General features: G+C 38.2%; 1 protein-coding gene and 2 long non-coding RNA genes across 5 annotated transcripts; 2 read left to right on the top strand and 1 right to left on the bottom strand.

The window, feature by feature from the left end:
- Positions 1–5,375: 5,375 nt before the first annotated feature.
- Positions 5,376–7,483, bottom strand: LOC108498948. Its single transcript, XR_001875354.1, has 3 exons — positions 7,391–7,483; positions 7,122–7,204; positions 5,376–5,521 (listed from the first exon to the last, which is right to left on the bottom strand). It is a non-coding gene; the product is annotated as an uncharacterized LOC108498948 (long non-coding RNA).
- A 4,841-nt stretch (positions 7,484–12,324) lies between these two features.
- On the top strand, positions 12,325–16,891 carry LOC108498949. Its single transcript, XR_001875355.1, has 4 exons — positions 12,325–12,430; positions 14,475–14,481; positions 14,578–14,580; positions 16,881–16,891. It is a non-coding gene; the product is annotated as an uncharacterized LOC108498949 (long non-coding RNA).
- A 14,474-nt stretch (positions 16,892–31,365) lies between these two features.
- Positions 31,366–129,537, top strand: KHDRBS3 (KH RNA binding domain containing, signal transduction associated 3). 3 transcript variants are annotated; one of them, XR_001875368.1, is made up of 12 exons: positions 31,366–31,868; positions 58,485–58,603; positions 69,565–69,681; positions 74,623–74,769; positions 81,006–81,145; positions 92,722–92,832; positions 94,176–94,368; positions 105,601–105,683; positions 121,818–121,876; positions 125,179–125,328; positions 126,701–126,757; positions 128,787–129,537. XR_001875368.1 is itself a non-coding variant. In XM_017818337.1 (10 exons), exons 1-10 carry the CDS (start codon positions 31,781–31,783, stop codon positions 125,268–125,270), a joined length of 1,149 nt encoding a protein of 382 aa, XP_017673826.1. In that variant the 5' UTR covers positions 31,366–31,780; the 3' UTR covers positions 125,271–125,791. The 3 variants fall into 3 exon arrangements, 2 of the variants coding, with proteins under 2 accessions (XP_017673826.1, XP_017673827.1); XM_017818337.1 differs by lacking the exons at positions 126,701–126,757; positions 128,787–129,537 and having other exon boundaries at positions 125,179–125,791; XM_017818338.1 differs by lacking the exons at positions 92,722–92,832; positions 126,701–126,757; positions 128,787–129,537 and having other exon boundaries at positions 125,179–125,791.
- Positions 129,538–144,179: the final 14,642 nt, after the last annotated feature.

The raw sequence follows: 144,179 nt of genomic DNA, 5'->3' as shown, positions 1-144,179 counted from the left end.
AACCTCATCCTCTGAGTGCACAATCTTAACTTGTTTTCTCTGCCTAAACCTTCCTTTGCATCACAAGGAGAGTCAAACCTCTGACATCTGGATGCAACCCCAGGCACCAGAAAACTCCACTTGTAAGTACTTAAGTTGTACACTGAATTAATTCAGTAAGAGTCAAAAGGCTACTGTGCAAAAAGTCTCAATGCCCAATAACCACAGGTCAAGCCACAGTGAACAGATCTGAGCTCTGCTGCACTTTACTAATGACCCTCTGGCGGAGTTAAATTTTCTTCTTCATTGCTCAGAGATGGTGAGTAACACAGAGAAAGTGATATAACTTGGCATGTGGAAAACACTTTGGGAATGCCCCAAGAAATGGGTATTTTGTTGCATAAGTGAAAATTGTTTGCATCATCATTTTAAAAATAGGCCTTTGTGTAAATCTGCAAAAAACAAATTGGTGACTGACCTCATGAAAACAGATGTTACAAAAAGATAATTTAACACTTTAGTAACTTATTTATAATTTTTTGTCTTGTTATTAATAATGTTTTGACCATTATTAATTCAGCATCTTACCTTTTTTGTGCCATTAGGATTAAGTCAGACTGGAATTCCATTTTCAAAAAATATATTAAATGGTAGTTGTTGGTCTCAGGCAATTCCTAATGGAAAAGAGGTGCTTGTCTGTGCCCTCACAAGTTCCCAAACTAATGGAATGATTGGAGAGCTGAATGGGAAAAAGAAGTAGTAAGTGAAAATGGAAGAGAGGATTTTGAAAACATATTATTTCAGCATTAGTCATAAATATGCATAATTTAGAGCTAATCAATAGCGGTAATTACAATCCCTTACTGATCTATCCATTATCAGATAGCAATATTATATAAATATCCATGTTATTGGAATGGATTACCATTATTATTCACAGTAGTGAATAGTTTTTATAGTGACATAATGGTCAAAATCCTTTTCATCCATGTGTGGCATATTAAAATTTTAGTTTTGGTACAACGAGATCCATCCATCTTAGCATAATTCAGATCCTGCTGAATTTTCTGATTGCTTACTCCTAAAGAATTATTGCTGCTAAACTGCCATTTTCTCTCCTCTAGTCACAATCTACATTCAGAATAGCAGGACAGGCACTGGGAGGTGCCAAGCATTTATAATTTGTCTTCAGTGAAAGTTACAGATGCTTGATACTTTTCAGGTCATGAACCACCGTCTGTTTCTTCAGCTCCTGAAACACTGATGCTGTCCATTGTAATTTGAGTTCACTTTTAAATCATGGACTTGATTGTCAATTGCTGGAGTTAATGGCTGTCTTGCCATTCATCCCACATGGGCAAGAGAGAGCTACATGCAAAGAATAACAGAGACTTATTTCTCATGATTGCATAGAATATTCTGTGAGGGAACTAAACTGGGTTTATAGAACAGATTTTATGCACAAGTCATAAAAGTAATATGCAAATAGCATGGGGCTACGCTTCATGTCCAGCTCCCAGTGCCTCAGAGAAACTCTTGTGGTAAATCTGTTAGATTTTGCTCCAAGTTCAAGGCTCCAGGTAATCAATAAAGTATTTTTATCAATAAAAAAGAAGAAAACAATTCTGTAAATAATTGTCACAGCACCAAGCCTGAGAGAGTTCAAGAAGCATTTGGAGGATACTCTCAGGCACATAGTGTGACACTTGAGGATGATCCTGTGCAGGTCAAGGAGTTTAACTCAATGATCCTTGTGAATCATATTCTGTGATTTAGTTTAATTATTCAGTAAATCTGGCCATAAAAAATATCAAATTTGGCATTTATAATTGATACTTAAGTGATAAAGCTTCAGTAAGAACTGGCATACAAATCAGATTAAAATCTGAAAAGAGATAAATACATAAAGAAATTATTCCAATGTTCACATATAGCAATGTGTTTCTGTGCCTAGAGATTACATGTGTTTTGGAGAGGGTCGCATGAATTTCATATATTCGCCTCTGGGGTTTATAGTATTTCTGAGAAGTATTTTCTAGGCAAAAATGCAGAGTTGCACTGACGTTTCAGCAAGTGTAAGACCTGCTGCACCAATGTTTTCCAGATGATCTATGTTTGCACAATAATTCTGACATTTCCCAAATGGGCTAACCATCCAAAGAGTGGAGGCTGTGAGTCCTCTTCTGACTGAAGGGGCACTGAAGGCATTGCAGTTGCATAGAATCGCACAAAATCTTCTAACTCCACTTAAACTGAAGTTGCAGTTAGAAAAAAGATGTAACTGAGAAAACATTGACATATGGCAGCCATAAACCACTGGGCTCTGCAAAGCAAAGATACAAAGCAGAAGAAAGTGAAATTAAATGTCTTGCAAGATGTTACAAATGAAAAATAGTTCCATTAAAAGTTGAACATTAAAGAAATCTCAGTACTGGGGTGACAATGACAGTGTACCACTGTCAAGACCACTACAAGTTCACAGCTCTCTATTTATTGCATTTTTGGAAGGATTTTGATCTTGAGAGATCTTCATCACTTATAAATGAACCAGTCATTAGTAGTCTTTTATGTATCTCCAGAGAGCTATCACAGCTCTCATTAACTGCTATATCTAAACAACTGAAATCTCCTGTTGCAGTGGCATGTGTTTTCAAGTTTGAATCCTTACCCATGTCCTATCTCACAGAAGCAGAAAAAATTAGGGTAAACCAAAAATCTTTCAGCACTGCCTCAGTTAGTATACAAGATATATTGAACTTAAGCATTCAGTTTCAAAGATGTCTTCAAGAAAATAAGGCAAAAGTAAAGGACTGCCAGAAAATTTTTCTTATGAACTGACAGAACAAGGGTTTTTTCTACCAGTTGCTAGTGAGCTAATTTATATCAGTCATTTGCTAGCTGTGAATGTGATCATTTAGGTCAGAAAAGAAACCAGTAATAAGAAGGTTTTATGCAAAATCAGGTTGGACAACCATGGAATGCTATCAAGAAAAGCAGCTGTGTTGCTTGTTCACTTTTTGCCATGGCTTTCCAGAGGAAAAAAGAGAAAAAAAATCTAGAAATTAGTTGTCACCTAATTCTCAGCTTCCACACCACCCTTTGTATGGTTCTTTGTCTAAGAATGTGTAAAAACACTTCAGGTACTTAAATGAAATTATTTTGCTTCTCTCAGTCTTACAATTACCCTTTATTTTAGTTAGAAATTTAAAACATATCCATACTGGATTAGAGAGCAGGTCCAGCTTGCTGAGTCCTGTCTGCAATAAAGGCAAATAGTTGCTGTTTACAGAAAGGTATAAAATCAGACTAGGGATCCAACGGTGTTTTCCCTCATCCACCTTCCCAGTTTCCAGCAAAAATGTCATGGGTTGCTTTGTACTCATCTTTTCACCCAGTTTCTTCCCTTCCTGCTAACTTGAAGGATTTTATGAAGCACTAAAACTACACAATCACTGTCCTCTTTTATGGGCACAGACAACATTTCCCCCCAACCCCCCTCTTTTATTACATTTATAGCCTTTGCCTGCCAAGATACTTTTATGGCGGTGGGAATGATTCTCTCACTCTTGATAAAGTCTGGAGTATCCCTTGGTGCTCCATATAACTTGTCACAATACTCCCAACAACAGCTTGTCGTGTGCTCCTGAGCAAGTGACGCTTGTGCCAACTCCCCTGATGGGCTCCCTGATATTGGTAGAGAATATTCTCCTTTACAGCCCCTCCCACACAGGGCTGTGCACCAGTTCTTTCCAACTGCTGCTCTTGGGCTTCTTCACTTGTCTTAACTCCCAGGATTTTGCCTTTGGAGACAATGAAAATTTATACCTTTGCTTTGCACAGTAACTACACAAACAACTTAAAGAAAAGTATTTCATTTGCTGCCTCACATTTCTGTTGAGAATGCTTTGTGTGTTCTTGTGCCGGGTATATCCCCAGCACCTTTTTTTTAATGTAACTGGAAACAAGGCATGTTTACCTCAAAATACCTTGTACAGAGCAGCCTGCATTGTTACAAACTCTTGGTTTTCCATTCAGCTTAGCCTTGTTGCCGGGTTCATCTGCATTTCCAGCTCACAGAAGATTACGAGCCTACCTTCTGTACTGAAGTGTGTGACTTAAAGGCAATAAAAGACCAAGCAACAGTATAAAATTGGTTCTTAAGAGATCTAAACGGGAAAGAATTATTGAAGATACTGTTAGGGTCCCTTGCTGAATCATCAAACTATTTTGCAGTGGTAATTGAGACAGCATATAAATACTGCATAGATATCTCTTCAGGCCCTCTTCAAAGAGCAATTGTATTCCATTAAAGTGCTTTTCTTGTACAGGTTAATCTCTCAGAATAAAAGTGGAAAATACAGCAACAAAACAAGATGATATTTTCACTACTCAATAAACTTCTCTTCCCTTTTCTGTAAATAAATAATTCCCAGAGGCACCCTCTCCAGGGCTTCTGAAAACTCAAAAGGGCAAGGGAAGGAATTAAAAAATATCACAGCCTGCTCCTACACATTCACAGTGTTTATTAAAACAAACAAACAAACCAGCATGTCAAAGTCTATCCTGCTTTATACTGCATTTACATGGTATGCAAGTTATATCAGATTTGGACCCAGTCTGCCTGTAGAAGCACAGGTCTTGTGCCCCCATGTATTGACATAAAGGTCAGAACAACCTCCCCATTGATATGAAGTAGGGAAGCTGGGTTTCTTTTGAAAATGAGAATGGCAAATCAGGCTTGATGATCAAGACAAATCCTAAGTGTGAAGAAGGAGAAAAACATTATCACCTCTTGTAATTTCTTGTGTATTCCTCACTTTCTTTTTTTCTTGTCCTGTAATTTTTTTTCAGCACCAGAACTATATCTACAGCAGCTGAACAGCACCTGATTTATTTTTGGATACTAAGACAGTGTAACTACCAGTGACAAAAATACATTCTCATTGCAGCTGCACACATAGAAAAGTATTTCAACACAGAGTTGGATTGATTTCACATTATATGTTAAGAAATAAAAACTTCTCTCTGAAGGAAAGTGAAATCCTGCAGTATAATGGCTGGATTCCAGTACCAGGGTACTTGGATAAATTGATTTTATTTATAATTTATCTAATTATACTATCTGTCATTCCGTTTTGACACCTTTGTCTTTCTCTTCCTCTTCTAAACTGGTGTATGATGGTATTGCATATATTGCCAAACAATATGCAGTTTCTTGCCCAAAAATTTCTTCATAGGCCTTGCATTTCCTCTCAAAAACAGTGTTCAAAGGAGTTCATAAAATGCTTTGGGATCTTTGAGGGATGAGAGAAACTATATAAATCTTAGTTATTACTATTAAAAGAGCATTGAGTGAGTTGTCTAGAGGCAACTCCAATATGTGATTTGGATCTTTATTGATAAATCATAGAAACCTGCATTACTGATCTTCTTTACTGTATGTGAAACAACTGTTGGATGACACCTTGTATTTCACCAGTTGCCTTCCTGCAATTTCTCAAAGAAAGTAACACAATATATGGTCCACCTGCTATGAGAACATCTGAAATACCACAGACAGTAAAAAGCCTTTGAGTAAAGTTCTTCCAGAGAATCTTTTGTCAATATGCTTTATAGCATATACATATACCTTACGTATATACTCCCTTACATATATATTCCATGTAACATATACTTAACATATACCTTACTCAGTTTTCAGACAGTATCTCTAGCTTTCCATGGAAAAGAACTATGCTTGTATCACTATTCATTTTTATTAAGTGCATGAGAATTTGATGAGAATATTATTTTTAAATATTCTTTTTCCTTTTGTTTAGGCTTTCGGGTACTTTTTTAAATTTTTGTTTAGGTCTCCACAAAAGATCAAACAGCCCATTGTTAGCTCATAGCTATCCAGAAAAAATTTATCTCCTGCAAGAGTCCTAACAAAGGTCTAATCTTGTATCCTTCACCTATGTAAATAAATCGTCAGATGTTAGTGGAACTAATTACAAGAGCATTGCTTTCTGCTTTCATCAGGACTTCAAGGCCTGATTGAAGCATGGTCGATATACATCACTGTCTTCCAATAACATTTTTATTCCAGGTGTTGATTTAAAAAGTAATGTCCTCTTTGAAGAGTGTGAAAGAACTTTATAAGAATTAATTCCTGTTGTGACCTGGAAGAGGGCTACAGCCATCCTACAGGCAGGTCAGTTGAGTTGCAGCAAGGCTTGGTGGTTCATCTGATACATCCTCATCATCCACATTTTCCATAACCCACATAATTCTCATCATTAAATTCTGCTCGATTCCCTACAAGCACTTTGTGCCTTTGATTTATACTCAATTCCTTTAGACCCACAAAGCAGACACTAATTGTACTGTATGTACACAGTGGAATGGGACCTTAAGGGATAGGTTTTTAGTAACTCTGATGACACCTTTCTAGTTAGTGCAGTGTAGCAGGATCCTATTTAAGATTGCTTTGTTTAATTATTTAAGAGCCATTATGGTAACTGGATATACTCTAAGTGTAATTTATTAACTCATACACTTGAATTATCCAAGTCTCTACATCCACTTCACAGAATTACAGAGGAACTAGAATAAGATAATGGTATTGAAATGCTATGGAATATTCCCTCTGCTGAGAAGTAGAGAAGCTCTCTTATCTCTCATACCAAAGGGGTTCATAAGCTTTTTCAAACTATGCACTACAAGAATAATTTTATACTAGCAGCAGATGTTTATATAGACAGTATTAAGAAAATGTGTGCATTTTTTATACAAGTACATGTCTCCATATGTGTAAGTAAATACCTACACATATAATGCATACATAGATAAGTCTTCAATGTAGTATTGAATTCGCTTCCCTCTTTTTGTGTAAGAAATGATACTGCATCTGTTTTCCCTCTCTCTTTGCTCTTCTGAAGATGCTTCTTTACGCTCTGATCCCTGCCTTTTTCTGTTGCTGTGTTTTCTTGTTGTCTCTAAGCTGGGTTGCCTTGTTAAATGTTTCCTTTCTCACTGCAGGTACTGCCCATTCCCCTGGATCCCTCTCCACCATTATCCTCTGCGCACAATGCCTGTCTGCCTCATGCCTGTCTGCACCGGACATTTTTTCCTCCAGAAAATGACAGCTCTGGGATCAGCACCTTGAGAGTGTTCCGATATAGTGTCTGCTCTTGCCATCAGCAGCTGGATTCTCTTCTGGCCATGTGGGCACTTTTGCACAGAGCTGTCATTTGCAAAAAGAATACAGGCACATGGAGCAGCAGATAAAGAAAATAACATCCAGACTAAATCATGTGAGCAAACAGCCCCCTGAAAGCCATAGCAAGCACTCACACACCATCTCAGTGTCATAAATTAATTTGGAACTGTTTAGAAAGAAAAACTTTCAGCACTCAAGATTCTTACTTACAGCAGTCTCTTCAACAGAATATTGCTTCAGTAACAGCATGTATCTTTCTTAACCCAAGATGCTTCCCATAGTTCTGCTGTGCTCCAGACAACATGTCATAAACACCAGGAATGTGCAGCAGAGCCATTATCAGCCCCGGATTCTGGGCTGCAGCATCCCTGCTGTTCAAATATACTGGCACAGGACAGAAAACTGATAACAGTAATTCTACAGAGCTTTTGAGCCAGGAGAAGAGGGTTGCAGACAATTACTGCCTTGGAGGCTCAGATGTTCTAAAGTAAAAAGGGGGGGAAACTCATAATTTACCTGTACTGACCACTTCTGCAATAAAAAAAGTAATTTCCTCTAAATTAAGATCTTGCCAAAACTGAAAAGTTAGACAGGTAGGCCCGAGAAAGATTATTAGCAGATATAGAATGCTTTCCTATGTAATCACAAATGCATAACATCCTTCTTACACTTAACCTTTATGTGCTACCAAAGAACAGTATCAAGATTGTCCTTCCAGCGCACATCTGTAACTGAAAGCTTTTAATATCCTCCTTCCATCTTGCTCAAAGCCAAGATATCAGGAACACAGAAAGATTTAACCACTTATTAAACAGCGCTATTATGTCAAGCAATATGTTCTTTTCTGCAGGGCACTAGTGAATTGAATGTGCAAGAGAGACAAAGTGTCTAACAAACAAAAAGCTGCTGCATGACAAGGATTGCCTCTGCTCTCACAAGGAACTCGACTAGCAAGGAAATCTCCTTGTGGAGTACAAACGCGAGCAAACCTATGACAGCAAATGAGGCAATGGGAAACCACAGAAATAAAGATGTAGAAAGAGACTGGTGGACATGAAAGTTGGGTTTTTTGAGGTAAATATTGCTTCAATAGTACATAAAAACTTCACAGAATCATAGAATTATTGAATGGTTTGGGTTAGAAGGGACCTTAAAGATCATCTAATTCCAACCCCTCTGTCATAGGCCGGGATGCCACCCACTATATCAGATTGCTTAGAGCCCCATCCAGGCTGGCTTGTTGGATTCAATTTGGGGTCTAATTGCTTGGATTACCTGGCTTAGGACGAACTTGACTCTCTCTTCCTCTTTTTCAGCCATGTGGACTTGGAAAAACCAGGTTTAATTGTCATATTTCACACAACCATTGCCCAAACACGGTGCACGCCGAGTACAGAACACAGGTGAAAATCAGACCCTGAGGCAGGAACTCATATCAGAGAATTATAGAATATCCTGAGTTGGAAGAGACCCACAAGGATCATTTGATTCCAACTCCTGGGCCTGCACAGGACCACCCCAATAGTCTCACCATGTGCCTGCGAGTATTGTCCAAACACTTCTTGAACTCTGTCAGGCTTGGTGCTGTGACCACTGCCCTTGGGAGCCTGTTCCATTGCTCAACCACCCTCTGGGGGAAAAACCTTTTCCTAATATCCAGCCTAAATCTTCCCTGACACAACTTCAGGACATTCCTGGGTCCTATCACTGGTCACCTGCCCCTCCACTGGTCCTCACAAGGAAGTTGTAGACCGAGGTCTCCCCTCAGCCTCCTCCTGGCTGAACAGACCAAGTGACTTCAGTCACTGCTTGTATGGCTTCCCCTCAAGGCCCTGCACTGTCTTTGTACACCTCCTTTGGACACTCTCTGATAGCTTTATGTCCTTAATCCATTTAAGAACACAAAATAAATATTATTATAGAACAATAGGTATTTAACACCATGGCAAAGCTGCCACTGGGGACAGTTCCAGTGAAAGAAAACGCAACAAATAGTTCTCCCATGGCAGTATTAACACACCTTTATCGCACAGTATAGATGCATGCACCCCTATTGACATAGAGGTCAGAATGACCCTGTATCCAGTTGAACTACCCCACAGCTTCAGCAAATTGACATCTGCACTCTCTGTGAGGCCAAAACACTGCAAACGGTTCAGAATTCCTACATTCCTATGTCTGTGACTCTCATCTGCCTCTGAAACTGCTGCTGATACAGATTCACACTACCTCACATTTGTTTCCTGTCTTTAAAGGTAAGTCTAAATCCATAATTACCAGTTGATGTCATGAGTCAAAGGGGCAAAAGCCACCAGCAATTTGGGGCTCTTCAGTTTCTGAAACCCAACGTGAGACATGCTGACCAACCTACATCTCTACTCACCTCTGCAATTCTTTTTTTTTTTTTTTTCTGGACAGAATTCCACTCAGAAAAAGAAGATGCAGTCAAGAATGTATGGATACATGACAGTCATGTATTTTAGACTTCCCTGCTTAAAATGGTTACTTAAAATCGGTAACTATTTAAAAAGAAAATGTTGCCTGTAACTTTTGCAGGGCCTGGAGTGTCCAAGCAGCTACTTTCCCATGGTCATATAAGACCCTAAGTACAGTACTAAGGTGAGGAAAAAAAACCCCAAACCCCACAAAGCAACCCCAAAACTGAATACACTGTCATTTCAACAGAAAACTAAAATATTAACATAAAAAATGTATTATTATAAAAAGTAAGAAAGAAGTCTCATTTCATCTTCAAAAAAGGGGAATTGTTGTACAGTCAGTAAAACAGACTTAATTAGGCTTTGTAATTCACATATAGTGGAATAAAATATAAGGAAAAAAAGGCATATCTACCTCAACTCATTTTACACCATTGTTTGAATGCATACAGCTTGCCTCCATAGCCTTTCTTTTCACAGCAACTTTCTGTGAGTCATCTCTCCCAGGGCTGAGGCATCCAGTAGGCTTTGTGCAGACAAGTCAAGTGGATCTGTGTGTTCTTGGAAAGTCATAACATAAAAACTGAATGCATATAATTAAGTTGAAGGATACAGACTCATTATATCATTTCTGCAAAACGGTGAGAAGTTGCCAGCAATCAGATTGCTCAGGATGATGCAAAAGAATTGCTCTGGACCTAAATTTGACTTAAGGATCTTCCTAAAAAATCTTTCCATGGAAGAATAAGAATAAAACAGTGTGCTGGGGTTTTCAGTCAGAGTCTCAATTACTGCAGTTGTAGTAGAATAATCATATAAAAAAGTCAGAAAAAAGCATCCTGCACATGCAGATATGGATGTGGCTACATCTTATCGTACACAAAAAAAGGAGCGTGCTTGTGCACATTTAGCATTCAAAATACAAAAGAAACAAAATGATTTATTTCAGCCAAAAAACAGCTGTAAAATTTAAAGGCATCAGGAATGAATGAGAGAGGAAGCCACCGGGAGGCACTATTGCCACTTAGCAAAAGCACGATCAAAGCCTCTCCTGCTGCAGCAGGTCTTTGACCATCAGCAAAACAGCCTTGTGTGCAGGTCAACTTATGAGCCAGGTACAGAAAATATAGGTATTTAGAGGCTGGTGCGTTTTTACCTACCTTGAATAGTGCTGAAAGTGTTTGCAGTAAGAGTGATGTGCGAGTTTTCCTAGTTACCAGAGACTGAAGTGGTTGTGGTTTGATTTTTTTATTTTGCTTTGTTTTATTATAAGGCATCATCTAACTTTATCCTGAGCAATCATGGTGTAATAAGCAAGAGGGCTATAACGAACAAACCAAAATTTTAATGGATTATGAAAGACCTTCTTCGTAAATTAAAAATTAAGGAATGTCTACATAATGAAAGCTTACATTTCGAAACTGCAAATTGTTATGAAAAAGAGAAAACTGAAAGTGATGATAATATGAATTTCATTGCAGTTGAAAAAACCCTTAATATTTTGTTTTATTAATCATCTACTCTATCAACCCTTTTGATTATGATCTCACAAGAAAAAAAACAAAGCTATGTGCAGCAGAGATGAAAAATGAGAAACCACAGAAGCCTGAGGCATCCTGTTCTTATACTGCCTCTCATCAGAATAAAAGTTCGCAAAATGCAACTTCTTTTTTCTTCCAGGTGCAACTAAGTAAAACCTTATTTTCATGTAATTAATAATTCTTTGGCATTTAAAGAATATGGTATGTCTTTTTCAATTCTGCATTCTAGGATTCTGAAGGAACTTCATAAAAAGCTTTGACTTTCACTTATATGTATCACAGTCAGTGAAGGGCTTACTTAGTATTCTGGTCTTATGCATTTACCATAATTTTAAAAGTTGCCATAATCTGGAAAAATAAAACATTATTTAGGACTTTTCTTATTTTATAATGAAAATAGCATGGGGAAAACGCCTTTTAAAATGCTTTATGATCTCTCTTGATCCATATGGACAAGAGTTTAATTCCTGAAGCTGATTCCTTTTCTGCTGTTACACATAACACTTCTTTTTCACTTGAAGATAGAAACACACATACCTTTAATTATTGACAAATGTGATATCATCTGCCTTGACTGCCCAACACTTAACCCAGAAAGATCTGCTTATAGCATAAAGTATAGAAATACTCACATGCAAAAACCCAAAGTGAACAATTTTAAGGCACATTATACCTTGAATTATTGATTTCACCTCACACAATACATTGACACGAACACAGTAGAGATCTCGTTTGAAACTCCTCCTTAGTGTAGCGGTTTAATGTTAAAGTGAGTCTAGCAGGTTAATCCATGGGAATATCAGATGTCGACTGGCATATCCGCCTGTGCCAAGAGCACATGCTCAGGGAGGTGGAAACATCTGGCTTAAGTTTGCTTCTACTCAAAGCTACGGAAAAGCAAATCAGCTCTAGGCTTGATAGCTGTGCTCCTGTGAGAGTGTGTCATCTGAGACGATGGTTATGAGCAGAAACCAGGGTCAATGACACAAAATAGTTTTGGTTTCATACCTCGCTTGCCCTCTGCTGTGCACCAACACTGCAGAGTTAGCCCAGGTCAGATCATGAAGGACACCAGAAGAAGGTGGTTTGTTGTGGGGGTGCTGTTACGACCCACCCCAGGAAAAGGGGAGAGGGGGGTAACTCAGGTTTTTATCAATAATTCCCTTGGGGTGGATTAAAGTGAAATGACACTAAATAATCGGTGGCTAAAAACATATACTGGCAAGGTTTATTTTAACAATTCTGTATCAACAGGCATGCTAGCAGTTTGGGTGCTGTCATACAACAGTGTGACACAGAGATAACCTTTGCGGGGGGAAAGAAAATGCATAGGGGAGAGAAAGGCAGGATAAGAGCAAGGGAGAGCAAGGGAAAGAAAAGCTGAGAGTGGACAGATGTATATAGTCACTGCCCACGGGGTCCAGCGATGCTTCCATGGCTGTCAGTTGAAGTGGTGGCCTTGATCTGCTGGGGCTGAAGGAGGGAAGCCCCCATACTCCAAGAAGTTATGAGTTATATCCATGGTCAGTGTCACGGGCCATGCCTCCAGCCTCCAACATCTCCTGGGTCTGTGCTGAGTTTTTTGTGTCTCGCCTGGTTCCCGCCTTTTCAGATCAGCAGCGGGAGGGAGGGGCCTGATTGCTCATCAGATGTATCAACAGTCCAAAGCCTGCAAGCTCAGCTCTTGCCTTCTCAGGGCTTCACACCTTCAGCACTGGAGGGAGGGAGGGGCCCGACTGCTCATCAGAGGTATCATGCAAGTCAAAAGCCTGCAAAAGTCTCCTAGAATGCATAAATCATTAACCATTTCAGTCTCTGACAGGTGCTGGCTGAAATCTAATTGCTGCTCTGTCATAGCTTATCTCTGGACAATTTTCTGTGCTTTGGATCTTCATCTCCAAAAGATTAATTCTCTAATTATCACAGTATTGTACAGATAATTCAATTTATGACTGCCATGGACTTCGATACTGTTGTAATGAGGCTCATATAAAACACTTTAGAGAGGTCCTTAGAGCTATCCTCTACAAAAATGCAGCAAGCTGGACAAGCAGAGATTACATGCCTTAGGCAAAAGACATCCAGAAGCTTCAGGAAGTATTTATTTACTTCTTATTGCTGGACGAAGGAAACAAACAGCAAACATTTAGTTCTCCTCTCTTCCTAGAGAGAGAGGAAAAAATGAAACGTGCAAAAATTTATTCACTGAAAGAGTGGTCAGGCATGGGAACAGGCTTCCCAAGGAAATGGTGGAATAATCATCCCAGGAGGTGTTCAAAAAAACATGTAGACATGGCACCTGGGGACATGGTTTAGTAGTGGACCTGGCAGTGCTGGGTTAATGGTTGGACTCAATGATCTCAGAGGTCTTTTCCAACCTTCATAATTCTCTGATTCTATTATAAAAAGCACTTGTGAAATTATAAAGTCAAGTTATTCAGACCCACTTGTCTTTATGGGAGATTTCAGCTTCCCAGACATAACCAGGAATATCACAGTGCTGTGAAAAACAGGTCTTGAAAATTCTTGAAGTTTGTAGGAGATAACTTCTTGTCACAGGTACTCAGTGAGGCAATTGGGAAAGATGCCTCCTAGACTTGCTGTTTGTAAATAGAGGAGGATTCATGGGGGATGTGATGGGAGGTAGCTGTCTTGGCCACAGAGATCATAACATGGTTGTGTTTAAAATTTTCAGTGCAATGAGGAAAAAAGACAGCAAGCAGAGTTGCTACCCTGGACTACAGGAGAGCAAACTTTAAGCTATTTAGGGAGCTATTTAGCAAACTACACTGGGAATCTGCTTTTGAGGCTTAGGAGTCCTCTAGTGCTGATTGTTATTCCAATCTACAAAAACAGTGTGAGGGAAGATCCAGGAAACTACAGACCTGTTTGTCTAACTTTAGTTCCTAGAAAAAATGTGGAGAAGATTATACTGGGTTCTGCTGAAAGGCATTTAACAGATAACTCAGTCCTCGGGCACTGTCAACGTGGGTTCACAGAAGGAAAGTTGTGTTTAACTAATTTGATACTCTTCTATTTTAAAGTCACCCTTCAAGTGGGTGAGGTGAAGGTGGTGGATGCAGTTTTTCTGGGTGTTAGTAAGGCTTTGGATACTGTTCCTCACAGCACCTTCTGGACAAGTGGTCCAACTGTGGGATGTGTGGGTACAGGGTGCACTGGGTGAAGAACTGGCTGAAGGGCAGAGCTCAAAGGGTTGTACTGAATCTGGCTGGTGATCGGTCACCAGCTGTGTTCCTCTGGGTTCAATCCTAGGGCCAGTCCTGCTCAATATATTTATCAACAATCTGGATGCAGGAGTTGGGTGCACCATTAGCCAGTTTGTTTATGGTACCAAAATGGGAAGTGTGGGTTTTTTGAGAGACAGGAGGCCTTTTTAGAGGGATCTAGACAGATCAAGGCTGTGTCCATGGGAACTATCTAATTAGCTCCACTGCTCCCATGGAAAACAGCCCAACACTTTGTAACATTCCAAACCCCTCAAACTTCAGTTGTGGGTCTGTGACTTCACCCCACAATTTCTTTACCAAAAGGATGGTCAAACACTGAAACAGGCTTCCTCGTTGATGCCCCGAGCCTGTCAGTGTTTAAGAGGCATTTGGAAAATGCATTTAACAACACACTTTAACTCCTGGGCAGCCCTGAATTGGTCAGGCAGTTGGATTGGATGGTTGTTGTAGGTCCCTCACAGCTGAAATATTCTATTCAGTTTAGTTCTATTCCTGTGACTCACAGATGGTGATTACAAAGCAGCTCTGGCCCCACACTGCTGACTGTGCTGAGAGTCCCCAAGAGTCCGCTTAGGAACCTGTGTGTGTTTTTTCATCACTGTGTTAATGAGAGTTAACAATACTATAGACAAAGTTCATTTTAAAAGTTGCCATTTCCAGCCTTGATGTCAGAAGTCACCTGTAGGTAGGAAATAGTTTCACTGGTTTTATTAAGCAACTTAGTTGTTCATTTAGCCTCAGCCTTCTGGGGTTACAGGCAACCAGAACAGGTTTCTTGAACCACTTGCACCCAGTACCTCATTAGAGAGCATTTAGTAGATTATATTTCCAATGTTGTTACTACAAATTAAGACATTCAGGGCAGACAGTTCCAGAAAATCTGAAATTCGACCAAATGAAACTCACTACCTTAATCATTTGGAAGATTATTTTGTACAGGACTGAAGTTTCTTTGTTCTGTGTTCTTTTTCTTTTTCCCTAAAGGGTAGTATTGTTTCTACAAGATGGTAGGAGTGGAAACCTATAAATGACTCTTGATGGGTTGCAAACTGCAATCCTCTTGCAGCTGAACAGAACAGTCATCCTAATTAAAAACTTGGTAACATTCTGTACAATGTCATGACCTGGCAGAATCTTTCATCTATAATTAATTATACTCCTCATTTTTTATAGGCTTTTATTTTATTTTTTTTTTAGAAAAAGGAATGACAGTATTTGCCCTGATCTATTTAACTGTCAGAGAGTGAAATTTTGAAATTTTGGATTTGATTCACAACAATGAAAACTAAATCAGATGCATAAGTCCTGAAAATTACCTTAAAACTAACTCAAGCTTTGTTTGCTTTTACCACGGTAGAGAAATAGATTTTTTTTTTAATATAAAAATAAGTGAGGAAAATATGCACTTACTTACCTTTATTATCTGGAAATTGCTGTCCATTTTTTCCACTTTGATAATGTAGGAGCTGTAGAGCTAAAAGATAGGTTTGGAAGGCATTTGTTTTAAAATTTACTCTTTGGAGAGTTACTGGATTTATACACTTTTTTATGGAAAAGGGCAAAACAAAACCAAAAAGCTACAATATATAAATAGACCATGCACCTAGTTATGTACTATAAATCATGCAGATGAGTATTTTTAACTGAGGAAGGAAGACACAATATAGCTGTTTCTAAGCCCTAAGGTGATGATATTCTGTTGTTCTGGAGACACTAGAAATGCACATAGACGTTGAGCTTACTTCTCAAAGGGAACTGATAAATGAGAGAAGGCATCCCAAGGGGTTCCCTTAGTTTAACAAAACCAAAAGTACTCTTCAATACATTGCTTTTTCCTCACGTCTTTCCTCAAATAAAATGAATTATGCACACAGATTGTTTCTTGTCAGTTTGGATGCTGTGGAATTTCTGTTGTAACAAACAGGGCTCTGAGGACTTCTCTGTAAATGCTTTTCCTGTTTATTTATGTGGGTTTTATCAATACACACGCTTATCTCAACACCAACATCTTATCTCCCCCTCAAAAAAACCCGAAACCCAAACATTATTAAGTTGGAGATGCTGAGATATGTTGTAAGTTGCTGCCTCTCTGCATCTTTCCATCTGCAGAGCAAATGGAATAGGAAAGTTTACATTCCTGCAGGATTGATTGTGAGATTTTTTTTACATCCCTTATATACTTTGAAAATGGATTCTCTGGCTGTTCAAGTTAATTTTATAACTAAATTAGCTGTAGGATTTAGGAATAGTCATGCACAATTAAAATGAAAAGTACATACAAAAAAACAACCTGAGGGTGTTTTTTGTGGTAACTCCATTCTATACACGGATATGGCAATTTTTTTTTTTTTCAAACAGACACAATTCTGCCTTTTTCCCCTGATAGCCCAAAAAATGAGCTGTGTCAGGATCCAGAAAATATGTAGAGCAATGGCTGACACTCAGACACCCAGTCTGGAAGATGTTTTCTGAGAGCAGTTGGGACATATATTCAAAAGGAGATACGATGCTAAAATACACTTGTAGCTTTTTTCTTTAAAAAAACCAAGCTGCAGCAGTATCTGGCATTATATTATCTCAGTAGCTGCAATATTTACCCAGAAAATGTTGAGAACTAACTTGTATGCTTTGAGAAGATTTTCCTCTGTAGTCAGCAATCTGCTCTTTCACGTCCATTCTCTTCTTACCATATGAATCTTTCCTCCTTTTTAACACAGGCAAACGCTTTGAATGTATCTACATGTTTTGCATTCAACGGAGAATGGATTTAAACAAGAAATAATCTTGAGGGCAAGTCAAGACTTCAGGACTCTACGCTCCTAAGTCAAGCCATTGGGCACCAATGGCAAAGCATTTCTGATTAAGACTTAAACTCAGCAGGTTATTTTGCACAAAGAGGGCATCACAATGCTTTTAGCACAAGATTTTTTTCCATTTTTCAGGTTAGCCATCTTCCCTCATAAGTGGTTTTGACTCTCAACTCTGAGGAGTCCATGTAGCATCTTCTTTGCAGAACTGACTGTGGAGACTAAATTGCAGAGAGTGCACAAAAAATGGACTTCTCCCATGCTCAGAGTTTTCCACTGGAAACTGCTGAGGCACTAGCAGTGCCCTAGTGAATCTGAGGGTCTTTGGATTGTCTACCCAGGGGAACTTGTTCTCTCCACAGCATTGCAGAGAAAGCATATGGTAGGCTTTGGCTTCTGTTTCTTGGGACCAAACACTTAAAAAACAATCATTGTTAAAAATTCACTGCAGTCCTTTATCCATCTGTCTTCAGTGCTGGTGTGAGACAATTTTACTCCAAGTTGTTTGTACTGAAGGAGTCCTACTTAACTGAAGTACTGCCACAGAAAATAGCTGAGCAGATAAGCTCTTCTTGGAGCTCTTCTTGGAGGATACCTTTGCTCACTGAAGCAGATGATAGTACTCCACAGACTTACACAATCCTGAAAAAGCAGGAAGATACAGAAGGTTCATTTCAGCTAAGGGTTCTGTGGCCCTCTGTTCCCATTATAATGTGCTCATTTAAGTCCATCATAAGAGGTCTCCACATATGTTTGAAGTTAAACACCTGCACAACCTTTGGCTCAATGAAGTCATAGCTATTACCAGTTATGTTGGTACTCATTTTCATCTGCTCTCATCCTAGTTTGTATTAAAGAGGTTACTTAAGCACTATAAAGTTATTAAATATTGTCAAGACATGAAAAGCTTGGTGAGGAGCTTCAATTCCTACTGAAAAAAAAATATAGTTAAGCCACAGAGGAGCACATATTTACATTTTTACAATGTGTTTATAATCACTATCCTTACAAAGTAAATTTAGTCTGTGAAAACAAATCAGCTTATGATAGATTTCTTTGGGGTTAACATCAAGGAAACAGCATGTTGCCATTGGATACACCTCAATTATTTACAGAAGAATAAATTTGGTCTGAAGTCAATATATTTGAATCCTTAACCAGGATGAGAAATACCAGTCATTCCAAGCATTTTTGTCTGTAAAAGTAGATGGTATCTTTCAGGAACTTTCCACAAGCTAGAAAGAAATCCTCCATGGATGGGGAAGGGTATAATTCAGTTGCCTAAGCACAAGTATCTAGTGCTACTAAGTTCTAAGGTGTATATACATATATCTTAGGGAATATATATATATGAAATATATTGTACAGGAAGAGATGTTACAGCACAAGATCTGTAGGTGGCCCACATCCATCTGCAGCAGTAGCTGGAGGCCAGGTGTGCTGTTCCAGGTTTGTCACGTCACATTAGACATGTTTGGTACCTGCCTCCCTCCCAGGTGAATACTGTATCACCTTTATAATGAACGAGAGCTCAGTCCTGAATCACTGCCCACCATTACTGACAGACAATAATTTAAAAATTTAAATAAAGAAGCCAGAACCTCAGTTATTATTTTCAGCAACTCTAACTGAGAATTTCTAAAAAAAGTGTCACACAGTTCTGGTGACCCCATTTAAAACTACATCCTGCAGACAACAGAAAACAAAAGCTGTGTCATCCCACTGAATATTGAAATAATGTAATAAAAGTACTACTACTAAAAAAAAAAGGAAAAAGAAATAAACAAGAAAACACAAACAAACAAAAAAAGGCAAAAAACCAAAACCCACTGTCTTAACAGAGTTCAACCGATGATTTATTGCATGTTGCTTTCAGACCCATAATAGGAAATAATAAAATAATAGGAAATAATGAAACCCAAACCAAACTGTCCTACATTATGTTCACAAAAAACATGTCTTCTTTGCAGAAAGAAATCAAAACACAGCCTCTAAACCCACCAGATAACTCAGACCAAATGTAGCCCAAACAAGGTTATGGACCCTTGTTCCACTCTAACACTCTCTTGCTAGTGCCATGGTCTCTTTAACTATAAGATGCGGTTTTATCAAACACTACCAGCTCTTCATCCCCTTTTACTCAGTGTGTTAATAAAGTTTAGTCAGCAAAATAACAATTTGCAGTAGAACTACATTTCCCAGAGTGTTTTGCAAAGCAGTTATTTTTCAATATCTCTCAAGATCCATATAAGAGGGAAAACTTTCTCCCTGAACATTTGTCAGAGAATGGATTTCAAGACCCAATTGAATCAGCCACTACAGCTGGTATTGTAGCATTGTTCTCAGTTCAGGATTTGCAGGTATTTGTAAACAAAGACAAAAGATTAGGTTTTTAAAGGGACCTTATCTTGTCTCAACTTACTCTACTGTTGTATCTGTATAATGTTTTATAGTATAACTAATTTCTTCATAACAAAATTTAAAAAATGAAAACAAAATTCCTAAGAATTTTCTCAGCCCAGGAAGTGTTAAATGACATGTGGCACAGGAAACATCTAGGGCCATATAGTGAGCTTCCATTTTGGGGGCCTTAAAAATGTTTAACACCCACAAAGGATTTGTTAATATGAGATAATATGGTTTTTCATACTTTTAATGCATGTTAATTTCTATTTGTTTCAAAATTTCTAATATTGGAGCCAATCCCCTTTTTGGTGGGTTGGTTCTAAAACTCTGGAGGATCAGAAATGGATTCAGAATTCCAGGGCTGCTTTTTTCTCAACTTGGATAAAGAAACATGTTACAAATAGCACTAGCTGTGTGTGAGGCTTCAGGGTTTTGTGGTTTTTAAAGGTGGATGTTGATGGCTCTTTTTTAAATCCGGTTGGAAATTATTCTAGTAAAGACTCCCATTGTGTCAGCAGATCTGGATAAAAATTATCATTACAAAATGATGTGTGGGTTTCTTTTCTTTAATAAAAAACCCCAAACAAATCAAACAAAACCTCAAAAGAAAATGGAAGTTAAGAGCTCAATGTAAACAAGGAAAAGCATTCATGCTGCTGCCACGAATGAGTGGTTTAGGCTGCTTGAGGAATCACCAGCAAAAGCAGGTTTAATATAAATTTGCTACAGCACAACAAAGTTTGATGGCAAGGTTCACTCTACTACTCGCTATATAGATAAAGCACACGAAGGAAAAATGGTTAAAAAGTAACCTACAATGATTTTTGCTGAGACCAGGAACACAAAAGGATAAGTAGGGAAAAAAGTAAGGGATGCAAAGGGATAACAGAGACACTCCTGTTGATTCACAAAGTTCAGAGTGGACCCCCTTGCCAAACTTAGCCTCAGACTGGATCAGTGTTTTAGGTGTAAAGGATTTAGCAGACTTTAATCATAATACTACTACAGAAAATATTTCCCATATATAGTGAGAAGCAATATGGGGAGGGGGGTAAAATTAGGCTTTTATCATTTGTTTAATATAAGAAAGGGCTACCAGGCACTTCTATAGAGACTTAGATTTGAAAAACATCACATAGTTATTCACGTCCTATAGGCGTGGTGAGTATTAACAAATAAGATGCAGGATGCTTAAATTCAACCTCTATAACCTGAACAAGAAGGATAAACTTTATATAATGTTGTCTTAAGGCTTCAGGGAAAAAGCTCAAGTCCTACAGTGAGCTCTCTCCTGGTGCACTTGCATCCCATAATGCTTTATGTCAAAGGAGATGTCTAAAGGTATAAGAAAAGGCCATTACTGGGGGCATTGTATCCAATTTTTGGCAAGACAGTTCAGCAGATATAAGTGTTCCCTGGATTCTTTCCTTAGGCAAACTGTTGGATTAGATGACCTTGTGGGGTCTGTTCCACTCTCCTTTTCTTTGGTTATGTATCATGCAGCTCACTGTAAGACTGTGCCGTCCAGAAAAGAAAATCATGTTGATATTTTCCCTGCATGTAGAGGACAGCAGCATCTGCCAAAGCAATCTTTTATCAAGCTGCAGTTGACCACTGGCCTGTTGTGTTAAGGAAATTTGAATATTTGTATTTTCTTCCATATGAAAAACCAGCAAGACTTTAATGCTGCTGTAGCTAAATACCATAAATCTTGAAATGAAAGCAAATGTTTCTTTCACACATTCCCACTTTTATACTTTAATTTGTCCCAGCCTACCTGAAGTGTTTTTACTCAAATTAGATCTGTTTCTAGTAAAAAATTATAGCTGTTCTATTTATGTGCTATAAAAAAAAAAAACCAGAAATGTATCTGGTTATACTTAGGATTGGATATTTTTAGGATTGCTTCCTAATCTTGCTATGGAAATCTAATGCAATATAGAATAGGAGATCATGTTATTATCCTTATAGCTATAATATAGGCAATCAGGAATTTAAAAAAAACCCCAACACAATAATGGATATTAAAAATCTAATTATTTGTGTCATTTAGAACATTGTATTTGTTTTATAATACAACCAAGAATATGGCACATTTGTGTAACACATTCTGTTTATTGAAAAACAAATCCGAAATGAGATAATTTTAACTGCATATTGTATCATGGGAACAAAAGATCTGTGGCAAAACAGCAACAAGAAAAAATCACGGTAATGAATGAAAAAATCAGTAGCTCAGAAACTTGCAGTGGAGGATCCATTTGTTCTTTAGGATTGTTATGCTAATTTTCGGGACTTGCTGCAGCAGCAAAGTTGAGATTTTAGGATGAAGGCATCAATTACTAACTACTAATGCTATAAAGATATCATTAGCTTCTCAAGGTAATTTAAAACACCCATTCATATCCTACTTTTCAAGCACTGCACTTTTACTTGAACTCTATAAGAGGTAAAAACTCTTCAAAAGTCAATAAAACTTAACAGTTTCCTTAACAAAACAAAAGTGGTTTCCTTGGGAAGTATTATGTTCTAATCTTCCACTAATTTAAAAAAAAGATAATAAACTATCTAGAGGCCTTTGAATAAGTCCCAGAATTGAGATATTAGACTACTGATGTATTATTTTTAAGGAAGTATGTGCTTGGATACATTTTAAGCCTTACTAAGCACTTCTTACCTGAACTTCCATTCGTGGCTGTTCACTGCCAAAGTAAGGCACTGCATGAATAAATTCAAACTATTGATTTTTAGTAACTTATTTTTGACAAAAATATATCTCTCAATTTAAGTCACAGAACTATATTAAGTCAGTATCTCAAGTTATTAAGCAAAATGATTGGGTGAAGGAGGGACATTATATTTAATGAAAATCTTCTAGCAGTAAAGAAATATTTTTATACACTGATCTAAAATGAAACAGTCTTGCTATAATGAGACAATCCTGTTTCTTACTTTCCCTCATTTTGCTAAAACTTAATACATGGACCAAAGTGCTGCAATACTTGTGAATGTATGGTCAGGAGTATTGTTCCCCAATTGAGTTCTAAATTAAAAATCTGAAATCAGACCAGTATCACTGCCTGAATTCTCAGGCATATGTTATAGAAACAGGTGGTTTTTTGATTTAGTTTTGTTTTTTTTTTCCCAGTGACTCGTCTTTCTCTTCTAACAGCCACATTTCCTTTAACATCCCCTAAAGCAACAGTTCTCCCAACTCTTATTACAGTGCTCTATTCTGCTGATCTCACATTTAGATTCTCACAAATCTGAGACAACCTCCAGAATTGCTTTTTAAGCCTCAAAAGCCAACCTCCTAATATAAGATGTCCATAACGTATTTCACTTTCCCTTGGGATTTATTAGTGCTCCATATGTAATATTTTTGTAGATTTTTTTTCTTGTTACACATACTCTTTGCAATTATAACCTGTCCTTCTGGGTTTGTTTGTTTGCTTGCTTTTTTAACAGGGCAGGTGAAAACTGATTTTCATCTCTTAAGGTGAAATTTTGAAATTATCTAACTTCTTTAAACACACTCAACACAGTGGAGATTGCTGCAAGACAACTGACAAGACACCACCTTATAACTGCAAAACTAACATGAGGGGTTGTGACAAGTGTTGTGATAACTCTTTCTCCCCTTTTCTCCACATAATGCTCCCTGATGCTGTGAGCACTCAGCAAATAAACAATGCATGACAGTGAAGCAATTAATGGGAGCATGAATCCTGAGCAACAACTTTAATTGATACTTCCATCCAGACTAGTTTATCAGAATAAAGAAATAAATACATGGCTATATATTTCATATAATTTTTATAAAATATATATTTATTATGATTAACTCCAGATTACTGTTCTAATGCAATGCCATATTGTAGAGCAGGCACTTTAAATATCAGCTCATGTCTGATATAAAAGAAAACCTAAAAATAATATCAAGTGTTACTGACACGAAATTACCTCATCAGGTAATTTCTCATTGTGTTCATCAGGCACAACGATGAACACAAGGAGGTGATTGTCCTGCTCTGCGCTGCACCGGTACAGCCTCACCTCGAGTCCTGTGGGCAGTTTTTGAAGCCACAACATAAGAAAAATATTCCTGGAAGAGTTGGGAGCATGTATAAAATCCATGTTCCATATACTGATTTGCCTTTGTGCTTTGAGCAGGAGCTGAATCTTGCTGTCTTATATGGCAAGTTCCTCTTTCACAGAAGGAGGATGGTCCCATTCCTAAACAGAAGACTAACTCTTGAAAGTCATTTAAGATCATCATTACTTTTGTGTGCACTTTGGTGTCACCACAGTCTGCAAAGTTCTCAAAAAGTATGTTCTGGCTTATCCTCCAGCATTTTAAACACAATATTTTTTTCCGAAAGAAAAATGGACATTTCACTGTTATCCTTCCTTCCTTTTAAGAGAAACTTAAAAAATGCTTTTTATAAGACTGCTTCATTATTATTGTGTCTGAGTTAGCTCTGTTTAAAAGCAAATGCAATAAACCACCATCACCAAATGGCCTCTGTTATATAATAACTTTAGTTTACTCTGACTCTCTGAGGACCTGAGCAGTCTGAACAATATTATTTTCTGATGTATTATCAAAGAAAAGAAACTAGAGTTTTCATGCAGAATAATGAAAGAAATGGGCCATGGGTAGATCAGAAAAGAAATACTGCAGAAAATAGTGGTATACAGAAGATATTAATGTAGTACATTTCTTTCAGGGTTGGAATAGATAATATTCTTCACCCTACACAGCCACTGGTTCCACTAGGTAACAAAGAAAAAGGTACACGTATTTTCAAAGCTCAGGTATCCAGTAAATTCATACAAGCAGTCAGGAAAACACAGATTATCATTTTGAATTGAGTTCTGTTTCTTTTTAAAGAAAACATCACCATACAAAGATAAATGTTGTGAGACATATCAAGGTCTTACTAAGACAACTGATAAGTTATGTCTGATGAAGCCTTGGTAGTTAGGAAAGACAGTCTGTGAAAGATAAGCTTTTAATGGATTGAATATAAGAGAAAAAAATTAGTAACAAACAATTTCACACTGTAAAAAGCTATCCTAAGAACAAAAGAGAACATTCATTAGCACACAACACAATGTGCTAAAAGAGGTGAAAGCAGGAAGAAGACAGGTATAACAAAGATAAGGACAAACTGGATTGGGCATCACCCACATTCAGAGCAATAAAAGAAGTATGTGGGAGGACCAGATGCATCAAGGTTTGTAATACATGTTGATTGTCCCAGCACTATGGAAGACAGTCACAAAGTGCACAAAGCAAACCACTTTTATAAGCATACTACACAGGAAAATAGGAAATTAAAGAGCATACCATTTTGCAAAAGCTCCTAGCAGAGGAATTTAGCAATAGTACAACAGTCTTTTATAGCTACAGTATAAGATCAATAAAGGAGTAGTAAAGAAGTATTTATATTCAAATATGACACAAGAGAAAAAGAATATCCAGAAAAAGCCTTTTTGTCATGATAATGTCAGTAACTTTTGCATCATTACAACTATAGGAAGTGAGCATTAGCAAGTATATAAGAGAAAATGACAAAATCTAGATTTTTAACAAATACTTGTACAAAGCCAATACTGGGACAGGAAGCTGTAAAATCATTGAACCTTATTTAAAACAAAATTAGAAAATACCCTTTTAATCTCATTAAATACTTCAGAGCAGAGAATATAAAGTTCATTGAGATGCCTACAGGCACATCATATACCAAGGCATATGTGTGTGCAGCCCCAGTAGTACGTGCAGTCCTACAACTGACATTAGCAAAATGCCTAGAAAAAAAGAAAAAAGCCCTTTAGATCATGGCATACATGAATATAATGATAAAGATGGTGAGCTCACTGCAATGTATTGCCTCAATCACTACAATAGAAACTGGAGAGACTGATCTGATACAGTGTGTTTGCTTTTAAGACCTAAAAAGAACAATAAGGTGGAAAGATAAAATTTACCTGCTACAGATGATGTAATGGTTTTGCTCTACAGGTCTCATACATTCTATGTACTGTGTTCTACCTGGATACCAGGAGCTCAGGCCAGGCACAGTGTTTCAGCTCTCTGAGAGATGGCAGTTCAAGAAACTGTTTTTTATCACGACTACTGAGATTTTAAAGGAAAGTACAATGATACACTAGAAAGACTTTTTAGAATTAGCCAATATTGATTGGCTAATATTGAAACAACAACAACAGATTATGGTAAAATCCTAATGTCACAATCAAAAGGTATAAGGAGGTGCAATCTAAATTCCACTTGATGGAAAACTGCTGTTAATCATTTTTGGTTCTGTCTAGGAATAGAGATGTTTCTAACTCTCCAGAGTTAGAGCTTAAAGTAAGTAAAAATATTTTCTTGTTACAAGAGCTGAAGAACATAACTAAGATGATGACTATGACAGCAGAAATCTAGAGCAACTGGGGAGGGAAGGATGAAAATGGTATTGGGATCACAGTCTGAATGATTTCACAGACGATGTTTTCCATAACACAAAAGATTTAGTCATGTACTCGTTTGTGCTGGTTTAAGAGTTAACCAGCAGGGGAAATGAACTCAACTCAAAGGAGAGATTATAAGTCAGAATAACAATTTATTAAAATAATACAGTAAGTACAATCATACAAACAAACAATTGGTCTTAACCCACAAAACCCAAATGTATAACCCAGTACCCTGGGGCATGAACAAAGTGGTGTTCCTTGGGCCCCACTTGAGTCCAAAGGAAAGGGAGAGGGAAAAAAAACAAAACTGCTGGTGGGAGAGCTGTTGCACTCTGGTCAAAAGTGGTGATTGCAGTCCAGCTGAGGTTGAGAGCGATGAGCTGCAGTCTTCCTCTGGATCCCAGGAGTGGTTAAAAATGTTCCAAGACTCCAAGATTATATATCCTCCAGTTCAGGCAGGAATGCTCAATACTTCCCTCAGGGCGGGGAGTTCCACCAAGGGTGTGAGGATAAGAGCATCCTCTTATCTCACAGGCCTCTTAACACCTAGTTTATAGCCTGAGGAGTCAGGCTCTATGGGCAGAGGGTGCGAATAGTCTATTGACAACAGTTTCTGGGAAATGGCATGGAAGGCTATAGAATACACAGTTTTGGGTTACACCCATACCATGATGAACTGGTCTCAGTTGTCCTAACTAGGACATCCTTCTACTTTGGTATTTTAGCTCATTCAAGGAAACACACTGTAGACCCATACATAAAAAGGAGAAGTGAAGAATAGCCCATCATTAATGTGAAATTATGGTTATCAGAATAGTAGGTGCTTGTGGATATCATACATCTTTTTTTTTTTTTTCATCACAGATATGGGATCATCACAGGAACAACAGAAACTAAACTTAATCAGTTCAAATTGAACAAAAATCTTGATAAAATTTTGGCTCTTTCAGTGTAGACTCTATATTACAATATAAAAAACGCAAATGTACAACTTGAATTAGGTACATAATCCTTAAATCATATTTTCCTTCACATGTTTTATACCATACCAAATCTTTGAGGTTGGACAGAAAGTCTGAAGGTCATCCGGTCCAACCCCCCTGCTCCAGCAGGACCACCTGTTATGGAGGATCACGTCCAGATGGTTTTTGAATATCTCCAGGGATTAGAGGCTACACAAACTCCCTGAGCAACCTGTGCCAGTGCTTAGTCATCCTTACAGCAAAAAAGTGTTTCCTGATGTTCAGAGGGAGCCCTCTGTATTTCAGTGTGTGCCCCATTGACTCTTGTCCTGGGCACCATTATAAAGAGCCTGGCTCCATCTTCCTTGCACCCTCCTTTTAGGTATTTATAGACATTAATAAGAGCTCCCTGAGCCCTCTCTTCTGGTTGAAAAGTCCCCTCTTTTTCTGCTTTCCTCTTCCTAACACAATATATTTGCGTCCTGCAATTTTTTTTTCTCTTAGAAAAAAGTGTAGAGAAAGAATGAACAAAATATTAAAACAATAAAACAAGTCTTTTAAAAGAAGCAACCTTAACTTGGCTGATAATAAGTTTGGTTACTTAAGAAAAGAGCCTAAACTTTGAACTATAGGGCAAAAGGTATAAAAAGGAAAGCTGTAAATTTTTAGAAAACAGCTTCTGAAAACAGTTCATGATGGATGTCTTGATATGACAGTTTACTCCATCTATTTTTTCACACTTTAACACACATGCAAGTTAAAAAAAAAAAAAAAGAAAAGGCCACAGGAATATTGCAGAAGGGAGTGCAACAGTAATTTCATTGTGCCTAATAGAAATTGGCAAGTGACACACTGGAATATTAAGGAAGCCAGCACCTACTTAGCAACATGCTAATCAGAACTGTGGTGAGTCACATCAAGGACATATTCACTAGATGTGGTATTTGTGACAAACTATTTCCCAAAATAGTCCCCGCTTCTATAGGTCTTCAGTTGGCTGCATTTTAATGAGTTGAAGTCTCAAATAAATAATGATTCTGTAACAGTCTGTTGTGGTCTAAGATTTAAATCAGGAACCCAGGGTTAATCAGAGGCAAGAACTACATTAGAGCCATTCAAAATCTACCACAGAATCATATAAGAAAGATGGGAACAAACTTTCTAGCAGGATCTGTTGTAATAGGACAGGGAGTAATGGTTTTTAAGTAAAGGAGAGTAGACTCAGACTAGATATAAAGAATACATTCTTAATAATAGGGATAGTGAAACACTGGCACGGGTTGCCCAGAGAGGTTGTAGATGCCCCATCCCTGAAAACATTCAAGGTCAGGTTTGAAGGGGCTCTGAACGACCTGATCTGGTTGAAGATGTCCCTGCTCCATTGCATGGAGAGAGTTGGACTAGACCTTTAAAGGTCCCTTGCAACCTAAACCTTTCATTGATTCCATGGAAATGACAAATATTTAGCAAATACTAGGAACAAAGACTTAATGGTGAAATTACTTCCTGTTATGTTGATCCAGCAAATAAAGAAAATGTAACTTCAGTGACTTGTGCAGAACACACACGCCCAAGAGAGGGGATGCAGCTCAGTTTCAGTCTCTTTACACACAGTCCCCTGATGTCCTGTTGGTATAAGAAGTAAGAAAGTGAATCTCACTCCTGAGAGTGAAGGTACCAACACATCCTAATGCTTCTATTACCTAGGAGTATGAATTTTGGCATCTACAATTTTTGCTCATAGACAGGCAGGCACACTGTCAGGTCAGTCAACTGCTTCTTTATGAGGAGCAATGGATATTAGTCTCACATAGCTCCTGACTGATGTACACCTACCAAACTAACTTCCTGAGACTACCACATGCATTAAACAGCACAGGGGACGTGTAAGAATCCCTGTTTACTTTACTGTTGCAGAGTAAACACATTTACATCACGAGTTTTAGAAGTTTGGACTCATGGCTTTTCAATATTCATGAATACTAAAGCTAACATGTACAGGGCAGCTCCTTGAGCAAATTGCTTTTCAAGCTTTGTATAGATTTCAGTAGCAAGAAAGCAATCAATCCTTAAGAAGATGGTGTTTCCTGTCTTTCCTGTACAGTAAGAGCCATGCTCAGCAAGCTTTTCCCAGCCAACCACATCCTGGGCTTCTTTCTATGGCCCAAGGCTCATAACTTCCCATCCTTTCTGCCCTCCTCTTGTTTTATTGCATCCTAGTGAATTTCACTGGAGGAAACAATATCCTACACTTGTTATGTGCAGGTTTGAGTTTGAACAATAGGGTACAATGTGGATAATTTTATAATTCCTATATTATTATAGACCCGGAGAGAAACAAGTCTTCAGACTTCCAGTAAGTCTTTCTCTATTGAAAGCCAGAGGGAACTGGTATAATTTGGGAAGAAATACTGTTGTTTCTTGAAACACCGAATGTTATTTAATCAGTTACCAGGGAGAACATGACTCTTTCCAAGAAAAGTACATTGTGTTTTACACAATTTCTAATAATATAGCTACCTTTCTATCTGAGGTCCTGCATGCTTTAGTGGGACTTTAAATACATTTAGGCTTTACTGGTAAAGATAGGGATTATTTTGCTCCAGGTCATTCAATAAAGACTACACTCCTACATATTGTTCTGTGTCAGAGTTGTATGTGCCTGCCTGTTTCACAACAGATGGCTGTACTTCAGTACTTTTATAGAGAGGATGTATACGGAAGGTTGAAAAAAGAAAACCACATTCATTTTAATTCAGTTTTTTCCAGCTGCTTGTATGCTTTAGTTGTATCCATCAAGCTTGATGTCATGCAAGAGGATTTTTTTAAATAGAACTTTGCAAATTTGTTTCTGCTCATCCTGGGTCAAGATTTATTTGGAATGGTGGTAGAGAGAATGTAAATCAAAGTATATTTCATGTTGTAACATATCAGACATTGTTTTATGAGGTATTCCAGTCTGTGAAATACAACAAGGAATAAGACACCTTAAAATATGGTCCTTTTTTTGTTTGTTTTCAGGGTGAAAGAACACATGTAATCCTGAGCAGGGAGCCTTACTCTGCTTCAAAGCTTTGAGTGAGCATTTCTCATGATTTCTTACTTTTTCAGAGCTTTTTTTCCTCCCCATCTTGCAAGGATATCACTAAGATACACTGCAGATCTCTTTCTTGCATGAAACACAAAACTAAACGTGTGGTTATTCGATTCACAGATATAAGAGCATTTTCAGTGGTCTTTTAGCTCATCACTTCAAGTTTCTTATCAGCTTTTCCAGCAAACGTTGATTTAAAATGCTACTTTCACATTATGGGTTTGGCTCCAGTGATTTAGTAATTTTCCTCTGCTCTGCCCTTGTGCTCTGTGACAAGAGAGGAGCTGGTCTGGCTTCCTCCGGGCTTTTGTCACCCGAAATTCATTGATGAAACACCTAAGGACTAATAAGGAAGCCAAGTAAAGCCTCAAAGCTAAAGATCAAAGTGAATAATGATCTAATACACCAAGTGTATCCACTGAAAAGAACCCGGGAAAATAGGCTTTAGCAAGTTCTTTTAAACTTTGCTTCTCTTTCCTGCTTTAAAACAGGCTGAATCACAAACCCCGTTCCAGAGGCACGTCGGTGAAATTCATTGGGAATGAGATTTTCTGGCTGGTTGTTTGTGTTTTGCGTTACTAGAGGCATAAATACAACACGCCGCATAAAGAGAGAAAACTGCTATTTAGGGGAGGAAAAAAAAAAAACAAAACAAGTTAAAATCGCCTTTTCGCTCCTCCTTTCAAGACAAATTTGTCTTTCTCGGTGACATCTGACATGGACCGGGGGGGACGCCGTCCCGACGCTCGGACCGCTCTCAGAGACACTGCAGCCCGCGGGGAGCGGCCAAGGCGGGGGCTCGTGGGGTCGGAGCGCATGGCGTGGACTGTCCCCTCAGAAGAGGGGCCGCTGTGGGGCCTGCGGGCCTCTGCAGAGTCTGCGCCCCGCGCCATCTCCAGATCGCGGTCCCCAACCGCACGAGTACCAGCCCGGAGCCGCTCTGGGAGCGCTCCCTCAGCGCCGGCCCCACACCGACAGCGGAGGGGGCGGGAACAGCAGCACCCACCAAGCCGAAGCCGAGGCCCGTCTTGACTGACAGCAAACGTTATCCAATAGGAGTCGCCACTTGAGCAAGGGGGGCGGTGGGTGGTGCTCAGTTGTCACCGCCCATTGGGCGGAGCCGGAAGGCGGGGCGTGGATGGGGCAGGGCTTCGAAACGGTAAGGGGCGTGGCCTCACCGGGGGTATATAAGCCTGAGGCGCAACGTTTCGCCCGTTCAGTCGGCGCAGCGCCGCCGGAGGTTTTGGTGTGTGCTGCGGGTCTGTGCACCGCGCCCGCCGCTTTTTGTTGTGTTATTGTGAGCGGGGGGGGGGAGCCGTCCCGCCGAGGTCAACGGCTCCCGGGTGCGTCTCTTCCCCCGTCCCTCCCTGTGCGCCTCCGCAGAGGGATTTGTCACTTGCCCGCTGAGGGAGGGCGTCCCCCGGCCCGCGCCCTTTCCCTCGCCGCTCCCGGCCGGCGGCTCGCGGCGCTTCCTTCTGGATGCGTCCCCGCAGCCCCGGGCGGGAGGCGGCCAGGGGGAAGCGCTGCCTCCGAGGATTTACCGCCGCCTGGGACTCAGACCTGCGCCTTCCCCGCGGGAGCTCCCGGCGCCCCGGCTCCGCTGCCGCTCCGGGCCGCCGCTACCATGGACGACAAGTACCTGCCCGAACTGATGGCGGAGAAGGACTCGCTGGACCCGTCCTTCACCCACGCCCTGCGGCTCGTCAACCAAGGTGAGGGGCGGCGGGGCACGACGGGGTCCCGCAGTGGGCGCGGGCCGGACCGAGCGGCGGCCGCCGGGGCTGCTCAGCCGGGAGTTCGCCCTTCCCTCTGCACCGCCTGGAGCGGTTTGTTGTGCTCGAGCTCCCGGTGAGATGCTCAGTGAAGGGCTCACCCTTCCCTTGCACCGCTTGGTGGGGTTTGTTTGTGTTCGGGCTGTCGGTGTTCCCCGCCCTCCATCGGGCAGCGCATCCCTCCGAAAGCAGCGCACGCTGGATCCCTTCCCGCATTTCCCCTCTTCCACGCGGTTTTTGTTCTGCGATCGCTCGCTTCTCGAGTTATAGGTTTTATTCCGAGTTGAATGGTCGTGTTAGAACGGCTGCGTCTGCTGTGCTCTGCTCGGGCTGCGCGTCAGTTTAAAACCCCAAAAGGTTTTCTTCTTTTACCCTGTTTCTGAACAATAAATAGATTATTGCTTATATATGCGTGAGCCTTCTCAAAAACGAGCCTACAACCGGTGTGCTTTCCTAGGAACTTTTGGCTGCGTAGCTAAAATATTAAGCAACCAACAGTACATTTTAGTAAATCTTAAAAAAACTCAACAAAGCATATTTTCTTGTGCAATTATATAACTCCAGATAATAAATGATCCCCACCTCTTTTGCATCTGACATGTCAGATGTGCTTTAAAGTGCTAGCTCTTTGTTTCAGTGATGCTACTCTGACTAGAAAAGTCGTTCTTTGTGAATTAGAATATGATTTAATGTACATTTGGAGATACTCTGTAATTGGTGGGTGACTTTCAAGTACAACTCTGGGGAGACAAGCGCTTGATACAGCGCTTTGGGATGTTTGTGTGAAATAAGTTGCGAACTGATCTTCTCATATACCTTAGTGGCAGCCAAAATGATTCTGTCTTCAATTACAGTGGTTACAAAGCTGTGCTGGTGTACTTTACATCCTTTAATATGAAGAGGTTTAAATCAGTGGGGCTACTTTCAATGCCTTATTGGTTTTGATGGGCAACAGATGCAAATGCCTGTCTGAATCAGAAGGAGAATCAACTATTGCCTGAAATACTCTGGAGTTAGGGGTAGCTGTCAGCAGTTTCAGCCGTGGAATGTATATACCCTGTGAGTTGTATCTGCATGTCTGTCCGTGAGTGGTTGGTATTTTGCATATTTTTCCTAACTTTGAATTTGTAAAAATGCTGCTGTTGATAGTGGGAAAAGGAGAATTATGTTAATAAATCGATATCTGTTGTGCTTGGTGTAAATAAAAAACTTGTTAAAATGTAGTTTGATGGCTGTGAATTAGTGAAGTTCCTCTCCAGATAGGGAAGAAAGAATCCTTTTGCATATGTAAATTATTCTAAGGAAGTACAAAAGTTTGTGATTTACTACTTTGCAAATGATGTTTAAGAAAGTATATCTGACTTCATGGCTGCTATCAAAATAGTGACTTTTTGGGTTTATGATACTTTTTGAGATTCTCACTGAAATGTGAAATTAGAGGACTGAAACTTTTGCCTTTCATTATGGTATCTACATGTGAACATTCAGCTTCAAAAATAAATATTATAAGTGGAAAAAATGAACGTAGACAGACATAAATCTGACCTCTTGTAATCTAGTGTGTCTCTTGATTTTTTGCTTACTTTTAAAGTAAAGTCTTGGATTAAATCTGAAGTATTTAATATTTTAAAGACAGGTAAAAAAAGATAAGGAGGATGACTGTTAACTGGTTAACTGCACTTTGAAATGGAAATCTGTATAAATTCAATGTAAAATATATAGTTGTAGAATTGCCAAAGAACTAACTAAAATGAAATGACTGTATAATACAGGTGAGAAATATGACTGCGGGAGAGGATGTTTTACAAACCCATCCTGCCATAACACTATCAGGGACTATTTTTTCTCAGTTGTAATAACTATGCACTTAAATTAATGAGAAGTATTAGTGGAAATGTATATGTAATAGTTCTGGCATGGACTTTGCATGTCAGGTCCACTGAATATTTTCTGTGATAGTTCAGTGTGCAGGCAAATGAAATGGCTGATCTAATTTTTTAAACTAGGCTTGTTTAGGTTTTACATTTCAAATGAAACAGGTTTCCAAGTTTGACTTCTTTTGGGTATCTGGGAGAATGTCTTAGCAAAGGTTTTAAGTGCTTTAAATAACCAGCTTAATTATGTAATAGCATTTTGATGTCTTAATGCTATTAAATTTACTGTCTGTATTTACTTAAACTGAAATATTGTACATCAGCCAGCTTTCTTCAGAAAGTTGAGATTGATTTGTAAGAATTGTATGTTTGGATTAGTAAATCTGTCAAGGATGCTGAAGGAACTGAGGTGTATGTACTGCTTAGACAAAAGAGCCAAATTGCTAACAAATTTCTAATCATGTTGAAATTTGGTTTCTAGGGAAAAGTCCTGTGTCTGGACTTCTGAAATCTGATAACTATAGTTTTCAGATGGAAGTTGACATATTTGTATATTATGCTTATAATTCCAAATTATAATTGAGTACACACAAATTACATAATTCTACATGATATAGGAAAAAATTGGAGCTAGAGTTGCTTCAAGCTCCAGGGTAGCATTTCAGTTGAAAAAGAACAAAGTGGAGGTTAATAATACTGTCCACAAAAGCATTCTTGCAGTATCTTAGTTATCTGTCTTTCCGAATTAGCACAACAGCAATTTCTCTGCCTTAAAACCTGGTTTTAAGTGTTGTGAAAGCACTAAAATAAAATATCAATATCCCTCAATGTTCCCGCATGGTACATGGAGGTGCTGATTTTTCTTGTTGAAAACCCTTGCTCGAGGATTTGATACCTTGTCTCCTTGGGAGACCTATTGCTTAAATTTTGCTTTAAACAGTCATTGAAACATTCACCTACTGCTTAAATTTTAGAACAGTAGGAATCTTTTGCAGGAGACTAGACTTTATCCCTTGCTCTAATTAAGAAGATTTATTTGTATACTTGAACATTAAGCCATCCTAAAAAGGGGATTTTTTTGCCTGTAAGCCATTAAACATGTTACAGATTGGAAGTAGACTTACTTTGCATGTGTAGCAAAGTGACCATGCTAATAGGATTAATTTGCAGCTGTCCCAGACAATGGCAATTGGAACATTATGTCCAGTTATTAGCTTATAATAAGTTCTGTAATTGAAGGACCTTGGGAAAGATGAGGTTCTATGAAGAAGCAAGAGCTTAGTGCACTTGTATTTGTATTTTTCCTATTTGCAACTCTCAGGTGCTCATCTTTATGCAAAATCTGAAAAATATTTCTCTGTGTGGAAGTGATGCTAGTTATACAATCAGGCCTTATTTTGAAGGCTGACTTTGCACTTTGGGGTTGTATGTAAACACTGCTAAACGTGCAAGTGTAATGTTGATCGTCATAACTTGGATCAAGACTAATGCTCTAAAAATATTGAAAGATCTGTAAGAGAAAAGTTTCTTTATCATCTTTCACATCTACGTATAATATTGATTCATGACAAATATTTTGTGAATGTTGGATGGAGTTTCTGAAACTGCAGATGGAAGAAGCTAACTGTAAATAAAACATGTTGATACCAGACACATTTTGTAACAGGGGAGACATTAAGATGAGTGCCTGGCAGTTGTTTGTAAAGTTAAATGGGTAGGTGAGGAGAATCCTGTCATCAAAGTTAGGGCTGCTGAAATCCTTATGTCAGAAGATAATGAGTCCTGGTGCCATTGCTGAAAGACAACTCTTCTGTGTAGACTGGACCTGTGGAATTCTTCCTTACAAGCTCATTTTAGCTGCTTTGAGACTTGAGATAATATCTGAAGTTGGCAAGGCTTCCTTCAAACTGTCAGTGAGATGATGCACAGGAATACCAAGCCTTCCTATCAGTAGGTGGCTGTATGTGCCAGCTGTGTGCTGAATGGCTTCCCTGAGCCACATGTCTGGTAGTGATCAGCAGAGGCTTGCTGTGTCTTGTGTCAAATTTTGAGCAGGAACTCAAATAGAGCAGTACCTCCCTAAATATCAGGGAGAATAGAGTGTGAGGAAGTGTACTCACCTTCTGCTTTCTGGGGGATATTAATGGTCTGATTTTTTTTTTTTTTTAGCAGATTAGGGATGGCTTTGTAAAAATGAGTGAAGTAGGAGCTTAATAAATTAAGGTTCTGTGTATGTTACTGATTTTTGTTGTGGTTTAGCCCCATCTGGTAACTAGGTACTGTGCAACCACTTGTTCCCTGTCCCCTCCTGGGATGTGGGCAGAATTGAAAAAGGGTAAAACTTGTGGGTTTAGTAATTGAAATAGAGTAAAATATAATAATTGCAATGAAAAGGAAAAAAAGAGAAATAAAACCCAAGAGAAGCAAGTGGTAGACAATACGGTTGCTCCCCACTGTATTGTGGGGACTGATGCTCAACCTGTCCCTGAGCAGTGATCGGTGGCTCACAGGCAAATCCCCCCGGTTTATATACTGGGCATAATGTTCTGTGCTGTGGAATATCCCTTTGGCCAGTTCAGGTCAGCTGTCCTGGCTGTGCTCCCTCTGGGCTTCTTGAGCACCTGTTCCCTGGCAGAGTGTGAGACACTGCAAAGTCCTTGATTTAGAGTAAGCACTACTTAGCAACAGCAAAAACATCAGTGTGTTATCAACATTATTGTCATACTGAATCCAAAGCACAGCTCTATACCAGCTACTAGGAAGAAAATTATCCTAGCTGAAACCAGGACAACTTTGAATAAATCAAAGCATGCAAGGGTGTCTAGCTTTTTCTTATAAAAAATAGCTGATTATGAGTAGTGACATACATATGTTGTGATAAAAGTAATCAGTTTGCTACTGAAGCATCCACTTTTCTGTGTGGACAGGTGTTTCGTGGCACGTCACAGACACACATGGTGCTGCTCGTTCCCTGTCCCTAATGGTGTTACATGTACTCGATTGGTGTAACCTCAAACTCTCCTTTATTTCTCATTTCAGAATCAATCACAGGAACAATACTTGTTTCAAGTGTCCTACTCTTTGAGGATTTCAGAACACTTCATAAAGGTCGTAGTAGTTTCGAAAATGAGATATAGCTGTAGAAAGCTGAGGGGGTTTCAAAATTATTTGGAGCATCCTATTAGTTTCAATGATATAGTAAATTTTGTGCCCTTCAGATTTTTTTTCAGACAATGGGTCACTTTAAGTTGTCTTTCTTAGAGGTTAACTAGAAATAAACTCTTCTGGTCTGGTTACTAGAAGACAATCTAAAAACATGTTGGTGGAATTGGGTATTTGCCAGGCAAAGCATGATGAGAAATTTGAGTGACAGAAATGGGAATGGATGTGGTGTGATGTTGGCACTGTCAAAACAGGGAAGACTGACATGGGTTCTATTTCTGTTTTCTTAAAGCAGCATGAAAAGTAGTAAGTCTTGGAGGGGAGAACGGATATTTCATCTCAGCCATCCATATTTGGTAACACTTCAGAAGTTCACATTTTTGTCATGGTTGCTCTTTGCTTTTAATGTGGTGAAACTGTACTGGGACAGTCCTAGGACCTATTAAAAATTAGATTTCAATCTTGGTCTCCTACAAGGCTGAGGAAGTGATTTATCAGATATTCCAGTCATGTTAACAGGGCTTCTGTGAAATGCAGCTGAAGATAATCATACTTTCTTCAGCCCTGGGCTCATCTGCTCTGGAGCATGACTGAGCCTGCAGCCGCTCACCAGCGATCATAGTTAGTCCAAAGCCGACTTCTAATTCACTTGCACACTCACTTGGGCAGTCAATGAGAGAGATCGAATTTAAAGGTTTCAAATGCAGACTGACATGGTTTGTCACTTTCAATCCTTTTCGACACCAGCCATGCAAATTAAAACTGTAACCTTCTGAGTGCTTATTTACTGGAGGAATCAGAAAGAAGGTCACAGCACTGAGTGGCTGCTCTTCTGGCCTGTGGCTTGTTTGACTTTACTTGCAAGTACTTAAAAAATTTATCTATGTGACCTTTCTAGCCCCTGAGTTTTTTTCCCCCTCTCTGACTTAAAGTATAATTAAGAAAGAAAAGAATTTAGGATGTGCTTTGATTTAATAGAATCAGGTATCAGAGTTCAGAGTTGAATAGCCTCTGTAAAGTATTCAGTGTGATACTGCATGACTTTTTAATTAGTATTTAGCAGGTTCAGTAAAAAGCATGTTTAAATGGATTAACTGGTAACTGATGCACCTAATATTTTATGGTGAATTAACTGTTCTTAGCTGAACTGTGCAGGAATCTTGCAAGCTTAATGTTTACATTATTAATACTGTTTTTCAAATAGAATTATGAAGGACAGGACACTTTTACTGGGCAAGTGGAATATCTTCATAAAGTGGGGTTGTCTACCCCTGAGTCCTGGGAAGGCAAGTCTCACCCATGCAATGGGAGCTGTTGGCAGGGGTTGTAGTACTGGGTATTACTTGAGTCATGTGCTTCTAGCTGAGAGTGATTTTTCAAGTATAACACTAGCTAGAAAATTAATGTCTTTATGGCCCTAAGCTAAGGCCATAAGGGCACATGGACTCGGGAATTTCATTTTCCTGTGACATTCTAGGTACTGAAGTCCATATGTCTTAATCTTTGAGGAAATCATGGTTAAAATACAATGCTCTGCAAGCTTGAGAACGTCTGCAGGCCTCTTGCTGCTCTGATTCGTGTGTGAGAGTGGTCTTTGGCTTGTGGTTTGTGTGCCTGGCTGCCTTCAGAAGTAAATAAAGATGCTAAGAGGCCCTTTAAAATAATGGCGAAATGTCTGGCCAAAAAAATACAGTTGAAAACACACAGTGCTTTAGTAATGGATGATTAATTCTTGAGCCAGATACAAGGGCTGGTGGATTTTGCGTGTCTTGACATCTTTGATTCTGAGTGAGGTGCATTTGTGGACATTTGATCTCAGCTAGATTGTGAAGCTCTTTGAACTGTCAGTGTTGGGCTGTACGGTACATATAGGCTGGTTGTTCATGACAAGGAGCAAATTAAAGAGCAGCAACTGGAGAGATGGCATGAAGAAGCATTGTTAGGCTGAGTGATGTATTTTTGCGTCTCAATAGCTGAGCAGTGCATGTTTTATTCTTTGTATGCTTATCTTAAAATATTCCTTTGCTTGAACTGAATTTTGTCATATTTATCACTTATTGTTCTTTTATGTTGTCTTGTTGTTTTTCATTGTTTTACCTTATTGTCAAGGTAAAATTAATAAGAAACTAGGAAGTTAAATGGATTTCCTTCCTATTCTCCATCTCCAGTTGCTGTTTGCTGGCTGCCTTTCATTTCTTATTGTGATATGTTTATCAGACTTTTGGCTTCAGGTAGCAGCTCAACATCAACAAAGTTGCAAGGCAGAAAACAAATGTCAGTTTAATTCTTGTAGATGGTAAATCTTTTGCTTTTTTGGCTTATATAGGTGTTATTTTATAGGTCTTTATTTTCTAGGAAGAATTTCTTGACAAAGTAATTGGAAACCTAAAAGATTAGAAATCATTTCAGTAAACCTATTGTACTTGATCCAAAAGAAAATGTTATAACAACTGCTGCTGTGCTGATCTTAGTATAATATAGTGACAGTGAAAACCTGAAGTTGCAAATCCTTTGAGGATTTACTGATTTTCTTCAACTTTAATAATCCCTCTGGATTGTTCAAAGGAAATAGTCAGAGGAAGATGCCTTTTTATACACAAGACAAAGAATATTGGAAGAAGTCTGGAGTACTGTGTGTAGTTTTGAACACCATAATATAAGAAAGATATAAAGCTATTAGAGAATGCCCAAAGGGGGACAGCAAAGTTGGTGACGGGTCTAGTGGGGAAGCTGTATGAGGAGCCCCTGAGGTCACTTAGTCTGTTCAGCCTGGAGGAGACTGAGGGGAGACCTCATTGCAGTTACAACTTCCTCCTGAGGGGAAGAGGAGGGGCAGGCACTGATCTCTTCTCTGTGGTGACCAGTGACAGAACTCAAGGGAATGGCCTGAAGTTGTGTCAGGGGAGGTTTAGATTGGATATTAGTAAAAGGTTCTTCACCCAGAGGGTGATTGGGCTCTGAAACAGGCTCCCCAGGGAAGTGGTCACAGCACCAAGCCTGACAGAGTTCTGAAGTGTTTGGGTGATACTCTCAGGTTCATGGTGTGACTCATGGGTTAGTCTTGTGCAGGATCAGGAGTTGTCTTCTATGATCCTTGTGGGTAATATTCTCTGATTCTGTAAGTCAGAGCAGAAGCAATTTTGACATTGCAGCTGCATTTGCTGAATGCTTGGAGTGTAAATGTGTCTGTAGCCTTTTACTGCCTCAGATCATTTGGTAGCAGTACTTTGTTTGAAAGCAAAAAGTTTTAGATTTTTTTCAACCAATTTTCCTGCTGCTTTGTGGTAATGTTTTTAAAAGATGTAGAAATGGAAGGACTGCTTTTAATGTGGTAATTTTTCCTTTCATATTTCTTCTTTTCCGGTTGCTGATAATGCACAAAGGTTACTGGTTCCTTTTGATCTATGTCCTAATTAACTAGAGGTGGTCAAGTACCAATCCTGATGTGTTTCTGGTCAGCAGCCCTGTTTCTGCTCCCTGAGATCAGATTCACAGTTTAAGAGGGCTGAGGAGCTTTTCGTTGTCTTTTTTCCGCTACCAAGCAGAAATGATGTGCTGCTCTGGATGCAGACTTCAGTGATACGGCTCCATGGGGTAAACTAGTGAAGTAAAAAAATCAAAATCACCCTTTTCTCCTCCACCCACCTTCAGACTAATGCAAAATGATAAATTTCACTTTTGTGAAAGTTAAAGGCACTAAGATCCATTGTGTCAGTTTGGTTCTTTGGCTTTGTTATACTTAACTATACTGCATATCCATTCCTGAGTTTGAAGGAAAACAGATTTTTCTCTGCTAGGATTGCCTTCACAAAGTTGGACTGTGATGTTCTTGATCCATTCGTTGAGTAATGGAAGTTCAGATACCATTTTTTTACTTTACTAAATATCTGACTGCTTCATGACTACTTCAAGCCTGCTTTTTTAGGATCAAGAAGTCCTAATTTTGAGGAAACGTGGTCACAGATGACTCTTCTGCCTCCCTTTAAGGGGTTCCCCGAAACTTCTGCGATAGTTGGAGGTGTTTCTCAAAGCAAAACAGTTTAATCCTAATGATTTGACTCAATTTCTCCATTTAAAACCTAATGTCTGGAGAAGCTAAACTGCTTCACTTTGTGCTTCACAGCAGATAGGCTGCAGTGATACCTTTAGCTCTAGTTAACACTTGCTGCTTGTCTAGAGTTATCCTGGTAATACCCTAGTCTGGTTTGCAAGGTGAAATGCAACACCTTAGTACTAGATCTCAAAGACTGGAAAGGACTATTGTGGTCCAATTTGTCTTGTGTAACACAAATTGGTCTTAAAGATTCTTTTCACTTATCATATACCCTTGACCTTTTTATTACACTATGCATCCATGGTCTGGAAAAATGATTAGGTTTTTATTGGCCTCCTGTATGAAAGCATACACCAGAAGATTTATCATGTTGTTAAGGTTTACTCTGTCTGTTCTTTAGATTTTTTTTTTTCCTGCAGGCACCTGCATCTTCACAGAAACCTGTTTCTACCACGTGAAACAAATGTGTGGAATAAGTGTAGTCCTTTAAAGTGCTTGTGAGGGATGTGCTTGTTTTGGCTGGAGTGGAGTTAATTTTCTTTCCACTAGCTGATATGTGACTGTTTTGGATTTGTGATGAAAACAGGGTTGATAACACAGGGATATTTTCATTACTGCGGGGCAGTGCTTACACAGTGTAAAGGTCTTTTCTGCTCCTTACCCCATCCCGCCAGTGAGGGGGCTGGGGATGCACAAGGAGTTTAGGAGGGGACACAGCTGGGACAGCTGATGATGACTGACTCAGAGAATATTCCAGACCACATGGTGTCACTCAGTATGTAAAGCTGGGGGGAAAAAAGAAGAGAGGAAGTTCAGAGTGATGCTGTTTGTCTTCCCATGTCACTGCTACATGTGATGTAGCCTGGCTTTCCTGGGAATGGCTGAACACCTGCCTGCCCATGGGAAGTAGTGAATGAATTCTTTGTGTTGCTTTGCTTGCCTGCATGGCTTTTGCTTTATCTATTAAACTGTCTTTATCTCCATGCACGAGTTTTCTCACTTTTCCCCCTCAAATACTCCCCACCTTCCTGGGGGGAAGTCAGCACCTTGTGTAGGGCTCAGCTGCCAGCTGGGGTTAATCCATGACAGGGAGTTAATGACCTCTGAGGATTTTTTCAGCCTTGTTTCTTCTGTGAGTTTGGGGATCTCGGGCAATCATGAACTGTGATTCTGGGTGCACTTCGGAAAGAGCAGAAGCCTTCCACAGTGGGTTTTCCAGTAGGATACTGATAGAGCATCTTATATGTAGTGATGCAGAAATCCTGCATGTAGGTTGCACAGGAAGGTTTTTGGATGCATCTGTGTCAGAGAACTCTGTATTATCAGTAGGCCCCTAGATATTAGAAAAGTCATTATGCATGTTCCATTTTGCGTGGAGTTGTTTCTGGAGGACTTTGGAAAGGCTTTGGCGTCACTTCGGGAGCGGTGCCGGGAGGGGGCGGCAGCGGCCCGGCCCTGCGGGGCTCCGGTAATCGGTGTGAGCCCCTCTGGAGAACCGGGATCGAGGCGGTGGGACCGTGTGTGAGCCCTCTGGAGAGCCGAGATTGAGGCGGTGGGACCGTGTGTGAGCCCTCTGGAGAGCCGGGATCGAAACGATGGGACTGTGTGTGAGCCCTCTGGAGAGCCGGGATCGGGGCTCCCAGGAGCAGATGTGAGCCCCTCTGGAGAGCCGGGATCGGGGCTCCCAGGAGCAGATGTGAGCCCCTCTGGAGAGCCAGGGGCGGGGCGGTGGGATCGAGTGTGAGCCCCTCTGGAGAGCGGAGATCGGAGCGGTGGGGGATGCATGTGGATGCTGGATGCCATGGGTGTTTGGGTGTCACATCAGCTCTTGCAACCAGATGTGTTCTGTCTGTTCCACATCCTGAAGCGCAGGTGTGTCCCTGTCCTGACTTAACCCCAGCCGGCAGCTCAGCCGCTCGCTTGTTCCGCCGCAGTGGGATGGGGGAGAGAATCGGGAGGGTAAAAGGTGGAAGACCCTGGGTTAAGAGTTAGCTCTGTGTTAAGATAGGGCAGTTAGATAAGCAAGGCAAAAGCTTCGCGCAGAAGCAAAGGGAAACACGGAATCCATTCACCCCTTCCCATGAGCAGGCAGATGTTCAGCCATCTCCAGGAAAGCTGGACTCCACCATGCTCAGGAAGACAAATGCCACCACTTTGAACATGCTCCCCTTCCTTCTTGTCCCTACTTTACATGTAAAAGATGACACCGTATCGTACAGGGGGGATGGTTTTGAGCTAAAAGAAGAGTGATTTAGATTAGATGTTAGGAAGAAATTCTTCACTGTGAGGGTGGTGAGGCACTGACACAGGTTGCCCAGAAAAGTTGCGGATGCTCTATCCCTGGGAATGTTCAAGGCCAGGTTGGATGATACTTCAAGAATAACCTGGTCTGGTGGAAGATGTCTCTGCCTATGGCAGGGGTGTTGGAACTAGATGACCTTCAAGGTCCCTTCCAACCCAAACCCTTCTATGATTCTATGGATGGCAACCGAAATAGCCTGGGCCTGTGGTGTTTTCTTCATGTATACTTGAACTAGTTAGACTGCTGTCAGTCTAATTTCATAAGTGGTGAATGAAGTTTTAAAAGAAACTTTTCCAAACTTTTAAACTTCAAGCTCTTAGAATATCACTTTACCAGCTGATTAAATGGAGAGTGCAGGGAAACTATCATAATGTTATTTATAAATGATTTGCTTATAGATTCACTTACAGAGCTTGAGGACCTGAAAAAATAGGCCTTGTTTGGAACACTAAGTAATAGTTCACATAGTTCAATGTAAGGTTAATTAAAAATGCTGATGTACATTTCATTACCTTGTAAGTGGCAAGTGGCTGGCTGTGGGATCAGTTCTATGAAGAATTCTAGGCAAATTATCCTTTAAATTAATGCCCTGACAGTGGAAAATGGATGTGATTTGCTGTCTTGACCAGTAGATCATAGTTTCTTTAGACTGAAGTGGTACGCTGAGCACTGTGCTAACGTAACGTGTTTTCTGCCTCTGAGTAGATTGTAGGTTCTGAATGCACCAATCCCTTAACCATGTCCATGTGCTCAAAGCAATGACCAAAGCTTCAAATGACTGGTTGCCTAGGATAGAAGGCTGCCTGCTATGATGGCTTACATGAAGTTGATGCTGAGTAGTTACTCTAGGCACTAACTCAGGTTGCTGGATGGCTTCCTGCTTGGTCTTTCTGCTGGGGAAAGCAGCAAGATGGGTAGGAAAAACTGAATGAAAAGTACTTTTCTTTCCTACTTGGTTGAAGTAAGTGTAAAGCTGTAGGTTTAATTCTGTACAATTCTTTCAGAATATTTTGTTAACTTAATATTATTCCACTGGAGTAATACCTGGCTAGAGCGCAAAACCTGTAGGTTGCATTTGAGTAAATTTTTCAGCAGTAACTATTCCTTATTTCCAAGTCTGTGAATGGTGCTAATCACGTAGGTACGTCTTGTCTGCATTTGTATGAAGTGTTTGGGGGCACCTCATTTGGAACGTTTCTTTGCTGTTATCAGAGCTGAGATTTGAAGCTTTTCTGCGGAGTCATCTGAAAAGAGCTGAGTGCAGAGAATGCAGAAAGCAAACGTAGTTGCTTTATTCAGGTTTGGTACCTTAAACATGGCTGTGCGTCCTGTCAGTAATGGATGTCAAGCTGTACTGTAATAAAACAAATGTTAGCATTATTTTTCTTTCATTGTATTTATGACTGATTAGCTGTTTGAGCTGTATCAACTATAGTCAACTTTTGGTAATAACCATTTTCCCCTTTTCACCTTGCAGTATTTCATCCTCAAGACAGCCGTGCTTACATGGGAGACATTTTTACATGTACCTCACTGAAATCCTATCAGAATACTGAATGCAATTCCAACTTAAGCCACAAAATGAAGAAATAAGAGCAGATGGCCCCTTCAGAAAAATAGATTAAAGATAATAGATGCTTCTGGCCAGCTACATAGTTAATCTCATGCTTCTTGTCAAGAGGTACTGCCAGTAGATAGTTATTATGCAAGGGTAAAGTAATAGCTGTATGAATTTAGTGGTAAAAGCTTTTCCTCATTCCCAGCTCTTTTTGATAATTTAAAATTATGTTCATAATTTTAAGGTAGTTATAGCAAATTTAAATAGTAACTTGTTAAGTTAGTTTTATGTTGCTTTAGAAAGGGATACTACAAAAAGAGCAGTCCTGGGAATGTAGTTCCATTTATAGTCAACAAAGACTGTAAATGCATTTCTGGCATTTTCTGGCTCTGACACACTGAAGATTGTGTGTCTTTAAACCCACATGTCAAATTTGGTAGAGGTATCTGTAACGCATCCCTGCGTTTCTCTGGATGGCGTGAGGAATAGCTTATCTTCCCTGTGGTTAAACGTTCTTTTCAATTTTATTAGTAGACAGTCAAGTATTTTTCAGTTCAGTTAAACACTTTTATTTCTTTGGTGTATGCAAAATAGCACATTCCAGCCTTTTAGGTGGTTATTCTGTATGTTACTGGATATGTCATTCCTGCACTTGCTCTAAAATCAATGAATTGATAAGGGGAAGTGAGATATAAAATTTAGTAACATGAGCCATTCTTTAGTGGGACTTCATTGGTCCACAAGTATCCACTATGACTGTTTGGGTTTTTTGTTCTTACCAAAGGCACCTTTTGCATTGTTCCTCTCTAGTAGCAAGGAGTAGTAGAACAGTCTACCCCATTAAGTGGTTATTATTGCTCAGCTGTCCTTCATCCTTGGGGCACCCAGACTCTGAATTTCTTAAGCAGCTGTATTTTTTAAAATGCATCCCCTTTGTCCTCTGCCACTTCTAGAAGTTAACTTCATTCTATAGTTTTGGAAAATGGAGCTTCAAAATTTTCTTTTCCATATAGAAGCAATTTGAGCATCAGTGAACCAAGAAGTAATGGCACCTCAGGTACTTGACGTTGGCACTTTTCTTATTGTTTCTTGGCAGACAGAAGTGATGAAGGAACAAAAACTTGGATATATGGGGTTATGAAGGCAGGTGGGGGACAGGCAGGGAAGGTGTCTGCTTAGTAGCAGCTTGTGCAGCTTCCCAGTGCTACTGTTACAGTTTTAGTTTAGGTTTTGCTGTCTCACCATAAATGTAGGTGAATTTCCCTGGCTGTGAGTTGTTCCACTGCACTTCAAGGTGTCAGTTGCCTTGTGCATGTGATATTTTGGAGTAGTTGATTTTCTGTGTATAATATGTAGAAATAGGCTGAAATAGGCTATTTAAACTATTTAATATAGGAATTACATCCCTAAGGAAGTTCATAATACACACCCTTGCTCATCACAGGGAAACAGATGTATTTGGTGAAAGTTGGGATTTTGAAATTAGCTGGATTAAAACTAAACCAATAACATGTCTAAAGGTAATTAATCATAATATTGCTATGTGACATAATGTGGTTGCAGTAAAACTCGGGCATCACATTTTCCACTTCTATATTAGTCCGTGATTTTAAACTGTCTTCAGAACTGTAAGACAAATGAATTGTCAATATCTTGACTGCTGAGTACTTTCACAGAACATGCAAGTATCCTGCTCCTTACAGGTATACCATAACCATGTTTGTTGGAAAGAAAGTTGGCCTTGGGCTTTTAAAAATGCCTTTTACCAAAGAAAGATACTTTTTTATGAACAAATTTACTGACCTGAAATATAACTTCCTCAGAAGGAACTGCCTAGTTTTATTTAGGGTAAACATGACGATGCTTTCTTAGAGAAAGACTACAGGTAAGAGCTGTTTCCTGTGGCAAGTAAAACCATAAAATAAATGCTACTAAAACTGTATTGTATTTCAACTGTATAACGTGTTTCAGCCAAAGCTTACTGGCATAAGTTGGTAGTTACTTCAGATACTTATACGGGTATAAAACTGTCTATTTAATTTTTTTCTTAGAAGTTGAGTAATGTTCTATTAGGTGAGTGCTAGGAATACTGGTTTAAGAAAAAGCTTTCTTTGACAGATGCCATGACAGTTGGAAGATAGCTTTCCTCAGTGAAGATGCTACATGGACAAGCACATGCTCCTGCAGAGACCAGGCTTATTGCAGTGGATGTGGCTGCTTTCCTGCAGAAACTGTTGAAAGATGTTTGTTCCTTCTCTTTTGATTTTCAGCTGGAATGAGTCCACAAGCTGGACTTTCAAGGTTTATCATGCTTTTATAGGGCAGTGTGATCTTTTTTAAAAATTCCATTCAACTAATTTTGAGAATAAGTTTGATAGAACAATAATTGGAAAAAGTAAAATGTGGTAGCAATATGGTGAATTCTCTGTAATCTGTATCTTCATGCCAGACAATATGTTTGGATTCACCTGCTATTGAGCATGGAAAGGATAGTAATTAATATTATTCCTCTGCTAGTTAAAAACTAACTTGGATGCTAAGTTTTTAACATCCAGTTTATGTTAAGGCTAATACATAAAATCTCCACACAGATTTCTTTAAGCTGCCTTTTCCCATAGGACAGTAGATGTATGAGCTGCCTTTGTATGTTTGTCCTGCCAAGCTGTGTTACTGCAGCCAAGGACTGTAACGGGTGACAAATAATGAAAGTACTGCCTACAATAATTTTGACAAAAGTAGTGTTTTGCTTCTTTTATTTGCTGGCAGTGGGAGTAATGGCCTTCTGAAGGAATCATAAAATGGTTTGAGTTGGAAGACTCTTAAAGGTCATCGAGTTCCAAGCTCCCTGCCATGGGCAGGAACACAGCCCACCCCACCCAGCTTGCTCAGAGCCCATCCAACCTGGCTTTGAGGTTAGAGGATTAGGGATATGTTAATGTAATCCAGGATGGTGTGTTGGAATTAGTCCTCTTTCTTTTACGTGTACCAACTAACCTCCATAGGTTTGTTTCATACACCTGTGGATCAGAATACACAAATGCTTTAGGATATTTGGATTGTTACCTTTTCCATAAGTATTTTGTCAAAGCATTTTCCAAATTAGTGATTTTTTGTTTGTTTTACAGATTAATATACAACCTATCTACAGTATGTCCCATGACATCCATCTGTGGTTCAGTTCTTTCTATACAAGCTTATCTTTGCACAGCTTACTTGCATATCAATAGTTTGTGCTTTAGTAAATAAAGTTGCAGATACTGTGTCTCAGGAATCTGAGCAATTTACATTGGAAGACCAGGAAACTTGTGTTCAAATCAGCAAGCTGAGAAAATTATGAACTGTAGGTTGAATCAGCACATATACATAAAGGTTACTCCAGCATATACTGTTTTCAATGGTTAATCTTTCCCAGGCTCCAAAGCAGAGGCTGCCTTCACTTTTAGTTCACTTGGCCAGTGCAGTGTCACAGGATATATAGATGTTTTTATCAATTCTGTAGTAAGATTGAGGTTATGCTTGTTGGTAATGGTTAGTGTTGGATCATTGGGTATGAGTTTTCTGTGTCCTAACAGTGTCTGCTTAATCTGAGCTTCACTGAATTCAGTATAAGAATTTAGAAACTTTATAGATACTTGTGATAGCCTCATCTCTGTTCATTTTCCTAACTCTGTGTGAAATATGAACGGTGACAAGTGTTTATTGGACAGAAAATGCACTTTAGACAATGTGATGTTCTGGGAAGCAGTGAGAAGAGGTGTGTAACTTTGGAAGAATGTGTGCATTTTCAGCCATACAGAGTAGATTGATAGTGGAACTCTGGATAGGGTAAACAATGGACTGCTGTACCCTGGGTCTGTCCATATATTTCTCTTGACAGTTTGAGCATATATAATCCTATCATGCATGAATAACATTAATTTCTAGCATGCTTTCAGATAAGAAATCATGGCTTTCTGGGCTACAGTATTTCATGAGAAATCTTGGAGTGGGGGCAGAATTTTTATTAGAACTAGTATTTTTTAAAAGTACCAACGATGGAACAAATCTTTCCATCAAAAAATCATTTCAAAACTCTCCAGTAAAACAGCAGAAATCAAACAAGCAGCTTGCTTAAATGTGCTGAGTAGAGAAGAAGGATCACAACTTCGAGTGCCGGCAGTGCTGTTCTGGTGCAGCCCAGGCGCTGGTGGCCTTTGCAAGTGCAGCTTCCTGGCTGGTGTTCAGCTTGTTTGAACTTCAGGTCCTCTTCTGCCAAGCTGCCTTCTGGCTGTTGGGTTTCCAAGCTGTTCTCATGCACAGGGTTGTTCTTCCACAGGCACAAGACTTTGCACTTCCCTTTGAACTTCATGAGACTGCTGTCAGCCCGTTCCTCCAGCCTTTCGAGGTACTTCTGTCATCACAGTACTGTTTTAATCAGTCCCATTTTTCTATCTGTAAACTTCACAAAACTGCATTCTGTGCCAGCAGATGTTAAACAGCATTGACCCACTAGTGTCCAGCCCTCATTTGGGCTGGTTGTGATGCCTCCAGCACAACCCTTTGAGCCAGGCAGGTTGGTTTTTGGTACATGTCTCTAGCCTGTACCCCATCAGTTCACATGAGGATGAGCCTGTACCCCATCAGTTCACATGAGGATGGTGTGGGAGACAGTATGAAAAGCCCTATTACAGATGGGATGGAGAAATCGGCTGCTTTTGTCTCATCTGTGGAGTGCTCAGGATGTGGATTGCTCTGTTGGGTTAGGACTGACTTTGGCTTCCCTGTCGTGAATTTGTGCAAACTACTCACACTCACCTTGTCCATCTGTGCTTCAAAATGGTTTTCTAGGGTTGTTTATGTATCACCTTCTAAGGGATCCAAGGTGAGTTTTACCATTCTGTTGTGCCCAAGACTCTCCTCCCTGCTTTTGAAGATGGGACTGTTATTTGCTTTGCTTCAGTCATCAACGGTGTTCCCTGATGGTCATAACCTTATGAAAACAGTGGCCTGTTGATGACGTCGGCCAACTCCCTCAGCATTTGTGGATGTTTCCCGAAAATTCTGGTTTAGTGATGATTCAAGTAAACTGTGACTTAGAGAAGGTATAAATTGTGTTTTATTGGGATTTATCAGTGGGATATGACATGTTACTGAACTGAGGATTGTCAGAGTGTGAGGCTGTACCTTGGCCCTCTGTCAGTTGGGATGGAGGGGGCTGGCAAGACTCTAGTTGCTCAAAATGATTTTTAGGGAAGTAGAGGAAAATAACACTATGTCTTGCTGATGGCTGCATAAATCTTGCAGAATGCTGGGTAAACATCCGTACACTTATTTGTGTAGCTATCAATTATACAAAATGTAGTGATGGAAAATCCCTGGTGAGGATGTGTTTTGGTAGCATAGCTGTCTTGCAGTATTAAATGTGGTTTGTTTGAGTCTGTTATCAGATTTTTAGACTACACTGTCTTTGCCAGTGCCCTAGAGCTTAAAGTGTGGTCTTTAATAGTGCTCAAGTCTGTCTGTTTTAAGGTTCAATAACTAGATGTGCTATAGCTACTGTTTCAACTTGGCAGTAGTTTAGAATGTGATATTTGCATATAAAGAGCTGCAGGTTGTACCCATTTTTCAAATGAGATCTGACTTAGGCTTTTTCTTGTGAAAGTTGTCAAAGGAGTCACAGAAAGTTTGAGCAGTGCTATGCAGATAATAAGGAAAAAAGATTATAGACCCTTCTTGATGACTCACCAAAATGACAAGTTAAATCTCTGTAAGGGCTACCTGGCTGTGTTCATACATATAAATGAAAGAGATGTAACGGTTGCTTTTAAGGGCTCTTGATGCAAAATATTAACTTCACTTTGCCTAAGCCCTGTGCCCCAAGTATGTGTTCTGTATGTTGGATCCCCTTCTGAAATAAGTCATGGCTTGACATTTAAAATCTGCATCCACAGTAGCTTTGTATCTTTACTGCCTATTGTTGTGTTTGCACATGCTGCTTTTTTGAGGGAACCAGTTTAAGCTCGTGCTTAAAACTTGATAAGAAATGTCTTCTAAACAGAAGGATCACTTAATGCTAACCCCATTTTGTTCCTACCATACCTTCTACACAGTTCAGAGGGCTTCCAGAGCCTTTTGTTTGGGGTTTTGTGTGCTACTACATAGAATAACTTGTAATCGTTGCAATTGGAAAAGATCACAAAGGTTAACCCGGCACCACCATGTCCATCACTAAACTATGTCCCCAAGTGCCACATCCACATGCCTTTTGAACACTTCTGGGAATGGTGTTTCCATCATTTAGCTGAGCAGTGTTACTGTTACAATGCCTGGCCATGCCTTCAGTCAAGAAATTTTTCCTAATATGCAGTCTAAACCTTCCCTGGTGCAACTTGAAGACATTTCCTCTTGTACTATCCCTTGTTACCTGGGAGAAGAGACTGACCCCGACCTGGCTACAACCTCCATTTTTGTGCTGTCATGTGGAAGCTTGAAAATGTCCTTACAGAAAGGGAATGGTTCTCCTACAGGCTCTTGTGCAATAGATATGGTAGATAAAACCAAGGCAGGGTCTCTTTTCTGGCACTTCCTACCTATAGGAATGATCATAAGGTGCCAAAGGCTCTAAGAAACCTCTGAAGGTCCAGTGTCCTGCTCCAAGCAGGACAAAAGCCAATGTTCTTGCCAATATTTAGGCAGTAAGATTAGGTGTTTCTGAGGCAGGGAGGAACATGGTAGTCAAGTTCCTGTTCTTGACTTGTTCTGGATGTGGATGTAGGACATTGGGTACTGTGTTTCCACCTGTATGTTTGAGATTTTTTTTTTTATTTTTAAGTTACAGAATAAATGAGTTGACTTTTTGTAGGTAGTGGATTTCTGACCTTGCTAATTTAAGAACTTTCATGTTTAAAGACAGCTGTAGGTAGTAGGCAAATCATGCAGGTGATTTTAGAATTTTGTTATAAGTTATCTTTAGAATAAGAACTAATCTTCAGTGGAGTAGGGTGGGTATATGAGACTGATGCCTACGTCTGCATCTTGTTTTCTTCCTGAGCAAGACTGATTAAACATCTATTAATATCTTATATTTGATTTTGCCAGTTCCTACTGTGGTACCTTCTACCTTATTGCTAATATTAATCAGTCTAAATATATTTCAGTGGAGTCATTTTTGATGTGAAGGTAATAGGTGTTCAATTAGTTTTGAATTGCTGAAATAAAGAGGCCCATTCAAAATATTTGTCATATTGGTGACTGAAATGTATTTTCAGATCAGTGCAGACAGGAGTACTTAGACTGTAAAATAGAACCTAAAATGCCTGTGAATGCAATTTAAATAAAGATTGGTTTGAGTCCTTCAACAGGGTTATTATTATTAACTTGAGGATTCTGAATGCTGTAGACATCATTCTAGCATGAACTGCTTATTTTATTGTAAATTCAAATTGGATTCATTGTCAGTTGCTTTTACAAAATTAAGGTGGCATATAAAAGACAATTATTCTGAATTCAACTATTGTAATAATGTGCATTAGTTGAAACAAATTCCTATGTTTTTTATGCACAGTTCATGTTCTTAATGTATTAGTTTCTATGCCAGTTCAGAATTAGGACCTATTACAGAGGCAAAATTTGTGATTTTTAAAAGGACTTTTTTTAAGCATCAAAATGTTGGCAGAGGAGGGTTCATAAAGGAATGGGTGTGGGTGCAATAATAGAGCAGCAGCATTAAAAATTAAAAATTTTATTGCATTTTTTATGTCCTTTAGACTCATTCAGGATGGGTTTATATGTTGTCATTTCACATATATTTAGCTTCCTTATTTTAAAATTTTCGAGGCTATTTTTGTTTGCTTGATTACTTTAGTTCTCTAATTTGCCTTTTTTTATGAAGATACACTAATTAGTATTTACTTTGGAAATGTCTTGGGGTGGAAAAAGGAATATTTTTCTAAGCATTTACTTACATCAGGAAATGTTTAGTTTGTGCTCTTAATTGTGTGTTTTTCTGGAGGATTGGGATGCTGCATACAGTTGAAATTGGGGAATTCTGCATCTTCTGTGAATATCTACACAGAGAAACTGCTTTGAAGCAAACTAGACCATGCTAGACGTGTTTTAAGATGCTCAAAAGCAGGAGACTAAGCTTGTCTCTGCTGTTTAGTGCAAAAATTGGGAGGGTGGTCCAGCTTCATGATGATCTAGGGAGAGTGAGTAGCAGGTCTCTTAGAGGCTGTTGTAAGGAAATCTGTGGGGGGGTTTTCAGGCAACCTTTTGAAATGTAGCCAGCCTTAGTGTGGTGATTCTAGTTCAAGTTCATGCTGTGCATGTTTTCAGCTTCAAAGACAAGAAATGTTTGTTGGAGAGGTGTTTGTTTGAGGACTTTTGATCATCCCCTAGTGGGACAGGGAGTAAAGGAGTCCAGTGTGAGAGATGTATAATCAGAAGCACAGTCAAGACCATTTTACTGTGACAATAATGAGATTAAGCTCTCATCAATATTGTCAAAATTAGAACTATAGTTGGGTTCACCATCCTGTATTAATGAACTTTGGATTTACCAGAAGTCTTGGAAGGACTTTGGGCATTAAGTCAGCATCCAGCACAGCAGACTTCCTATGACTTGGATTCACTGTGGAAATTCAGATTTTGATTTTTATTTTTAAATGTGCCTTCTGAAATAAAGTATGGGGTTTGCCACAGTGGAAATTTTCAAATAAACAGTATAAAATGCTGGTGAATTTAAACCATGGTATAGAAGTAGTGCTTTTATTGCAAAGTCTGTTTCGGAAGTGCTTACTGGTACTCTGAACTGGAAAGATTGTAGGAAATGTGGGGAAACTGGACTGGAATTGTCAGTTTTTCCTCCATTAAGAAAAAACTGATTTTTGTTACAAAATTCTACTACAACTGGCATGACCTCCCTCCTTATCTCTGGGAACTTGTTTCTTATCAAAGCTTGTGTGTTCCTTAAAGACATTCTTCATAAAATGCGAATTAGTAAATAAATCAGTCTGGTTTTTGTAGTAACATCATTTTGATTTTTATTTCTAATGTGAAACCTTAAGGAATCATGCTGTCAGAAGAGATGACCATCTCACTCAGTGTTGTATCTCCAGCAATGGTCAACAGTAGTGACTTTTCAAGAACTAAAACGACAGGGAAAGTATAGAAAGATACTTCCACAGCCTCCAGTTTGACTTAAGAGCTTTGTGAATTGAGGGTGGTGTGGTTTTTCTAAGTCAATTGTGAAGTCTTGATTTTAATGAGAAAGTCATGCTTCAGTAGTTGTATAACATGCTTGGTTGACTCATCTAAATTTTGTTTCTTTTTCATAGATACAAGGTAATAAAATGGCCCAAATAAAGCAATATAAATTGCTGCTATTGTATAATGTTAGTAATTCTCAAACCCACTTTATTTAGGAGTGTTTTTTAAAGGATAATGTGATTCTTAAAATATTCCCACTGTCAAAAGGAATGTGGAAACTACTCCTAGTGCAATTGCACTGCAGTTCCGTCAATGTCCTGTTCTCTGAAGCCACGGTCACTTGGATGTCTTAGAATGAGCCTTGGATTTTTCACTTCTTCTTCCATCTGAAGTAGGAAAAAATGAATATGAAATTATTTGGATTTAATGGGGTGTTTGATAAGGCTTCTGGATCTAAGGAAAAATAGTAGACATTTTCTTAAGGATTTGCAGGCAAACTTACCTGGTTTCTGTTTTTCCTGATCTTGTGTTAAGGAAATACTGTTTTAAGGACAAATTCAATATATATTTCTGTTTACTTTGACATTTGATCATATATTTATTTTATTGATTTACTACAGACAAACAGGGCATCACTTTGCTCTTTATTAAACAGAAGTATTTATATTGGCTTAGCAGAGGGAGCTGGAATCCTGGCTTGTAGTTCTGCCCCAGGAAGATTAATTCTAACTGAAGATTAATGTGAAACAATTCTACTTTGTCATTATCTGATGTATCTAGCAATGTTATTTGTTGAATTAAATGAGGACTAATCATTGCTTAGATCTCTCTGCTATGATTAAATGTAAAGAAAAAAATCCATGCAGTTATTACCGCATCCAGTTAAATTCCTGTTGCATTAGCTGCATCCTTGGTCTGAGAATATGGGATTTTAATCTCTAGCATTATGGGAAGCTTTAATCACATGTTTATTTACTGTTTGTGATCTAGGAAATGTCATTGCTTCATATAGCTAAGCAATACAGAATGTAATCTAAGGATTAAGAAAAGGCAAATCTTCCTATCCATTTGACCTTGAAAATCTGATTGGATTTCTTGTGTGATCTGTCATGATTTTTCCCTAATTATCTAAAGCTTGATGTATGTGAATGATATTCCATGAGCTGTGCAGATATGAGTAAAATTCTAATGGTTAACTATATTTCATATTCATCTAAGATTTGAGTGCAAATAAATAAGAATTTGTATAGCTATGGCAGTGGGATGTGGCTGTTGTTAAGAGTCATTTGACTTTAAAATCAATGTGGAAAATTGTGATCCATTTTGCTGAGAGTTGATTTGCAGCCTCTTATGTGTTTCAGTAGCTTCTTCCAGCAAATGGAAAGTTATTTAAACAGTGCAAGTAAAAGAATAAAGGCGTATTTATTCTTAAAATGGTCAATAAAAAGTGTGTAGATATTTGAGGTAGGATTTTTGGAGTAATTAATGAATGGATTTGACTAATGAATGGATTTCTTTTCATATTTATTTCAGCTACTTCAAGCTCAGTGTTTACCAGAGCAAGAAGGGAATGATCATTTATGACCTTAATTTTTTATTAACTAAATCAAAAAAGTTAAATTATGAGTGTATTTAGCACTATTCACATTGTTACAATCAAGTCCTTCAAATGCTGAATTCAAATAACTTACATAAGCTGAAATATTTTAGAAATACAAATAGAAGTGTGTTGTTCTCTTAAGGAATTTATGCACCTTGTTCGGCTGAAGAATGTTACTGAGCTGGAACTCTGTACTTAACTCTTGAAATACTTTTTAACCTTAATTCCATCTGAGATGTCTTAATGTTCCTGAAACGACTCACTTCTAGATGTAATATTGGCAATTTCTAAGAAGGTCCTTGTGATTTTCATTTTTGGGTGGGAAGGGGGTTGCAGTGTATGCCATGCTGTGCATTTGGAGACAGCATCATAGGACTCACCAAGAGAAGACAAATTTTTAGCTTTACCAGTTCATAAAAACAAGGTGGGCTTTAATGTTAAAGGTACTTTTATTTTGTAAGTTTAGATTCTTCAGGAAAAAGTCCTTCACTGTAACAGTTCTTATAACCACTGACAACTTGTAAAGGTCTTGTATCAGCCTAGTGTCAACTGAGCTACCAGGAGGTTTCGATGCACTGATCTGTCACAAGAAAATACAGCACAGTGCATTAATTGAATTTTTAATATTAAATTGAGTTGAGTTGTGCTTTTCTGCTGTTGAACAAATTCTGGTCCTAATATCAAAAGTCAATACTAAATGAAGTCATCAAAATTTCTGTAACTTCATTTGCTTCAGTCATAACAAATGGATGTAGCTTTATTACAGTTTTAATATTCGGTATCTCCTGGTGTAAAACATTGGTAAAGGAACAGCATACTCTGGTCAGCTTTGAGTGTTTATACTAATAGTGTATACCAACAGAATCCTTAAAAATTACTGTTGTTTTTACTTGTAAAACATAACCTTTTAAGTATCTAGTCTTGTTTTTCCAAGAGAAATCAAAGAGCTTTATCACTACTACCCTTGTTATATCAGGGAAGAGGGATGTTAGATGTAGTTTATTAATATTTGAAGGCTGTGATAGTACTATGGTTTTATGTCTCAATGTGATACTTGGAAACTTTGACTTCTAAATAAAACCAGTCACCGCTTTCTGAGTGGGAACATCACACCCTATAAAATTTTAGTCTTAATTTCACCTGGAAATGAGTTCCAAATTAAACAGATGTAACTTTACGTCTGCTTAATTGCCTATAATTCTCTGGGATATAAAGTGGCATCTCCAAAGGACATGTGAATTCCATTTTTGACTGGTTTTGGCTATTAAAATGTTCTTCATTTATTGTTGGTAGCCTGTGGAGGAAGGGTGTTGGAGGTTATTTTTACTGAACATGCTGAAACAAAGGACATTCGGAGCAAGGTTGCTTTGACAGGGCTCCTCCAGAATGTTTACTTTGCCTGGAATCCATATGAATCAAAAATTTCCTAGGGACTTGACAAGAAGATTTGAAAGTATAGCTGGGGAAGGCTTTTCCTTCAAAAAGCCTTCAGATAGTCTGAGGCCAGGTTGGTTCCTTAGTTCTTAAGTCACTGAGCACTAACTTGGATAAATTGTATTTATTTCCTGTTCTGTGTTAGTGAGGTGGAAACTTGCATGGAAGACTGGAGTTTGTTATTGGGAAAAATGTTGGCATCTTCATTTCTGTAGTAGTAAATGGGAAAGGACTGGTTTTCATTAAATAAATCTAATGATGCATGGATTTCTTCCGTAGTAAGAAATGTGTTGGTTTATTCCATTTTTCCCTGGATGTAATTTCAAATTAGATTGTATTTTAAAGTGTACTAAAGGATGCTTTTTTTAATCAGTTTCTTTGCATTCAAGTTTTTATTACTGTTTCCCCTTGGCATAAGATCACATTTTCACTAAAGAAGCTTCAAGGTCTTGATGAATGTCCTTAAATTCTGCTGGTCAAGTAGAGCAGAAGAGTGCTTCTTGGGAAAAATTAACACGATACATGAAGATGAATGTGGAGGACAAATGCTAGATTCCAATAGAAGAAATTTTATGGCACTTTTGAGATTGATTGGATTTTGGAATGTGTTAACATGTTTAACTCTGCAACCCCAACGTGCTGGACCCAATCCAGCAAATACCTCAAGCAGTGCTTCACTTTCAGTCTCCTTGTGTGCTGCTCGTGATTCCTCACTAATGAAATGAAATCTGGGATTCTTTTCATTAGCATGCTAGAGAGTCAATATTTGGAGAGAATTATAATCAAGAGTCAGTTTTTTATGCGTGTCTGGAATGAACAGAGTCATGCAGCCTCGTTTGAACTTCTAAATCCCATTCCTAATAATGTCGTTGTTGGTATAACACTAATCTCAGATTTTTGGGTATGATCTACGTGCCTCAATTACATTCCTGAAATTCTGAAAGATTAACTTGATATTTACTCCTAAGTGAACTGTAGCCAGCCATCATTAAACCTGCATACTTTGTTTATAGTAGAGGAATACAATGGTTGAGTATTAAACTGTGTTGTATGTTTTGGAATTTAAACATGCACAAAGGTATCTGAGAACAGTTTTTACAACTTGAGCCGTATGAAAAAATACAGCCCAAGTGTTAAGTTAAAAGCTACTACAATGTTTTCAATGCTATTCAAGGTGCTGATATAAACATGAATATAAAAAAAACCTGAAAAGACAAAACATGCTTTACCCTATTGACTTTGTATAGCCAGTTATATGTATTAATTACACACTATGCCATATGTATTATGCCATACAGTATTAGCTTTGAAATTTATTTATACTGACTGAAGATTCTCAGCTTCTAGATTGTTGTATTAAACTGATAAAATAACTTTTTTTAACAGAAATTGAAAAATTCCAAAAAGGGGAAGGAAAGGAGGAAGAAAAGTATATTGATGTAGTCATCAATAAGAATATGAAGCTGGGACAAAAAGTTCTGATTCCAGTAAAACAATTCCCTAAGGTAAGCCCAGTTTTCATGCTTGATAAATTTAGATGCTTGTAAAAGATATTTCACCGGTATCTTATCTGGGTTTTTTTTAACTGTTACATTTAAAACAACTAACAATCACTACTCTTGCTGTTCTGCAATCTTTTCTATAGGGGCTCTAAGGTAGAAATGGTTCTTCTTGGAATAAATGTGAAGGAAAATGGTGCTGGTCACACAAACTAGTATGTTGAGAGCAAATAAATGAATTATATTTTTGGGATAGCAGGATCTTCCTATTCAGATTATCAACAGGAAAAAGAATATTGAAATTGACTGTGATGCCAGGCTTGAAAACTTCTTTATTGTAGCTAGAAGTGCAGCTTAAAATGCACCATTAAGGAAGTAATTGTGTAAATTTTCTTCTCATCCTCTTAAGTTTCAGCCATGGTTGGTCATGAATGAGTTATAGCTACACTACTAAATTATACAATCTGCTCTGGAGGGGTAGGGACTGTTTTGTTAATATCTTTGACCACCATGAATTCTTAATACTTTTTTACTGCCAAGTATTATCCTGCACTAAAATATTGCTGCCTGGAAGCATTTATTCAACATGCAGTAGGCTGTGGAACTTTATTATTTTGGTCCCATTTAAAATTCCAAGGTTAATGTTATGACAATCAGATTAGCATTTTTTCATTTGTTTGAAATTGCTTTTTTCTTCCTATTAGAAGTTTCAAGACTTTCTGCTCATGGAGGAAAAATTCCTTCATTGCTTCTTCCGTATGTTTAGGAAGACTTTTTCTAATTGTTTTTTTCCCCACAACATCAGGTTTGGTTTTTTTTCTCTCAGGCCTATGCTCAGTAACTTGCAGGGATTGCTCTGCTGCTGTTGAAAGGTTCATGAAATACTGCTGTAGTGAGTGCAGGAGTGCAGATCATGTGGGCACCTCTTTGGAACTCTGAAATAAGTCATCTCTGGCTAGGTAGAACTATATACAAACATACAGAAACATAGAGATGGGAAGAAGGTAAAAGATAGGGACAGCTCACTTACCTGGTCGGTGTTTGTAAGCAGGACATTTTTGTCATAAATGTTGAGATGTAGATACTTGAGCTCAAGCGGAAGGAAAGCAAAATGGCTATTAGAAAGGGAAACACTGCCTTCTGAAACATACTTCTGCTTCTTTAGTCCTGTAAGGAAGGTTGACACTAAACACTGAAATCATTCAGGATAGCTGGTAGGAAAACCGTTGCCATCTTTCAAGTGGGTAGATATTCTCTGCTGTGTGATCAGTAGTTCTGGCCCATAGAGACAGTCTTTGACTGTCTGAGCTGGAATAAAGCCTGGTGGTGCCATGGCAAGAAACCTGAGTTTATGTCCAGACAGAGCTTTGTAATCCTGTATGTCTGTTTAGACCACCAGGATCTGGGGGGACACAGAGCAGTACAACTGCTGTGCAGAGTAGACATGCTATGTGAGTTCCTGTGTCTCCACTGGGACTTGCTCCACAGAAAGCCAAATACTGATATCTTTACTTAAACAAATCTCCCTTTTGCCACAGTGAATAAAATCCTAGGTGTCTTATATTTAAGAATATTTTTACCCCAATATAAAGGGGCTCAACTTTTTCCTAATTTCCATTTTTTTTACATAAAAATGGATATTTATATTAAAGATTATTCATTAAACATTCTGTATAGTCAAAATGAACTACAATTCCTCTCTGTATAGGAGTAGTCTGAGGGGTGAGTATCAATTCAGAATTATGACAGGTACTCTTGATATTCTCTGGAAAGTACCTACCCTAAACCACAAGCAGTGACTGCGGTTTGCTGTCACATGTTTACTGGAACCAGGCTTGTTGTTTTATTTGAGATCTAATAATTTATGATGCATAGTATGAAGTTCAATAGCTTCAATATGGCAAACTAAGAACCTTATCCTGGCATACTGTAGTCTGCAGTGAGTGACATGAGTTTTTAATGCCTGTACACAGGGGAACAAAGTCTCCTTGTGTCCTAACTTTTTCTCTAAATGCTAATCCTATTCATATTTCTTGTTGAGAGGAAGGCTCAAAAGTTAAGGATGCTTTTTCAAGACTTGTGGGGTAGATGTCTGTTTGCTCCAGTCACCTTGGTTCCACTGAGCTCTCTGTAGAGGGCATGTGTTGTATATTTGGCCAAGTCTGATCGGTGACAACCAACACAGCTCCACTAAGGGCAAGTTATGCTTTACAGAACTGGTGGCCCCCTAGGATGAGATTAAAGTGTTGGTGGATAAGGGAAGAGCAACTGATGTTGTCTACCTGGACTTGTGCAAAGCATTTGACATCATCCCATGTGACACTCTTGTCTCTAAAGTGGAGAGACGTGGACTTGTTGGGTGGACCACTTGGTGCACAAGGAATTGGCTGGAGGGTCACATTCAGAGCTGTGGTCAAAAACTCCCTGTCCTAGTGGAGAGCAATGATGAGGGGTGTTCCTTGGGGGTGGGTACTGGGACCACTGCTGTTTAACATCTTTGTTGGTGACAGCGGGATTGAATGCACCCTTGGCAGGGTCACTGATGACACCAAGCTGTGTGGTGCAGTCACACACTGGAGGGAAGGGATGGCATCCAGTGGGAAGTGGACAGGTTTGAGAGGTGAGCCTGTGAGAGAACCTTGTGAACTTAAGCAAGACCAAGTGCAAGGTCCTCCGTGTGGGTTGGGGCAATGCCAAGCACAGATACAGACTGGGCAGAGAATGGATCAAGAGTATCCCTGAGGCTTGCTTAGGTTGTTGGTTCAAAGGAAGCTCAGCATAAGCTGACAGTGATTGGAGAAGTGGGGATGGCTTTAATTTGAAAGAGGAGAGATTTGGATCAGACAGTAGGAAGAAATTCTTCACTATGAGAGCAGAGAGGCGTCTGGTACAGGTTACCCAGAGAAGTTATGGCTGTTCCATCCCTGGAAGTGTTCAAGTCCAGGTTGGGTGGCACTTAGAGCAACCTGGTCTAGTAGAAGGTGTCCCTGCCCATGGCAAGGAGGTTGGTACTGGATGATCCTTAAGGTCCCTTCCATCCTATACCTTTCTGTCATTCTCTTCTGTGGAACTTACCAGAAAGTATTGGGGAGCTCATGAAAACCTGAAATGGTCTTTGACATAAATGTTTTATGCCTCTGTGCTGCTGTTCTCTGTGCATGTGTGCCATTTTCTAGACCATTTTGCATATGATAGGTGTTGGTATTGGTATGAATGTGTTGTTGGTAGAACGTACCAAGGGATAGTTCCTGAGAAAAATAGTTAGAAGATGTTTCTAATTTTTGGGCAGTTTTCTTTCCTAGTGGTCAGTATTGTTGACAAATGCTTCAGAAGAATGAAATTTAAGACTTAAATATGGATGAAACTTGTGTGAAAAGATGTTTTGCACGTTTATATAGAATTTAGAGTTCTAGCAAACTGGTGTGTTTGCCTGCAGTCCACACTAATGCTGTTACCTATTGTGCAAGATCCTGACCAAAGATATTTCCATTTTTTCAGAAGTACTCTTTATGATGTTAGTGACCTGAGAATCTGCTGGTCAAAGCTGACCAAATCATTATAATAATTGATTAATCTGTCAAACAAGCATTTGGTTACCAGTTTGGGTTTAATCTGACTAATTTGGGTATCCAGAAAGTGGTGAGAAAAACTAAGTTTGTTTTGACTCCATTAGTAGAACAGTCCTTCCCTAACTACATGACACTTCTTTTAAACTGCATCAAAAAAACCCCAAATTATTAAAATTGTTCAGTCCTTAACAGGGTTAAATATCTGAAAACGAAACTAACAACAAATAAGTGATTGTCAGGGGTTGAGATTGGCCCCCCTGGGAGCAGGATATATTCCCCCTATAGAAGCCTCTTGCCTGAAAGTTTTCTCTTCCGTGTTGAGATAAATTATGGAAAGGGGCAGGGGAAGCCTGAAAATTGAGTTTTGGATTTCTAATGTGGCTCAAACTGCCACAGTGATTTTGCCAGCAGAAACTGTTCCTTTATTTATATTTCTTAATGATGGCTCTGGGAAGGAAAGATGCCTCTGATGTTTAGTTATATTGACATTTCATTAATCCTGTCTTAATTTCTTATTATAAATGAGGTCTGTGAACCAAAACAGCCCATCAGTGCCCTGCCCCCATTAAGACAGTATGCTAGACCTGACCTATATTTCATTGCCCTTTCCCTCTTTAAAACTTTTTTCCTAACTGTGACTCCTTGAATAAATCATAACGGCCTCAACATAGGTCAGGGAGCCGAGGCTCTGATCTGATCAGCCTGGCATGGCAATGCTTGCTCACATTACCTGTCCTGTCAGATACATTCTCATGAGATCATGACTGGGTCCTGTGCAATTACCTCTGACAGCCCTGGGAGATGACAGGTTAACTGCAGCAGAAAGTTATTCAGCTGAAGTGCAGAGCAGCAGGGTTTTTGTTGAGGAATCTGGTAGACCTCACATTCAAAAGTGCATATTGCACTTTTTTGGGCATCTTTGCTCACCCTGAGAAAAACCTAATGAGTTTCTGGTCTTCTGCTTAGTGCACAAATAGTTGAATGTCTCTGTGCTTAACAGGCCTCCTACCTACAGCTCTTGGTTCCTTCTCAGATACTATATAATTATATCCTTTAGCTGGGAACTTTTGTCTTGCTCAACCCTTTGCAGTGTTAAGAGGCCTAATATCTTGTTATAGAGCTAATTGGTTTAATTTATTTTTTTTTTTTTCATTTCTGGACCTTGATAGAAGGTGATAGAATAACCAAGATAAATTATTTCATAGCACAGACAACATTCAGGTTAAAGATGGTTAGTCCCAAGAGCTATGTTCACTTTCTCCTTGTGGCTGATTGTGCATTTGGATAAATTTCTTTGTGTTCTTTAGACTCTGGTACACATTAAAAAAAGGCCCTGAATTAATGTCTTCATATGGCAACAAAATAGTCTTGGTAAGACAATGTAGAAACTCTTATATAGATTGCAGGTCCAGTCACATCTTTTCAAAATCTGATTATACACAGTCTTATGATTTTTCAGTTTGGTCCAACTCTACAGATTTCTCTAAGAGGTCTGAATTGCTGTGATGGGGAAATTAATCTCAGGTATTTAGGTGAGGCTTGAATAAGCTTTGGTAATGCTGTCTGCAGTCCTGTTGTAACTGGGACATGTACTACAAGCAAGGATTAGAGAGGTAAGGGCTTTTATGCAACCTTATAGGAAAAAGGCCAACTTCTTGAGGTAGGATTCAGCTCTAAATCTAGTTACTTATAGATATGGGTCCATGTGGATGCTGAATGTCTAAACTACAGTTAGTGGAATGAGATCTTGTCAGTTTAGGACACTGAGGTCAGGGTGACTTACCTTGCTGTTTGATCAGCTGAATACCTCAAATGACTTTAGGTCTTGTGTAAAAATGTGACCTTTAAACCTGTATTTCTGTTGCATTTCATGCTTGAAAATAATCTTCAAACTCACACAGGCTTTAAGGTAGAAGAGGTGAGGTGGCCACTCAAGGGAAGGTCATGATGTGGTTGTCTTAGTGAAGGGACTCTCTGGATCTATCCTAGCACTGCTGTGAAATGCCAGAATGCGTGAAAGGTGTTTCAAAGCTTCAGTATGTACAAGTGAGGCAAGAGGGTGTTACCCCCTTCCCACACATTTAATGAATACTTATTATCAAGTAGTTTACTGTCAGAAATCTGACTTTGCTTTGACGGTTTTCTGAACTTGGGTGTTCTGAATTAGGAGGAAAAAATAGCTTCTGTAGATGATAAATGGAATGATGGTGGTTTTCCATGAGATGGATCAAAACTATGGGAACAATTACTTCCATTTTGACAGGTTACCATTTTAAAAATTGCTCTCAGATCTACACTTAAATACTGGGTAAATCTCAGAAGTCAGGAAGAAATGGTCCGTGCTGTTCCCTGAAGTGATACTTTAAATATATTTTCTCAAAAGTTACTGAGTTGTGGAACTGGTATCTATTTAAACCTTTTAGCTCAACTTTTAAAATGAAAATATCTGTTTTAAAATGTCATTGTCATATACAATATATATGCAGTTGTTACATAAAGTCATGGAGAGATTAATATTTTAATCACATGACTAGTTAGAAAGCAATTTTTTGTAATAGATTAGTTCTAAGGATTTCTTAGTAGGGATGAGAAAATGTGGTTGCATAACCAGAAGTGATGTGGAGGGACAAGCATCAATTGTAATACCAGGGATAGCTTTTGAGCAACTTTATAGTAATCCATCAAGCTTTCTGTTGTGAATAAATGTTTAAAGACCTATTGCTATGTTACGTGAAGGAGAAGAGCTTGTGATATGATGTAAATGCTGGGAATATGTACCTTTCTACAGAAACCTTATCTTTTTTACATGAATGGGAAAAACCTTGAAGTTTTCCTTGGTTCAGGTCATTGTAAGGGAAAGCCCTCTGAATCTTAAATTAACTTTTTTTTTTTCTAGTGACCTTGTCACAGAGGAACCATTGCAGAAAACTAATATGTCAAGAAAGCTTTCTATGGCTTTAATGACAATGGAGCGCTCAGAGATTTACAGGGAAGCATTTGGTCAAGCATTTATACTTTCACTAAGTATTTTAAGCTGGATGAACCATTCTCAGCAGACTTGCCTTGGTGGGGATAAACAAGGATTACTTCTTCCATTATATCCCCTTTTCTGTAATATATACATTTTAAAATGCTGTAGCACTGGTATTAATTCTTTTTTTTTTTTTTTCTGAAATAGTAGATCAAGTGTTTGTGAAGAGAATATCTCCCTTGTATGTGAGATATCACTTATTACTCCAGAACGGTTTTCAGGGAATAGTTTCAAGCAGTGATGTAGCAAGGAAACAAATCTCTAGATAACTGTTCAAGTCATGTTTTGATTTGGTGATTCTGAAGAATTGTGTACTAAGCAGTGATGTCCATAATCTTCATTGTACAATATCTGCAAAAATGCCTATTAAAATGAGGATTTACGAATAGCTAAGGAAGGACATAATTTTCAAGCAAAAACCTTATTACCAATTTTTTCCCGTTTCTATTGGAAAAGGTCTTTTCTATTAAAAATGTATTCTAAATTGGAGATTTTTTAGTTATACAACACTTTAAGGTAATCTGTAAAAGGGAAATAAATAAATGCTTTTGCTATAATTAACAAGTACTTGTGGGCTAATGGACACCATGGTCAAGAGATGTCAAACCCCATGTCTCAGGAGTTTGAGAAGGAGCTGTTGCACTGCATGGTGTCTCTTTACCCACAAAGTAAACCAGAGGTGTAGAGACAGGTAGATGTGCTTTCAGTGATGACAGAGTTTAGGAATAGGAACATCCCTTAAATCTTGCATCATTTTGCTCAAACTAATATATATCTGGTGATATTTTGTAATGATGTAATGGTACAGAGGGTACCATTTACCAATAGTGGAGTAGCGTTTGGCTTGAAGTTTAGCTGAGGTGGTAATTTTCACCATTTTATCCACTTGTCTCCTTCCAGGTCTGTTAATCTGCATCTTGATACTATTTTTGCAAAGATGCCTGAAGCTTTGCTGTAATTTTGCTTGAGAAACCATTTTTGCCGTATCCTTTAGACCTGGTCTAGAAGCAACTTTAAGTTGGGGACTTTATCTCCTGTTTTATATGCCATCATCCATGGTATCCTGATACCTAATACATTAGAACCTGTGTTAATGCAGAGACAATCCTTGATTTAACCCAGGTGATCCAGTGTAGAGTAACATTCATGCTTCAATACACTGTTAAGCTGATGCTAGTGAATTCAAGGGCAATTTGGGGTATTTACAGCAGTCTGAAGATGATTGTGCTGTACTTGACAAGAGTGAGTAAAGAAGGGAGTCTGTCATGTCTGATTCTGAGCCAGTTAGTGATTGTGACTGATCTGACTTGAACAGAGCTGCTCAGATGTCTTGTTACTATCCAGTGCATCTAATTCAGAGATAGTTTATAAGGCAGAGTTGAATACTAGACTTGAATTTGTTTGTTTTTTCTTGTGCTCTTGGGACAAATAAACTCTAAATGTGGAGCATGGGAAGCAGCCATGAAACTTGTACATGAGCTCGCCTGGATCTGCCAGGTTTATTTGCTTCTGTTTCACCACCAGACAGGCTGGATTTGCTAGTTTTGAAATTAAAATTTGTCTTACTGAGCGGTGATTTTGTACCTTTAGGTTTGAGTCCTTCTACTCCTTGATTGCTGGGGATAAAGCAGTGTATAAATAATGCTAGTAACTTAGTGACTGATATTTTTTTCTATATCTATGAAATATTTCAAAGTAAATCTTTGATGTTTCCAATTTGATGTAAAAGGGAGATAAACCAATAGTTTTAACAGAATGCAGTACCTGTCCAAAGTAAATAATCTGTTTTCTTCTGAAAGGATTCTTTCAATATCATAAATGAGTTTTATTTACAGAATAATCAACTGAAATGTTCCAAAGCTTTTTAGCTTTGTGGGAATAAAAATGCTTTGACTGTGTTGTAAGCCATTTTTTACTAACCTTTAATGTTTGTGTTTTTAAGCTGCACCTGGAGGTACTGTGCTTTCAAATCAGCAGAATTTCAGACTTACAACACAAGTTTCTTATGCTTCAGACTTGTCAAATCTAATATTTGAAGCCCTGGTGCACAGGAAAGAATAGTTCTGTGGATCTCAGAATGCATTTTTATGTTCATTAAATGTCTAGGACATGTCATCTGTGCAGCTCTTTGTATAGCTGCTGTTATGTCTGGCCTTGACTCTAGAGATTTCATGGTTTTGATAAGATGACAACTTTTGGAGGTATTAAAGTTTTAGATTTCCACGGGTCAGGTTTTAGATTTCTGCAACATTAAACTATTTGGCTTTAAAAGAACTAATACAGCTGGAATAAAAAGTGTTTATTTTTCTTCTCAATAACTTATAAGGATATTTTAAAGTAAACATAAGTAATCCTAAGTAATGCTTGAAAAACTGAGGTGATGTTCCACTACATAAAAGCTTTCATTTGAGCTTAACTGAGGTTCCTTTAATTTAAGGAATTGCCAAGGACTTACTGACTTCTGGAAATTCAAACTTGTTACATATAGTTTAAATTCATTTGCTTTCCTAAGTTTTATACCTTCAGAAATAATAAAATCAGAAGTCCAAGTTGGAAGGGATGTCTAGAAAACATCTGGACCAACCTTCTGTTGAAATAATGATTGTAAATTAGATTACACAGCACCTCATCACTGGCCCTGAGTCCTCAATATCCTCAGCAGTGGAGATTTCTACTTTTTTCCTGGGCAATCTTTCTGATGAATATTTTCCTTGACTGTATCTTAAGAGCTATATGGAAAAAAAAAGGGAATATATCTAATAAAAAAGGAAATTAAGGAAATTGTCTGAGAATTTCTTTGTGACCTGATAATTTCAGAAGACTAATTCATGCAAAGCCTTAAATTTAGTAGGTTCTATGGATTATAATCATGCATAACCCATTTGCTCAATTGTATCTTGTTCCTACCTCATATCCCCATTGGGAATTGAACATGAAACTGCTAAGAGGAATAAAGTCTTGTCATATTTAGTTGACTTTTAATGCTTGCTTTCCTTTTTTGTCTGAAGCTGAAGGAAAGGAATCGGAGCTGTAGACTTTCTGCATTGTAGGGTGAATGCAGCTGGGCCTTTTTTCCATCAGCACTTCAGAGTAGGAATTAAGGATTTTGGGCTACTACTGCCTGAAAGTCTTATCAAGTCTTTTCAAATTACTCTAGATGAATAGGCAGGTCAAAGTAGTCCATACTGGCTCTTAGAGGGACAACTAAAGAACTTACAAACTGTTTCATAAATTTGAGGCCACAAAGCTTAAGCCTGTTTGCTCTTTAGTTGTAGGTACAAGTATAGTGATGTCTCTTTGGTATGATTGTGTCACATCAGTTTGAGAACTCAGCCTTCTAATCCATTGTTACCACTTTTCTATCATTGTTTGTCATGGGGTAACACCTTTTTTGACCTTCCTTTTCTGATTAACATACCTGTACAAGCCCTTTCCGTTACTTTGTGTTCCTTGCCAGGTTCAGTTTCAGCTTAGCCTTGGCCTTTCTCACTCCACCCCTACAAAACTAGACTTCTCTACACTCTTCCCAGGTACCCTGTCCTGGTTTCCACTGTCTATGCATTTGCTTCTTGGCCTTTAGTTTGACCAGCAGGTCCCTACTGAGCTGTGATGGTCTCTTGCCTTCCATGCCCAATTTCTTGCTCCTGGGAATTGCTGGCTCTTGCATTCTCTGCAAGTCTTTCTTAAGAATCTGTCAACTCTGTTCCACTCCCTTGTCCTCAAGGGTGATCTCCCAGGGGATCCCAGTGACTAGCTCCCTGGAGAGCTGGAAGATGCTTTCCTAAAGTTCAGGGGCCCATCTTTATTCCTTACATGATCCATGTCCTACAGGACTGCAAATCCCACCAATGCATGATCCCTGCAGCCTGGGCTGCCTCCAGTTTTGGTGTCCCCAGGTATCTCAGTCACACTGGTGACCATCAGATCCAGTATCACATCTCCTCTGGTAGGGCTGTCTACTTACTCGAGTTAGGAGGTTATCCCCCATCCATTCCAGGAGTCTCCTGGATTGCCTACAGGTCATCATGCTGCTTCCCAGCAGGTGTCAGGGTGGTTGAAGTCTCCCAGCAGGACAAGAGCCTATAGGTGCAATGCCTCCTCTACCTGGAGGAGAAAGGCTTTGCCAACAGGTTCCCCTGGATCTGGCAGTCTGTAGTAGACACCAGGTTGTCTTTGAGTTCAGGTACTTCTGTGTTTCTCTGATGGAGCCACTGACATTCCTTTAACTTTACTACATGATTGTACTTTAATGTCTTGATTTATCATCTAATTGTTGTTTGCACCTCTTGTTTTAGCACAGTATTCCATTTTACATATTAATTTATGATTAAAAATCTAATGAGCTTAATGTTTTTGCTTTCTTACAGTTCAACTTTGTGGGAAAACTTTTGGGCCCCCGTGGTAATTCTCTAAAGCGTTTACAGGAAGAAACGCTGACAAAAATGTCTATTTTGGGAAAAGGTTCTATGAGGGACAAGACAAAGGTAAGAGCTCAGTACATCAGTGGAATTTTGTAGCTTAAATTTTTGAGGAGGGGAACAAACCCTGTAACAAATTGGAACAAATGAAAAGTATGGGAGATCCTAGTATTGTTTATATGTAGATGAGACCTGTTTCCTGAGGAGTCTGTTCTCACTGAGTATTTTAAAGCTACCATGAGTTGTATTTAGGCCCCCCAAACTGTGGGCTTTGAGGATATAAGTGGGGCTTTCCCTGTGGCATATTCTGCATTGGTCTCATACAACTGATAATGAGCAATGCCCAAGTGAACATGGCAGTGTTCTCACTTTGGAGGAAACCTGACTGCTAAACAGGTTTTTAACAAACATTTTCAGATAAAATAACACTTAACCTTTAAATTTAGTAACATTTAATAGCATTTTTAAACAAAAATAAAATAACTGATGAAAGCAGCTAAAATACAACTGGAAAAATTCACAGCTCTGGAGATGAGTTATGCATTTTAAGCAGCTGACAACTTGCAACTGTTTCTATGGGAATATTCTATTTGGTTGTAGTGGAGCCAAAGTAAACAGCAGAACAGAAATCTTCAGCTTATAGGTGTTTGTAGTAATAGCTTTCACTCTTTACTTAAATCTCTGGCTAAATTTGTAGTAGGTAAGGGTCCATCAGTAAGGAGATGTCACATGTCTAGTAAGCTGCATTGTTTAATTGGAACATCCCTAATGATAGGAATAAAAACATTGAACATATTTCTTGCCTCCAGCATATAATGTTTTATAGACTTTGAGTGAAATACCTATGTGGTTATGTAATTTAAAACTTAAAAATACTGTGTGATATGAAGACTGATAATGACATTAGGGACTTAGAGGGCCGGCTACTGAATTGCTTAAACTATATAATTTTTAGCACATTTCTGCATCAGCAAAATATAAATATTATGTGATCTATAGAGTATTTATCAAGAAGTTAATCAGAGTCCATAAATTACTCTGTTCTGTAGAACCTGGGCTATCTCTTTCTATTAATTACGTCTTAAATATTTTTATTAAATATAAATGAGCTAAATATAGTTTGTGCATATAAATACATTCTTCTACAATAAAGGCTAGAAAATCTAGGGTTACAGCTAATGCAACTTCAAGTGTTTCACAATTAGTTATCGAAAACTATATTGCTACTACCTTTAAGAGGAAATTTGACAGTTCATGAAATCTCCTACAAAGGTTGGAAAAGACCTCTAGGATCAAGTCCAACCTTTGACTGAACACCACCTTCCCAACTAAACCATAGCAGCAAGTGCCATCCATCTCCAGTCATTTCTTGAACACTTCCAGGGATGGTGATTCCACCACCTCCCTGGGCAGCGTGTTCCAGTGCTTAACCACCCTTTCAGTTCAACTAGAAAAAGATGTAAACTAAACTTGCTCTAAGGATGACAAACTAAGTATTCAGATTCTGGTTTAAGTGAGACTTTGTAAACTTTCTCACTCCTTGTGGACTGTGTCAAACTGACGTTCTGTTGCTGCATTATGTGTTTCTATACCAAAATGCGATGTCATGTGGAGTGTTTTTTAATGGTTCTGCAGCATAAAAAAGTTTCTTTTGAATAAAAGCAGAAGCTCAAATTGACAAGTTCAGATCCTAACTTGGGCCTCAGAATCCTGGAAAAGAGTCTTAAATGTTTATATCATTTGAGTTTCTCTTGTTTCCTTTGGTAATGAAGAAATTGTCCAAATTTTCAACTTTCTCGTGATTGTGATGCCAGCTAAAACTGCTTAAGTAATTTTTTTTTCAAATTAAGTGGCTAATAAGGGCACTGAGTCACATCTTTATAAATTTCCGAACATGTACTATTATAACTGCTACGTGACCAATTTTAGATGACTAGTGATTACCTCTTTCCTGAGGGAAGGTGGCAGTGAGCTTCATAGACTTCTCTAAGCTAAATTTCTGTATGCTACCTTTGTAAGGTTTTTTAAATTTTAAAAGAACCTCAAAGGCTTATGGAAGAAAGAAAATTTATGTGAAAGGTTGATACAATGTAGCAAAGATCACTACCTTTTGCAAGTTGTCTAGGAAAAAAATAGGTAAACCAGAAAAATAGATATAGATAAGCCAATCTGAGGACCATCTCACATATCTATTTGTGATATACAGTGTCTGAATTCAGTAATTCTTCTCTTCTGTGCTGGCAGTTCATCATTAGCTTTTCGTTAGTCAGTGCTGAGACACTTTCTCTTTGGCACCACAGGCATTCATATGCCTATAGGAGAGTGAAAAAGTCTGACTCACTTCTGAATTTCTTTATTCCCTTACAAGATTGCTTTTATGTTGTAACTCTGCAGGAATAACTTAAACTCTCCACCCCAATTGGTTATTCAAGTGTTACCAATAGTTTGAGACTGGTGTAGGCCTTTCAACAACTTGTGTATTCTGAATGGTTTATAAAATCTGACAGAAGCCATGTTTAAGGTAACATTAAAAATAGATATCAGGCAGTACCTATAGAAATTTAAAACCTAAGTCAAAGACAGTCTAGTGAAGATAAAGGACAGTACTATGAGCATACTTTGATAAATGCTGCTACTCAACTTCTGGTTCTTGATGGCTTGTCAAGGAGAGTGAAAAGTAAGAGAGTCTGTAGGTACAGTAAAATAGTGCTAGTACTCTGCTTTGTTCTGGACCATGAAGATATACCAAGAAATACAAGGTACAAAGCAAATAGGGTAAGATTGCTGTGGGGTAAGCTTTCTCATAGGGCTCCCAGAGTGCGATACTGCAGAGATGTGTCTGTACTGAAACTTGAAGTTAAATCAGGTTGAGCTCTTTGGTGTGATAAATTTGGTGCAAGAAAATGGAGATTTAAAGGACAGATTTTAAAAAGGGAAGTGGTGATCTTGTTGTCTTTTATCTCCCTTGTTCCATATCTGGTTCTTTCATCCTTTCAGCAGCTCTCAAATGCCCATGGCAGTAGAATTAAAATAATGCCTGTCTTGGCCAGCCAAGCAGCATCCACAGGCAGTGGGCAAACCAAGCCAATGCAGGTACTGCCAAGTGATGGCAGGCAGAGGATTTTGTAGCAGCTAAAAAGGCTGTCAGAGGGGGATACTGGAGTGGGAACAAGTTGTGGCTTTTTTTGTTGGTCATCATGGGAAATAAAAAAAAAAACCCTGAAGTACTTAATGTGTCCTCAAGGTTAGGAAATGTAAGCTGGTGAGTGAGCTCACTCTCATTTGTGTGCTGTTAAGAGCTGTGGAGAGTAGTGTGCTCATAGAATCAGAGGATATCCTGAGTTAGAAGGTACATGGAACATCAAAGTCCAACCTCTGGCCTTGCAAGTAATTGAGGAAGTAATGGAAGTGTTGCCAAGTTATGCTACAGAACTAAAAAAAAATACATTAATCAAAGTGAACTTTGCAAAAAAAGGATAAAATTACTTTAAAAGTTTGCTTATGGGCATGATTTCAGAAAAACCTGCATTGAAATTTCTTATGTTTTGTTAAAGTTGCTGACTTAAATGTTTTTGTTACCACAGGAAATTGTAACATTTCTATTGCTTATTGCTGTTATCGGGCAAGTTGATTGATAAGCACAGAAGGGAAGTTTCTTAGCACTGTTTTCTGCACAAACTGCACAGTAATTTTTTGGGGGTTTTTTTTTGCCTTTAGGAAAAAGGAACAGGGAAGGCTTGATGCAGGTGTATGCCAAAAAAAAGTATGTAGGGAACTCAACTGATGAAAACATCTAACTTCCGGTGCTAGAAATGCCTCATGTTTTGAGTAACTGTGCTTAAATTATTTAAGTGAGAAACAGTTCCCATTGAAACTAAATATGTGAGCTGTGATGTTTGTATTAGGTTATTTTCTGTTTTTAAGATCTGTTACTTGTATTGACAAAATAATGGTTTTGCTGCTAGTCTAATCCTGCAGAGTGACCTCTTAATATTCTTGCTGTGGGTGCTTTAACAGCAAACTAGACTTTTTTTAAATATCCTCATAGTTAAAGATGAATCATGATGACAGGAACATTGTTTATGAGAAGCAGAAATGAAGTCACATGTAAACCTCAACCCATAATTAAGGGGTGTGCAGGGGAAGAGATTTCAACTATTGCTGCAGCTATAATTTTAGCAATCTAAAGGGTGAAGTGCTTACCTAGTGCTTGCTAAAGACAGTGAGCTGTAGGGGAGCTTCAGTTTTTTAGACAGTGGAACTGGTAAGTATTTGATGTAGTGCTATCTGGTAAAGCAATGAAATTATTTCTAATGGTGGTTTTATCTCTTGGACCTATCAGATACACAGGGGCAGCCCATCAGAGACTAGCTAATTAAGTCCTTTCGGTCTGTGAACATTTTGCATTTGTATTTGAGAACTGAGCTCTGCTCCACTACATTGAACTCAGAGCTTCTCAGTCATTGAAGTGGGTTGGGTGAAACAGGATAAAAGAAATAAGCTTTCTTCTGAAATAGCCAGTGAACTCTTCTTGCTGATGTCCTCTTCCCTTGTCTCATATGCTGTTAGTTTTATATCCAAGCAGTACAGTTCTGTGCTCTCATGGGATAGAAATTTCAGTGAGAACAGAAAATAAGTATGGGAGCAGTGTAGTAATACCAAGATTGAAATAATTTTGGTAAAAGAATCTTGCTCTTATGGAATATCAGATCAAACCTTTTTCTGGAGACTCTACTTTTAAGAAAAGAGGCTTCAAGTTGACTTATGTTTTTCAGTGTCTTCTACATGAAACTGGTGCACTTGAGAAAACACCTGAAAGCATTCTCCCTTGTGATACAGTTTCTGTATGTGAACAGGAGTTGAGTCTTATTTCATGTTACTTTTTTATTTGTAGACATCTGAACATGGTGAATAGTGTCTGCAAATTCCTCTGAACAGCTTTAATACTTGCATTACTGTGTTTTAAAACAAGAACGTATAAAACCAACCTTTTTTCTTATCTTCTAGGAGGAGGAGTTGAGAAAAAGTGGAGAGGCAAAGTATTTCCACCTAAATGATGACCTGCATGTTTTAATTGAAGTATTTGCTCCCCCTGCCGAAGCATATGCCAGAATGGGACATGCGCTGGAAGAAATCAAGAAGTTCCTCATTCCTGTTAGTATTTTATTTTTTTTATGAGAATTCTGGTAGTCTTGAGTGAGAAATGTTATCTCGAAAACTGAGCAAGCTGGTCTAGTGGGGTGAGGTGGTGGTGGAGTTGGAACTAGTTAATCTCAAGGTCCCTTCCAACCCAAACCATTCTATGAACAGTGCACAGTATTGGTCAGGTCATGTTGCTTAATTTCCTTCATTTGTGAAAGAAATGGTGATGTTTACAAATAGTTTTCATTTTGGTATAGACAGTTAAAGGGTGAATCTGTAACATGAGTGTCCACACACTCATCTCATGATATGACCTGTAGTAAGAAAGCAACTCATTCTTGCTTAACTGGTCATGTGCAAAATATCTAAATCTAAAAATAATTGTGAGAACATGTAAAATGTGAGGCTTTTCTGTGTTCTTGGCACATGGGAAGCGTCAGCATAGGGTTCTATTACACTAAGAGTGAATGAATTTGAAGTTGTAGTACTTCTCACTCGTGATCCTGGTTTAGTGTTCAGTGATGAGAATCAATACAATTTTATCTTGTATCTTTATTTTTATTACAAAGCTAGTGATATTGGAGTTATACTTGTCTTCTGGTGTATACTTCAGCTTGCCATGTATGGATGTACAAAATGAGATCCAATTTCCAGTACAAGTTTGTACTCCAGGTTTGGAATATATCTAGGTAATGAGTTTCTAGTGTCTTTCTGCAGAAGACAACTTTACTTGCTTCTCATGTAAGGATTAGCTTTACTGCTTTGCAGTATTAAACTGCTTGGATCAATCCAACCTGTCTTAGGAAGCTGGGACACTTGAGGTGATGTTACTCTGTGAAGTTCCTAACTATAAGCTCTTCAGTGAACATTCTTCAGTCTTTATTGGTGATTAAAGGAATGAATATAGAAAGCAAAGCTTTCTCAAGGTACATCAGCTTTTGTTTATTTTTACTGCTGGAAATGTTATCCAAGTGTCTTGATTTGTGTCACATCTTGGAAGTGTGGGAGACCTGGCTAAGGAAACTTTACTAAGGCATATATCAGTATATAAATGTTTGAGTGGAATCAGTGCACGTGTATTGGGTACTGTTGGGGATGTCTGTTGTACAGCCTCTGCAGCCTGTTGGATAGAAGTGATAGCTGTATTCTAGGGTGGAACAGTTGGTGCTGATGACCCAGCAGTGCTCCTGTGTGCATTTTGAGGATGGTAGTTTGTACCTAACCTAGTTTAGATCCATGTAACCACACCGAATGTTTAGGCACTGGAATAGGCTTCCCAGAGAAGTGATCACAGCACCAAGCCTGACAGTTCAAGGAGCATTTGGACAATTGCTCTCAGGCACATGGTGCAATTCTTGGGGTTATCCTGTGCAAGGCCAGGAGTTGAATTTAGAGATCCCTGTGGGTCCCTTCCAACTCAAGATATTCTATGAAACTAAGTCCCCAGGTGACTGGATTTGTTGGCTCCTGGAGTGTTTCTTCTGGCCTGTTTTTGTCTGTATGAAAGGAAGTTCATATGCCCCAATACTACGCCGTGGCATGATGCAAAGAAGTGATGATCATCAGGAGGTTCATTAGGAATACATCCTGGTTAGAAATAATAGTAATGAAGATGCACCTTGAGACAATCCAAAACCAAAGAGATGTCCTGGGCATTATGTTCTCATTTATAAAGAATCAAGCACCACATTGTAACTTTGTCTGCAGGTTCCAAATGCCTTTTTTTGTGATGTATATGACAAGATGTAAATAAGCACACTATTATTCAGACATCCTAACTGATTAGATAGGGGATACTCAACAGAGTATTTGTAGGAATGCTGGGCTGTCAAAGGTTGCTAGTGTCAATGGTTACTGTATTTACATGATTCATGGTTTAATGGTGTGAAGAGATAAGGGAGAATTAAGTTCTTGGTTATTCTAGTGAGCAAACAGCTGCTTTCTTTTTAGGTGGAAATATGATCAGTTTGATAAGTGCTTTTGCATGTGCTGGAAGTAAGGATATGTCTGATCCCCCTGCCCCCTTTCATCAGAGATCTTATTTTTCTTCATTGGGCTTGACTTCCCTAATGTCATAAATGAAGTAAGCTTATCAAAACCTGGTTGTTACTGTGCTAAGCCAGGAGAATTACAGACTGATAATGAGCAATTCCATTTGCTGGGTGTGCACTTTTCCATCTCCATTTTTGATCATTGCCACTTTATTGTACTGAGCTGAACTGATGCTGTGTAATCTTTTCTGAACTATGGGATCAAGCCAACACTGTCTTAATTTCCCTTTGGCTTTTCAAATGTAATCTTATCAGAATGGCTCTAAATGCTTTAATCTCTTCTGCCTGGACCCCCCTGCAGCAGCCACTGAAGGAAGCAATAAGGAGCAGCTTTTTCCTCTCTAGAACTACTGTCTGATTTAGTGGTGAATGCAACTTGATTTTATTTTCTATGAGGTCTGTAGTGGTTTTCTTAAGAAATTATTTGGTTTAGTTCAGACAAGTCCTGCTATGAGTACATATGATTATGATCATAATTGGTATTCTCCTTACAATGTAAGCTAACTATGCCTTCCTACAATTTTAAATGCTGGCCATACTTCATGAATATGGTTATTGTTCTGTTTTCAGATCAGTCCTGAAGATAAAATCACATTTGGTGCTAGAATGCAGGACACAAAATATCCTCGTGGTAGATGACTATAGCAAAAATGCTTCAGCCGCTCTTACTGGATCTTTGGATGCATAGTTAAGCACCTTTGCATTGAAGTTCAGCCTCAAGCAGCTGCAGTGGTTTAATTTCCTTTAAACTATTGGCATAACTCAAACCAAAACACTGGAGTTTTTTGGCTGTACTTATGTTGCCTTGACTCTCACCAGTCCTCTGCAGGTAGAATTGTGGCTTCTGACTTCAAGTATATTATTTGTCTTCCTTTAAATTAACCAATCCCTTTGTTATGGCCACACCCTCTGGTCAGCACCCTGTTTGCCTATTATATTAGTGAGTGTTCTGCTTGATATTAATTATCTCAGAATTACTTCTGTCAGGACAAAAAGCCAGGTACTTTCAACCTCACTTCCCCCTGGTTCCTGAATTATACCATGATTTCAAGACCAGGTTGAATGGAACCCTGAGCAACCTGGTCTAATGGAAGATGTCCCTGTTCATGTCAAGGAGGTTGGAGCTAGATGACCTTTAAGGTCCTCTCCTTGCCAAACCATTTTGTGATTCTATGATTACTGCAGTTGTGGGCATTAGAACTTACCTTAGTCTATTTTGTGGTTTGTTTTATTATTTTAGACTATTGCTTGATTTTTGAGTAGTGGTTGCCATTTCTTTTGACAGCTGCAGCACTAATTTTCTTTTTCCATTAGCTGCCAGAATTATTTTCCTTGTCTTTAAAGTGAAGTATAGAAGATATGTCTTTGAGAGAACAATATTTAGCAGTTACAATGACAAATCACAAGTTTTTCCAGTAGTCTGTTTACCTTCTGCATATTGGGTTTGTACGATGTGATGATGAAATATCATTTAATGGCATTTGGATGAGCTTGGTGACCTTTGGGAACTCTCAGACTTTTCCTTAAGCAACCTGGCAAATAACTGTAAGGTGTACAGAAAAAAAAAAGTAGCTGGAAACTTGGTAACAGTTGATTGCTCACTGCCAGGGTAAGGATCTACTTGAGGGTTTTGCAAAGCTGCAAAGGGTTTTGTAGGGGTCTGTCCTAACATTATATAAAAACAATGGCTTTGCTAATAGTTTGAGTGATAGATCAAAATAAGGTCTTAAGTTAGTGATCCCAAGGAGAGCAGCTACCAATGTGTTCATCTGTCTGGATAAAAATTGTAGATAAAACTTAAAAGAATGTTGTTTAGTTGGATCATGTAAGTAATTCTGTCTGGGATGAAAATCTCTTACATGTGTCTTGATGTAGCCATTCATACACCCTCCACATTTGTGGAAGACTGTGTTTAGTCAGAATGGCAATGTGTTCATAAAATGAGAATACATCTGTTCAATTGAAATTCAGCAGCAGCATTAGACTGAAATTCAAGTGCTGCCACTGCTGAAGCTGTACAGAGGAGGAGTGCAGTCTGAAGAGTTTCCATGTCCATCTTCTAGGTGACAAAAAGATTGTCTCCTTAATTTGACTTGAATTGTACTGTTTTCCAGCAGAGAGTATTCATAAATTGACCATCTGTTACTTTTAATTGAAGAATCCATTTCAGAGTCTAATGGTTTAACATTGCTGCTTATCGTGGCTTCCTTGTACTGCCCCTTCGCTCCATATCCTCCTGCTGCCTCTGGCATGTCTGATAAGGACCATATTTTCTGTTCTGTGCTTTGCACAGTGGAGCCCTTGTCTGTGACCTAAGGCTGCTGTGCTAGTATTGTGCTGCAGGAAAATGAGAGCACCAGGGAGAAAAGTAGAAAAAGGACCCAACATGCACAGTGGCAACCCAGGCACATCTTTGCTAAGGAATTAAATGAAATTAATATAAAACGATCAAAGGTATTTTTCCAGGAGTCCAATTCGGAAGAGGACATTTTGTGGAGAAGTTATAAAGAGCATCTTTGATACAGACCGCCAGAACTTGGGTACCTGTATGTTGGTGGTACAGTTCCTTGGCATTTTTTGTCAAGATCCAAGTTTTGTTCCATACATTACGTAGAATTTTGCATTTGTAGACAGTTCTAATCCAGCAACAAATATAAAATGGCTTTCTGCACACTAGTTGACCAGAAGAGTGTTCAGCTTTCTGTTTCTAATCTACTCTCTACAATGGATTGGTTGGGTATTGGGTCTCAGCTGTTTAATAACGGAATTGGTTTCTCAAAAGCTTCAATTATGCCATTTGAAACAGTTAATTCAGTCTTTGAGACCTTTTTCTTCATATTTGCTAGTTGATTTCTGCTGCTAAATAGGAGATAATCTCAGGTGGGCAATTGAAGTTAAATTTCAGAAGCTGTTCAAGACAGCTTGGACAAGATGCTGTTAAAGTGCCACTTTTAAAGCTAGCAGCTTCCTTCAGCAATGACATCGGAAGGAGAACTTTCTTATTTTTGTTTGTAGAAATCTAGGAGAAGCAGAATGTTTCAAGGATAACTGAGATATTTGAATTCATGGAAGTTTTAATCTCCTTTCAATTCAGGATTATGTTTCAGAGTTGTCTGTAAGACTTCCTGACAGTCTTTTGGTACCTGTGTAGTGAATAAATGTAATAAACTCAGATTTGTATTTAGATGCAGATTCTTTGTTTTGCAATTGAATTGAAAAATGGGTAGTATTAGAACAAACCTTCTTTCTTGAGATGGGAGGATTTGCAGAAGGTAAGGGCTGTTGTATCAGAAGTATCACTCCATTCCTATGGGAGGACCTATTAATATTTTGATAGTTTATATGTATGCACATTCAGTAAGATATTTCTTTGATTCACCTTTATGGGTACGTTCTTTTTGGCTGACTTGAAGCAGAGGATAAATGATAGAAAAATGTGTAACTCAAGTGTTCAGTGCTGCATCTGTTTTATTCCTGTGGGATGTGCTTGTCTTGGAGGTTGGCTCAAGGTCCCTGAAAGCTGCGTGTTTGACAAGTACCATATTAATTCCATGTATAAAAACTTGAACTTTCTTTTTGCTAGACCTTTAGAATAGAGGTTTTGTGCAGACAGAAATAAGATATATGTCCTCAGCTTCTTTACTGTTGCATATTATAGAATTTAATTTTTGAGCTCTTTTGTAGATAATGTTGCATGTGTGTATTGACTGAATGTCTTTGTTCATTCTTTAACTCCTGATTTTAAAGGTGTGGATATTTAATCTATTCCTTCATTTTCATGGGCTACTCTCAACAGTGTACTTATTCTTTATTACTTTGCATCACCAGGCACTGCTCTTAACACACAGTCATTCTACAGCTGGAACTACAAACGGGATCTCAGTTCAGAATATTAGACCTTGATTTTTTTGTTGTTTCATCCTATCTCTGCAACATTCTAACATTAGCATTTTAATTGGTGAAGCTGTATAGAAATAATATACAAAAGGAAAGAAACACATGCCTGAGCAAAAATGGCAATTAAAATGTAGAATTTTTAAATTTTGTGACTGAGTAATATTCCTATCTTATTGTGCATGTTAAACTTTTTCAGTGGGATGTTCAACTTTTTAAGAGGAAACTTTCAGGAGCAGTGTTTGCTGGGAGTGGTGGGTGAACAGTTTGGTTTTTTTTCTCACTCTCTCCCCCCTGTTTTAGGACTACAATGACGAAATCAGACAGGCACAGCTTCAAGAATTGACATATTTAAATGGTGGTTCAGAAACTGCAGAAGTTCCAGTTGTTCGTGGAAAAGCATCTATTCGAGCAAGAGGAGTGCCAGTTCCTGCTTTGTCCAGGTAAATGGAATTTCATTGGTATGTACATATGTTAGGCTTCTCCCTTGAAACCCAATTTCCCCCAGAGTACAACAGTAAAATAAAGGAAGGACTCCCAAAAGAAGAGTTTAAAAAAATCAGGGAAACAACCTTACTTTATTAATAGTCTAATGAGTATGGACTAAATTAACAGTGGTGCTGGATTTTGTCTTGACATTTGAATGCTGCCTTTGTTAAGCAATGTACATCATCCAAGGTGTTCAACCTTACTGTGAGCATCTTGACTTGCAACCTTGAGTTACTCCTTAGGTGCATGTGGGGTCTGTCTTTGGGCCCTGTGGAGTTCACTGCTTTGAAAAACTGGTAAATCTCTCTTGATTGACATATGAATTTCATACAATATCTCTAACAGAATATATGTATTCCTTTTTTACTGTATTGCTAAGTTTTCATAGTCATGATGAAACGATAGAGAAGTGCTCTGGAGTCTGAGTGGCACTTAGTTTTGTGAAAAGTGGCGCTTGTTTGATTCAGGAATAGGCAAAGTCTGCTGCTTTTGCTTTGTTTTTCTTTGTCACAGGAAATGTTTTACTTTTACTCCAGCATCCCCTTTCTTCCTTGCAGTACTGAGATGACAGTTTCAACTCCTTCAAGTCCTGAAATGTGAAAACAAAAACTAAATGAAGTTCATAACTGTTTGTGTTACAGTACAGAGTTTGTGGTTGCAGCAGCTAAGTGTGACAGTTTCCTATAGCAAATTATTTTCTTCAGTTGTGGCTACAGTTTCTGTTATTGCTGAAAGTCGCATTTCAGCTTCTAAAATAATTAAAATATAATACTCTGAAGTGTTTTACCTCATGATAAAAGCATGTTAGAAGAACCCGCACTAAGGAAATACTCCATTTATACAGTTCTGCCTAGTTACGTGTATCCTGATAATGATTGCAAATGCATTGCCGAGTGAATCTTAATTCCAAGAATTTATATATACTGTAGGTCATGTCCTGTGAGAAAAAATTTCTCTCAATCAACAAACTTTTGTTCTTGTATTAAGTAATACTGTGTAATATATATATTCTGCTTTTCTTGATTTTGGTGTTCTGAGTAGTGGTAATTATATACCAAGTTTCACCTCTTTATCTCTGTAATCAGCTAAAAGTACAAAAGTACTTTCAAATTAGAGACCTCATTTGATTTTTGGAGATTTTTTTTTTGCAAATTTTATTTCAGCTCTTAACTGTTTGTAACTTGGCCGTAGATACCTGTAATGACTCTGCTACAGATACATTTGCAGTACTATTTCAAGTTTCTTTCATTTTTCATGTCCTTCAGCTATTTCTGTGATACCGAAATTGTTTGGTCTGATCTTATTGCTAAAGCTTGATAACTGATTTCCTGCTAGTACCTAGTATGTGCATATGTAAATAACTTTTTATAGTACTGCATTTCTAACATGGCTAGTTCTATCCTCTGGATTTTGGGAAGTTATCTTTCCAAATCTGCATTTTTAAGTAAGAGGTACATGCTGTTACATAGTTCACAGTATGCCTCGTAGTTGGCCTACAATAATTATCTTCAGGGTAAATTTAAGTGTTATTAGTCTTTGGTTTGGATATGACAGTAAAAGGTTGTGGTTTTGTCATTGCCATTTCTCATATATGTTCTAAAGAAAAGGGAAAGGATGTAGGTTTGTTTGATTTGTCCTTGCTTCAAGGCTTGTCTTAAACTCCTAGACTTTTTGCCCTAAAATTGAAGCCGTTATCACATTCCTGAAATGAAATTCAGTGCTGTTGCTACTCAGATTCTACAGCCATTGAGCTGAAGATCTCAAACTCAGTTATAATGCTCTGATTCTTTTTTAACAGAAATGGATTTCAGTGAGTAATACTTTCGTTGAAGCAAAACTTTAAAGGCTTTGTCTCAGTGTTGGATAGAACAGTTTCAATAGAAAGCATCTCTGAGATATCCAGGAGAGGTTGAAGCAAAGCCCTCAGAAAACTAGTAAAATGAAGTCTAAAACCTTGATCCTAACCTTTCTTTGTAATCTAGGGAATGGTTTTAAGATACCAACCTTGATATGTGAAACATCCTGTCGAGGATGCAATAGGAGTGTTTAAGTTCACACATTTTAAGCCTTTATTACTCCTGAATAGTTTCACTTAAAAAAAATACTAAACCATGCTTTTTTTCCTCCTTGTCAGACATGTTGAAACTGGAGATAATGCATCTTATCAAATCTGGTTTTAGCTCCATGGCAAAATTTTATTTTGTGGGAAACAATACGTTTTTGCTTGCATACAAAAATTTAAACTTATGCACAGGTATTCCTGTATGGGGTAAATAATTTATTTCCTAATGACTGTGGTTTGGTAACTCTTTATACTTTCTCTGGCTTGTTCCAGATTTTCTTGACTAAATTTTTATGACTGCAGAGCCAAGTAAGGTTTTGAGTGTGAGTCGATGGAATTTGTTCTAGAAGGGCTGTGTGTGTGTTTATGAGCTTTGCCTTTAGCAATGTTCTTTTCTCATAATTGATCTTGGATCTTCTTCCTTCTCCCTTGCCTTGCCCCACAATTTTCGTCCCTAATGCTGATAAAGATGACCTTCAGACGTAATCAAACACTTCTATTTTCTGTAATGTTTATGCTGAGCACTTAACCTATTTTAGCAACCTGTTTCTTCTGTACAACAAGAGGGGAAAGTGGTGAAAGTCTGGGTTGCATTCCTTTGTGTTTATTATAAACTGACGATGTTCTTAAATTTTTGTTGCTTTTTGGGGCAACTATTTTAAATGATCATACTGGCTGCTTTTTAATTTATTATGGTAGCAAACTTAGAGGATCCATGGTGTTTAATGTGGTGCTGTTATGGTGAGAAGCTAGAAAATGTAACTCTTTCAGAATCAGTGTTTCTTTAATGCATTTTTATTCTCATCCTGAATCAGTGCAAAATAAATAACACAACCAAAATGTAATTTGAGACTTCTAATTAAGTAAAGACTCAAAACAGACATATGTTATCATAGTGGAAGATGTCTCTGCCTATGGCAGTTGGGTTGAAACTAAATGCTCTTTAAGGTCCGTTCCAACACAAACCCTTCTCTGATTCTATACATGATAATGTACACCTCTAAGGACCTTTTGCAACAAAAGTAGCATTTCCTTTCAGAAAAGTCCCATTTGTATTTTAAGAACAAAAATAAGATTTAAGGATCCCTCAACTGTTACTCTGACCAAGATGTCTTAGAAAAGTGAAATTCTAGAGGATGATAATAGTAAGTCTAAGAATATGGCTAAAGGTTCCTTGATACATTGGGGTGGCATATGGGGAACCAATTCCTGTCACTCTACACCTAGAAATCACTGCTAGAATCACAGAATGGTTTAGATTAGAAGGGACCTTTAAAGATCATCTAATTTCAGCCTCTCAGTCATGGGCAGGGACACCTTCCACTAGACCAGGTTGCTCAAAGCCCCTTCCAGCCTGGCCTTGAAAACTTGCAGGGATGGGGCATCCAAAACTTCTGTGGGCAGCCTGTGCCAGTGCCTCACCATCCTCATCATAAATTTGTCTAATCTAAACCTGCCCTCTTTAAATTTAAAGCCATTGTCCCTTGTCCTATCACTATGGACCCTGATAAAACATCTCAATCTTTCTTATAAGCAGCCCCCCTTCGGTATTGAAAGACCACAGTGAGGGAGAGCTACCTGAGTTCATTCCACAGATTGAGAGGAATTGTATTTGAAAACAGGTATTTTGGTTTCACTGAGGTGAGGGGAGAAGAAAGTAATTGGTCTTAAAGCAAACATCTAGGAATAGTTTCATTAAAGAAATGGTGAATTTCTGGTTTATGCTTTCATGAGAATGTGGAGGTTTTTTACTTTTCCCATTTATTCTTAATCATATCTCAGTAAATGCATGGCTGGGATCCTGATGGTTGAATGACTGTCACTTGGTCTGGGGAAAAATAACTTAAAGGAGGTGTAAGTTAGAACTTGTCTTACACGTTAGAAGTAAGATGAGCTGATGTAGATCACTGCTGCGGTGTGTTCACAAATTCCAGCTGTTCCCCTGCCATGTGTCTGGAATCAACTAGTTTCTTTTTTTGAACAAAACCTTTTGGCGTATAATATGTAAGTAGTGAAATGCAAAAGGTCTGTAGCACAAAAGAAATATTTGACAAAGCCAGTTCAGGATCTAGGCCAAAGGCAGGTATTAATGTTCACTGTGTTTTGTTTTAATTTTGTGATCTCCCATCTTCCACAGAATTGAAACATAAACAAATATATGTTTTCAAATAGAAGTATGAAATAAAACTTCTATGGTGACTCATTTAAAAAAAAAAAGTAAGGCAGAAATACAAGTTCTGAGTTGTATCCAGGTATCAGTGTTTAATATTTTAATTTGTCATCACCAAAATAACAGGTCTGTTACTTTTCAGATGTCTAATATAAAACCTAAACAAAAATATTTGCTGTTTAGGGAACATTGAATGTAACTGGCTGTGCTCAAAGGAAGAAAATGTATCAACATCTGGTAACCAAGTTTGTTAGATCTGTTTATTGAACACTCTAAATCCTTGCAGATGTTATAGAACTGTGAATGCTAAAATTAAAGAATTCCAAGTGTTTCCTCATTGAATAATATAGTGTTAGGGAACTTCTTCTAAATTTTACAAGTATTTTTATTTTAAAGCTGTTTTTCCATTTGCTACTTCTGGGGGGAGATATTGAAAAGCATCTTCATAAATTTGTTTGACTGAAATGAAGGAAAGCTGTGAACTGACTCCAGCTGTGATTTTATGATCGGAGTAATTTTACTAACTTAAATATCCAGTGAAAGGTGAAACTTGAAATAAAAATCAGTATGATTTTAGAGCGAAGAAAGTGATATGTGAAAAGATAAAGCAGTTGTTGCTGAGGGCAGCTGGAGAGGAGTATCGGTGAGATGCTTTACCTGCTACTGTGGTCAAGGGCAGTAACTTAGTTTGCTGGAAACAAATCCTAGAAACTTCATGCGGCAGGAAAGCTGTGACTTAGTCACCATTGTGGAAACGTGATGGGATGACTCTCACAACTGGAGCGCTGCCATGGGTGGCTACAAGCTCTTCAGAAGGGACAGGCAAGGTAGGAGAGGTGGAGGGGTGACTCTACATGTTAGAGTCTCTTTACTGTACAACTCGAGGTCAGTAATGATAAGGTTGAGTGCCTGTGGAGCAGAATCAGGGGGAAGGCCAACAAGGCTGACATCTTCCTGGTGGGAGTCTGTTACAGACCACCCAACCAGGATGATGAGGGTGATGAATTATTCTACAAGCAGCTGGTGGATGTCTCAATCACCAGCCCTTGTTCTCGTGGGTGACTTCAACCTGCCAGATGCCTGCTGGGAACTCCACACAGCGGAGAAGAGGCAGTCTAGAAGAGCCCTAGAGGTATAGAGGATAATTTCCTGCTCCAGCTGATAAATGAGCCTACCAGGGGTGGGGCCCTGCTAGACCTGTTCACAGAGAGGGGCTGGTGGGAGATGCAGGGGTCGGAGGCCGTCTGGGGCACAGTGACCATAATAATAGAGTTTTCAATACTCAGGGGTGCAAGGAGGGCCATCAATAAAACCTCTATGCTGGACTTCTGCAGGGCAGATTTCAGCCTATTCAGAAGAATGGTTCAGAGTGTACCCTGGGAAACAACCCTTGAAAACAAAGGAATCCAGGAGGGATGGACATGCTTCAAGAAGGAAGTCTTGAAAGCACAGGAGCAGGCTGTCCCAGTGTGCTGAAAGCCAAGCTGACGGGGAAGACAACCGGTCTGGCTGAACAGGGAGATTTTGAAAGGAAATTAGGGTAAAAAACAGAGCTTACCAATTATGGAAAAAAGACTGAGGAATGTAATTAGGTCACGTAGAAAGAAAATTAGAGAGACAAAGGCACAATTTGAACTCAATCTTGCCACTTGTGTTAAGGATAACAAAAAGTCTTTCTACAGATACATCAATAGCAAAAGGAGGGGCAAGGAAAACCTCCATTCTTTATTGGATATGGGGAGAACATAGTTATCAAAGATGAGGAGAAGGCTGAGGTATTTAACACCTTCTTTACCTCAGTTTTCAAGAGTAAGACAGGTTGTCCTGAGGACAGCTGGCCTCTGGAGCTTGTAAACAGAGATAAGAAGCTGGATAGCCCCCCTGTAATCCAGGAGGAAAAAGTTAATGACCTGCTGAGCCACTGGGATCCTCACAAGTCTATGGGACCAGATGGGATCCATGCAAGGGTGATGAGGGAGCTGGTGGAAGAGCTCGCCAAGCTGCTCTCCATCATTTACCAACAGTCCTGGCTCACTGAGGAGGTCCCAGATGATTGGACATTGGCAAATGTCACGCCAATCCACAAAAAGGGCTGGATGGAGGACCCGGGGAACTACAGGCCCATCAGCCTGACCTCAGTGCCTGGCAAGGTTATGGAGCAGATCATCCTAAGTGCAATGACACAACATCTACAGGATGTACAGGGGATCAGACCCAGCCAGCACGGGTTTAGGAAGGGCAGGTCCTTTCTGACCAGCCTGATCTACTTTTATGACAAGGTGACCCACCTGGTGGATGAGGGGAAGGCTGTGGATGTGTCTACCTGGACTTCAGCAAAACCTTTGACACTGTCTCCCACAGCACACTCCTGAAAAAGCTGCAGCCCATGGCTTGGACAGGGGCACTCTGTGCTGGGTTAAGAACTGGCTGGAGGGTGGGCCCAGAGAGTGGTGGTGAATGGGGCTGCATCCAGTTGGCTGCCGGTCACTAGTGGTGTCCCCCAGGGATCAGTGTTGGGCCCAGTCCTGTTTAAATATCTTTATTGATGATTTAGATAAGGGGATTGAGTTCACCCTTAGCTAATTTGCAGATGACACCAAGCTGGGGGGGAGTGTTGATCAGCTGGAAGGCAGGAGGGCTCTGCAGAGGGACCTGGACAGGCTGGAGAGTTGGGCTGATTCCAACGGGATGAGGTTCAACAAGGCCAAGTGCCGGGTCCTGCACTTTGGCCACAACAACTCCATGCAGTGCTACAGGCTGAGGACAGAGTGGCTGGAGAGCAGCCAGGCAGAAAGGGACCTGGGAGTTTGGATTGACAGGAAGCTGAACAGGAGCCAGCAGTGTGCCCAGGTGGCCAAGAAGGCCAATGGCATCCTGGCCTGGATCAGGAACAGTGTGGCCAGCAGGTCAAGGGAAGTGATTCTTCCCCTGTATTCAGTGCTGGTGAGGCCACACCTGGAGTACTGTGTCTGGTTCTGGGCCCCCCAGTTCAGGATGATGGAGCAGGTCCAGAGAAGAGCAATGAGGGTGGTGAAGGGACTTGAGCACAAGTCCTGTGAGGAGAGGCTGAGGGAGCTGGAGTTGTTCAGCCTGGAGAAGAGGAGGCTCAGGGGAGACCTCATCACTCCCTACAACTCCCTGCAGGGAGGTTGTAGCCAGGTGGGGGTTGGTCTCTTCTCCCAGGCAACTATTAGTAAGACAAGAGGACATGGTCTTAAGCTCTGCTGGGGAAGTTTAGGTTGGATATTAGGAATAAATTCTTTACAGAGAGGGTAATCAGATTGGAATGGGCTGCCCAGGAAAGTGGTAGATTTTCTGTCCCTGGAGATTTTTAAGATGAGACTGGATGTGACACTTAGTGCCATGATCTGGTAACCACGACGGTGTTGGATCAAGGGTTGATGATCTCAGTGGTCTTTTCCAACCCAGCTGATTCTGTGATTCTATGAAACACTATGGGACTACTATAAAGTAGAAATGTCAATTATTATTGCTAATAAAGGCCAAATAGGAAGTATTTAAATTGTATGAATTGGTAAAATGCTATTTTAATGAGAATCAACAATTAGATTAGTACATGTGAATTACTTCCAGACACTCATGAATCTTTTGAGTCTAACACAGTATAAAGTAATTCTAAATGGTATTAGATTTTCTTGAGAATCTTTTTCCACACATTAAACTCTTGATTCAAACAATATGTTAATCACAAAATACAAGACTTAACTAACACTTTAACTGGGCACAGTAAAGGTATGCTTTCCAGGTTTATAGATGTATACCATTTTCTATCATTACTAGTGTTTACAAATCACTTTAGCACAACCTGAGACTTTTGTTATAGGCTTTTTCTCGCCTCCTGTAATGTATGTTTGATAGCTTTGTAGATATTGTGCTTCACTTATTCTTTTTATTTTTCCCGTATACTAAAGTGCAAGTATAAGTAATGAAATAACATAATAGGAGTAGTCAGGTTCAAACAAAAATAGTTTTCATGATATCTTCAAGGGATGATGTGACATGTGGGAGTTAAATTAGACTATTCCTCCCATTTTGTAATGAATTACTAAATAAATTATTTAATATTAAATAGTAAATGAGTTACTGGGATTTACTTTATTTAGTCTAGTCCATGGTACCCAGATATAAGAAATAACTTTTTTAATGCAGAGTCAACAAGTTAGTTACCCAACACTGGGAGTAAAATTATTCAGAATTAAGCTATCTAAATTTTCTGTATGTTTAACGGGGAAGGGTTAACTTCCTTCACTGGATTCACCACTGCCGGATGAATAAATTCAGAAAAATCAAAGCCCAAGTGTTGATAAAGATGAAACAAATATTTCAAATTCTCTCAAAACCATAATAATCAAGCAATAAAATGTTTCTTTGAGGGCAGGGCACAATGGTCTCAAGTGCATAGATGGTCATTTTGTTGCTAAACCGTATCTGGAAGTGACAATAACAGCACCTGGCTAGAAGGTAGGATTTGCTGAGTGTTTAATGTCTATTTAACTATTAGTGTGTGTTTAATAGAAATTACAGTTAATAGGTACTTAAAAATGTAGCAAAAAGACAACCAAACAGTGTCCCCTGTGATGCTTCAGTACTTGTGTATTTGCAGTATCATACATCTGAGGGATTACTGGCAAGGACCTTTTTATTTCATGTGTCCTGAAAATAAAACACTTTAACTCTGTTTCAAAGCTGAAAATACTCAAAGTTTGGAGACAGACGTGGGAGGTTCAGTGCTCATTTGTGCACACCATTATCCTGGGTATATTGGCAGTCTCAACACCAAAAGATGTTCTTGTGGGTATTGGGTTATAGAGGACATTCAAAAGACTTCTGAAAGGTACAGAGGTGACAGCATGGTAGTGAGGAGGGAAACTAAAGACAAAAAGACCTTTCTTGTATTTCAGAATATGAGCAGGTAGTCAAGGCCGACATGGGCTGACAGATGACTGTTTTGATAACTTGCAACTTGTTGTAAAGTTTTTATAAAGAAAATAAAACTAGTTAGTAGGCTCTTAGCCAAGACCAAGAGTTGGTGATGGCAGCTGAACTCTGGGTTGCAGAATGATGTCCTTGGGCAAAGAAGCAAGCATTGAAAGGGGTCTAGGAGCCATGATGTTTGATTTGATAGTAAGGTATGTTGGTGAATGTGATAAAACAGAGACGAAATGTCTTGATTTGGCTGAAATATGTAGAAGAATTAATTAAATTTTAGTAGTTGCACCAAGGGTTTTTAATTCATAGGTGAGACAGTTTTAGAAGAGAAAGCACAGAAAACAGACCCTCTGTGCAGTTTATTCAGAGGCCTAAGAAGCAGGTGATTACTCCTCAAAAATAATTGATTAGGTGATGGAAAGGCCAAGTAAGTGAAAGAACAAAATTTCAAAATCAGCTTTATTCAATTTTGTTCTGTCCTGTCACTAGTCACCAGAGAGGAGATCAGCAACTCCTGCTCCACTGCTGCTCTTGAGGAAGACAAGGGCACCCCTCAGCCTTCTCCATTCCTTTGTTTCTATTGGATCAATCAGATAAGCCTCAGCTGTCATTTCTAGTATGAAGTGCCTTATCTACTTAATTGTTCCTGATCTGTAAGCTGTTCTAGACTGCGTCATCTTTGACATAATTTCTGTACTTCCAGTTATTTTGGTTTTCTTCAAAATGAGGAAACAAGACTGCAAATATACACAGTTGACTAACGAAGTTGTATGCACTCTTCTTTTTTTCTAATCTTCTTATATTTTCTAATATTTTCTATATTCTACATATTCCAATATTTCTAATTTTTTTAATATTCTAATATGTATAATTTAACATCCCGACCTCTGGGCCAATCTTATTTCTAGATGTTCTATATTTAGTCATACAGCAGAACCTATTACTTCATATAATGTTGGGATGTTTAAATTTATATATGCATATGTATTAGCTCCCAAGTGTCCCCTTTTATAATCTGGGGGGTTTTTTTGCTATTTTCCTTTCTGAAACATTCAGATTGGGATTCAGCTACAGATTAAAGAGTAGGCATCTGAACTCTGTTGCAATTTATAGAACAGTGCACTTTTATTTGTTTCTTTTGTTCTGTAATTTGTCTCTAGAATATTGGCAGCACTATCCAATGGATTACTGTAAGAACAGCTCTTCAATGAGAACATTGTCTAGTCTTTTTTATTGTGCAGCAAAATCCTCATGTATACATACATGTATGCATTCTTAGATACACATTGCACTGGTGATCTAGGCTCACACTGGCAGATTCCTGATTCTGGAAAGTTTGAAGGACTTTAGTTATCTCTGACCTGCTTTTATCAGGATTTATTTTTTTTAATTAGCATTATCCTTTGAGGTTAGAGTTGGGTTCAGCCCTTCAAGCGATACCTCTTTTAAAACCTGTTCTAGCCTTACTGGGCCCCTTTTGCCCTTTCTCGAGCTTTTCTTTTTTGACAATTTTGTGTTTGCTCTGACTTCCCATAGAATTTCTTTCCATATGGTGTATATACATCTTACTCATTTAAACAGTTTTAAACATAATTCATGTAGCTGCTCTTTTCAATTTAAGCAACACTTGAGTTGATCTGTTGTTTTTGCAAAGGTATGCAAAGGTTCCTGTTCAAGTGGTTCCTCAATATTTTGAGTTTCTGTTCACTGTCAATGTCAATCAAGCTTTAGTTCCCTGATAACTCCCTGAAGGAACAACAATTTACAGTTTCTAAAAATTTGCTCTTAGCATCATTCCCTGACATGACTCCAGTCTTTGTGGTGATGATTGAACTCTCCTGTCACTGGGTTACCTTTCTTGATGACTTTTTAGTCTCTTCCAGCCTGGTGCAGTAGCCATCTGAGTGATGTAATACACTCTCAGATTATTCATTCCTCCTACAGTAACTCCTAGAGTTATAAGTTAAAATCATAAATGATCTCATAAGAGAAATATTATTTCCCACCCATCACCATTCCAATCCTATTAACTGTATTTAGAAATGCAGAAAAGACCTCATCACATGGATCTGGTGTTCTAATTACTCCAAGAATAAATCTATGCTAGCTTGGAAAACTGTACTTTTTTTCTTCCCTTAAATGCTTTTCCCTGTTTTTCAGCATGTCCTATTTCCTGCTTTCACTTGCACCCTGTGTGAAGGATGCTACGATTATGCCTAGTGATTCTTGAATCTTTAATGCTTTTTTTTGACTTGGTATTGACTATTGTCTATGCCAATAGGTTCATTTCCCTTTCTTCAGCTTCACTTGGAAAGTATCACATTTGCTATTTCTTTATATTACTTCAGCAGGCTGTGTCTGGGAACTTCACTGCTCACCCCTGCCCCCACTACAATGAAGTCAAATAAGCAGCTGGTACCCTATCCTGAGGAGGCATTCTACAGATTAGCCAAAACCAAGTAATAAGAACAGTTTTAAATCACTTACTCTCTAGGCTTGTTTAAAATACTTTGTGACTGTGTTTTGATCAGTAATTAGAAATAATAAAATCAATCCTGATGGTCTCTTTACATTTTTGCATTCCTCATTCAGTGATGCAGTTTTTGAAATACTAGTTATTTGTGATAAATGATTGCCTTGTTTTCTGATTACTTCACCAATGTGAAGTTATATGAAATGGGATAGGAAATCTTAAGGCCTAATCTGGACCTTTATAATATTGTTTAAGTTGGAAATTTCTACTGAAATCAGGACAGTATTATCACTCAATTACTACTCTTGAGATTAATTAGATAATGGTTTGATAGATAGAAAGGTAGTGTAGAGCTTGTGCTTTGTTTCCTTCTATGTATCTGTTAGAGTATACAGTGAGGGTCTGACTTCCTTGGAACAAGTCTATATGCCCACAGCAGTCATTTAGACTCAATTGTAGTCCATGGGGTGAAATTATCTCCTTTAAAAAGGAGATGTCTGTTAGCAATGTTTAAAAGAGAATAAATTATGCCAATTTCTCACAGATTGTACCTCTAAGTCTCTGCCTTTACTACAGGGAGGCAGGAGGAGAGGCCATCTCTGAAAAGATCAAATGTTTTTGAAAACTGGTTTAACTGAAGTCTCATATTTTTCCTCCATATGTTAAGTGACCAAAGTAATGGAATGCAAGTTAATGCTTATCACACTTTCAGAATTTTTAAACCAAATATACTGTTATTTCCTGTTTTTAAATACATATAGAACATCAGGTTATATCCTATAATCACCCTGCACATTTATTACATGTTTGGATGTTTACTGCAACATCTAGAAATCTCTTCAGAACCAGAAAAAGTGTAATTTTTGGTAACCCACCCAGTATTTCACATGCAGTGTGATTTTTGGATTGTGTTTAGGAGCTTGCATGGGATCAGAAAGGAGTTGCAACTGATTCCTTTGTGCAGGGTTTGAGTATGATATAGCCTGACACCTTCAAATTAATCTGTTATTCCATGATTGAGATTTCATGTGCTAGAAGTCAAAGTCTAGTGAAGTTGACTGATTCCAGCATATTGTTTTGGGTGTGTCTGTGTATGTGAGAATGGCTCAAGCCAATGCGAATTTCATCACTGAATCCTGTGTCTAGTGTGTTTTCTTTGCATAATGTGCGTAGTTGGATTTAAACATACAGAAAAATGACAAAATCTGAATCTGTTTTAGACTTTTTCTGGCTGTAGCAAAGCAAAATTGCCATGGTGTGCAGGAGGGAGGTGTTGGAAGGGAGGCCCAGTGTCTGATGTTTAATGGTAAGTGATCCATGTGTTCACAGGGGCCGTGGAGGGGTACCTCCACCACCAGCAGGAGTACCCAGAGGGGCACCAGCGCCCAGGGGAGTGCCTCCCAGCAGAGGACCAGTCAGTCGTAGCCGGGGACTTCTGGCACCCAGGGCAAGAGGAGTCCCCCCTCCTGCAGGATACCGGCCCCTCCCGCCGCCCCCGGCACAGGAGACCTACGGGGAATATGTAAGTGGAGCAGTGACATACTGTGTGTAGTGTGTAACTGGAGAGGTGAGCCTATCCCTTCAGAACTCTGTAAAATCTCTTTAATTAGTACCTAATTAAGTCTTGCATCTGTAGCAGACGTGGTCATCTCTCTTCACCTTTTCAGACTTGAGCTGTTTCTTATTAAAAAAAACGCTTCAGGTTATGTATATCACTACCATAAAGACATTGTGCATTTGGCAAAATAGTTATGTACCTCTTAAATGTACCTCTTATATTAGGTTTCTGCTTTACAAAAATCTGAAAAATCACGATGCTGTAGACTTTTAATTCTCAGCTAAAACAAAATAATATTCTTCTTAAACCTATCTTTGGGATCATAAAGCTGTTCAATGATTAAACAAATAAAATATTTTTATGAAAGCTTCAGAACTAATCCTAAAATTTTTACAAGGTACAGTGTATCTCAATAAGCCATACATATTTATTTTATTTTATAAAACGTTAAAATCATATCAAAATGTTTTTTATATTGTACATGACAAAATGATGTGGTTATGAATTGTTAAGGTAAACTTAAACTGGACTTACAGAGCAGTAAGATAAAGAAAAAAGATCATTAATCAAAATTATAGTCATGAAAATGGACTTACAGAAAAATAATATCTTCAAGGACAATGCTTTTAATGTTTTTTATTTATTGAAGCTTTGTGTGCCCTCTTTACAGCCAAGTGTGTCTGGACTTTGTTATTTAGACTAGATAAAAAGGAGTTCCTGAGTTCCAGAAAATGGTTTTGCTATTTAGACATTTTTTGTTTCTCTCAACCTCTCTTTCACCTGCTTGCTCCCTCTCTTCTTTCACTGGCCCCTGCCAAAACCCTCTACATAAATCTTGGCCTTTGTCCTTTCAAACAGAAACCCAATTTTCTATATAGCACTTACAACTTTATGCAGAAAAGTTTAATGTCATTGGTATAAACATTTATGCATATAACTGAACAATTCAGAAGAAGTTAATGTAGTTCATTAATTTTGAGGAAGAATACTTGAACAACATGTCTAAATTTCCCCTGGCTATACTTGACTAGTCAAAGTGGGTGCTGCAAATGAGTGATTCTGTCACAATGCTTTTAAAGGAATCAGTCCTCATTAAACAACCTGTTTCCAGGACACACACTCTAGAACATATGGAGATATGATAGAATATAAACCTATTTGAGTAAATTCATATTTATATATAATCTGCTATTTATAGCAGGTATTTTTAGAAGTGGCATGGAAATAACAGCTTTTTGAGTCATTCTCTGAGAAGTAAAGCATAGATCAGGATACTAAGTAGAAAATAGCACTGTAAAGAAAAACAGTGCTATGCTAAATGACTTCTAAAAGGAATGTTCTCTAGAACTGGATCACTTATCTTCCGAACAAGATACCTTAAATAGGATTGATATACTTAAAGCTGTAATTGATAAAGCAGTGCTAGATGGTCCACTTTAAAATTACTCTATTTCTTTTCTCCTCTGATAAAATGAGGTTTCTTCAGAAGGAAGTTTAGCTAGGACACAAACCATTGGTGTATTGCGTGTTCAATGTTAAATTTAACAGATGACATTTAACCTGTCCATTCACAGTACATTATCAAAGTTCTTTAACTGTGTCTTCTACAGGTTAAGGTAACATGGTCGGAGTCACTAGTAGTATTTCTGCCCTTTCCTTATTAATTCCTCTTTAGCTATATCTAATATTAAAGCACTACTTTGCCAAGCTGAGCAGAGTAAGGTCTCACTGGTTGAGAAGTGTCTGTAGGATAAGAACATCAGTAAGACCAGGGGTATCATAAGAAGATATTTTAAGCAGCATCAAAGCTTTGGAGACTGGAATATCCAGAGATTATAGAGAAGCCTTTACAAAAGTATAGGGTTTGTTTGGCCAGGTTTTGATAACTGAGTGGGGTACAGAGGTGACTTCTGTGAGAAGCTTCTGGAAACTTCCCTACGTCCAACAGAGGCAATGCCAACCAGCTCCAAGGTGGACCTCCTGCTGACCAAGCCCATCAACAATGGTGGTAGTGCCTCTGGGACAATGTATTTAAGAAGGAGGAAAAAAACTGAGCTAGAGAAGTCTATTCCTAAAGGGCTTCACCCAGTGGAAGGGTCCCACGCTGGAGCAGTTCATGAAGAACTGCTGTCCAAGGGAAGGGCTCACACTGGAGAAGTTTGTGTTGGACTGTCTCACATGGGAGGGAACCCACACTGGAATAGGGGAAGAGTGTGAGGAGTCCTGTCCCTGAGGAGGAAGGAGCAGCAGGGACAACATGTGATGAACTGACTACAGCCCTCATTCCCTGTCCTCCTGCACTGCTGAAGGGGAGGAGGTAGAGAATTTGAGTGAAGTTGAGTCTGGGAAAAAGGGAGGAGTGGGGGGAAGGTGTTATAAGGTTTAGTTTGTATTTCTCTTTTTCCTACTCTGATTTCATTGGTAAGAAACTCATTTCCCCCAGTTGGGTCTGTTTTGCCTGTGACAGTAACTGGTGAGTGATCTCCCCCTGCCCTTATCTCAAGCCATGAGCTTTTTGTTAAATTTTCTCTTTACAGCTGAGGAGGGGACTGACAGAGTGGCTTTGGTGTGGGCACCTGGTGTCCAGTCAGGGTCAACCCACCACAAGGAAGCTTTCCATTGAGGATTGGAAAGTCCGTAAGGATTCATGAAGCTTTTCATTCCCTTAGGTTTATAAACCCCTGCTTTGTACTCATTAAAATAATGTGTAAGTGTGCAAGTTCAGGAGGAAGCAAACTGCTGATGGAAGCCTTGAACCACTCACTTCTGTAACTCTGCAAATATCTCAGAAGGTGATTCAGGGCTTTCAGTGTGTAAAGTCCTTGCTCGTTTCTTTTGTAGAGTGCTGTTAAGTGTATCTTGTGACAGACAATGAATCACAAGGAGCCTCCCTTTTCCTTCACTCGCTCACTTTGCTAACTTTTTCTGTAGTCCTTGAAACCAATGAATTTATAACATCTATGAGTAATTTACTCAGTTCTGTTTCTTGCCTATTGTGATCTCTCCTTCCTCTTCTTGATTAAGTAGTTTTCTAAAAGACAATAACAAAGTGGGAAGGGTGTTACTTATTTCATTCTGACAAGTTGAGTTAATTTTGGAGGCAGTATCTCACATGGGGAAAATTATGTCACAGGCAAAAAGTCAATAATTTGAGTGTAGGTGTGTTTTAATGTGGGCTCAAGATCAAGAAAACTGGGTGACCATTGCTGTCCTGTGTTTAGAGCTCATAGGTGAGTTTTCCAGATGTTACCCATTATAGAAAGTTCTGCTCAGATATAGGCTGCCTCCATCATCTGTCAGGTTTCTGAGGTCTCTGTATTGCTGGCTCTTGAATGCTTTGGCTTTCTCTGCAGAATTCACATAACCTTATCAGACCAGCAGCAATACTTGCACATTTTTCCAGCTCAATGTAACTAGTTTTCCCATTCCACTGTTGCCAGTCTTACTTATGTATGTCTCTCAGCCCCAGTACCCATTCCTCCTGGGACGTCACCATATTGCTAGTACCACGATGAAGGTTTTGAAGCCACTAAATGACAGTTCCTTATCGTTTTCTCTGAAAATGTCTCTCTAATAGCTGTAGCATCAGCTTAGATAGCAAATATTCAGGCCTCTACAGCCAGCCAGCCTTATAATAGCTCTGTTTGCTGTGATAAACTTTCTCTGAAAACTAACACGTCTCCCATTTTTATTTCCTCAACTGCTCAGGTCAGGAGAAAACCTAATATGACATGGGAAGCATGGTCAGAATTATTTTTATAATACTTGGATAAGGGCAACCATACTAGGTGGATGCTTCATTTACTGAAGCACAGATGGTTTCAGGGACATTTTTCCTCTTAATTTTATTCAAATTGTTCTCATTGAACTATACTGTGTAATAGATAAAAATATTTTTATGTATTGTCAAGTTGGCAGTTTATTCCGTTAAGAAATAGAAGCTGTATTTATATACTAGCTGAAAATGTTAAGCTTTTCCATAATTTTTCAATAAGCAGAAAATCAGTAACAGTGTGCTAGCAATTCACTGCTCTTTAATAAGGTCAATTCCTTAGTGAATGTTCAGTCAAACATGGGTTAGAACAGAACTGCTCAGTCTGTTACTGTCTCTTAACAGTTGCTGCTCTTTGCCTCTTCCTGTTGTCCTCCTCTTAACAGCTTCAGACCTCTCAGACTTTTTTTCCAAATTAGTAACACAGCAGTGGGACTGAAGCTTTTTAAGAGTAGGCTTTTATTTGCTGCTGTTTTTATTTTGCAAAGGTAAATGTTTTGTAAATATTCAGTCAATATTTCACTTCTGTACTTTGCATGAATATATTTGTTATGCTGTGTCAAGTCCTGCTTTGGCTGCTTAAATGTGTTAAATGCAAAGTGAGATTTATCAGAGTTTCTAATCAGCTTTTTAGGCATTAAAAATTAGACTTTAAGTGGCAGTGTGGAATGTCTGTACTGAAAAGCAAAACTCATCAGTCTAGCATGTTATGGCCGAGATTCGCTTCAACACTATGTTAGAAAGCAATCAGATCTAAATATTCCTCCCACTTCTAGGGTAAGTTTGTGGCAGAGCTTTAGTTCTGTTTGTGGCAATTTTATTAATGTTTTTTTGTGTTCAGACAAGGGCTACCTCAGTGGCAGATCTTTCTAATGCACTGACCACATGTAATTTCTAGCAGTTAATGCTTCAATTAGAATGCTTTAATGACATTGCTTTGTGTAATAAGAATTGAAATTAAGATGAAATGTCCACTAGTAAGAGACTGAGGGAACCTAATGAATGTTAAGTAACTTGTAACTTGAAAAAGAACTTTATGAACTATCTCCAATTACATGCCAAGATTATTTTAGCTTAAAGACACAGGCTGCTCAGAAGGATGTATAGAATAGTTGGATGCAAAAAAGTTACATGATAAACTTCTAAAACTACTCTTTAAAATCTATGTTTAGTTATTTGCTGATTCTGCAAGACCCTAAAGCTTAGGGATTATTGTTTTTAAAGCTTTATAGTTCCTGAAGTAAGTAGGATTTAGGGGAAGTTGGTTCACAAATAACATTTGGCTGGATGGCTAAGAAATTAATTTCATGATCCAGTGATTATTATAAAATATGAATGTAAGTATCCATTAGTAAAAAGAATGATTGCAAAGTCTAACTATTTACAGGGGAGTGCCCATTCAGCTGAAAAACCTATAGCCTATTATTTAGTTCACTTTCTTTAGAAAGCTACTGCGAATTCTGTTTTAATCTGCAGCCTTGAGCTTGAATTCCCTGTCTCCTTTTTGAGATCATAATTACTTGAGATTTTGAAAAACTGAAAATTAGGATTAATGTGGAAGCAGTTTCTTGGAGCTATTAATACACTGCTAAATTTGCATGGTGAACTGTTTTTAACGTAAATTTTTCTCATGAACATTCACTTGCTGTTTGTGGTTGAAGAAGCAAAGATTGATAGGAAAAAAGAACAAAAATTCTGTATACCATATTAAAAAAACCCAATTTTTTAATTTAGAAATAAATGCTTCTTTAAGTTGAGGTGGCAGAATATTACCCAAAGTAAGGGCTAGTCTAGATGACATAAGACTTTGAAAAGAATATAGATTCTTGAATGGAGTTCAAGTATAACTTCAATGTTGCTTTGCAACAGTTACACCATGTTTTAATTTACCTTTGTCTTCTGAATGTTGTTAACTTCCTAATGACAGTCAGCATTTTAAATCAGTGGTTTTATTTGCTTAGTTGTTTTGAATGTGAAGCTTTTTGTTTGGGTTCCTGGAAGCTATTGAAGTAGCTTCAGTTTCTAAGAACTGGAGAAATTCTTTTGTCCATGGTGTTTCTGTTCCCCTCTGTGGATAATGTTGTGGTTTGCATTTAGGTATTACACACTTTTTTAAGCAGTGTGTTTGCTGAGTTCTGGCTTTTCAGAAGTGCTAAGACTATTCCTAAAGTCAGGGTGAATTTGAGTAAGACTTTTGGAAAGAAAGTGCATAACATGAAAACATTATTTCTTGGCTTTTTCCCCCCTCATTTTAATGTTCTTTTTTATGCTAAATAGGACAAGCAAGAAGAGATAAATGTACATGTTTCAGATTTTAAGCCCTTCAATTGTTTTGTTTTACTTTACATCTTTGACCTTCTCTGGGATTCTCAGGATGAGATGGAGTAAGAAAGAATGGAAAATAGTTCCATTTTCCCAGGAACTCAGGTGACATAGGCTGTGGAAACAGAAGAATATTCTGGAGAAAAGGTTGAAAAGCTTTTCCACTTGCCTATCTCAAAATTCACCTATCAAGTTCATATAAAAATCTTTTTGAAGTATTTTAGTTTAAGCTGCTCATCTAAAACTTGGTGTTACTGAATGAGTTGTCCTTCTGATTCCGACACTGCTCCCTGCTGTTGTGCATAGAAAACAGACTTGTTTTGGTCTGGCAGTAATTTGCTTTAAATGTTACTGTCTAAAGTCATTACCAACTCCTCGGGGGTTTTTTGAGGTGCATGAAAAACAATCCACTAGTACATCTCTCATTCCAGGAATACCTTATTTGTTCTGGTTGAATATGTACTAGGCTTCTTCTAGATGAAAACAGATGAAAATTTCCAAAATAAGAGCTTACAGTCTGTGCATGTTTGCTGCTAATGTCCTTAATGAGAGCACTCAGACTTTAGATGGTAGTAGCTACCCATATTTGATTTGATTGCACCATATTCCCTGTTGATTAAATGATGGGGGTGATGTTACTTCCACGTAACAAAATGGCTGTTCTTTCCCTTTGCAATTCTAATTTAAAAAAAAAAAAAAATTCTTTATTGCACTGCACTGATGTTGTTTTGTGTTTTCTCCTTCAAGTTAATCTCTGCACATTTTTTTTAAAATTTGATAATTTTTATCTGAAAGGAATACATTCCTCCAGTATTCTGGGATAAAGTACCTGGTGTAAGTATTAGTTTCAGAGAATGATGAGGGAAAGAAACAACCACCTTTATCACCTAGTGGTAAAGGTCCTAATTTTTTCCCTTGGATGGATTTCCTTAGATGGGAACAGCTGGAAAATTGATTTCTTATTGAATTCACAATTTTTTTTTCCAGCACTGAAAATTACTTTTTTGTTAAAAGCTGTTTTTACCCTCTTCTTTCTTCCACTGTTGTTCTTTGAAATATTGTTCGATTTCCCTAAAAAGGGTCCAAACACTAGTCTGTCACTGTCACTGCCATCAGATTTTAACTTAAAGCCACCATTTCCTATTCCCCACCAACATGGATGTGTTTAGAGTACTGTTATAATTAGAAAGAAGCACTGATGAGCAAGACTTAGCATGATTTATAATAGTTTGGGTACTACAAACGCTTTGGCAAGGATTGCTTTTATCATTTTTTGCCCTGTGATAGTAACTTAATGTATTTGAAGGGTGCTTATTTACCCATTGCCTTTGATTCTGTTCATGAAAAATGTCTGCAGTTCACAGGGAGAAATTCCATTTACCAGTGCTGCTCTTTAGATTTATCTCAGTTGTGGGCACTATCATTGAGACCACTGCAGATAGAACCTCTCTTTAAGAAGAAATGCTTATAGGTTGCCTTAATAAGGGAGCTTATTACTAAGATTTGAGATTTTACAGAATAGTTTCATACTCTTTTCAAATGATCTGTCTTGATTCTGTTTATAGAGTGAAGATACGATCTTGTTTGGCCTTTTGGTTTTTGGACTGGAATAGGAAATATGGCTTTGCCACTAAGCTTTCTAATATCTGAGGGTCTTTAAGAATAGCTCTTTATGGGTTTGTGTAATATGTATAGAGAGGGAAGGCCATTGTAGAAATATAGACACTGTCATCCATGTGAAAATAATGGCTTTAGATATAAAAATGAGTGCTTTCGTAAGTACTTGAAAGATGCCAAAAAAATCAGCGGGAAAAGTGCAATGAAAAGATTCTTATGGAGGTGTAGTTCTTCCTGTATTATAGAAATCTATATAGCAATGCTTGTATTCAGTAGAATGTACTTAGTACAGTGGTGTACTTTAGTACAGGATATCTGTGCATATAAGTTCTGTCCTGTCCATTTTCATTATATATGTGTAAAAATGAGTTATTTTCATTTAAGTTAGCATGTTATTTTATAGTAATGAAACGTGCCAGATGGCCAAGGATATTTCACCTAAATACTAAATGAAGTTAAAGAAAACATTTACTGAAACCACAAGAGGTCTGATTCAGAAAGAAAGTACTCAAGTAGTGTGGATCTAATTTAAAATGTAAAACATTCTGCATTGGCTGACCCTATTTGTAACCTCCTGAAAGAGCAAGTTTTCAAATAGTGTATGACTAAGAGCAAATACTGTCAGACCTAATTCAGGGAAAGCTCTGAAACATACTTCAGCTGCCCCTGCCTAATTGCTACTTCAAGGGAACTGTGCACAGTAAACACATTTTGGAATTTGAATATCTTATCTCTTAACAGAACAAGCCATTGAAAGCAAAACCATTCTATTTTTGGAGCATGTTGCACATGTTTATCTCTGTTTCAGTGTAAACTTTGGAGTTTATAACTGTAAATATTAGGGAAAAAGTCTTTACTGTGAGGGTGGCGAGGCACTGGAACAGGTTTCCCGGAGAGATTGTGCACGGCCCATCCCTGGAAGTGTTTAAGGCCAGGTTGGGTGGGGCTCCGAGCAGCCTAGTCTAGTGGAAGGTGTCCCTGCCCATGTCACACAGCTGGATCCTTAAGGTCTTTTCCAACCCAAACCATTCTCTAATTCTGTGAAATATGGAAATAAAAAGGAATTGATCTATTTAAGCAGATTATAGTAATCACAACAGCACATTTTGATAGCTTTAATTCTGAGTGACTGGAGTCCCACATATAAACTACAAACCAGATATCTTTCCATTCAAGGCTTACAAGAGCCACCTTCAACAATATTATAATGCAGGGTCTAATTTCAGCAGTGCTGAACTTAAGTAGCTCACAAAGTGGTGAACAGTAGTGAGTCCTGGGAAAAAGTTCTCTGGAAGAGGAGTGCGAATACTAGAAACACTTCAGTCTCATATAACATGGACCTCCTCAAATTTTCCTTTTGTTATGCTGGATATATTGGGAAGGATCTCCTTATTTCAAAACTACTTTGTTCCTTTGTCTTCAAGAAGTCATAGTTACACCATAATTTCAAAGTAGTCTGTTACCCCCTTTCCTTCATGATCAAAATAGTTAACATAGATGTGAGTAATAGGAATGATTGCTTAAGAATTCTCCAATGATTCCTTAATGGCAAAGTTTTCCTGACATGTTAGAAGATTAATTTCAGTCCTCTGCTTTCATTTGTTGCCACTGCTGGATATGCACAACTTGAAGTTTGGAAGCTTGTCTTAGGGATGGCTCATTCACAGTTGGGAGTTTCTATGAGAGGAGACCAAATGTCATGTAAATGTTCTGGAAAAGAGCAAATAAGTTGGCTCAGGCAGATTCAGCTGTTGATCAAGGTCTGTATTGTTAACAGATGTCTGTATATTGCATCAATAAGTAATAAGGTGCTTGTTTGGAGTAACTGCCAGGAGGGATTGGTCTGTGGTTTATCAAGAGAAACTCTTATCTGATAAGCAAGAAAACACCAAGACTTCTAATTTTTAGTTTCAGGGCAGTGAATTAGTGAAAGAGAAAATGCATTTCCTTTTCAAGTGGGATGCTACTTATCCATGGATCTCTGCGCAGCAGACAATTGGAAGAATTCTAGTTTCTTCTTCCCAGCCAATGAATAGAGTCACTCATTTGTGCTGACCAGTATTCACAGACAGCCTTCTAATCACTGCTGGGAAACAATTATTTGCACTGATCTAGCAGTGGTGAAGCTGCATTGATGGGCAGATTGCCTGTTTTCCATATAAACTTGCTAAAAGCTCTCAGGAATTTCATTTTCCTATCAGTTATTTTGAGGATGTCACTGGCTTCTGCTGTGGAAAGCTTTTCTTACCATGCCTAGAAAGCTGTCAGATTCCTACCACTGGAGATGTTTTCAACTAGAGTTGGACAATCCATCATTTATCATTCCTATCTAATTGCTACTACTGGCCAGTTTTGTTTTCTGTCATTGCTGAAAGATTCTTAAAGGTTCCCTTTCCTGGAAATGTTGATTCTTCATGAAGCTTGATCCTTACGTTGCCAGGGTTTGATACACACTTACTCAGAAAATACTGTATATATATAATATTTATATGATGAGGATGCCTGATTTTAATTTCTCTGGATCCCTCAGTCTTCAAAATGTCTTCTCATTAGGTCAGACTCATCTTGCAAAAGCTGGAGAAGATACCCCTAAATATCCATTAAGGTCTTTGGATATTTGGATAGGATTTGAATATTAGGATTTACTATGAATCAATACAAAGGATATGCCATTTCTACTTTTCCTTTGTTTAGCTCAGGTATATTATTGGACAAAACAGTAAATTGATGACAGTTCCTTGGATTTCTATAGTTCATCCTTCTCTGGGAAAACACAGCATAATTGTCACTTGTTTTTATCTTCAGCTACAAGCCATACAGAAGTTTGAGTTAGTGCTTTGCTTAAATGGTGTTTAAATCCAGTGCTGTTTTGGGAAGAGTGTTACATTGTATACTTACATAGTGTGAATAATGTGGAGAGGAGTAAGAAATCCTTTACTTCTAGTTTCTTAACGGATGCTAAACTCCCACAAGTTGAAGAGCATACACAGGGCATTCAAAGTAGCAAAACCATCCTTCTTTCTAGTCTTATTTCTGGGAAACTTCTTTCCTATCTGTAATCTACATAGAATATTGAATTTATTATCCAGAAATAAGTCAGCTACCTAAGTCAGGTACATAATATTTATTCAGATGTTTTGATTCCTGAGATGCTTCCCAGAGCTTTCCTGAAGATTGGTAGTTCACTCAAATTCAAGACCATGAGGGTATGAAATGTTTGTACTGCCTCTGCACAAACCAGGTTAAATGAAGAAAAATCTTTTAAAGCACATTGCCAATAGTTCAGAATACCCTTTAAGAAATTATGTTCTTAGATTTGTAGATGGAAGTAGTCTCTATTAGTATTAAAATTTTGCCACTTCATGATGTACATATGCCATACATACATTTCAGGAGAAATTGTCTTTCATAGGTGGAACTCAGTTACTACTTTGTTTCTGGAGTGTGCTTGTGGTTAATATTACATTTCTTTTACATCATTTCAGGAGTATGATGATGGCTATGGAGCTGCTTATGATGAACAAAGCTATGATTCTTACGATAACAGCTATAGCACTCAAGCACAAAGGTAAGCCTCCAAATCAACTGTAACTACTTCTGAAAAATTCTGTGGTTAGCCTGTTAGTTTTACACTACCTGTGTTAGTTTTTTTTAGTATTACATAAGTATAAAAGTTAAGTTTCTCAGTGTCTGAAAAAAAAAAAAAAACAGAACTGATAACTTGAAACAGTTTTAGTGATGCCAAATCATAAATCAGAAAGTTTTCAAAAGTTCAGGAAATTCAGGAAAACTTAATTCAGATTCATTTTAGGAGGGAGGAGTAAGCAAGGAGGGGAGAGGAGAAAAAGAAACTTAAAAGGTATTAAATCTCCTGAAACATGAAACTGATTGCATTTCCTTACTACTTTTAACAATGTTATATTCCAGTATTTTACCTTTATTTGACTGTAATAACAGTACACCCTTGTGTGTGTTTTACTTCTCTGTGGAATTCCTTGTGACAAATTTGGATTGCTTGTCACTTGTTTCCTTCCCCCACTTCATTCTCAGCAGTATTTTTAAGCACTTCTAATTTATTTTCTTAAAATTTTACTTTCTTCAAAGGAGTCACTATTTGGCAATTCCATGAATTACAAAGAATACTAATGTGTTCCAGTGTTGGGAAAAATGCTATGAAGTAAAAACTGCTTCCTATAGGTAGAACTTAATGGCAAAAATCACATGACAGACATAGCAGCTTGGTTGATCATTCTTGCTGTTGGGTACTTCCAATGTGCCTGTCTCAAAAAGGAACTTCTGTGCACCTTTTACAGAATTGTAATTCATTTTCACTATTTTCTCTTGGACCGAGCTTTTGTAATTTGCTCAATAGGAGATTTTGCAATGTCTTTGAGAAAGTTTTGAAACTTTTATGGCAGTGTTATGACATGTCTCTGAGGCAGGGTAACTGAGGTTCCTGTTAATAAATAGTTTGGGGTGAATTAGAATAAAATGACACTGAATGACAGGTGTATATGAGGCCAGATGTATTTTAAAACAATTTAATTGCAGCAGAATTAGGTAGCCATCTTGGTTTTTTCTGTAAAAGTATCAGGAAATAATACATAAGGAAAAGAGAGAGAAGGAAAGGATAATAGTAGATTGTGGAGAGGAAAGATAACAGTAGATTGTGGATCCAGTGATGAGATTTAATTGTTGTGATTTTGATTGTCCATGATCTGTGATAGTCTCAATCTTGATCTGTTGGGAATGGGGCCCTGCCAAGCAAAAGGTTCCTCGTAATATACATTGAAATTAGCCTGGGAACACCTGGGTCCCTCCCCAGGGAGGGAGTTCTTTGCTGTAACACTGAGGCACATGCAGTCTTCAGATGGAGAGTTTTCAAAAGAGTTGGGGGGTCGCTTTGTAGTCCTTGTTGGTTTCAGTCCCCCTCTACTGGTCTTGCCTGTTCCTTGACCCCACTTCTGCACTTTCATTGTATATTGTGTGGTCACCATGGACCTGAGCAGGAAAATTGGCTCCAGTCAGGTGCTGCCCTACCTTTGCATGGTCCCCCTTTCCAGGCACATCCTGTTCTAACTTGCTCACTTGAATGGTCATCAGTGTTTGAGGCACAGCAATGCATTAACTCCTTACTGTCCAGGCTTCTGCAGGCAAAAAAACCCCCTTAAAATTGTTGAAACAATAACGTTCAGAAAATTATAAAATACTATAGATTTACATTACTGCTTTAGTTATTTTGGCTGATTGGAGCATCAAACTTTGCCCACTGCAAAGATGGCAATAGGAGAGGAAGATGAGATGTTGATAAATAGATGGTTCTTGGTCTGTTTTACGTTCTGCTAAATATGTAAGGTTTACAATGGAGCTTTATCTGAAATAGTACAGAACTGTTCACAGCAAAGTTGAGAATAAAGCTCTTTACACCTGGCATCTGCTTTTCTGTAGTGTTGTCACAACCAACTTCAATTTTGTTGTGTAAATGAATATTTTTCTGTGCTCAACAACTTAGTCAGTGTGAAAAAACACAGTGGAAAGTACCAGTGTAGTTATTGTTGAGAACTAAAATAATGAAATTACCTTTGTCTGATACTTGGCTGCTACAGCTTCTAAGCTACTGAAAATTGATAAAAATAATATGACTTAAGAAACCAGCAGTGTAGTCTCAAAAATATGAGACTCCGTAGTGTTACATTTCGAGAGCAGCTGTTGGTAATGGATTTTTTTTTTTTCCCCCAAAAGAAAATTGCCGAAGTAGTCCTCAACTTTTATGTTGCTAATTCTGTTCTGGTTTACTGCTCCTAGTGTTGGTAAATGGGTTTATTGCACGCAAACATTTGGACTTCATTACAGAGTCATTTGCCCGAGCCAAAACTAAACATTACTTGGATTTGATTTTTTTTTTTCATGGTAAGAAGGTTTTCACTGGCATTTTCTTCCTTTGAACTAAAATTAGGAAAGAAACCAATTTCCCAAGGAATGAAATTGCTGTTGTAAAGGATTAATACATAAGAATGTATAATACTCTTGGATATATGTGCACATGCTTAACTGTCTAGAAGGAGATACTTCATAAAATGATTGCTGTACTTTGTATTTTACCTGTAGTTTCACAATACATATATTGTTAGATTTTCATGAAATTGTTGTCTTTGGAATGATTACGTGACTTTTTCTCCCCCTAATTTTATCAAGTGTTCTGTGGTAAAAGAAAACATGAAATTATTCACTGGCACGTTTCTCACAGGATATCAACTCTCATTTTCTTGCATATTTTCTGGCTTGGCAAAAAGATTTTTGGGATAGTATTGGCAGGCAAAAAAGTAATAACTATAAACAGCCATCTGAGCTACCTAGACCTGCATTCCTATCTTTAATCGGAATATCAAGTAGTAGCCCACATTGCAAAATGTCATTGTGTAACCATTATGAGATATTTATCATATTTAGGTTCATTACAATGCCCTTACTATGAAGGAAATTAAGGGAAAGTGCATTGTTTTCATAGCTTAGCCTTATATCATTCTTGATATTTTGCCCTCATAAAACATGGAAGGAAGCTGCATTTGCACATGGAGGATGTTCACGTGTTTAAAATGCATCATTTAGTGACCAGCATGTGGAAACAACTTACTCTCTTTCCATTTCTAAGTTGAAAATACTGATCTTGAAGTATTTCTAGTATGCCTTCTGCTACTGATTTCTCTAGAAATATTGTAATATTAATGATATTGTGCATTAAAGGGGAAATTTGAGAAACAGCTATAAAACTGAAAATGAGTTGGCTCATTAAATTACTTGCAATAGTTTTTAGTATGTAACCAAGTTTGAGTGCAGGAACAGGGTTTAATGTTCACAAATGTACACATTGTGTGATATGTTGGAGGCAGTGGAAATACTTATTTCTGTTTTAAAGCTTTTGCTTATGTAGTGATTCCCCTGTTAAAGATGGACACTTGAATAGAATCTGAAATATCTCTAGGAATTTTGGAGATCTGTAAGATGTTGCACAACAGCACATCTTTTGCTATAGGTGAACAGGAGTACCTTCTCCAAATCTGACCATTCAACACAACAGTGTGACTCTCCTTGATTGCTTTTATTGTGATGTTTCAAATGTATTTGCCAGAAATGACCAAATCTGAGATGGACTGGGATGAGTGATGTGTTCAGATATGAAGAATTGGATATTGTGTATTTCTGTGTGCATTGAGGTGGATGAGACTTTGCTTGCTCTGCAAATAAATTCTTCCCATTTTTATACTAAGTGCTTGCTGATAACAAGTTGCAAGTGATTAGAAGTTTAGTGGCATTTTATTTGACATTGTGAGAGACTGTATCCTTGCTTGTGCGTGGCATTCTGAACATTCAGTTAAAACCTGCCACAGCACTAATAGGGAGAGAAACATTAGAGTTTTCTGAGTTCTTATCTATCTTAATGCCCTGTAATCCTATAAAAAAAGTTGTTTTCCTTTAGAACAATTTATTATCCACAGTTGTTTGTTCATGCAACAAAGCCCCAAATAGTGCTTCAGGATGTCCTTTAATGGAATTGTTTTTATGGTCAAAAAGACGTATCCCTTGGAGCTGTACTGAGCTTGACTAGTTATCTGAACTGATTTTTAGAAGAGATGTGACTAAATTATATTTATAGTTTTTTGCAGACGGATTGTTTAATGCTATTTTCATTGGTATAATCTGGGATGGTTAATCAACTGTTCTTCTTAGTCTTGTTATAAAAAAACAAAAACAACCTCAGAATAGCTTAAAATATTTCTCAATTTCTGAAAATCAAAAGCTACTAAGCATAGAATCATAGAATGATTTGGGCTGGAAGGGACCTTAAAGACCATCTAGTTCCAACCTTCCTGCCACAGGCAGGGACACCTTCCACTAGACTAGGTTGCTCCCAACACCATCCAACCTGGCCTTGAGCACCTAGGGATGGGACATCCACAGCTTCTCTGACCAATGTATTCCAGTGCCTCACCACCCTCACAGTCAAGAGTTTCTTCCTAATATCTAATCTAAATATCTTCTCCTTCAGTTTAAAACCATCCCCTTATTCTATCACTACATGCCCCTGATATGCAGTCAAGCTTTAAGGTTGTATGTTATGCAGTCAGGAGTTCCTTCATAAAATTTGTTTTCTATATGCACATGGAGTAATTTAACATGTGCAGTTGTATGCCAAAAACCTTTCCATGATCTTAAGGAAAAATGAATTGTGAGTGTGAAAGCCAAACTCGTGATTTCCGGTACTGATATTTTCCTGTGTCAGATGCATGTACACCTGTCAGTGTCCCTCCCCAGCACATGTGTATTCTTCCACAACTTATCTCACTCTTAAAAGACTTCCCAAACCTGTGTAGAATTTAAATTCTTTTCTTGGATTTATTGCAGAAAGTAGTGGGTATTTTAATGGTCTGATGTTAATGCTAGACCAATTTTATTATGAAAATTCACATAATAGTTTTATGGAGGGAGCAGGAGCATTTAATTGTGTCTTCATTTAAAATTGTAGCTCAGTTTAAACATTTGCAGCATGAGGAAAAAAAAACTAGTTATTTTAAATCTCTGAAATATGTTTTGAATTGAGCCAAAGTGCTTTTGTCCCTTAGTGACTCCATACATGATCCGCACAAGTGTTTGCAAAGACAATAATATGGCAAAGGGAAATGGATGCTAATAAATCAACTGTCACTGTCAGCTCACTGTTTAATGTTCTCTAGAATACATAAGATTTATCACTGAGGAATTGTAGAATAATGGTAGTGTATGGAAACAAAGTCCACTGGGGAGATGTACTACATCATTTGGATTTAGCGCTGCCATCTGCTTAATAGCATTGAGATGACTACAGAGGTACTTATGATCAACCATTCATAGCAGTGACAGATGCTGTAGAGAGTTAACATGCCAGGGAATGAGGTTTGTTACTGAAATTCAGATTATGTGACAAGGTTGCTGAGAAAGGGGGCTGGGTTTGTTACCTCTCCAACAGCATTAGAGGTTTACTGTGTGCTTTTAAGTTTACTATTGAGAGAGAATGGCTAACACAGTTACTGTAGTGCAAAAAGAAGTATGGAGAAACCCCATCTGTCTGGTTCATGCACTCAGAAGTTTCAAAGAACTTCCTTAGGCTTGTGTGCTAACATTTAAAACACAATACTTTTCCTAGGTGAAAATAAAAAGCCTTTGACTAGCTTCATTTTTTTAATCTGCAACAGAGATCAGCAGCCTCAACTACAAGAGGAATAGTTTATTTAACTGTATGCCTGTGTCTGCTGAGGAACAAGAATGGGTCATTCATGTAGTAATGCCATTTTGTGTTTAATTATAATTTATAATTTTAAAACTGTTTCAGATCTTCAGTCAGGGTGATCTCATCTTCACTCTGTTGCAGAATTTAATCTAAACAGGGTTATAAAATAGGAAATATTAGGACTTGGGGAAATGACTGGCTTTGTTTACAGTTTTCTGCAATGCTTTTGGGTTTCCACATTTATCTGTTAGTGCTATAGATTTCTCTTGGCAACAAGCATTGTGCCACTGGCTTAAATGGTGTTTCTCAGTTGCTCTTTGTGTATATCTAACAACAATTGCTATCACTTCAAATGAAACCAAAATGTGATAAATTCAAATCACTACAAGTTGCCTATGAGCCTTGGAGCCACCCAGTTAACCTAATCTTAGCTGAGGGAATTGGCAAATTCTCTTTAGTGTACCTATGTTTATTCAGTACCTCTAAATCATTCTGTGTTTATTGTTAATGTGTTGGGAAATGAGAAATACACGCTGCAACTTTATGTTAAATCATTTACTTCAATGCATAAAAAGATAACTGCCCATATGGTAATTCCTAGGCATGTTAAAAACATGGTATTCTGAATCATATAACTGTTCAGGTTGGAAAAGATCTCTAAGATCAAATCCAACTGCTAATTCAGCACCACCAGGTTCACCACTAAACCATGTCCCCAAGTGCCACATCCACACAGTTTTTTTGAAGACTTTCAGGATGGTGGTTCCTGGGCAGCCTGTTCCAGTGCCTGACCACCTTTTCAGTGAAGAAATTTTTTCCCAACATCCCCTATTTCTCACATGGGAGAAGAGACCAACACCCACCTTGCCACACCCTCCTTTCAGGTATTTGTAAGGAGCGATAAGGCCCCCCCAGAGCCTCCTTTTCTCTAGGCTGAGCCCCCCCGGCCCCAACTCTCTCAGAGGTGAGACCATGTTCTTTACTGTTCATTTCAACAGTGGCTGATTCAAGATAGAAAATTTCTTCATCAGGGAGACTGTGTACAAAGACCCAGTGGTTTGAAAGGTTTGAGGAATTTCTTGTTTGTTAGCTTGTGGTAGTTACTTAGGAACTAAGTAATCGGATTTTGGGTTGAAAAGGACTTAAACTCACCTTGAAATCTGGCAGTGGCCATTGTTCAATTGATACCTGAAGAATACAACTAAATTGGTTTGCCAAAATCCTTTAAATCTCTCTAAATACCTGATTTTATGTCATTCCAGAGGCACTTTAGTTACAAGAGAAGCTGATTCCTACTATGTGGTTCTTGGCAATACCCTCATTTTCCACTAAGCTCAAATTTTCAGGTGGTTTTTGGAACTCTGCTTAGTAGTCATACAAAAGACAATGGCATTCCTGTTTAAAAGAAGGATTTTCATAAAAAGCTGAGCGTATGGATTTGAAACTGGCTTATGGAGATGCTGCTATTGGTATTTGAAAGTTAATTGCTAACAGTTTGTTTGTGATGCTCAGTGTTTTAAATTTACATTGTTGAGTTTGTCAGCAATCATGCGTTTCCAGGATGTATAAATATGCATTACATGCAAAACGGTATCTGTTACTGTAGTTTTTCAAGATGTAATTCTCTCCATTTTAATGCTTGTAGGTGTTTGTATTTCATTCTCTGACTTATAAATCAAATCAATCCACAGGAGTTTGATTTCTGGGGGTAGTGCAAATGGCTGGCATTTTGTATTGCTGTTGCTTGTGAACACCTGTTATGTATGACTTTATTGGAGGGTATAATTCTGTAAAATAAAGTCTCAAAAGCATTAGCATAAACAAGCTAATGTAGCTTTTAACTGAAAACCCCTGCCATGTGGTTTCTTGCTCAATTTTTGTGCTCACATTATTGGAGGAGATTATTTTCTGCAGTTTCTCAAATCTCATTTTTAGGTTTAGATACGTGTTTTCTTTTTCAATTACCTGTTAAAATGTGACAAGGTAAAATATTCAGAAGTGCCTCTAGCACAGATAGTTTTAATTGTAGGTCTGGCATACATTTGAATTTTTTAAAACTGGTTTACAGAAATCTGGCCTGAAATGTCAGTAAACAGAAATAAGACTAAGGCAATTAGAGTGTAATTATGGGAAAAAAACTTGGGCAACTTAGCACAAGCATATCTCGTGGTGCATTAACTGCAAAATATTTTTAGAATCTTCATCATATTGATGTTAGTAGATTGCTGCACTATTTAAGAAATTGATTACTTTTCATTTATACTAATTAGACTTGTTTTTAGATACAAAAAATTATTTTGGTTCGCTTCATGACTTTGATATTAAACTTAATTATGACAGTGCCTCAATGTTTAGAATACAAATAAAAATGCATTTAAAAATAAATGGAGATCTGTTGGAAAAAAGTAACAGAGGTGTGTTAGTAGTATAAAAATTAGTAACATGAAATTATAAATATCTGAGGAATCCAAATAATTATTTCATAAAAATAGTGTTTATTTTGCACAATTGGTTTAATTTTACTTAGATGATTGTACAGCATCTTAAGCTGGGTGGTTGAATTACCACAGTGTATTTAAAGAGGATTAGTATTTGGTAGTATTTTGGATTTTTTTTTTTCCTTGACTGATTACACAAGTGAAGACATGAGGAAAGGGTAGGTAAAAAAAGGATCTCCTAGCAAGTACTAAATAGGAGGAAAAATTCATTAAAAGTGAATATTTTTTTTAAATATTGAAATGCTATTTTGCAGTTACTAATGGTAACTTGTGGAATTAATCATAGTTTAGAAATAATTATATGAGGGTTTTAAATTAATTGCAGCATGTTTAAAAGATAAGATACTTCAAGGTTGTATGATGAGGGTAACAGTGGAAGGAGAATATCCAGATGCTTGGCCTCAGCAGATGCTGTATATATGGGCTTTGGGACAAAACATGGATAGTCAGGCTTCCAAATTAAAGTTATCAATTTAGAAATAACTTCTAAAATGTCTTGCATAATAATTAACTTTCTACCAGTTTGACTGAGATACCAAGATAGGGAAGAGACTACATAGACTCTCCAGACTAGAGAAAGGACATCATAAATTCACACTTGCCATTAGATAGTGGAGAGTATATATAGGGAAGGCTTATTTTCCCTGGTGTGGAGTAGAGAAGGAACTTCGCTGGAAACTCACACTTTGAAGCCAGTGTCTGTTAGTTGAATGAAAATCAGGCTGCATCAGTTCAGAACAGATTTTTTTGTCAGACAACATGTTTTTGTAGATGAAGATTTGACACTCTTGCTGGTTGACAGTCAATATAGTGTGTCTGCTTACTGGCAGTAACTGAAAGCTGCAGTTTTCTCTCTGATTACTCTGTTGTATTCAGTTTTCTTTCAAGGGAAGAAAAGTCTTGCTTTCTGTTGGTAAGGAAATACCTATTTAATTGGGCAACTTTAGAAATGGGAGATGGATGCAGGGACACTTTATAGTGGTCTTAATTGTTTGTCCTTGTGTTTTATTTTAGTAGAAACACTGAGAGTTGTAAATTGTACTTTTAAGCAGAATTTTTATATAATTCAGATGACAGACAATGAAAAGCAGGATATTAGTAACCTCAGAAGTCAGTAGCCATCATAACCAGGTTCATCTTGGTGTAATTGCATTATGAGAGCTGTGCATAAAGCACCTGAAATGTACGTATTGATAGAAGTAGTGGAGCTCACATGAGTTCCAGGAAACATTTGCAATTAAATGGATTGAACTGTCCTGAAGAGGAAGAGATCTGCCTTCCTGTACTTGGAGAGGCAAGGTTTGTTCCCTGCTGTGTAAGGGAAGCACTGGTAAGATCTTGAACATGGCAGTGCATTGCTGTTAAGATCTGTCAGATGCTTATGATTATGCAGCCCTGAAAACAATTGAATCCAATCTTTCTTTAATCAAATGTATTCCTTGATGGCACTTTTATTATTTTTGAATTATAATCATATAAACTGATGATGGCATGATAGCTTTTCTCTCAAATATTCTTCAATTCCAACTGATGAGTAAGGCCCCAGATTTATAGAAAGCTGTTGCAAGTTGTACTGTTCCTTCAGTAAATTAAAAAGATAAGTTTTGATGTGCATCCTCTGGAGCAGTATTTTTAATAGTGGAGTTGTGACATAACATCTGTGCAGTTTTTGGGGATGACTGTGTATTAGAGGCAGTGTGGTCTTGTGCTCCAGTCTGTGACAAGTAACCTGATTTTGGATCTCTAAAAACATTTATGCAAGACTTGAGGGATAACCAAGAATTAGATGGAATAACACCCACAATTCTTTCCAGGATTGCGATGAAGATTCTTTGGCTGATACCTCTCAGATCTTCACTGTTCTCTGCTGCTTCCACTGTCCTAAATAGTCTTGTCTGTTGAGAAAGGGAAGAAAACACATCTTTTTCTGATGTTAACATTGATGTTGGTTCATGTCTTTATTCTCCATTTAGGAGTTGGAACATGTTTGGTACACACCTGGATAGTTTAAGACTTCCAGTTTAGTTTTGTCTGACACCAGTTCACAACCTGCTTTGCAAACCAGGCAGACATGGTGTGGAATGGCTGGGGCTTGGTTCTAATTCACAGGCCAAACCAAAATGCTGGCTCTATGCAACCTGAATTTTTAGTTTTTCTGCCAATGCTTTCTTATTTATGTAGAGAATATTTGACATTAACATGTTTAGCATTTCTCATGTTCTGGAATATATTGTTGCTTCATTCTATTCAGAGTTTCAAGGTAAAGCTGTAGCTCCTGCTGCTGTTCTTAAGAAGCCTTATTTGTGCCATATGTGTCACTTACTACTTCTACTTGCCATTTTCCTTTTCTCTTTGGAGAGAGGGACATGAGAATGTAGTGAGGATGAGGTGGGAAGACTAATTGAGTTCAGACAGTGACAAGTGGACACTTCAGATGGTGAAACTGCTTTAGGCAACTGTGTAGAGTTTACTAGAAATATGTAGATAGACATAGTTCTGTGCCTGGTAGATAGCACCAGAATGCAGATGCCTCTGAGGGCATTTCACTGATCAGAAGTCAAATTTCTTGCAATTTCTATCATAAAAAGTAATTTCTAAATAGTGATAGCTGAGGGAATCCTTGAGAGGGCACTCTGGTCATCTTTTATGATTAAATAAATAGATTTGCTGTTTGTATTACCTGTATGAGAGTACAAGGAGATATAATTTAAGGAAGATTGCATATTTTTTCTGTATTTTAAAAAGCTCTCACATACAAGTCTCAGTTGCTTTCTGAGATGATTATCTGTTATACAGACTGAGATGCAGGGATGAGAGTATGTACCAAAGAAACTTCTAAGAAGTAGCAGAACTGGGCATTAAATAAAAATGTATATACAAAATGCAAGAAAAGATGTGGATCTCCTCTTGACATCCTAGATTCCTGCTGTCCTGTAAGCTGAGTTACAGAATATGGTGTTCTAGTGAATCCACAGAAGCATTGAGAGCACATGCTCAGTGTTCAAGACAGTTATGGAGTTGGGAGCTTCACTGCAGTTATTTTTGCCTGGACACTCTTCCTGTTTACTGTTGACAGAATGCTTTTTGTTATCAGGAGCAGCTGAGCATGATGATCTGATAGGAATGACAGAAAGAGGCTTGTCTTTGTGGAGGAGTTCTCTTCAGATGTGATCATATCGGTCAGGGTCTATCATATAAGAACTCTTGTTAGAGAGATCCTCATTTGTTTTTCCTACTTTGCTGCTGTTCTGTGCAATGCTGTGTAGAAGGACAAAGCTGATCTTGGGAAGCTGCTCATGGCACAAAAGAAAACCTTAGTGTTTGTAAGGATTTTATTGCCACTTTCTGAAACTGCCCTGGCTTATGCCTGAAGGGATCAGTCCCAAAATTACTTGATCCTAATGTGCAAAGGAATGAACAAATTTTGGTCATTTTTTCCTTAATGACCATTACATGAAGTTGAACTAGTTGCTAAAGCTGTTTTTTTTAATCACTGAAGTTGGAGACGGTTTCTGATCACTCAGGTTTTAAACCTGAAAGCCAGGCTTGTCAGTGCTTAAGTCTGGGATTTTCCAGTAAGCTAAAAGCTTTCAATCAGAGACCTTTTAATCTCCCCTTAGCAATCAGGCTCCATGCCACACTGCTTCTGTTTCAAACACAGAAATGGCATAATGACCACTCTATATTTGTTACAGACATCTTTTAAAGAGCTGTGGCAATCACATGAATTAATCACAATATGTTTTTACTTCCTTTGTGCGTTTTTGGAAGTACACTTGCACTGTGTGGTTGACCTGCCTGTTTTGGGTTTATCCCAAAAACAGCCTAGTGACCTCTTCAGATATGGAATCATAGAATCATTAAGGTTGGAGAAGACCTCTGAGGCAAGTCCAACGTTTGACTGAACAGCAGGATGTCAACTAAACCATAGCACCAAGTGTCACATCCAGACGTTTCTTGAACACTTCCAGGGGTGGTGACTCCACCCCCTTCCTGGCAGCCCACTCTGATGCCTCACCACCCTTTCAGTGAAGAAATTCTTCCTGATGTCTGACGTGAATCACCCTGGCACAGCTTGATACAATTTCCTCTCATCCTGTCATTTGTTGCCTGAGAGAGGAGACTGACACCCACCTCACTACATGCAACCTCTGTTCACATGGTTGTAGGGAGCAGTAAGTTCCCCTCTGAGCCTCCTTTTCTCCAGACTAAACACCTCCAGCTCTCTCAGCCACTCCTCATGATTTACTCTCCAGACCCTCCTCCAGCTCTATTGCCCTTCTCTGGATTCACTCCAGCACCTCAATATCTGTCTTGTATTGAGGGACCCATGAGAGTTAGACTGAAACTATCATTCTGTTGATATCTGTCCCAAGAGAATATTCTCTACAACGAATAAGCTAATCCTTTATATAGTATAAAAGGTAGAAGCTCCTCGAGGCTTAACCATCATGTCAAGAGCAGTTACTCCTATTTGTTGGTTTTTTTTCATAAATATTTGTGCTATTATGGTTCATCAAGATATTTTCAGAAACAAATCAGCTTTGCAGAAAAGCCTGAGAAATTCAGTTCATATTCTGCAGGACCTTTGAAGGCTTATGCTGAATACTTCTAAATTGAACTATTTCCAGGCACTTCTCCAGTCTAGTGATTCTAGAAAAATGGCAGAAAGCTTCCCAGTCCTCTGTTTCACTGGGTAAAGCCCTTAGGAAGCATTTCTACTTCACCAGTGATGCAGGGCTAAAATCTGAGCTTGCTCCTCTCTGTCTCAGGCTGTTTCTCTAACAGAGAAAACAGGCACTTCCCCCGGCCATACTTAACTACTGAAACCTCTCTTCATACTTTCTCTGAGCATTGTAGGATTACTGCCCAGCCCTCAGCAATTAGAAACAACATACTTAAGTTTATTATTACTTGCTAATCCTTCCATAGCATTAAGTAGTTCTGAGTTTTTATGGTGATGGGGAAAATCAAAGCATTTTTTCTTTGCCACCTCTGTCTTCTCTCTTGACAGTCCAAAGCCATTGTGCTGGAATGAGAATACAAAAGAAGTTAAATATGAGGGGTTATAAGCAAAAGCTCTTTATGTACAAAAGATCTGAGTCACAGCTGATATTCCAGTGTTGGTTGCACTTCTGCCTTTTTCCTTCATGGTTACAAAGATGCCTGAAAACTCAGCTGGCTATGCTGTGTAATCCAATTATTCATCTAAAAGAGTAGATGCTTAGAGAAGTAAGGAAAAGTTAAGAAAATGGCCTCAAAGAGACATTTCACATCTGAAAACAAAACCTTCAAGCACAAATGTTCCATGTTTAGTCTTGCTGGGTTAAAAAGGAAAGAATCCATGTCATTTTTTTTCCTTTTTCTGAAAGGAGGGAGTCATACAAGGTTAAAGAAAATATACTGGTTTTGTGAATTTATTCTCCTTTCTGTGAGACAAAATGAAAGGAAGAGGAGCAACCTGAGCTGCCTAATCTAGTCTTCCTGTCTGTGACAGGGAGTTGGAATTAGGTGAACTTTAAGGTCCCTTCCAACCCAAGCCTTCCTATGATTCTATGAAAAGGGCTTTCCTCGCAGAATATCAAGGGAAATAGTTTAAATTATCTTCAGTCAGAATGCTAAGATGTCAAAGAACATATATAAAAAAGATATAAAAAAAGAATCTAAATGTCAAGGATGCTTTTAAAACAAAAGTTTGTAACATACCTACTGTCCACAGGAAGAATTGTTTAATATAGCTACTTAAATCCTCACAACAGAATTGACCTCAGCTATCTCAGTTATCTCAGTTAATGAGTTAAAATTTACAATTTAGAAGTTTGGTATTGCAGGTTGCTTTGACTGGGTTTCCTTTTAGCAGGTGATTTGCTTTAAAAAAGAAAAACATATAAGCTGTAACTTCATATACAGCACTAAAAAAAACCCAAACCCACCCCCAGTTACCTTTGGTCTTGGTTGTGAACTCCAAAGGCTATTCAGACTCTTGCAGATTAAACAAAAAATGCTCTTTTATTTTTTTTTTTTTTTGCACATAGAATTTCTTGCAGCATCTGTATGTACCCTTTTCTTCGGGTCTTAGTCTTTAAGTTGTCTCATGTGAAGCTTTGGGTTTGTTTAACATGCAGTTGAATGGAGGGGGTTGTCAGTGCTCGTAGAGCAGAGAACACTGAATTGCACTGGGCAGCTTTACTTCCCATTATAACTTGTACCTTTTGGACAGATTATTAATTCTGAGGGACGGCTTCTCTGTTAATAAAGATGGGTTATGATGTGCTTTCAGTATAAGTAAAAGGTTTCTTCCTTTCTGATGCTTATTTGTTTTGCAGTTTATGTGCGGTAAAGTGAGTCTTTTGTTTAATAGATATATCAGATCTATGAAATGAGACACTGCAAAGTCATTCTGACAGGATTGACAGACACAGGAAGAGGGCTCAGCTGCTGTTGGCTTCTAAACTCAATGACAGCCTTAAAATAAATAATCAAGTACTATGTGGAAAGGCAGTGAATGTCACTTTTAAGTTGGTTGTCAGAATAAATACTGTTTGATCACTGGCTGCTGCAGGACCCTTGTTATTCTGGGGTCCTCATCACATGAACTGAGAAACCATAGATAACATTTAGGTTGTATAGAGATATTTTTATGGGTCTCCATAGTGCAAAAGTTGTTGTTTAGGAAGTGTTATACCAGCAATAAAAAATACTCACCCAGACTTTTTTTATATATGCATTTGCACACACCACAACTGTATTTTTCCTGTCCTGGTTGCTTTGTGGGATGTAAAACTTTTAAGTTAAAAAAAAAAAAAAAAAAAAAGCCAAACCCAAACTAAACCACAAACAACCCAAAACCAACAAATTGTCTTCTGTCAGTTTAGAAGTGATTGTGATGTTTGTTTTATATAAATGGTTTACCTGCTAATTCACGTTAAGGGTATAAAATTGGGGGGTTTTCTCTCTGGTGTTTACTTTGTTAGCAATCAATCTCTTGTTAGAAACATTTTGTCAATATTAGTAAATACTTGCTAGTGATCGTATATTAGTGATTTCCTTCTCACTCAAGAGGTAATGACTTGGTAGCTAAAGTTTATAGAGTATTTTCCAAATACCATCAGCCCTGAGTCTGGCTGTGGTTAGAAAGAAAAGGAAAGAAACAATTAAGGCACTTGCCTTAATGTCCTGTGAACTGTGTAAAACACTACCCCTAGCCAGACTTACATGAAATATGAAAGCATAATGGAATAGTGCATAATCAGGATTGTTCTTCAGTTTCCATTCAGAGATCTTATTAAAAACGTAAATGCCATTATGAAGTGTAAGACTGGTTTAGGCCATGGTTATGGTATTCATACATACTTTTGAATCTTAAAAACTACGTATTTCTGCTTCTAATGTAGTTCCTATTTTCATTTCCTGCCTCAGAGTTAAAATTATAGCATTTATATTTGTGCACATCCGTTGTTTTGAAGACATTGGAACTTGTACAGGTATAGCAGCTATATAACCCTCCAGTCAGCAAGTTTCTTGTCCTTTATTACATTTCTATCAGTGAATTCAAAAATCCAGAGGCAAAATACTAGGCAACAGAAGATAATGAAGAGGAGTTTATATGACAAATTGGTTCAGTACCTATACCTCTGATTCTTTCATTGATGCTTATAAGGTCTTCAGCCTTCCATACTATAGGTGTAATTTTAAATACAAAATTCCCACATCCACATTTACAATGTGAATGAGGAGCTCAGTGATGAAAAAAATCCTAAATGAAAGTCAATATGGTTTCTAAGTAATGAACAAGTAGAACCTTAGTTGTCACTGTCACATGGATGCTTGTCTATATCTTTCAAGCTTTCTTCTTTTCAAAGGTGGAATGTGTAATAAGCATTGCTGCTCATAACTGGTTTATTTCTTGTTTTTTTCCACTTTCCTCTTCCCCCTACAGTGGAGCAGATTACTATGACTATGGTCACGGCCTGAGTGAAGAAACATATGACTCTTATGGTGAGTGGCTTTATGAGCTGAATGACTACAGTAGTAGACTGTTGAAAAAAATATAATCAAAGAACAATTTCCATAAGGAAAGTCTCAGTACTGCAGTGGATAACAGCTGCTCAGGGATTCCTGTGCTGTCACAGAGCTCCTTGTGTGCTTATTGAGAAAAATACTGAAAGGGGTCTCTGAGGTCTCTTAGATAATGTAGTTGTGTGAAACTAAAATCAAAGAAATAGAAAAAAAATCAAATCTAAATCGTGCTGCAAGCACCCATTTCATGTCACATTTAATGAGATTTAAAGAGAAAAATGGGAGTGTAGGACATTTTTCCAGAACTTTTGGCTGCCAAAAGCAAATGCCTCTAGTGTGATGTAGCTGGCATTGAGACTTGGTACAAGGTAAGAATATGCTGAAGCTCCCAGCTGAATCAGGGCCTAATTGAGTGTGTTTTAGTCTTGTATGGTCTTTTTGTATTAGTTCATTTTCATGCATCAGTCTTGGGAAATCAAGCAGGGAGTCATTATGTAAAGGTTAGGGAAGTACTTTAGGTAGCTAATAGTCATGAGGGCAATGGGTTACTGTATATTATATAGAGACAAAACAATGCATAATGAAGCAAAAAACATATGCTGGTGGTAAAGATCACATTTATTTTTAATACAGAAGTGGGGTAGTGACAGGTTTAATTAAAGAAATCTGTTATAAAGAAGCATAAAGCATGTTAAAAGGCACCTTTGCTTAAGAGATAAATGTTAAATCTCTGTCTAGAGATTAGAGAAATATAATCTAGGCTTCTCAAATCTCAAACATTTGAGGGTTGTTAGTAACTAGTGTAAAAATTGTGATTCTGGGTAATGAATGCTTCAATGATTTTAGAGCTCTACTAAGTTTTCCATGGTCTATTTCTCTAACTCCATTTGGGTGCTTCCTGCTGAAAACTAAAATGACCTCAACTAAGTTGTGATAAATGCACCTAATCCAGTAGTTTGCCCAACATTATCTGCTTAAACTAATTATTTTGCTTAAGGGGAAAGTCAGTTTATCAAAAGAAGGTCATTTGGAATTCCTCAGTCCCCCAGCACTTTCAGTTGGTGTTGATAGATATATAGCTTAAATCTTTATTTCAGCATTAAAATAAACTGTTTGCCATTATAAGCCTGATATTTCTAAGACTAGTTCATTAATGCAAAATTGATGGGGGTGAAAATGTATGAAACTGCTTAATGTAGATAGACTGATGGGGAAAAATATGGATTGTGGTATTCAAGGTTGAAAATATGGATTTTTCATTGCTTTTGCATTTAAAGTTGGTTTTCTATTTATCAAAGCACAGCCACTCAGAATATTAAGTGATGTATTTACTCAAGTTGAGAGGAAGACTATAAATACCTTGAAGAATGATTATATGGGTTGCAGCCACTGAAGTTTTTGCACATAAACACTTATACATTTTATTTCTTAACTAGCTGACATTCAAGTATATCCTTTAAATGCAGAGTTAGAGACTAATAATCTGTATATAAAGAACATTAGGTACCTCAAACTAAAAGTCCTAAGACTGCATAATGAACAGATGATTGGCTTGTGCTGGCCAGGAGGGAACTCAGATTCCCAGGAGGTACTTGAACTTCCTCCTCTGAGAAACTCAGGTGACAATCCAGGGAATATAGGACGAATATCAATCTTTTTAGGATTTGGAGCCCTGAACAGCACCAAAATGAAAACTGATAAACAGTAAGGTAACTCTTTACCCTACTGATTTGACCAGTTGCTCTAAAAGGAGCCAAATATACCCCTTAAACTGTTGCCAAGACAGCTTTTTACATTTGAACAGTTCCTTGCAGTGGTGTTTAAGAGCTAGGATATTAATTCTTCCCCTCAGTCAGCTGCCCTTACTATTAGGCTCAGGTTCTTTCTCTTTTTTAATATAAACCTTGCAGTCTGTGCAATGAGGAAGCACAAGAGGTTGATTCTCGTGTGTGTTATTTTGTTATCAGATTCGCGTGGAACTTGCCTGAGGTGCAAGTTTAATTCTTTCAGCCTTACACCAAATTTGAACTTGTTCCTTTTACCTCCTAGGCAAATGTCCTGACCACCTAGGTATGATTTATAACCTGGACTCTGCAGGCAACCACCTACATTATTAAAAAGTAGCTAGGATGAGGCTTCTGTGAGGAGATGGTGAAACTTAACCCTCGACGTATGGGATTCTTGTCACCTAATTTCAGATACTTCCTGTTGGAGCAAATTTCCTTAGCATTCAAGGGGTTCTTTGATTTCATTCTTTTTGACTACAAAGCAAAGTGATGCCTCCATTTTAGTCTACCATAGTTTTGGATTCCACCCTTAGTTTCTGAATTGCATTTTAGGGCAGGGCAATTCTAGTAGCTATGGAAACACATACACTATTTTAAGGTCTATTTGCTTTTAGGGTTGAGGGTTTTTTGTCTTTTTTTTTTTTCTTGCAGGGGTAATATAAACAGTTATACATTTTATTTTTTAACTACCTGACTAGTCTGATTTGTTTACTTGATTAAATGTGCCTACGTACTGTTTCATTATACTATGTGTTTGATCCTGTGTTTTCCCTCTTGTAAGTGCTTGGCACAGTAGGTCTGACTCTCATTTAAGATAATAATTTTGCTACCTTTTTTAGTATTTATTACCATTAAAAGGTGGTAGTATTATAAAGCATTAAATATAGCACGTTTTTTACAAACTTATTTTATAGTCAGAATACTCCTTGTCCTTTTAATTTCTTTTATAATCTGCCTTTCTGTTTCTTGCATTTTAGACTAGATGCGTGTTTACAGTGAAATGGAATATTGGCCTTAGGATATTAGAAACCACAGGTGTTTTTAGTGATACTTGAGGCTTGGGTTGCATATTTTGAATTAGGTCTAAACTGGTACTGATGCAAAGAAACTTATTTCTGAGGGCATCTTATTTGCTTATACATAATTCATACCCTCCATTCATTTAATCCCAGTGTAATTATTGATAGGTCTGCTACTGGAGCCGACACTTCTGTGCATTTGCAACAGGCAGGTCCAGCTGAATGCCAGAGCCCTAAATATCTTTGCCATTAGCTTATCGCATTCTCTGCTCTTATGTGCTGAGAAATCATTATGGGGTGGCTCATATAGATGTGTTATACCCAGATTTTCTGGTTCAAGTGTTAGACGTCACTTTGTACGCTCTGGTTTTGGTAAACAGAACGTGGTTATCTAATTAACAGTTAAATAAGGGAAAAATAAGTACAGCATCTGAGAACACTGGAAGGGGTCTAACCATGTTTTCCTTTCTTGTAGGGCAAGAAGAATGGACCAACTCACGACACAAGGCACCTTCTGCAAGGACAACAAAAGGAGTCTACAGAGACCAGCCATATGCCAGATACTGATTGTACTGTCTGATGTTGTGAAATATCCAATCTCCACCAGTCCTGTATACTGTTCAAAGTAATTTTTTCTATGAACAATCCCTTTTTATTAACTCAAAGTGCATAAAAAAATCTGAATGGATGGACTGAACTTTAAAATATTTTGTTGAAAGAACAACCTGGACAGAAAGATATGTAAAACAAGGAACTTTGTTATTTCCAAACTGTATTTGAAAAAATAGGTGATCAAAAAAATAACCTTTGATTAACTAGTGTTAAACAAAAAATAGGTTTACTAAATACGTTAGTCCATTCTTGATAACATAAGCGTAACCTTTTATTTTAAAGGTTTTCAACAATTTAGTTTTTAGTTTTCATTTTCAGCCATTTGCTAGATTTTCTCTTTGCAAACATGCATAAAAAGGAAAGCAAACTACAAATGCGAATAATGTGGTATTTTGTAACTCAAGTCTTGAAATGTTCTGTAGTGTTAAGCAAAGTTTTACCCTTGCTTGATACTAAATAAACTTTTGAAAGAAAAATCAGTGTGTGTGAGATTAATTTTATGCTTTATCTTATAATAAAACTTCATAAATAGTAGTAAACAGGGAGAAATGTTTAACAGTGATCAGCATAAAAGGCTCATATTAAACACTGCGCAACTTCTTTTAAAACAAAATGGTTTAAACCTAAATGTATCTCTCTATATACTCACAGTAGATATAAATGCTGTTTAAAGTATCCAAATGGTATGGATCTGCTTGAGTGCCACATTAAATCAAAATACTTTGGTTAAAAAAATGGTTTAAAATAGCTAATGAATTTTCTGGAAAAGATGTGACTAGTTTTCATCTTGTTGAGCATTTTTTCACTAGTGCAACTTTGGAATTTTTATGAGAATTTTGATACGTTAATGACCACCTCGCTCCGTGCTGGAAGCAATAAACACAAAGCTTTTAAAGACTTTCTGACTTGACTAATTGAGGTCGCTTTCGTCAGAGGCAGAGGATGTGTAACCCTTAAAACGGTCTTCATTTGCCAAGGTAAATAAATCAAATTAGATTTTAATCTCACTTAAGTTATCTCAATATAACCAATAAAAACAGGGAGGCTACAACTTAGAAAGTTTCCTTTTAGAATGTAGGAAAGGCTTTGAGGACACCTAAATTCTCATTTTAAAACGTTTAATTTGTATCAGTAATCTAAAAAGCCTTAGCTTAGCTAGTTAAATTTGGACAAACTATTCCCTATTAAACAACTGTAAAACCTCATAACCAGTAGTTTGTAATATATTATTTTTCCATAAATTCTAGTAACTTAAACATTACAAATGCTTTTTGTTAAGCATTAAGTTTCTATTAATTATAGTTTGATTTACATTGTTTTCTTTAGTTTTTGTTTGAAATTATTTGAACTTTAGTAAAATTACCTCTTTTTTCCTCTCTTGTCAGGAAACCCACCTCTTTGGACAGCCAAGAGAACAAAAACCCTAATCTTCTGATGCTTTGGTAGGTATCTTTACTCATCTGGGAAAATCATTAAATAAATAATGAAGCTTTTGATCAGGTCCTTAATTCTTAATTCTGCACAAGACTTTAAGTATCATTGGCTCTGTTGAATTCTGGTGGGAAAAGTACTAGTTTTAAGCCACCCTTAATGAGGACATTAGACTGTCACAGTGTGTGGACACTCCTCTCTGTGTATTGAAAGGTATACATAGTTATGACAACGTTTCAACCAATTAAGTATTTCATTGCACAGAGGAAGCTGAAGAAAATATATGTAATTTGATGCTAGTACTGTTAAAATGGGAATTTAAAACTCTAATCTGGTCAGCAAGCATACCTAAAACTTGAAAAACACATTTTGTAGACTGATTTTCCAAGTCTAGCATTTCTGCACAAGTTAGCAGACTGATGTTTGGCACAAATTGAAGGAGAACAAATCCATTGAGAAACATTAGCTGAAGAATAGCTGGCTCTCCTGTTTAACTGTATTTATGCTCAGGTGGTGTATATTTTAAATAGAAATGGGGGGGGGTTCTATTTGGAATGGTAATTCTCCCTACTAATGTCATGATCTCAGTGCCTTTAGTTGACAAGGCTCAGATAAATAGAGCTCTGTACTGTGAAATACTGCATACATTGCACTGCCTCTGTATACCACAGTAAATTTAAGAGGCTGCTGTCACATCCTGAAAGAACCTTTTGTGCATACAAAATGGCTTTAGAACAATTTTGAGTGTTTTAAGGGTTTAAATCAAAGGATTCTTTAAGGGTAGGAGAGCTTGGAGAAGATTTCTGCCCTTTGGGGCTCAAGGGGCAAAGATTTAATAACAGCTGCTAGAACTGCTATGGCAAAACTGAATATATAAATATCTTTTGAAAATATTTATAGTAGAATTGGCAAAATCTCTGTTCACATCTTAAATCACATAGTATGATGAATTACATAGGAAGTGTTCATCTGCAAATATCAAGTCTTATATTAAACATATACAGTGAAACTTGAAGGGTTGAAACTAAAGTATCTAGTGGCAGGGATGACTAGTAGATAAATAAGTGAATTCAGAAGTGAGTTCACTGTTCTATGTTGTCAACCCAACTCTTTTTTTTTTTTTTTTTTTTTAATGCCATCTTTTCTTGGTTCCTCCAGTAGGGAGGGTGAATGTATCAGCAAGCATGTGTGCCACTTCTCTGCTACTCTGCCTTGAAGTCCAGAAACTTAAATTGGTTTAAGTTCCTTTTGGCAGGGGAAAAGTGTGTTTCCCTGATAGCAGAGGCTGTTTGGGTGCATCATTGAATGATTACCGTATGGTTTCACGATATAAACTAAGTCTTTGTGCTTCCAAAGCTCCATGTTGATAACTCTTAAAATCTTTCTTTCTTCTAAGAAAATGTGTTTTCATGCCTCTTAAAAAACAAAAGGTATCAATTATCATGTCCTGTAGAGGTGTGCACTCTATAAACTGCGTCAGTTCAAACAGTTGATATTAGATACTCTTCAAAACTATGTATTTGCAGTGCAAAACTTCTCTTGACAGTTCCTAAAATAACATACACTAGCAGTCTGCTATTGCATTTTTCCTGTTAGTTTTTGTTTTTATAATCTCTGAAGTGAAATCCATTAGATTTTGAACAGAGAGGAAAAATAATCGGAGAAGGTCTCTAAATTAAAAAAATAAATCAATGTAGGGGGCAGCCTTTCTTCCACTGTAACAAATTAACCTAGAAGTGTGTTTTCATTCTAGTAGAGTTTTGTACTCTGACACTGGTCTGTTATTGTATGTTACCAGTCAAGCAAGTAATGTCAATGGTTATAATTAATTATATCATTAATTTGCCTTTATTGAACCTTTTTATAACATTTGCACTGAATTTCAATGATAGTTTCTGCAGTGGTTTCCATAAATCTACATACGTTAATTATATGCATAATTGCCTGATTCCACTGCTTATAATCTTAACAGTCTTCAGAGAATTCATGGTCACCAGTCTTAGGATATATACAAATAAATTGTATTTTGCTCTCTTTCAGGAACTTCTGCCATGTTAATTATGGACTGCTTAGAGCACTGTACTTATCCGTGTGCCCAGACATCAGCGAGAGGCTACGGAGTGTGAAAATCCTGTTCAGTATTTCTTGTATTAAAGCCTTAAAGTGTATAACAGTATACACTTTTTAAAATAATTGTATATTTAAACTCTTGATTGTATAGTGATGCAACAATGTTTTATTTGGAGCTCAATAAAAAATTTTCATCTAAGTTCCTGTTACAAGCAATAACGCAACCTCCCGTTCCTTCTGCTCCTTTAGTGACTGTTTTTAGCCTTACGCAGCAAGTGTAAGAGAGTGTGTGAAGTCTCATGACTAGAATTTAAATGCTTTTGGAAATAGCTTGTCTAATGTATGAACAACATGGATAAGTTAAAATGAAGATTGGTGGTTTATGCTGAGGCTTTTCCTAATAGCTGATTGTAAACAAGTCTGCTTAAAACAAGACTCTTGGGTAGAAATGATGCTCCAACTTCCATTACCTTCAAAAGCATGAAGGTGTTTAAAACCCTGTCAATTATACTATGCTGCTTATTCTCTTTCACTTGGTGTTTGATGCATAGAAATGTTTTCTCTAATACACAGTCACAGGTTTTCTAGTAGTAGAGTCTTGGATGTGGTTTTTACACCTTGATAAATCTTGTATCCAACAGTCGTGTTTCTTCAGTGCTTTCTGTTTTATATTAATTGTGATTGTGATAATTTGCAACAGAAATAAAACTCTGATAATTTAGTTGGTGTTCTTTTTCCTAAATACTGCTTGCAAAGCACGTGTGTTCTGTTCCTCTGTTATGGTTCCATCTGATGCGTTTTTCTTCACTGAATCTCAAATTCATCCTAACAAAAGTATGATTTGGTTCTTTGTTCTGTTTTGAAAATAAACAATATCAGATGATAATTTCACACCAAAATGCCTTAGCAGGTTTTCATAACTTCTAATTCCATATACTGACTATTGAAAAATGGGTTTGACATTTTGGGAATATGGCTAAAATTAGGATTTCCTGTTAACCTTCTCATCAGTCAAAGAGTCTTGAGTAAGAGATAATTTTTAATACCTGGAATAAACTGACCATAAAAAAGAAAATCTGTATTTTTAAACTTCAAATATTTAAGGTGATTTTATTAGCTGATCTCTCAATCTGGAGAAGTTTTCCCTGCTGTCATCTTTTACTGTGCTAAAACTGCATTTTTAAAGTGTTTCCCACAGCAAGCAATAGTAATTATTTAAATAAATGAAAGCAGAATCAAAAAAACTCTTTGAATAAGCACAGGAGATATATAGTAATCATTCCCTTCAGACTGACAGGCATGAGCCTCTGGAGTGGAACAGCACCTACCATTTTAAATGCAGGCCAAATATAAAAACTGTATATAGATACTGTGTGGGGAATTTAGATAAGCAGAATGCAATTTCACTTGCTGTAATTTGGACTGGACACCAGGATTACCAATACAAGCTCATTTAGGGAGTGCTATGAACAGTTCAAGGAGTGAAGTATCAAGCCTTCCACTCTAGAGTTGTGAACAACAGAGCTCCTTAATGGCAATACTGAAATATTTTGCTAGTATGACTTAGCTTTGATAGTCACATATTAAAATATTTCACAAATGTGATAGTTTTTCTGAAGTCTTATTTCATTACTGAGTGGCCTAACACAGGAACCACTGGGTTCTTCCAGTTGAGGTGGGCTGACTGCAGACCATCCAGCTGTTTGTGTTACAAGTACTTTGCTTCATTTCACTGCAAACTTAAGCACTGATTGTCTCCAGCCTTTGCAGCCTGGACTTCAGGCCCTTTCAACCCAAGCCGTTCTCTGATTCTGTGACTCCATTTCTGCTGGGTTTTATTATCACTAGGTAAAAAATTATGTCCTGTGATTGTGTTTTGAGTGAAATCTGGGTCTCATTGGAGTAGCTCTGTCATTCACTTCAAGAGCATACATAGACACTCATCCTGCCTGTGCTGCAGTGACTTTACAGTGGGACAGTCCTGATGACAGTTCCATGATACCAGTTCTCCATGACATCACCTTACTTAAAAGGTTTTGGGCAAGGACATGAACCTGCCTTTGAATGAATTGTCCAGTCTGCATCACAGCATTTCCAATAGTGTCTTTGCTGTCTTGGGGATGTCCCCACGTTTAGACACATAATAAATGGCATGAAATAATGTCCCCTGACTGTTTGAATTAGAACAACTTTGAGGTCGTACATCTTTCTAAGTGATGCTGCAGAGCGTGCATTTCAAATTGGAATTTCATCCTTCTGGGCAAAGGAACTAGAAGTTTAAAGCTCAAAATGCAATAGAAATTTGAAATGTCTATGTAATGATCAGGGATAAATAGAATCATATCTGTTCTTAAGAGTGGTTCTGCTTCCATTTCCCCATCCAGAACTTTGTAATTTTTTTTTAAAACTATTTTAGCATTATAACTGGATTTTTGTAGTAAGTTGACAAATGTGTGCTAAAAGACCAAAGTTGTAGCAGGGTTTCCAGGTTACCAATGTCCAAGAACACCAGTGCTGTTGCAGCTAAAGTAAATGCACAGCAAGAATCAGAATATCTTTGTCTTTTTAATTTTATGAGAAAGACTAATTGGATGAAGGGGCTGAGAACTATTTTTACAAGCTCAGCAGTTTTGCCCAAGACAGCTGCATTTGTTTAATGGGGAGAAAAACCCCTTTGGTAATGGAAATTATTGAAGGTATTTAGTATTAAAACAGATATTGCGAAGATAAATGTTTGTGCAGCCTCAGGTACTTCATTGTGCGTTGACCCTTGTCTTCAGGCAGGTTTTGTACATGATTGCAAGTCAAGAGAACGTCTCTGGCAAACTTGGATTTTGAAGATGCTTAAGCTGTAGCCAAGGGCTGAAATAAAGCTACTTTGCTGTGTGGGTTTTTTTTAGGTTCATCATTGGGAAAGTATTAAAAAAGTATGAAATGTCGACATTCCTAAAAATAGCAAATCAGGGAACAGGCTTAAAGGAAAATTTCTCTTTTCAGTCAAAGATGTACTTGAAATTGTGAAATTAAAATAATTTATGTTTAATAAAGATTTATGACAAAATTTATCAGGAATCTATATATCCAGTAATCAAAATAGCTTATGCTCTTTCAAGATAGAAAGCTACTGAGCTAGAATTCCTGACTAAACAAGATTCTGATCTTACTACCCAGAGTAAAATTAAATATAAATCAATCCTTGCAGTTGAGTTCCTGCTTTTGCAAAGCTAAATACTAAACTAGTTTTTTATGCCTAGAACCATTTGATGTAAAATAGCTTAAATGGTCTTATCTTTTACTGAAATTTAGAATCAAGAAACAGTTTTCACCTGAAGGGAAATTTCGGCACCTTTCTGAAGATAATGGAAAGTTGTAGGGGTTTTTTTCTGACCTCCATAGACTGATTTTTTTTTCTCCCTCTTACACAAAACATAGTGAACTGCTCCAAATGCTTACTCAAGCAGTAACCTGTGAACTCAATAGTTTGTTGGCTTCTATGGCAAAAGAGTAAGTGATAATTTGCGCTCTTGCTGTTGATCTGGTTGTGAAAGATCCTTATGCCCGAAACATCTCATGAAGATGAAACACTTTTTATTCATTTGGTTATTTACTTTGTTTTTCCACTCTTCTGTTAAGAGTTGGGGTTTCTTAGTGTGGAGGTTTGTTGTCTTTCTGTCTGAGAGAAAATATGTAGACTCCATCTCACAGAATTACTCTTATTAAGGCTATATTAAAAAAGAAAATAAATACGTTTATCTCTTAAGTTCTTTCTTCTGATAATGCAATTACCAATTCAAAAATCCAGGGGTAAAGCTGGTCTTGCTTCAAATAGTGAGATTGCTACAAAATTACACTACTAAACATGCATTCATGGCTTTGGGCTTTTGCTAAATCATTTTGGAATGTTTATATTACAATATAAATATTTACAGTTTAAAGAATTCAATTGCCCTTTCAGGGTAGTTAATTACAGCTTGAAGTCAAATAAGATTACTAAATATCTAAAGTATGGTGAATGCTGTCTGCATGCATATTGGAAATCATCTGACTAATGTTGATTATCAGAATTACCCACCTGTGAAAATTGACCTTATTCTGTTTAGCAAAAGTTTCACTTTTTTATAGCATTTGAGGCTCTAAATTGAAATGGTTTAAACAGAAAATTCCCTAAGATATTTAAAATATTCCAGGGATGATTTTCTAATACAGAATATTCATAAGAAAGTATGTGTGGTTTTTTCATTATTCACTTGAAGACTGTATTTTTTTTACATCAGAAACAAGGTCCCTCTAAGACTGACAGAATTAAGGAAGTATAAATCAAGAAAGCAGAGATGATCCTCAGGCAGTTACTTCTCTTGAAAGAACTGTGGCATGAATGCATTAGGGATTGTGGAAAAACGTTGTGGTATGTTTTGAGGTGATGACCATGAATTGCATTTACTTTATTACACTAATTAGAGGTTTGAGGAAATGAACATTGAAAAAATAATGTAAGCGGATTGCACAACAGGAAACTGGGTGAGCAGTGGGGAAGATAGCTTTTTAAAAGCAGGCCAAATACTAAAAGGCGTCTTGGATTTCAAATTCTGCAATAGAAGAGGAAGGCCTCCACACCCCAGAGCATACCTTCCCTGAGCTTGCTTGGGAAGCCATGCAATAGCTGCTATTCATTAAGTTGTCTTTTTTTTTTTTGGCTATTTTTTTAGAGTATTCCAGTTTTTTATTCCCTGGAATTAACTCTTGATTTAAACATATTTGATGTTAGGAAGTTGAAGTGATGCATCCTAGCTCCCTGCAGTAACTAACATTTTTTTTTTTCTACTTTTATGTGGTCTGGCATTGGAATTCCTCACATAGTAGGAATATCTTCATTAATTTTTGGTGATATACTTCAAAGATATAAGCACATAACTTGTAAATGCCACGATCAATACCCCTTTGAAAGGTCACTTTGTGTACTTCTGAATAATATTTATGTGCGTGTGTACATAATTTAACATATTTGGTAAGGGCTCTTCAGAAGAATAATTCAAAGGACAGAAGATGATATCTTGCTGTGAGAGACTTAAAAAGCTTGATTATGGTTTATAATCACTCACACTGGGAGAAAATAACAAGTACTAAATGACTCTAATCTAGTAGTGAAAAAAAATAAGAACTAACACTGAGTAAAAACTCTGCAGTCTTAAATGAGAAATTAGGCTCGAATGAGAGTGTTTAACCACAGCAGCAGGCTACATGCAAAAGAATCGGCTTCTGTTGGTTTTCCTACATAGCAGTGAGATTGAATGATCTAATAACTGTCTGAACTTGAAAGTCATGGATCAGTGATTGTTGTATAATAATTCTAATCGTCACAAGAAAGCACTTTTTTTAACTGATTTTCAGACTAGTGATCTGTGAGAGTTAAGATGATCAAAATTCCTTTTATCAGCAAGGAGGAATACTCCATTTTGTGTATATGTTATTGTGCATGTCTTACTGCCTTTACAAACTGAAAGCAATGTAAGTCGGTATTTGCTGATGCTGACATACCAACACAACTCTTGTTCCTCATGCAAGCTACATTTAGAAATTTTGGATATTGCTGTGGTTACCTTACAAATTATACTTTTTGAATAAACAGCATCCACTTATTAAGTTAATAGAAGGATCTAAATTTTGTTAAAGAAACCGTCTGGAATTATCCGTTCTGACTTACATATCTACCACAGATGACAGATTCTTGACTGTTTGCCCAGGCTCTGCTTATCATCAACCAAGAGAAACAAGCTCAAAGGACAAATCAACTTTTTGAGAGGGAAATACATTGAGCTCAGGGACTGACTCAGCCTCTAAAAGTACCTGCTTCTTCCCCCTTGACTCATGTTGGTGATTAAACTTATTTGGATATTTAAACCTTAGATGTCTGAAGTGAAGAATGTTGAATCCCACTCATATTTCTGTTCCAAAACCGGCTTTGTTGATACCTTGAAAACAGCAGCAATTGATAATGTCTGGGAACAAATAGATACCCAGAGAAAATCACTGGAGACAACTCTCATAGCGATGGGTGTAGAAGACATGGTTTGCCCCACAATAATCACAGAATCATTAAGGTTTGAAAAGACCTCTGAGATCAAGTCCAACTGTTAATCCAGCACTGACAAGTCCACCACTAAACCTTGTTTCTAAGCAGCATACCTGCATGTTTATGAACACTTCAGTGATTCTTCCACTGCCCTGGGCAGCCTGTTCCAATGCTTCACCACCCTTTCAGTGAAGAAATACTTCTTAATATCCAATCTAAACCTCCCCTGATGCTACTTAAGGCTGTTGCCTTTTGTTCTATCATTTGTTAACAGGGAGAAAACTGACCCTCTCCTGGCTACATCCTTTCAGGTAACTATAGGGAGCACTGAGGTCCCCCAAATAGAGGGGACTATTCCAAATAGGAGTAGGTGAGAGGTGTACATAACCATGTTTCTTACCTGCTGTCTGTTTGTCCTCTCCGTCCATCCTTCCTTAGGCAAAAGCTTTCTGCTTGTAAGCAGAAAATACAGACTCTCTTTTGATGGCTTCTGCTCCAAGCATTTCTCTGACAGCCTTCTTAGCATATGCATTTATTAGGACGTTTTCATACTCAGTGTTTGTTTCCACAGCCTTCTGTTAAACATGGCCACATGTTTTTATTTGTAGGCATCTTAAATCTCAAGATTTGCTAGAATATTGGCTGAGAGGACATACTTGTATATGAAGGAATTTCTCTTCCAACTCAGGATATTCAGTGATTCTATGGTTATGCTATAAATGTTAGTTGCTGCTTAAAGAAAAGTTTTAAATTCTGAAGGAAAGTCTAAAGACTAGAAAAATCAGGTGAATTTCTGTGCATAAATACTCAGAACAATGGGAAGTAAAAGTTTTCCTCTTTTGGTCTATTTTCTGAAATATTAGTATCCACCCCCACTAATAACCACTAAAGGTTACACAGAAGGAAAATAAAAACCTCCCGTGTGCTTATCCACTTATCCAGAGCTGTTTAAATAACCTTATCTATCCTTTGGAATACATGCAGGAAATCTTTTAACTAGAAAACAGAAAATATGCAGCACTTCTGCTAATGAAAATGTAAGGCTTTATACTTCTGTGGCTCATAACATTTAAGGAATTCACTAACTTTCAAATGCTGTTCTGTTAAGGAAGTAGTGATGCAGGTAGATAATTTTGCATGATCATTTTGCACTATACAGAAGAATAGCCAAAACAAGCCTGAAGTTTGTCACTGGTGCAATATTGGTGCAATATTCCTCAGAAACTGAAATTTTCCCATGATAATTTGGTTTGTAGAAAAATGTGTATTGGGAATAAAATTACTATTTAATTTAAAACCAAATTATTTTAAAACTTATTTTCAAAAAATGTACATTTTTAAAGGATGACTTTCTTTCGGGGCAGTGTACCAGTCACCACTTACCCAGCTCCCGAATGAAGGTAGCTGGGAGGAACCTAAACCTCTACAGGTCCTTCCTCCTTTTCCTTCTTTAAAAGAAGCGTAGAAAGCAGGTAAAAAATACTCCACATGCTTTCTTCTTGTTACTTTTTCTTCTCAAGTCCATCGTGGTAAAAGAAAGATTGTGCACATCTTTATTTCTCCCTCAGCCAACCTGCTTTAGGACCATTCCAAGTCCTGTTCAACACAATCTTGAAACATCTGCAGAGTGTCAGTGTGTATTGAGGCTTCTGTGTTTCAGGGGTTTTGGGTGCAGGTAAGGTGATCTTAAGTCTGGCCTGCAGTTGTTCTAGGTTCCTTTATAGGCAGCTACGGTAGAAAGCCACTGAAGAGAGGGACAGAGCAGCGTGCAAAGTATGATTTGTCTCTCCTGAGAAACATCAGGGCACTCCCCTCCTGGACTAGGAGCCTCATTTGGTTGCCTGTTGTTACCTCACACCTCCTTCCTGACCCACATGAATGACTTTTGAAATAATTGCAGTTGTTAATATAGTAATAGAATTAATTTAGTAATGGATAAACACACTAAAGATGAAGTCTGTGCTCCCTCCTCTATCTTCTCTCCTGTGCAAACACAGACTGTAAATGAGCTGATTAGAAGTAAATTCCCAATGATCAACCTACGTCAGCAGGAAAGTGTTGACTTCCTCATGCTTCTCCAGCACCAGACCTGTTATTGTCCTTCACTGCTGAAACCCTGTTCTGCTAATTCCAGTGAAGGACTCCGTAAGTGGAAATGCTGTTAATCAGACAGTGCTTGAGGAACAGTGCTACTGATTAATCATCCCTGCAGATCTTTTGTTCTACTACAGGTACATCTAGAGAGCAGGCAACAGTTTCAATTACATGCAGGCATTTATTTTTCAAGGAGTTTCTTATTATTTAAAAAACACACCAGAAAAAACAGCAAAATGCAGATTAGTATCTATTTTCATTTGACCACCTGCAGCATTTTAGGTCCAGTGGGCAGTCATCCATCTATATCTTTAAAAAAACCCAACAGTCAGAATTTTAAGTCCCTGGCCATAATATAGTTTGGTTAGAATGGAACAAGTCTTAAAAGATTTACAGATTTGATTTAGACTACTCACCCAAGTAAAAGTCATAGAATCATTGAATCATCGAATCATAGAATCATAGAATCAGCTGGGTTGGAAGGGACATCCGAGATCATCAAGTCCAACCCTTGATCCAACACTGCTGTGGTTACCAGACCATGGCATTAACTTCCACATCCAGTCTCATCTTAAAAACCTCCAGGGATGGAGAATCCACCACTTCCCTGGCAGCCCACTCCAATGTCTGATTACCCTTTCTGTAAAGAATTTCTTCCTAATATCCAACCTAAGCCTCCCCCGGCACAGCTTAAGACCATGCCCTCGTCTTGCTGATAGCTGTCTGGGAGAAGAGACCAACCCCCACCTGGCTACAACCTCCTTGCAGGGAGTTGTAGAGAGTGATGAGGTCTCTCCTGAGCCTCCTCTTCTCCAGGCTGAACAACCCCAGCTCCCTCAGCCTCTCCTCATAGTACTTGTGCTCAAGTCCCTTCACCAGCTTCGTTGCTCTTCTCTGGACCTGCTCCATCACCTCAATATCCTTCCTGAACTGTGAGGCCTAGAACTGGACACAGTACTCCAGGTGTGGCCTCACCAGCACTGAGTACAGGGGAAGAATCACTTCCCTTGACCTGCTGGCCACACTGTTCCTGATCCAGGCCAGGATACCATTGGCCTTCTTGGCCACCTGGGCACACTGCTGGCTCCTGTTCAGCTTCCTGTCAATCCAAACTCCCAGGTCCCTTTCTTCCTGGCTGCTCTCCAGCCACTGTACCCAGTCTGTAGCGCTGCATGGAGTTGTTGTGGCCAAAGTCAGTAGTCTTTAGGCAAATAGAGTTCACAATTGTGTCATTTGAGTCATACAACTTCCTTGTGGATGAAGAGGAAGGGCAGGCACTGATCTCTTCTGTGTGTTGGCCAGTGACAGAACCCAAGGGAATGGCCTCAAGTTGTGTCAGGGGAGTTTTAGGTTGGATGTTAGAAAGAGATTCTTGACCCAGAGGGTGGTTGTGCACTGGAACAGGCTCCCCAGGGAAGTGGTCACAGCACCAAGCCTGACAGAGTTCAAGAAACATTTGGGCAACACTCTCAGGCACATAGTGTGATTCCTTGGGATGGTCCTGTGCAGGGCGAATGGTTGAACTTGATGATCCTTGTGGGTCCCTTCCAAGCTGGCATATTCTGTGATTCTGTGATATTTGCAAATCAGAGCTGCTATGGTTATTTAAAAAAAAAAAAAAAAAAATTTGTCTCTTAAGCTCATGGGTCAGGATAAAGATGGGGAGATGACTGGGGTGGGTTGGCCTTGGCCCACAAAGCTGCACTATCAGCCCCCTCTCCAACTGGGAAGGGGGAGAAAACATGACAAAGGGTGGAGATGTGGAGAGGGAAACATCACTCAGCAATTACCATCATGGTATGGACTGAGATAGCTAAGCATTGCTTACCACACAAAGCTCAAGATCAGTTTGAATGTCTCAGTACTTAGGGCTGATGGACCCTGGGTCAATACACAGTGAATAGGAGGAGCAGGACTGACTCATAAATTCTTGGAGATGGTGGTTTTGTTGTTGGTGTAGATCAGGCCCCCAGTGGAACTCCACAGCATCTGTTCACCTGTGTCTACATCCTTTACTTAAGCCTGAATAGGATATTAGGAAAAATTTCTTCACTGAAGGGGTGATCAAGCGTTGGAACAGACTGCCAAGGGGAGCTGTGGAATCACAATCCCTGGAAGCGTTCAGAAAACGTAGATTTGTGCTTAGAGACTTGATTTACTGCTGGACCTGTCAGTGCTGAGTTAACAGTTGAACTTGATGAACTTGGAGGTCTTTTCCAACCTTTATGATCCAAAGATTCTTACTTTACTGAAGAGGCCTGAAGGTTAGTGACAGGGTGAGACACCATTGCCACCCAGGCAGGTCAGGCAAAACCTAGCTGTGCAAAACAGGTATTTCTGAGGACTGAAAACCTAGGGAAAGTACTAACAGATCACGTGTTCTCCTCCTGGTTTGAGCAGCAATTTGGGAGCCTCACAGGGACTGCTTCAATGTTCCTTCTTTGGATGCCTTTTACATTTACCAGTGCTTTAATTAGGTCTAGCATAATTCCTTTATGGGCAAATCCATCCCCACCTCCTAAGCCTCTGGTGAAGCTCATTATCTGTCTCCTAGATTTCCAGCAACTGTGTTAATTTTCACCCTGCACTTCCTCCTTTAAGAAGCAAGTAAACCATATTGCTGAGCCTGCTAACGTTCATCCAGAGCCAGGTATTTATCATCTCATTTCCCATTGACTCCGTGGGTTGTGCAGCTTTTGATTCATATTTAGATTGCTGCCTTTCCTGTTTTCAGGAGTTTTTCTTTTTTTTTTTTCCCTTTTTTCTTTCCCCCTTCTTGTAAGCAGCCCAAGTTATTCACACCAGCAAACTCCGTCTGTAACCAGATATTGCTCATGAATGAACATGTATCCGCCGTTATGACACCAGAACAGCACCCGCAGCAGCAGCGTTGAAGCAAAAGGCCTTGTGAGCTGGTGGTTGCCAGGCTTCAAATAAGATATCAAGCTTCAGGCTTTGCCACAGAGGAGTATTTAAACGCCCTGTGGTACAGGAAGCCTAATTTCCATCTCTGTCCCGATAATCTGAAAGGGTAATGACTGCACAGTTTGTCTAGCGAAGTTCCTGGTGCTGCTGTGCTTTCACGTGCAATTTTTCCTTTCCTGTCAAGTTCCTGTGTGGCATCACTATGTGTTATTACACAGCTGCTTCTCTTTACCCCAGAGAGAGCTGCATTTCAGCAGAAGACAAAGCAATTGCTGTTCTTCAAGCATGTGAAATTCCCTGGGAGTAAAGAACTCCTAATCTCCTGCCTTATTTGACTTTAAAATCTTTTTCAGACATCTGCAGATTTAAGATCCACGGTTTGGATATTGGTAGGGATGAATCCTTAAATTATTATATCCTTGCAGATGACTAGTTCTTTTCACCTCCCCCTACCCAGAAAAATATTTTACTTATCTCTTCTAGAAGAGACAGACCTTCAGGCTTACTAAATCAGACTAAATGTTTGCAATTAAATTTCAATGTCCTAGAGTTCATTTGTGTTTGAAATTGAAAAAAAGATGGCCTTGTGATCATACCAGATGTGCTCCTTCTGTCTGTTCTTGAGATGAGTTATATTTGATCTGAGTTTGTGGTTATTCCTAGTGTAGTTTTTCAGATTACTTCCTCAATTTATACCAAAAAATCTGACCTAAGTGTTTTGGTAAAATTAGATAATAAGTAAACAATCTATGATGCAAATGAGATGTTAAAAAACAAACAAACAACAACAAAAAAAAACAAAAACAAAAACCAAAAACCAAAAACCAAAAAACAAAACACTCCAGAACACATTTATACACCAAATATCTATTTTTTCAGGAAGGAAGATGTATCATCCTGGCAATTTCACATAACACAGAATGAGGACAATGAAGAAGTGACCCTGATGCAGATAGCTCTTTCAGATTAGCCACATGTCGTGTGCAAGTTTGCTCCTTCCTGTCGCAGAGAAAAGTCCAGTCATGAGCTGTTTCTAGTTTTCAGTATTAGCCAAGCCAAGCTTCAAAAATGCTCTTGCAAATTTCAGGGATGATAATTTTCCAGACCCTCAGGATTGGTCTTTTTGTACCTTAAAAAAAGAGTTTCAAGTTTCACACAAAGGTTCTCTGTGCGTATATGAAATTCTCTTTCCTGCTGTGCAATCTCCATAACCCCCCCTCATTTCGGCAACCTTACCTTTTTTAAAGTAGAGGGTTGACAGTATATGTACAATGTAGAATAGGTATTTGACAGGATAGAAGGGTTTAGTCTTGTGAACAAGACAAGACATGGTCACCACTGGCTTGGAGGATAAGTTGCAGTGCTTCCCTAAATGATGGACATCAAATGATGACTTCAAATGAAGCAAAGACATCAATTGAAATAGGTTAGTTAAAAATCGTATAAATATGAGATTCTCTGATTCGTGGAATCATAGAATCACAGAATGGTATGAGTTGGAAGGTACCTTAAAAATCATCTATTTACAACCCTCCTACCATGAGCAGGGACACCTTCCACTAGACAAGATTGCTCCAAACCTCATCCAACCTGGCCTTGAACACTGCCAGGGATGGGGCAGCCATAAATTCTCTGGGCAAAAGAGCTGAACAGGCTGCAAGAAGTGGTGAAAGGAGGCATGACTTTCTTGTGCAGGTGTCTAACAAAGTTTCTTTTAGTTCTGGTTTGCAATAGTTGATTCCACAAACCTCAGTTCCGTATCTGGAAATCAGCTAGTAAAACTCTATGATATAAATGGTGCCTAGTTTTGGCACTAAGCTGGATTGGAGGTGAGAGTATTTTAGCTATGAATATTTCACCAACTATGACAACCAAAGCCAATTGCTTTTAACCCTCAGCACTTCTATTTCCCACCTCTCATATTTGAATATCTTGGTATGGGACATGCTAGTTAATGTATATTTCTGAAGTGCATTCACCTGTGTATAGACATACCCTGAGTTTATTTTCATTTTCTTTGTTATAAAAGTTTAAAAGGTCATTCAAACTCTAATTGGAACCAACACTAATTGCGGTTTACTCATTACTAACTGTTACAGTCAAACTGGAAAGCAAGGGCCACACAAGGTTCCATGGACACAAACCAGTGGAGCACAGCAGAAATGCTCTTCTTCTTCAAGTTTTATATATGAAATAAATAAGAATGGAATAAATAACTAACTAAATAATAGTGGAATCCTTCTGGATGTTATAGGTGTTAAACTGATAACATTAACTTGTAGTGCAAGAAATTATTAAGCCTTAGCTAAATTACTGTGTTATTAACACACTGAGTGTAAGAAATCCCATTGCTGCTACTATTGCTTGCAGACATTCAGCAGAAGAGGCTCATATGTCCTTTCCCCCTCAAAAAATACAAATCCAGCAATTCTTTCCAAAGCTGGATAAAGGGATCTCAAACCTCGTTTAAAAGGCCACAGGAGACAGTGCCTGCCCTTCCTTTCCTTGTGTAAGCATTGTGCTTGTGCCAACCCTTAGCAGTACTATTTCTAGGAAATCCTCACTGATTTTAAGGCTGAATTTTGCAGTCTGCAGCTTCCAGCTCTTGTTACCAATGTCAAAATAAATTTTAGGGTGTTTGCGTGCAAGCCTATGGAGTGCATTAGCCCAGACATGTTACCAAGTATTTTTATTTTGTACTAGAACAGCATAGGTGATGAGAATATTACATTCTTTTTGACTAGTAGATGCAAGTCTAGAAGGTGTCACAGTGATATCTTTCCTAAAATTCCAGAGCATGTCACTTCACAAGTGCCAGAATTTACACAGCAGAGAAAGCTTTTCTGAGTAAGGCAAGTAGAATCTGGTCCTAACAACATGAGTACCACAGGGAGAATAGCTGTTAGGAGAATACACTGTTGGGATAATACATAGGAAGGCTTCAGGGATTAAAAAAAAAAAAAAAAAAAACAACAACCAAAAACCCAAAACAAAAACAAACAAAAACCACAAACAAACAAACAAAACAAAAAAACCCAAACCAAAACAGAAAACCAAACCAAACCAAAAAAACCCAAACTATCAAAAACCAAGGGGTGATATTCATATTAAAAGATGTCTTGGAATGTAGAATTCCCTGCCTTGATGATTAGCCAGAAGAGTCACAGAGCTGCCTGTGCAGACAGATGCAAATACTGTGCTCCATCACAGAAAACAGCGCAGGGGAAGAGGGAGCAGCTTCACTGCTCTGGTGGGACTGAGAGCTGTGCTTAGCAAAGCCAGAGCTTTTGGTCCTTTTAATAAAATGACAGTAATTTGACAGTAATAAACATTAGGCTGTCACTGTAATGCAGCAGTTTGCAAATAATGTTGACATTATCTTATGCTTCATGTCAGAATGTGGGGCTGCTTTATCAACTGATTAATGGGGAAATTGGATGAAATTCTTTAAATCTGACAAAAAGGAGCTTGGATTGCACTGGGAAAAACTTTTGTTTTCACCTGTTCCTTTTAAGCCCTGGTAATGCTTTTTCATCTTTTTGTTGCTTTTTTTTCTCATTTTGAGCATTTGTGCAAAGCTGTGACAAGTTCTGCATAAATAGTAACATTTTCTAAACTGCTGGAAGTGCCATTTAAAGAGGTCCTGGAGTATTTTTCCTAGAAATACACAGTTCTGAAATAGTGAAGATTTGCTTTTTGTAGTGAGGTGTTTTGGGAGGGTTTTTTTGTTCGTGTTTTTTGTTTGTTTGTTTGTTCTGGTGGTGGTGGTGGTGGGGTATGTTTTCTGGGTTGGTCTGGTTTTTTTTGTGATTGGGGTTTTTTTTAAGTGCCTTCATCATTAACTTCTGTCTCCCTGCTGTCACCGATTGTGGCTACATAGTAATGATCTAATACAAATGATGATCAGCCTTCCAGAATTCATTTTAGAACTGAGGAAATCATGGACACAGAAATTTGCCAGTGCCTTGCCAGGGATTTCCTTTCTCATTGCAGCCCACTGTTGTGAGCTCGGCAGTCTCACACCACAGGTCTCCCAACGACATCTTTCCAAATCTTATACTTATCTTTCTCTCAGCATTTCTTAGAAATGCATCTAACTAGCAGGAACTGGAAGATTTGAACTTTGCATGTGTTTTGTAACTGTGTACAATTCAAATGCCACTGAAGAGGAGAGTCAGGATCAGGATGCCAGAAAAAATTATCAACTGTCTTCTTTTCAGAAGGCAAAGTATCACCATCTAGTATTCAGAGGTTTTGGAGGAAGCTGCTTGGAA

Source organism: Lepidothrix coronata, unplaced genomic scaffold, assembly GCF_001604755.1.
Source record: "Lepidothrix coronata isolate B3197 unplaced genomic scaffold, Lepidothrix_coronata-1.0 Scaffold67, whole genome shotgun sequence".
Lineage (NCBI taxonomy): Eukaryota > Metazoa > Chordata > Aves > Passeriformes > Pipridae > Lepidothrix > Lepidothrix coronata.
The sequence above is the reverse complement of the archived record's forward strand: the minus strand, read 5'-3'. Positions and strand labels throughout refer to the sequence as shown.

Bases quoted from the DNA above. Each gene is read 5' to 3' on its own strand.
- KHDRBS3 (XM_017818337.1), top strand. From the start codon at position 31,781: ATGGACGACAAGTACCTGCCCGAACTGATGGCGGAGAAGGACTCGCTG. The intron at 69,682-74,622 runs GTAAGAGCTCAG...CTTATCTTCTAG, and splicing joins CTATGAGGGACAAGACAAAG to GAGGAGGAGTTGAGAAAAAG. The intron at 92,833-94,175 runs GTAATAAGAACA...ATGTGTTCACAG, and splicing joins TACAGATTAGCCAAAACCAA to GGGCCGTGGAGGGGTACCTC.